The sequence below is a fragment of the Phoenix dactylifera genome, chromosome 3 (assembly GCF_051530095.1).
Source record: "Phoenix dactylifera cultivar Ajwa chromosome 3, Ajwa_hap1_PhDact_Kaust_v1.1, whole genome shotgun sequence".
In the NCBI taxonomy this organism is placed as follows: Eukaryota; Viridiplantae; Streptophyta; class Magnoliopsida; order Arecales; family Arecaceae; genus Phoenix; species Phoenix dactylifera.
In genome coordinates, this window is record NC_143192.1 from 54,201,220 (window position 1) to 54,318,905 (window position 117,686).

General features: G+C 36.9%; 6 protein-coding genes, 1 long non-coding RNA gene and 1 other non-coding gene across 28 annotated transcripts; 3 read left to right on the forward strand and 5 right to left on the reverse strand.

The window, feature by feature from the left end:
* The first annotated feature begins 10,739 nt into the window (after nt 1-10,739).
* Nucleotides 10,740-21,990, forward strand: LOC108511613 (uncharacterized). Of its 6 annotated transcripts, none has more exons than XR_001879951.5 (6): nt 10,744-11,031; nt 12,907-13,011; nt 18,864-19,038; nt 19,113-19,243; nt 21,029-21,219; nt 21,759-21,990. It is a non-coding gene; the product is annotated as an uncharacterized LOC108511613 (long non-coding RNA). The 6 variants fall into 6 exon arrangements; XR_016400010.1 differs by having other exon boundaries at nt 18,932-19,038; XR_015976750.2 differs by having other exon boundaries at nt 10,740-11,031; nt 12,901-13,011; nt 18,864-19,243.
* On the reverse strand, nt 11,116-21,175 carry ARPC2B (actin-related protein C2B). The gene is made up of 10 exons (XM_017844998.5): nt 21,045-21,175; nt 19,560-19,626; nt 19,001-19,208; nt 16,454-16,623; nt 14,666-14,743; nt 14,452-14,584; nt 13,997-14,088; nt 13,867-13,923; nt 13,064-13,115; nt 11,116-11,447 (listed from the first exon to the last, which is right to left on the reverse strand). The coding sequence occupies exons 1-10, from the start codon at nt 21,101-21,103 to the stop codon at nt 11,251-11,253; spliced, it is 1,113 nt and encodes a 370-aa protein (XP_017700487.4). The 5' UTR covers nt 21,104-21,175; the 3' UTR covers nt 11,116-11,250.
* A 2,798-nt stretch (nt 21,991-24,788) lies between the features above and the next one.
* On the reverse strand, nt 24,789-32,245 carry BARD1 (breast cancer associated RING 1). 2 transcript variants are annotated; one of them, XM_039117019.3, is made up of 13 exons: nt 31,934-32,245; nt 30,498-30,551; nt 30,352-30,422; nt 30,169-30,276; nt 29,742-30,043; nt 28,379-28,657; nt 28,099-28,199; nt 27,481-27,667; nt 27,255-27,349; nt 27,019-27,148; nt 26,639-26,804; nt 25,340-25,458; nt 24,789-25,181 (listed from the first exon to the last, which is right to left on the reverse strand). In XM_039117019.3, the coding sequence occupies exons 1-13, from the start codon at nt 32,134-32,136 to the stop codon at nt 24,870-24,872; spliced, it is 2,127 nt and encodes a 708-aa protein (XP_038972947.3). In that variant the 5' UTR covers nt 32,137-32,245; the 3' UTR covers nt 24,789-24,869. The 2 variants fall into 2 exon arrangements, with proteins under 2 accessions (XP_038972947.3, XP_038972945.3); XM_039117017.3 differs by having other exon boundaries at nt 29,742-30,061; nt 31,934-32,239.
* LOC113463329 (U6 spliceosomal RNA) lies at nt 26,915-27,017 on the forward strand. The gene has a single exon (XR_003387416.2). It is a non-coding gene; the product is annotated as a U6 spliceosomal RNA (small nuclear RNA).
* Nucleotides 32,246-34,611: 2,366 nt separating the features above from the next.
* Nucleotides 34,612-49,920, reverse strand: LOC103716252 (RNA helicase family protein). Of its 2 annotated transcripts, XM_008804175.6 has the most exons (16): nt 49,588-49,920; nt 47,362-47,507; nt 46,862-46,961; nt 46,558-46,773; nt 46,333-46,428; nt 44,530-44,805; nt 42,725-42,928; nt 42,475-42,633; nt 41,952-42,044; nt 39,816-40,030; nt 38,911-39,070; nt 38,552-38,825; nt 38,222-38,414; nt 37,443-37,629; nt 35,848-36,216; nt 34,612-35,074 (listed from the first exon to the last, which is right to left on the reverse strand). In XM_008804175.6, the coding sequence occupies exons 1-16, from the start codon at nt 49,903-49,905 to the stop codon at nt 34,943-34,945; spliced, it is 3,138 nt and encodes a 1,045-aa protein (XP_008802397.4). In that variant the 5' UTR covers nt 49,906-49,920; the 3' UTR covers nt 34,612-34,942. The 2 variants fall into 2 exon arrangements, with proteins under 2 accessions (XP_008802397.4, XP_008802398.2); XM_008804176.6 differs by lacking the exon at nt 49,588-49,920 and having other exon boundaries at nt 46,862-46,965; nt 47,362-47,500.
* A 3,413-nt stretch (nt 49,921-53,333) lies between these two features.
* LOC103716253 (RNA-binding (RRM/RBD/RNP motifs) family protein) lies at nt 53,334-70,737 on the forward strand. The gene is made up of 10 exons (XM_088719148.2): nt 53,334-53,570; nt 54,406-55,922; nt 56,039-56,176; nt 65,398-65,469; nt 68,489-68,530; nt 68,727-68,816; nt 68,908-69,015; nt 69,113-69,205; nt 69,382-69,461; nt 69,554-70,737. The coding sequence occupies exons 2-10, from the start codon at nt 54,543-54,545 to the stop codon at nt 70,386-70,388; spliced, it is 2,838 nt and encodes a 945-aa protein (XP_088575274.2). The 5' UTR covers nt 53,334-53,570; nt 54,406-54,542; the 3' UTR covers nt 70,389-70,737.
* A 3,691-nt stretch (nt 70,738-74,428) lies between these two features.
* LOC103716254 (protein NPGR2) lies at nt 74,429-94,688 on the reverse strand. 14 transcript variants are annotated; one of them, XR_015976759.2, is made up of 9 exons: nt 94,207-94,688; nt 92,958-93,278; nt 91,549-91,798; nt 87,465-88,681; nt 87,049-87,199; nt 78,385-78,431; nt 76,950-77,125; nt 75,174-76,843; nt 74,429-74,941 (listed from the first exon to the last, which is right to left on the reverse strand). XR_015976759.2 is itself a non-coding variant. In XM_039117012.3 (6 exons), the coding sequence occupies exons 2-6, from the start codon at nt 93,210-93,212 to the stop codon at nt 83,543-83,545; spliced, it is 2,190 nt and encodes a 729-aa protein (XP_038972940.3). In that variant the 5' UTR covers nt 93,213-93,278; nt 94,356-94,688; the 3' UTR covers nt 83,318-83,542. The 14 variants fall into 14 exon arrangements, 2 of the variants coding, with proteins under 2 accessions (XP_038972940.3, XP_008802400.4); XR_015976756.2 differs by lacking the exon at nt 76,950-77,125 and adding an exon at nt 83,513-83,859 and having other exon boundaries at nt 75,174-75,225; XR_015976754.2 differs by lacking the exon at nt 76,950-77,125 and adding an exon at nt 83,513-83,859.
* Nucleotides 94,689-102,475: 7,787 nt separating this feature from the next.
* On the reverse strand, nt 102,476-106,099 carry LOC103716255 (cyclin-dependent kinase inhibitor 4-like). The gene is made up of 3 exons (XM_008804182.5): nt 105,580-106,099; nt 103,287-103,490; nt 102,476-103,001 (listed from the first exon to the last, which is right to left on the reverse strand). Exons 1-3 carry the CDS (start codon nt 105,915-105,917, stop codon nt 102,932-102,934), a joined length of 612 nt encoding a protein of 203 aa, XP_008802404.1. The 5' UTR covers nt 105,918-106,099; the 3' UTR covers nt 102,476-102,931.
* Nucleotides 106,100-117,686: the final 11,587 nt, after the last annotated feature.

Here is a 117,686-nt window from a genome sequence, read left to right on the forward strand (position 1 = left end):
ATGGTGGTGGGAGCGGCAGCGAGAATGGGGGAAGTGGTGGTGGAGTGCCCTGTAGAACCACGGGGCCCACTTGGAGCAAATATAAAATCCACCCGTTGAGGAGGATTTGATCATCCCGGTCGGGAGCACATGTTAGAACCTGAATAAATTGCACCAACTAACTGTATATGGTCAATACCCAACACGTCATTTTCAGGTTGGATAAGGGACCACATGATCTAAGCTACTTCTCAAAATCTGTTTGAGATATAGGAGTCAGTATTTATTTTGAGGCAAGGCAATCTAGATGTATAATAAATTTTATATATGTCATTGTTGTATAGCATTTTTAAGTCATCTTCTATTTTCATGTGTAGTCATATGCCTCGCCGCACCTGTCTTTGATTTTGCAGATAGCCATATGGGATGATTTTGGGTGGTGAGTAGCAACAAGGTTGGTAGGGGTGGCAATCAGGTCGGATCGGATAAAGATCAGATCAAAATTTTGCAAACCTGAAGCCGGCATGTTTATTATGCAGGTCAAAGATTCAGGTAAGTCAAAGATTCAGATCCGAGCTCATATATTTATTAAACAAATAACAAGACTCAATCTATATAACTCGTTTATTAAACATGTCGAGTCAGGTTATATGGGTTAAACAAGTTAAGTGGATTTTTACGGATTACATAGATATAAAGAAATTAAACATGTTAAACGAGTTGGATTAAATAAAACAAAAATAGATTAAACAGGTTTTAAATTATTAAATAATTTGATCTAATTATTAAAGGGGCCAAAATTCTAAATCTGAACTCAATTCGTTTGAGAGATAAATCTAGACATAATGACTTATTTATGATTTAAATCTATTTACATCAAACCTGAATCTACGTAAAGCAGATCATTTGAATTGCCGCCTGTTGGAATATTTCAAAATTCCGAGTCTGCCCTTCTTTGTCTTTTGTCTTTTTGTCTAGTGTACTTTCTTTAGTCCCACATTGGAAAGGAACAAAACTCAAAAGATCTTTATATAGTATTCAACCTTTTAACTTGGTGAAGCAAAGAAAGAAAGTAGCCCACGCGCGCATGAGCCCAATGGAGGTCCAAGCCAAAATTGGCGAATCCGATCCGGAAACGTTTAACCGGGCGCGTTGCGATTATCACGCGCAGGGGGGACCGGGTGTGGGCATGAGCCAGGTTTTTTTTTGCCATTTTATTTTTTGAATTATTTTGTTTGATAACGTCGCGTCTTTTGTTTTGTTTTATCTCTTGATAAAACGTCGCGTCTTTTAAAAACGCCCGTATCTTTTCAAAACGCCTCTTCCTTTCTTTTTAAACCCTATCAGATCCGAGGGTGTACGCTTGGAGTGATCCAGTTGTTGTATCCTGGAGGATCCATTCTCCGAGGGGCGCGATCTATTCTTAAGGACAGTGAAATCACGCCTCAACTAATAAGTTCTTCCTTCTCTCCATCTATAATTTTACAACAATCTTAAGAATAGATAGATCGACATGGATTCTGCTATGATTACTGCTAGATCAATTCCTGATACTTCTAAAATTGAAAGTTTCAATGGTATGTATTTTAAGAGATGGCAAGAACGTGTTTATTCTGCATTGGATATGCTTAATTTTGCTCGGTATTTAAATCAGTCAAAACCGATAGAAGGGTCTGATGATTTTGACACTAAATTCAAAGAGTGGGAACATGAAAATAAAATCTGTAGACATACAATTCTGAGTACACTGTCAAATGAACTTTTTGATGTCTACTGTTTATACAAAGAAGCTGCAGAAATTTGGAAAAATCTGAATAAAAAATATGTGTTAGAAGATGCTGGAGTACAGAAATATGCTATAGGAAATTTTCTGCACTTTCAAATGTCTGAGGATAGGGATGTGTCATCACAAATCCATGATTTTCATAGGCTGGTTACTGATCTTAAAAATGAAGACATAATACTTCAAGAAGTTTTCCTAGCCGGCTGTCTGATTGAAAAATTACCTGAGTCTTGGAAAAATTATAAAAATAGCATGAAGCACAAAAGGAAACATATGAGTCTTGAAGATGTTATTGTTCATATTAGAATTGAAGAACAAAATCGAGTTAGAGACCGAGAACAATTGGCCAAGGAAATGACTTCCAAAGCCAATGTAATAGTCAGCAAACCAGGTGGGTCTCATTCAAAGTCCAAGAAGCCTTATCTCAAAAATGATAAGAAACCTAAGTTCCAAGGTCCTGGTTTTAAAAGAAAAGGAACTTGTTTTGTTTGTGGAAAACCTGGACATTATGCTAATCAATGCAGGTTTAGAAAAAGGAATGATATATCTGCTAAACCAAATGCTAATTTGGTGGAGACAGATATTATTGCAGCAGTTGTGTCTGAAACCAACATGGTTATGGCAGCAAAGGACTGGGTGGTAGACTCTGGGGCTACTAGACATATTTGTGGCAATAGGAGTGCGTTTACTTCCTACACTCCATTGAATGAAGGCGAAGAACAAGTGTTCATGGGTGATTCGAGACCCTCGCCAGTGGTTGGCAAAGGAAAAGTACTCCTCAAGCTAACATCAGAAAAAGTCCTTTCCCTGAATGATGTGTTGCATGTTCCTAATATCCGTTGGAACTTAGTATCTGTATCTTTATTAGGAAAAGCTGGAATTAAACTGTATTTTGAGTCTGATAAAATTGTAATGACTAAGAACAATGTTTTCATTGGGAAGGGTTATTGTAACCAGGGTTTATTTGTCTTGAATGTAACCGAAACTATGAATGAAAATGCATCATCTTTTGCTTATTTGATTGATTCTGTTGATGTATGGCATGGTAGATTAGGACATGTTAATTTTTCTTATATCAAGAAAATGAAAGACCTAGGCTTGTTAAATAATATTACCTTTGGAAATGTGAATGATAAATGTGAAGTGTGTGTAGAATCTAAATCTACTAAAAAGAGTCATAAGTCAATAGAAAGAGAAACTGAATTACTTGGATTAATACATTCTGATTTAGGAGATTTGAAAAACACTCCAACTAGAGGAGGAAAAAGATTTTACATAACTTTTATTGATGATTATTCTAAATACACTAAGGTATATCTACTTAGGACTAAAGATGAAACTTTTGAAAAATTTCAGCAATATGTTACTGAAGTAGAAAATAAATTTAATAAGAAAATTAAAAGAATAAGGACTGATAGAGGAGGAGAATATGAGTATAATCTCTTCAATAAATTTTGTGAAGATAAAGGTATAATCCATGAGATTACCCCACCATATTCTCCTGAATCTAATGGAGTTGCTGAACGTAAAAATAGAACTCTAAAAGAAATGATGAATGCTATGTTAATAAGCTCAGGAGTACCTCTTTATTTGTGGGGGGAAGCTATTCTCTCTGCTTGTCACATTCAAAATAGAATACCTTATAAGAAAATTGGTAAGACACCCTATGAGTTATGGGAAGGTCATGTACCTAACCTTACATATCTTAAAGTGTGGGGGTGTTTGGCCAAAGTTTTATTACCTGAACCAAAGAAAAGAAAGTTGGGACCTAAAACCTTTGATTGCTTATTTATTGGTTATGCATTAAATAGTGCTGCTTATAGATTCTTGGTATTAAAATGTGAATCTAATATTATGGAACCCAACACTATAGTAGAATCTAAAAATGCTGATTTCTTTGAACATATCTTTCCTATGAAACTAGGTAAAGAAAAAATTGACTCTCAGTCTCATAATAAACAAGAAAAGGAGGCACATGAAAATTATGAAATTGATTTAAGAAGAAGTAAAAGAACTAGAAAAGAGAAAAATTTTGGAAATGATTTTTACACCTTTCTTGTTGATAATGAACCTCAAACTTATAAAGAAGCAATAACTTCAGCTGATGCACCTTTTTGGAAGGAGGCTATTAATAATGAAATAGAGTCTATTATGTCTAATCATACATGGACCTTAGTTGATTTGCCTCCAGGTGCTAAATCAATTGGTTGTAAGTGGATTTTTAAAAGAAAGTTAAAACCAGATAATTCAATTGATAAGTTTAAAGCAAGATTAGTAGCAAAAGGATACTCACAAAGAAAAGATATTGATTATTTTGACACCTTTGCACCAGTTTCTAGAATTTCATCTATTAGAGTACTCATTGCATTAGCATCCATTCATAATTTAGTAATTCACCAAATGGATGTAAAAACTGCATTCTTGAATGGAGAATTAGATGAAGAAATTTACATGGAACAACCTGAAGGTTGTGTTGTTCCTGGTAATGAGCACAAAGTTTGTAAATTAGTAAAATCCTTATATGGATTAAAACAAGCACCTAAACAATGGCATGAAAAATTTGATAAAGTATTGGTATCTAATGGCTTTCTAATTAATGAGGCTGATAAGTGTGTTTATAGTAAGGTTGTTAATAATGTTGTTGTGATCATATGTTTGTATGTTGATGATATGCTTATAATGGGAACTGATTTGAATATAGTTATAGATACTAAAAAAATTTTAGCTTCAAATTTTGATATGAAAGATATGGGTGAAGCTGATGTAATTCTTGGGATTAAAATAACAAGAAGTTCTAATGGACTTATGCTATCACAAGAACACTATATTGAGAAAATTTTAAGAAAATTTGAGCATTATGATAGTAAACCCGTATCTACTCCATATGATGCTAGTATACATTTAAGGAAAAATAAAGATAATGGTATTTTACAAATAGAATATGCTCGCATCATTGGTAGTTTAATGTTTTTAGTTAACTGCACTCGTCCTGATATTGCTTATGCAGTAGGAAGATTAAGTAGGTATACTCATAATCCTAGTAAGGACCATTGGAGTGCTGTTCATAGAGTACTAAGGTACTTGAAAGGAACCATTAATTATGGTTTGTTATATCGTGGATTTCCAGCTGTACTAGAAGGGTATAGTGATGCAAATTGGATCTCTGATTCAGATGAGATGAAATCCACGAGTGGATATATCTTTACTCTTGGTGGGGGTGCAGTATCTTGGAAATCATCCAAGCAAACATGCATCGCTCGGTCTACAATGGAGTCCGAGTTTATTGCCTTAGAAAAGGCAGGTTCTGAAGCTGAATGGCTTAGAAATCTTATGGGAGATATTCCATTATGGAATAAACCAACACCTTCTGTGTCTATTCTTTGTGATAACCAAGCTGCTATATATCGAGCTAAGAATAAAGTTTATAATGGGAAGAATAGACACATAAGGTTGAGACATAATATTGTAAGGCAGCTGCTTGATGATGGGATTATATCTCTTGAGTTTGTAAAGTCAGAGTTGAATTTGGCCGATCCTTTGACAAAACCACTAGGTAGAAAACTAGTGAGTGAAACATCGAGGGGGATGGGACTAATGCCTATATCAAAGTCAATAACGACAGAAACCCAACATGTGTGATTGGAGATCCCATGAAGCATGTTCATATGGGTAATAACAAGTCGCTAGTTGACTGTGAGTACACTATCGTATTTAATTTTGGAAAATCCATCCCTATGGTGTAGATAGTGCAAACTGCAGTAGATAAGGATGAGGTAAAGCTCTTAATGGATACCATAGTCCTTTAGGATGGTGTGTATACCTGCAGTACACACTTGATGGATCCACCTATATGGGTGTGGGAGTGGGGCCGCTTCCTATGAGAATTAGGCAGTTCTCTAAAGCACTCATGAATATCCAGGTAAGGTGCATGGCCTATTTGCACCAACCCGTTTGGAACAAGCCCAGAACTTGAGAGGTCAATGTGGGCTATGAGTCACTGTTTTACATAAAGGACTTTTGGTTCATAGAAATTTCATGTTTCACCAAAAGTTCTGTAAGTCATACTTACTAGTCCTAAAAAATGGTTCATAGTCTCAAAGACACCAATTTGATGCATTGAACTCTCGCGCTCGTTAACTTATTATTGAATTTTAAAATATGTGGGGGATTGTTGGAATATTTCAAAATTCCGAGTCTGCCCTTCTTTGTCTTTTGTCTTTTTGTCTAGTGTACTTTCTTTAGTCCCACATTGGAATGGAACAAAACTCAAAAGATCTTTATATAGTATTCAACCTTTTAACTTGGTGAAGCAAAGAAAGAAAGTAGCCCACGCGCGCATGAGCCCAATGGAGGTCCAAGCCAAAATTGGCGAATCCGATCCGGAAACGTTTAACCGGGCGCGTTGCGATTATCACGCGCAGGGGGGACCCCCCCCCCGCGGGTGTGGGCTTGAGCCAAGTTTCTTTTTGCCGTTTTATTTTTTGAATTATTTTGTTTGATAACGTCGCGTCTTTTGTTTTGTTTTATCTCTTGATAAAACGTCGCGTCTTTTAAAAACATCTTTTCAAAACGCCTCTTCCTTTCTTTTTAAACCCTATCAGATCCGAGGATTAAGATAAGAAATCTTATCTTCCTCTCTCTCTTTTTTTCCTGCGTTCCCGAGAGTCTTCTGTTTTCTGTGTTCCCGAAGAGGACTTCTCTGTTCTATCTTCCTGAGCGGTTCTGGGCTGTTCGATAGTATCACTGCATCTGCGGGTGTACGCTTGGAGTGATCCAGTTGTTGTATCCTGGAGGATAGGCCGCCATTACCTGCTACACCGAGATCCATTCTCCGAGGGGCGCGATCTATTCTTAAGGACAGTGAAATCACGCCTCAACTGATAAGTTCTTCCTTCTCTCCATCTATAATTTTACAACACCGCCTCTGAGGGTTGGTGGTTCTAAGTCTCCCGTGGCGATATATGTTTGCATGTATGCCTTTATCCTATCCAAACTCATATCTTGATTTCAAGTTTAGGTCATGTCAAATTAAGTTGGATTCGGGTCATGTATGATGATGTCAAAATTGAAATAACTCTTAACTTTTTATATATAACTTATGTGGAATGTAATTTAACCCAATTGTAATAAATTATAACTTCAAAACTCTCTTTGTAATGGAAGGAGCAATGGATCTGCACATGCGTGCAGCTGAAAATATGCTGAAACATGGCTCATGGCGAGTTTTGAATCTTAACTGTGCTAAGAATTTAAATATGCTGAAAATTTAACCAGATTCCAGCGAGCTAGGAAACATGGCTCATGGCGAGTTTTGAATCTTAACTGTGCTAAGACTTTAAAAATGCTGAAAATTTAACCAGATTCCAGCCAGCTAGGAAACATGGCTCATGGCGAGTTGACAACATTTGAAGTTCGTGCATTGATTAGAAAATTAATGGCTGGTTTTAATGGCTGACAGCCTGACACAATCACACAAACTTAAAAGAGGGAACTAACTTTCAGTAATTTAACATGCTACGAATTTTATTAGGTGTTCTCTCCTTGTGGTGGATTCAGGCAGCAAACACTCGTGATATCATGCGTACATAGCTGGAACCCACAAAATGTGGCCAGCTTAGGTGTGCGACCATGAATCATTACAGCGCCTAGTTGTGGAGATGAGACCGAGAGTTTTGTGCTGCAACCTAGATCCATATATGTCTCTATTTTTATTAAAAAATAAACAAAATGTTCCTTGATAACTCCTTTTTCTTTCAGTACTCTCATGCATAAAAAAAAAAAAAACACGACATCCACTCCGAAAATACTTTTTTGGTCGGAAAGAAAGAGTTGCCCAGTGCATTCTGAAATTTGTTATTTTTTTATTTTTTTGATTATATCCATATCCATACCATATGATACATTCATTTCAGTAAACATAAAATAAAAAAAAAGACGACAGTCCTTTATCTGGATGTTTGAATTTCCCAGTCCTATGTATCAGGAACATCGACAAGTAGCAACAATTAAAGCATGCACTTAATCCTCTTCCAAGAATAGTTCAAATATAATTAGAGCGATATCCAAACCTTCGCAATTCCTTAGCAATGAAGAAGTTCAAAACATGACTAAAATTTCCCCTGAATCATCATAAAAGTTAACAAGGCAAACCCTTCATCTGACATTTTCTCTTTGCCCTGCCCTACAAGAAGCACATCCTGATATTTGTCGAATAATAGCAATCACATGTTATAGGTTCAGAATGAAACTTTGGCTAGGATTGAACAGGTTCGGTAATCCAACCAATTTCGTTCACTGTTAGATTAGACAAAATCATTGAAACATCATTTAGTTTACAAAGGACATAGGCATAAAGAACAAATAGAATAAATCAGAATTATATCAAGCACAGAAAGAACATGTGCTGCCATGAAAGATGCAACATGTTATTGTCATATAGTTGGAATAAGATTTGAAAAAAAAGGGCTGCAGCAAATTTTGAGTAATTTATAATCTTACAGAGAGTAAATAAAAAATTTTCTCCCTATGTGATCAGTCTGAAAACCAGCACGAATGTATGGTTGTTCCCAAATGCTGCCTGTAACACCTATTAGTCAGATCAAACCACCTTAAAAAGCTTTTAATCCTGTTAACGTGAATGAAAAAAATGTCATCTCAACAAAAGTGATAGTAGTGGTGGTTCATGTCAGAAAATCAGCCCCCAAGAGGCAACAGCAACTTCGAACACGGCAGCCTGTTATTATTTTCTGCCATTTCTGAAGCCATGGCCGAAACTGAAACTTTGTGCAAGAGATTTACATTACCGCACATATACAAAAATCCAAATACTCATCCTCCGAGTCACTCGAATCACTGTAAATACCAACAAAGATATATGATGGATGAGAAGAATATCAAGAACGGATGACCATTAATTCTATGAAATAAGGTAAGAACATTAAAAAGGTAAACTTCCTTTTTGGTAGTTCCTTTCAATCCTTGGCAGGTCAAGATCCAATGCATATTTTTTGAGAAATTGCGAGGGAAGATCTACCAAGATAGATTATCGAGGTCCAAATACTTGGAGCTGCACCACCCAAGACTTGAATCCGGGACATCCTCCAAGGAGAGGGATGTGATAGCCAGGGCATTACCTAATACACTATTACATAAATGGGCATTTGCAAACCTGACAAATCATTGCATCCTTATCTAGATACCTGAATTTTTTGATCATATCTAAGACCAAAACAGTGTATTCAACAAATTTAAGCTTCAATCCTATTTATTCTCTCAATTATAAAAAGGTTTTCAGGAATAGATTTCAATTCATTCTCTGCATTGTTTTTCATTTTCCGAGAAAAGCTTATTGAATCTTCCATTATCTCATTTCCCTTCTTGATTTTAAGATCTTTCCCAAGAGCAACCCTGAATATAGTGGCCTCATTTAATCCCCGTTAAACCTGAAATTAGCGGTCTTGAAACGATTTCAATGTCACCAGCATCTAGTTTGCTGTTGCAAAACCAACCTATATCATGACTTCCCACATTACAGGCCAAAATTTAGAAAATATGTATTTTTTCACCTTGTTAAATAAATTCTTGCAGGCTAGAGTTACTCAATCCCATTGTTGAATTATTAAAAATAATAAAAAGCACAATTTTAGGTTTCTAATTTTCTATTTAATTCAATTCAACTCGGTGTCTAGATCCAAATCGGTATACTTGCCGAATGAAGATCTATAAAGCCGGCCCCAAACAGTCGAGAAAAGGGCGGATGGTTATTGTTACAGTTATGGATGCTTCCAAATTTTTGTCAAAGATACGAAATCATGGTCCATTGTTTCAACATTTTTAGGCATCATGACCAAGATTCTCAAAAGCTCAAACTCAAACTCTAAATTTTCAGGCAACTTTCATTAATACACTATGCTTTATGTATTTCACTTACCATGATCTGACATTGGTTGGAACTTAACCATGCTTCTTATAGTTGCACTTTGATAATTACAAGTGAGATAAACTAGCAGATTGCTGTAAACAATAATGGATCATCTACCAATTTCTCATGAAACTTCTATGATTTTTTGTCCTTAGTCTGAGCTACTCGTACAATTAAAAAAAAAAACAATTTTTCAATGGATCCCTTACCTAGCAGCTGATAATTATTCGCGCAATTAGAAAAGCAATCTCCGAAGATATAATTAGGTAATTTTTCATATATATCACGAAACAAAATATTACATTGATGGTCGGGAATGAGGACTAACCTGGGATGGAATTCCAAGATTTCGACAAGCTTATTCCCGTTGCAATCATTCCACTGGACTTTCCTCCTCGCAGACCTTTTCCTCTTTCCGGCAATTCCTCCCTTGGCAGCCGGCGGCAAAAGGGATCTCCTCTCGTCTTCCTCCTCTTCCCTCCTATTTACTCCATCCACAGGCCCCTCAGCAGCAGAGGACTTCCCCATTTAGCCGGCTTTATAGCTCCCACGGCGCTGCAGATCCTTTCTTCTCCACCACAAGCCGTGAAAGCCGACTGCTAAATTTCCTCGATAACTTCGACACTCAGACCCATAAAACGATTAAATGGGGATAAAAAATCGGGTTTCCCCCTTTTCCCAGGTAGGAATCCTGGAAATGGATCGCTTAATTGCAGAAAAATCCGCAGAAAAATAAGAAAAATTTCGGCGGCGAATGGATCGACTGTGGGAAGAAATATCCCAATCGAGGAAACAATTGACAAGAAACAGATTGGGGATTTTTTTTAAAAAAAAACAAAATAAAATGGGAGGAAATTACGAGGAGGAGAAGGTGTGGGGGGCCAAGAAGGAGGAGGCGGGCGGGAGGCCACTTCTTCCCCGGCGTTCTCGCAAATATAGCCAGGAGTCCGGCTAACGTGCATCGTTCGCCGTTACTTTTGTTATTAAGTATATATATATATATATATATATAAGCTTTGGTTAATAATGACGGTTATTGTTGTCATTATTCGACTCAGGTTAAAACCTGGACCAATACTTTGCAACTTAATAAAAACAATCAAGAACGGTTTTAGGGGAAGGGCCGTTTTGACGGTGATAACGGTGTAACAGATAAGCCTGTTTAGCCAGGCCCCCTTTCCTCAGATCGAGTCCGGCACCACCGTCCTCTCCCTCTCCGCGCCGCTCAACGGCGGAACTGCCGCCTCCACCACCCGGAGGCAGTCGTGGGGGCCTCCATGGTAGCCGATCGCGACGACGTCGGGAGAGCACCGGCGGCTCCGCTCTTCTCCTGAAAAGACGAAAAGAGGTCTCCCTTTCGTTCGTTCTTTCTTCCTTCCTTTCCTTTTTCTTTCCCATGTTCTTCTTGTATGAATGCATAGCGATTGGATTGTTTGATCGACGGCAAAGCTGAGAAATCTTTATATTTTGGTTTCTTGATCCAGCTACAAGGGTTCAGTGTGGGATAAAAATTATGACATTTGACATATGAATTTGTCTCTTTCTCTCCAATAAACGACTAGTATGGTCATTCCAATTTGGTGTATTTTTTCAAGGAAGGGAATTTAGGAACCCTGAACCATTTCCTTCGGAACCGGTCCAATCCCTTTATTCTGATCCGAGCGCGCATCCTCTTGATTTGATTAGCAATTGCGCTGCATCTCCTTTTTAGGATCTTCGACTTCGAGAAGCTCATCCATTTCTTCACACGTTTGCAGCCTGGGTCTGATACACGTAGACAGTATGAAGAATGAGAGAAAAAGGGAAGTTTCCGTGAGGATGAAGGAGCCAATTTCATTTACCCATCTTTTTGGCCAATAAGTAGCAGATTGTTAATTAAGGCTTTCCAACTTTCTTTTCTTTAATCTGTATTAGGCCTATCAGTGCCGCAAAACTTCTACATGTTTGATTCTAGTTAACTTTAATCTTTTCTTTATGCCCTTCTTTCTTAATTTTGACTTTTTTGACAACAGATAAGGGTTCAGAATTGAGGCTATAGCATTTTTATTTTAATGTAGTGCAGCCTATGTCATTGATGTAGAGGTGTCTTCACAAACTTGTGAAGGCCCCAATAATCAGTCATATCAAGAATCTGTCAAGCAAGATATAGAATTTAGAATTCTGATTTTTTTTAGGATTCATTTATTTTAATGGGACTTTGAGTCATAGATTTGGTGACAACCTACAAAACATTTTAGTTCCTCTGAGTTGAATTTAGATCATCAAAAGGACAAACCTGAAGTATCCTGAATCTAGTTTTAATAGAATTATCAACTAATTATATGAAAAGTTACTGCTTATGACAAAATCTGTAACTTAATACAAAGTATACATCTAATTTAGATTGTTCTAGCCTCATTTAGACAGGCAAGTTTACCTCAATTTCTATATGGAAATGGGTTGTTGGCTAAGCTGTTATTGTACACTCTTCAATTTTACTCCCCAAGTTTATATGGTCATTCATGTTAATGAATTTATAATGAAAACAGGATGTGTCGATATTTCTTTTAGGTAATTGAGTTAGTACACTCTAGACTAGACAATGTTGAAAGGCTAGACAATGGATAAATAACTGACTCTGATATTTATGACTTCTTGGTTTACTTAGTCTCAACATGTCTTTCATGAATTTTTGTTATAGACTAAGGAGAGTTCAATACATTTTATTTGAAAAGCAGTAGTATAGAAGAACACGGTAATGACAGGCATATAGGGTTAGAAACAAGACGAGGAAGAAGAAATGGAGACAAAAGGCCAAGACTTTTCATTTGGTTTCACAGTAGGCAGACAATATTGGCCAATATCTCGCATAAAAAGGGATGCATGTTCCGAACACCAAAGTATTTCTTTTATCAATTTATTTGGCTCTTTTATTTGACTTCTTGAAACTCTTTTCTCCTATAGCAATGGTGTTGGGGTGGGGGATATGGTGGATTTGATTGCATAAGTCAGTTTTGCTCAATTAAACAGGATAGAAAGATATGATCTAAGAGAAGTGGTCCTTTGGTCTTGCTTGCATCTGTGGCTTTTGAATGCATAAATGTATAAGTATAAATGTTTCTACTTGCTTTTAGCTATATATTCTTTTAATAACGTGGCAATAAAGGAATTTTAACTATATTATTGGTTGTAAAGTCATTTATATTATGTAACTGTAGATTCTAAATTTTCTGCTTAGGGACAGGTCTATATGTCCGTGTTGGAATAAATTGGAATACCTTGGTGAGCTTAATATCTCTAATGTTCTACTTTAGATCGAGACCCAATGGAAGCAAGGCATCATTATTAGGTATGTTAGATAAACTATAATAAAACAAATGTTCTTGTCTCAGATTACTCACTTTGGAGTTTCTTATCATCTCCGCCTCCTCTTATCCTTGCATTTTGCATCACCTGTAATGATCAACAATACATAAGGACCATGATTCAGCGGTGAATTTTCTCTAACAGTTATACCATGTGGTATAGGCAGGGAATCATGCAGTTATGCTGGATTATCAAAGATGAACATGAAATTATGGTTAAATATTTCTGCAACTTTTTTATTCACTGCATGCAGATACCTTCTCTGTTTTCGATGCTCATCTTTTGTGCTAGAAATGATTCCATTTCACTATCTATGTCTCAAAAAGTATGCGAATGAATGCTCAGAAGCACAGAGTCAGAAGAATAAAAATGTATTGTCGACATATACATCGAAAAGTACAAAGCTCCATCAACATATCCATGTTTTTTTGAGCATAGATGTATGTTAGTAAGACTCATGATCAAGGTCCGTTAAACCGATGCAGAACCCATGCCGGTCGGCTACCGGTTTGGTATGAATGAACTGGGCGGTTCACCTCGGTTCAATAGACCCTGATTCCAGCCTTTTAAAGAGATGGGGAGACCCAAACCGGTTCAAACCGGTGGGAACCGAGTGGTTTGCACCGGTTCAAACCGGTGGGAACCGAGCGGTTCGCACCGGTTCCGCTCCGAACTTTCCGGTTCGGGGCGGTTCGGAGCGATTCATGAAGGGTTTCAAAATTGAGGGCCGAACCGATCTAGTTCGCCACCGGTTTTGGCCTGGTTCAGCATACCTTGCTTATGATATGAAGCTGTTGTTAAAAAGAAGCATTCCTCATACTAAGAGAAAAATCCTAACCTCTACTAGGCTCTCCAGGCGCTGCCTCATTTTTATCTGGATAAAACCTCTGGTACACTGCAGACAAGTGAGTTAAGTTACTGGTCTGGAATATAATATACATTAGCAAGTATCCTCTTTGAACACATACCTTTACATAATATTTCACATGGGCATAGAAGTTCAATAGAATCCAGACAGTTCTGTCTACTTTTGCACCTTTAACGTGATGTGATAAAATGTCTGGATAGAAGCCAAAAGGAAAATATTTTTAGACCATCAGAAAAACTCTACACGTTAATCTTTCTGGGATAATGCTTAGGGATAAGTTGGTGGATCAGCAGTCATTGCATCAACACGTGTGCCTGTTTCTTTCAAACCTAATGCATCCATTAATTGTTTGTTGAAACTTTTGTGTGGTTTAGTTTGCTGAGAGAACTGCATACTGCATGTGCTTTCCATCACTAAAACAACTTGGCGCGGGCTTTACAAATCCTTCTTTGCTTAGTATTTATGGTAACTTTTTTCATGTAAAATGGTTGCCTTGAGGCTTTTATCTTGAGGACTGCCACACAGAAAGCTGCAGTTTGCAAGTTGTATACTTACCAAAAGACACAAATCCTCCATTAGTAGTCAAATATTCGAAAGGTTCTCCTCTTAACTCTGGAGGAGGGATTGGTGACCAGGTGCAACATGGTGCTTTGGTAAAAGCTGCTGAATGGCCCATATCCATGAGTTCCTGTGATCCAGTTCCTCTACTTTGAGAAAAAATAGCATATGTTAGCATTAATTAGTTTAGGTGTATCATGCAGCAACTTACCTGAAACAATGATGTTGCAAGAATCACATCTGAATTATCCTTGAATCGCATGGGAAATATTGCTTTTAGCTTTTCTGGCTGTATCACATAGTGCCAGTTCTTGTCAGTATCTCCAGCATTAGTAAAATACTACAGGATAGATACAAAGACTTCTACTAATGAAAATTGTCATGTGTATAACATAGATACTAAGTGACTTCTGGAATTACATAAGAATCATCTTAAGCTTGTTTGTGATGTATTTTACTGCCTTCATGCTCGACTAGCATGACAAGATTCATAAAGGGTCAAATCTGATATTGGATACTAAAGATAGTATGGATTTTTAATATGATAGGATAGTGTGTACTAGAAATACAGTATTAGGGGACACTTTAGCTCTTATAATTTCTAAAGTATTGACACTTTTAGAAACTTGGGCATACATGACTGCCTTGAGATTATCATGACACTTCTGGGCACCTCAAAAATGGGGTGTCTATCTTGTTTTGGAGATTGATTTCTTAGACAATTTGTAACACCTGAACAGTTGACTCTCATGCCACGTTTTTAGCTGACACTATGCAAAAGGCCATTAGCAAGGTCCGCCGTACCGGTACCGGTCGGCGTACCGGTGGCGGGCCAGACCGGTACGGTACCGGTCCGGTCCGGTACGGTACCGGTCCGGTCCGGTACGGTACCGGCCCGGTCCGGTACGGTACCGGCCCGGTCCGGTACGGTACCGGCCCGGTCCGGTACGTACCGGCCGGTCCGGTACGTACCGGCCGGTCCGGTACGTACCGGCCGGTCCGGTACGTACCGGCCGGTCCGGTACGTACCGGCCGGTCCGGTACAGTACCGGCCGGTCCGGTACAGTACCGGCCGGTACCGCGAGCCAAAAACCACAGCACCTCGCACTGTGGTTCATTAAAAAAAAAAATTTGTACCGGTGCGAACCGGCCGGTACGAGGCCGGTACCAAGCGGTACCGACCAGTACGGGCTCCGTACCGGCCGGTTCGCACAAGAAAACCGGAGATACCGGTTTTCTTGTGGTTCCGGTACCGGTCTAGGACCGGACCGGTACGGGCCGGTACGGCATTCCATGGCTATTAGTTTTGCAATGATGTTTAACTATCTTTTCATTATTTGGTAGTTTTAACTCGAGAAAGGATGGTGTACCGATGACTTGTCGTTCCTTAAGCATAATTTCAGGTTAGAACTTGGGAGACGAAATGAGATCCACTAAGTTTCAAATAAAAAAAATTAGTCCATTGTTTCTTATATTAGTATCTTTATCATCATACCAGATAGATCGATGATCTGAAAGTATGTGGACGAAAAGTGGTGGATCAATACTAAGGAAAGAGCAATTGGTCTAGTTGATTACTTGATACCAAATCCAGATAGGGGGAATAACAAGCTTTTCTTTTGTACGATAGCTATATGGAAACAAATTAAAACACGGACCAGGTTCTAAATAGAGGACAACTGTGAAGGGAAGAAAAATTTATTTCTGGAGTAGTATAATGGCATGAAAACATTTTAACCTAATATTCCCTTATATTTCAACTCTGAAAAAGCTATAAAATTTGATTTAATAGTATGAGGTGCCTGAGATAAAGATATAAATTATGACTTAACATGGATGATATTAATGAAGAATATTTAACCTCTATGTAATAAGTAGAAACAAAAATAAAGAGATTTACATTGTTGTTGATTTAGTAATTATTTGCTGCCCTTTTTTCCTGGTTCTTATCAATGAAATTATATATTTTAAGAGATATAAAGCACCGCACATGAAATACCATTCTAATAACAAAGAAAGGCTCTCTTGGGTGATAGACAAGTTTGATAGGCTTGCACATTCCATAAGCCATATCTTGTGAACCAAGATTCCATAACATATCTTTCAGTTGGGAGCTCAGTATTACTGCTTGTAGTGAGGAAATCTTGCTGATGGCTTTGATACGATCTTCTGAAACATTTCAAAAGATTAGTGTTTCATTAGAAATGGAATAACCAATAGTATCAAATATATTTGCTTGTCACTTTAAAACAAATATACAAAAAAACCATCCTAGGTTAAGCTACTTTTCAAAGTCCATACAAATTATTTCTTGGATAGACTTTAGTGGTGTCTAAGATTGTGGGTAGATTGTAAGGGGTAATGATGAGTAGATTGTAAGGGGTAATAATGGTCTCTTTTAAGACCATGAATCCCACAGAAAAGTAACCGAGTTTCTGCTAAGTTTCTTTCACATTGATTGTTGGGGTCACGTGTTTGCAGGAAAAACTTTTGATCATTTTGTTCTTTGTACTAGACAGTAATAAACATTTCTTACATTATTCTTGTTCTAAAGTAGTCATATTCATTTTGTTTTTCTCAGAATTGCAATATCTCCTGCACTCTTTCTGATAGATTCATCAATAGTGCTTACTCATGCTTTCTTTTTCCAATTCGCAGCCTGTTCTTTTTGTTTCCTGCCATCATCCATCATCATACAATTGAACCATCATATGCTACAAATAATTAATATTATCCTATGTGCTGAACTCAGACTCTTCCATTGTACCTAGTCAGTTTGACTCCATAATAGCCATTGCCTTTGAAATTCTAGCGTTCACCACATCACTTTTTCTTGGAAACATTCTGAACAAGGCTTCGCCATCTTGCTTTATAGGCTTTGCCTTTCTTCATTTTAAATAACGTAGACATAACGTTTTTGCTTCAAAAGTTATCACAAGAAATATTAGTGTCATATTTTATGGTTACAAATCCCTTGATCAATTGGTTGAGAGACCTAGGAGTCAACCCTTGGTCAAGGGTTATGAATCCCTTCTTAACCACAATTTCAACAAGTTTTAGAATATTTGTGAATAGACCATTCTGCCCACTTTCACTCGGCTGTATAGGTGGTTCTCAAGTGGTTGAGCCGCATTTCCAGTCTTTTATAAAAACAGGACCAGCCAGAGGTCCGGTTCGCAGGTTTAACTAGCTGTTCAGTATATGTGCATCCTCATCACGTATTCAGAAGAAAACAGAAGACTTTACATTCTTTGTTCATACACATACATAAAATTAAATCCTTTTGATGACATTACCCTAGGGTGATAGCAATCAGCAATTAAATTGTCGGGGTAGTATAAGCCTCTTCCACAAGTAAACATAGGATGCATCTAGGAAATTCCTGAGAGCATTCACCAGTTAAACCTTTCAGTGACCATGACCTGCTTTCTGTCCAGTTTTCAAACTAATTCTTATCATGCAGTTGATTCCAAATCGTGGAATTAAGCAGAAATAAGATGGTTTACACTATGGGGCCTAGCCTTGGAAATTTTACACAAACAGGTTATGCTCATCTAATCCGAGGTTCAGAGTAAGCTAGGTCAAGCTGATTGTAAGTGTGGAAACAAATCTAATCCTCAAGGTTAAACTAGGGTTAAGGTCATTTCACTTATACTCCCTTCCTCTTGTCAAGTTTAGAAAAAAAGAACTAGCACAAGTCTCTAAATTAAAGAGATTCCGTTATATTTTTATTGGTTACAATTGCCTTTTCCTTAAATCATTCTTAACATGGTTAAGTTCTTTCTGGACCAATTGTGAGAAATCTGAAATTTTAATTTTCTTCTGTCTTTACTGAACACAAATGAAACATTGAGTTTACTAATGACAGGTGCTAGCCAGGCACGGTCCATTTCTACTCATACCAGGCCTCCTATTCAAAGCAAGACTTAACACTACTCTTTTATGCTAAAAGAAACTAATTATGAGATGTAGAAATATCACTTCATCGAGTAGGGAGAGGCATAAAATTTTGTGGTTAACTGCTATAAAGCGGCCCAATTTAAGTGCCACAACAAATTTGATTGTGGAGGTCACTGCTTCCAGCTCCAAAACTTCAGAAAAAGTTGATTGTGAAGGGTATATACCTAATTCTACCCCCCTTTTTCCTCTTTCAAAATTCATGTTTGCCAATTTTGGGGCCCTTTTGCTATTTTGTGGATCTAATAACTTCGTGCTATAGAAATAAACCCCTGTGGTTCTCATTGATCTTGTAAGTTGATTCAGTAATTAGATACTAATATCGGATCAATAAAAGTTGCTTCCAAGTGTTAAGAATAGGTTAATACAATTCTCTTCCAACATGGTACCTAGTAGGGCTCAGCGTGCAACCTTTGAAAAGATAACCACATTGAGTATGTTTTTTTTTTCAGAGAAGGCATTTGCAATGCTGATATGGTTTGCTCTGACTATGAAGATCATTATTAAAAATCATTCACAGGCAAAGATCATGTCCCACTATGAAGATATCTTCTGGCTAAGATGAACGTAGAAAATTAAGATTTCATACCTCTGCTCTGTGGAAGTTTGGCAAAGTCAAGTCTGAGAGTAAGTACAAATCCTTCTTTTGGAGGTTCAAAAATATCTGCAATATCACAGTACCCTCTTCTAATATCCTGTAGGGTGCAGTCAGGAAGACCATTTCGAAGCAAAACTTCTGGAGACAATGGTGGTGTAGATATGGACAAGTATATAATTTCGGGATCAGATGCTGAAGCCTGCGCAGAGCTACTGTTATTTTCATGGCCAGAATGTGAGTAATAATCATGAATGTTTTCTCTCCTTGAGAAGAGCTATTGTTTTCTTCTAACAACAATTCATTTTATGATGGTTTCTCATTTCAAATTAGTCAGTTACTCCTGTTTGATTATAGAAATTGTTTGACTCTATGCAAAAGTAGTAGGAATATTCGTAAAAGTTTATGATTTGATTTAACATCAAAATTCTGTGAGTCAACATATCCTGAATACTATTGGTAACAGTTATGATATTGGATATTGTACAAAACTACGCAAAAGAATTTTGCTTCTATAAAAAATTAAAAAGATACAGAGAATGCCTGAAAATACCTGAACATGATACCGCACTGACCCAAATTCATATAAGTTGTGATCTGTATCTGTTGGTTTTTCCGCACTATCAGCAATACACAGTTAGAGGACTTCAATATGAGATGCAAGCTGAAGTTCAGTATGTATATGCTTGCATTTTTCTTTTAAAAAAAAGAGCGTTTGAATGAAATGAATTTTCTTAAGTACAGAATGAGGAAGCGTAACAGCTCTTAAAATAAATAATCTTGTAGAGTTGGAACTGATTGCATGGCATAGCTCGTAGATTTACATAGCGATTTAAAGTAGGGCCTTTTTTGGATTGGAAAGCAAAAGCACAAGTTTTGGTTCTCTTTCAGAAAGAAATTGCTCCTTACAAAAGTGAGAGTGCACCTATCAGCACCCTACTTTCGTGGAGTGGAGATAGTTGCCCAGACACTAGTTGACACAAAGCTAAAATTGGTGCTAGTTTATTATGCGATCCTGTTGTACTGGTCTCTTGAGAATTTTAAGAAGCTAGGTACACAACATATTAGCCCAATGAAATATTTGAGAATTGGCAAATCAATAATGATGGGACGTCTCTTAAATTAAGCCTACAAGATGATGAGCCAAATGAAAGAAAGAAGAATAGAAAGAGGATCTTGGATCCCATCATGGGAAGAAAGAAACAAAGAGCCTATTGAGCGGGGTACAAGAGATGCTAGATGCTCCTAGTAGGCACTCAAGGGGTTCCCAGCCACAAGTCAAGTGAAGTATGTCTCGAAACATTATCTCAAGGCTTAGAAAATTACAGGGACCTATGATTTGAGGATCCAAAGTTATCGAACTGGGAAAGATATTGGATATATCTCAAATCCATGCAGCCAATGTATTTTTTTTAGAGAAGACGGGAAGGGTTAATCCTGACTAAATTTGGATTAGTGTCTTATGGAGATCCTTACCTAGCTTGAAGATCTCGAGGATTAATCTGGATTTTTCATCCAATTAATATAATCTGATACTCTTCTGCTAGCTATTTTTCTCTGTTTGGTCCTGGTATCTTGTATCCTCATTCATTGTCTTCATGCAACTAGGTTGGGCAAAGCCCAGCTCTCTCTCAAAAAAAAAAAAAAAACAATCTTAAACTTGTCATGTTCATCAACACAGACCATGAAATACAGACACCCAAAAGCTTCATTTTAGAGAAACTTTGTATTCCTCAGCTTTATAGTAACCCTTAGTGCTTTGCCGAATTATGCTGGTGTTTGAGAATATTAGTCTCGCCTCTGACATAAATATCGGTAGTTTGCGTGTTTTTATTGTTTGCAATCTTTTTCAATATTTCATGAACCCCAAGGAATTCTGATATACCTCCTTGATATGCGACTTAAACTGATTGCATGGAGTACACTTTTTTTGCTATATCACAGAAACAAGACCATCTAACCTGCTTTTGCAAGTGTGAATATTTGTAATATGAAGGCTTACCTGTGCAATTCGATTTTCAGGGGTATGAAGGCTTACCTGTCCAATTTGTTCAGGATCTCCACCAGTGCTGGTGATGCCCTTTTGAAGCATGCCATCCTCCTTACGGCCTCCGAGAGTCCATGGAGAATTCTATATAAAGATATGCTGAGCGGGACGTCATTGTTGCTTGTGTCAAGGGCTGTTTGAATTTTAAATTGGCAAAAAGACTGAGGTGAGTGGGATATCCCTTCCTAGTTCCTAATGATATACTCTCTCTGAAGCAAACCTCTCCTTTTTATCATATTCATTGCTTTGTTTCAAAAACACTCCACAATGATATCTTCATCTTCGATCATGTCATGAGGACTCATGGTGGTGTAATACCTGCTGTGCTGCTCTGAATCTTCTCTTGTAAAAAGGCCTCCTAAATAAACCCAATCGAGGACAAACACTTATCACAGGTGGTCCCAAAGCTGAGCTCACCTGTAGTCATTCCAGCCATCAACATCCTTTGATCATGATAGGAAATCTTTGGTGTCTGTACCTGAGAACGAGGATTCAAATACTGTGGGATGGGGCCCTCTGTTTTTTCCATGGAACAACACTCCTGTGTTCATGGATGCCCTGTCCTTGTCCCGTTCCTGTCCTTACACTCGGAATGGTTGGACATCCCACCATCCCACAGGGACCTGAATCTTTCATTGAGAAGAATTCTTTCAGTGATTTTACCTATCAGTACTTTGACATATATCTTCTTTTTCTGCAACACAGGCAGCTCGAGTCGAGTTCCCAAGCTAAAGATACTCTGAACATGACAAGAGGCTTGGTGGTGCCTCACCATGCCCAGGATTGATTCTTGCAATCTTCTAAGCTTAGGATGCTTTAGTTAAAGAGCTCCAGATGGAAACCTCTACGAACTTTGAATTCAAGCTCATTATTGCCTCTGTTGCTGCGACCATGATGCATTGTGCAATTATCTTTTAATTCTGGTGCCAAAGTTATTGATTTATCAATCACTACAAAGCCAAATACTACCGAAACTTGTTCTCCTCGTTATAACCTTTCAGATTATCTTTACCGTACACCTGCTATTGGGCTTCCTTTCTCACATCAAGCAGAAGAATCACGCTCAGCATTTTTTTTTTTTTTGCTTTAAGTTACGTAGGCCTTCAAACTTCTGCTCAACCAACTCCGGGATCCCCAGAGTTGATATCTTTATTACGACTTTATTGGAGAAAAATAAAATGAAATATCAATCATGTTTACCATGTTGCTGTCGGTTAGCTTGAGCTCATCAAGCCTTTGGCTCCCAAGGCATGTACAATGGATTCATTTTGAGACAAGGGGTGGGGTGAACATAAATAAATGTACCATGTTATTATTATCAGCTTAAGCTTATCACACCTCAAATCCAGAACATAATATAGCCATGCTAGCGGGGGTATAGCCCATAATAATATAAAGCCAGCAATCATAATCTCAAATAAAATAAAAAGTTCAAATCCATCATCTATCAAATAATTAAATAAAAACTAATTCATAACATCTAAAATTAAATTTAAATATCAAAATTTATAATCTTAAAATTTAAAAAGTCATCGGCTATAATTTTATAATCAATTAAAAAGTTAAAATTTTGCTACAAAATTACTAAACTTACTGGCGCGAATTTTAAGCTAGGATTATTTTTCATTCTTAATGATTCTATTCGTCTAGAAAAAAAATAGAAAGCGATAAGCTACACCGCTCAATAAGTAAAACTTGCACGATTTAACTCAATTAAGCATAATTTTTTATATGAATCTACGCATTATTTAGAAAAAATAATAATTATTGCAAAATAAAATATTTCATATTGTCATATGTTAAAGTAAGTCATAATGCCAATCATGCATGCCTAAGTCATCAATATTTCATAAACATAGTTTTTAGTATACTACACAAAACAATCATAAATCATGTTATCATTTAGCTATATCATAGTTCAAAATATTGCATTCATGCTAAGATCACTTTATACTTTGACAAGATCTGTATTCGTAATCAACAAAGTATTATATTTCATATGCCAACTTGATACCTGCTAGCAGGACCTGTGTATGTGTGGAACTACTTCCAGATATTGATCTTTCCCAATTCTAGGGTTCATTTATATAGCTATCTACGAGCTTTTGAAATATTTATATCTTTTTTCTTAAAACATACACATAAGTAGATAAAAAAAATACTAAATAATATGATAAAATATTAAAATTCGTGCTTCATAAACATCCTATTTTCAATAAAAGCATTCATAAAACTGCTTTTCATAATAAAGCATAATTTTCATGATACATCTGCCGATCATTTATTTTAAGAAAAAATATATCATCACTGATAAACCATATGCATGTCAAATATGTGATAATTTGACAATTAATAAGGAGTGTAACTTACTTTCTCTGATTTGAACCTTAAAAATTTATCAGGCAAATTTGCTAAATCAATTTAAAATACTAAAAGCAAAATTAATTCCTATATGATAATTTTAATAGTATTAAAATAACAAAAAAATGAGCTTATTTGTTGGTCGGGCAAGGTGACGTCTCTGGATGGGTCAGAGCTAAATAATTCGATCCATGAATCATGAAGCAGAGACTCGATTAAGGCCAAGATTATTCGATGGGGATCATCAACACGGGACCGGGGCGAGCGGTCCAACAGATTACCGAGGCATCAGGATGGTTTAGGGCGTCTACGGTCATCTTGGGTTCCCAGGAAAAAGAGACAAGACTCTAAATTGGGATTCATGGTTGAACCAAGCCTCAGGTAGCTCTTTCGATCTCTCTTCTCCGGCTTGGAAGCAATCGCTCAACCAATACCGCCCCATCCGCCTGTCGGACCTGATTAATCGCTCTTTGTTGTTCAAAATGAAGGGTTTCATTTTTGTAATTTTCTAATCGTGGGTCTGCCTAGAGAAAGTGTGGGAGAAGAGAGAGAGAGAGAGAGGGAAGCTTCGCCTTTCTTGTAAGAGGAATGAGAGGCTGGGATTGCCGGGGATCATGCCAGGGGGCATGGTCGGCTGCCGGACGCAGTGGACGGCCGGCAATGGTGACCGACCGGCAGGAATAAGGGAAGGACTAGAAAGATAGGGGAACGAGTTTTTTTATTTGTTTTTGGCCATTCACCAGCGGCCACGACTTTGTTGCGGGGGCACGTAAGAAGTCTAGAGAACTCGACCAAGAGTCTAGTGTCAAAAGGTGGCCGTGTCGACAACTGGAAAAAGGGAAAGAAGAGCCAGAAAAACAGAAAAAGCAGAACAGGGGGTTTTCTTAATGGATTTTCGACCGATTTATCGGTAGAATTCGACCGAAACCTACTCAGTGGAGAAGGGAAAAGACCAGAGAAAAAAATAAATAGGAGTGGGATGCTTCATACCTCATGAAAGGAAGGAGGCAGTGGCGATCACCGGTAAAGGCGAGCTATAATAAGATCTCATGGCTTAAGCCTTATATGGATGATGGGAAATTTACAGCCACCAGTTTTTGATGACAGCATAATGATAGCAGGGAGCTTATCAAAACAATAAGAAGCCAACTCAAAACAGGTGTCTGGAATTAGAAGCAGAAAGTGGGAAAGGATGAGGTAATTTCAATATGGCATCGAACGTGAAATTAAGTGGGCAGTTTAGAGGCACCTCTGTAAGTGATGAATTTTGGCGTATTTCTATTTGAAATCAGCTTTTGTTGATTCTGTGAAACAAATTAATAAACGGAACAAACCCACTTCAGATACTTGTTTCATATGTATAAGGCCGGCATGAATCGATAAGAATTGTGACATAATTCATCCAGCAAGAAAGCAGTACAGATAACATCAGCATTTTTTGTTGAGAAAAATAGTCTACAAGTTTAGTTGTACATTGCAGGAAGCAATAGAATCCAGAAGCCATGTGTGAGGGATGACCAGAGAGCCAATTCTGGATGCTAAATCTACGGCCTCTTCTTTTCTCTTCTTTATAACCTCATGCTGATCATCTGAATTGCTTCCTTGCGGAGGTTCTGTACTATAAACAATAGAAGTTGTAGGAGTGATTTCACTCTTCTCCAATACAGTTCCACCAGCAGCAAGAATCAAATCTTCAAGATGGTCCTTGTAGTAAGGCATAAAGTGACCACTAAAATAAAAGGTTAATCCTGTAAACAGTTTTGGTGCCTTCAAGAGAATAGCCCCAAAAATTAACACCAGTCAGTAATCCATATACAGATGCAAAGACGAGCTCAAGTGACAAGCAGTTAAAAAGTCTATACAGATGAATCTTCTATAGAAGCTCTTCTTGCTAGTTGCCAGTATTATAAGGGAAAGAGAGGAACCTTTTGCATGGCTCTTATTCTTCCGTTTCTGGGTCCATCAAAGGCTCCATGAATGTCATGGCTGATTTCATGAGGCTCCTCTGGAACCGGGTGCCCAGCCTTCATGCATGCTCTAAGCCCTGTCAGCAACAGCGGGAGCATCATATATAGCAATGAACTAGAAAAGAGGGTAAAAAACAAATCGTAGCTAATTCACAAAACTTTGGACACTCATTTTTTTATGATAGAAATGGCCCATAGGTAAATGAGTTACACAGTAGATGGGTAGCCCTTACCCAAATACCACTAAACCCCAAATCATGGTAAAGGCAAGATTCAAATACTTGGTTCCTTGGTACAACTACTGAGGACTTTACCAACTTGGTAGGCCAGCACTTTTGAATACTCATTAATGTTAGAGCACATAGTTATAAGATCAATAATACCAACATGGCTTTCAAGCGTAAACATGCTTGTGCATTCTCCGACCACATATAAAGTCAGATATCAACATGTAGGATATACTGGAGGGGACCAAGAATTTCACAGAAGTTCATGCTTGGAAGCATGTGGTTTGCTGGTTTGCATACAAGGATCTCTTGGTGAATGTTTGAACTTGTCTTGAACCATAAGTATAGCAAATGTTTTCTCAGTAGTTTCTAAATAAATCCTGTCCTCCAAAGAGCAAAGAAACATGCTAGAACCGAGATAGTATTTGCCACTTGGGGAAAAGTATGGAGACCATCAAGTGAATTCCGCAGCTGGATATGAGTGATTAAAATTATCACCATATGTTGAAATGAATTTGAAATAATAAATTGAAAGATCTAGGAACCACAAGAAAGTTAAGAAACCTCTGAGAAATAAATGAAAAAAACTGGTTCTCAGTGTTCCCCTCGCTCTTATATTTAATCATGTTCCTGAGTAGCATCCCTCTTCATTTTCTCCAACTGTTTCTCCAGGATTTTCCCAATTTTCAAGAAAAGCAAGTTTAATTCAGTTTAGTTATTTTCACTGGAGACGGTTGTGTGATTCCTTAACATCTATAATCCAAATAATATGCAATATTAGCACTATGCCTAGGCAAATGGGCAAGATATGTTGAACTGTAAAACAGAGCATAACACTCACTTTACAGGTCACTTTGGTTAGGCTTTAGGGTTTAGTTTTGTGTTTGGCACCCCTTTCACTTTCCTTTTTTTAATTAAATAGAAAACACAAAAATGTTTCTGCTAGGTCTAGCTCTCTTTCTCTCAAAAAAAAACAGTTGCTACTTTTTTCAAAAAAAAAAAAGATTAGCTTTATCAAAGTGATACTTACATTCTACACTTAGAACCCATTTTCCGCCCAATATAGCCATGAGCAACTTAAGTGTTCTGCTGCAAGCACCATGCTCATCAGTGGCAGCAATCACATGTGTTACATTTGGCTTCCACGTATTGGTTACAGAGGCACCAGTTAGGCTCACAAAGTCATTTAGAATATCCTGCACAAATTCAAGTTAATGACATGAGAATTGAGAACAATTAAGTCAAAAGCAAACCAGTATAAAAAATCAGCAAAGTGACAAGAACCAAAGGTAAGAATTGCCAGAATGATGTCACTTCCAAAACATTTGACAAAATTTGAACGACTCAGAGAAGATTAGCATGGTTCCTGTGCAAGGATGACACGGACAAAAGAATTTCTAGAATGACTACCTTCTCCAAGTTAGAGAGTGAAGATCCGCATAGCAACCATTCTTGAGTCACACCGGGTGAAGCTGTCCAAAGCTTATCACTCTGTTGCTTTGTAGGTGAAGTTAAATCACCTGGTGAACTGGAATAGCATCTAGCATAAAGAAGCAATGATCAAGGTCAAACAAAGAAAATATGACCAATGTCAATTGAGGTCAAAACAGAGATAATCCATTAAAACATATGCAGAGAGGTCATACAAGGAACGATTAGCCTTGGTCCTCTTTCTAGCCTTTGATCTATCACATGGCAGCTTGTGTGAAAAATGAACAGGACACAGCAAAAGAAAATTTTCCTGATAGAAGAAAAATCATCACTTTTTAAATATTTCAAACGCTGACAGTATAAATACCAAAGATACAGTAGGAAAGAAGTTGGCAACTTCTACAACAAGAAGGCTTGAAGAAGATAAAAGCAGAAGCTTACAGCATCCCATCGACAATCTTGGATATCAGCAGCACATGGGACATGAAAGCTTCTTCGGCAGCTCTTGACATAGCAACCAAGAGCTGCTCCCTTGAGTCCACAGCTGCTACATTTGATTTTTGATGCACGTAAAAGTTCAGCCTCTAAATTCACAGCAGTCTCACCAACAAAGAATACTTGTGGTGCCCTGTGCACAGACAATGGACATCAAACAGAAAATCTTGAAGATACAGCAAAATACAGCTACGACTAGGACTAGTTGTTCCAACATTACAAAAATATATCATTACCAAAACAACCACTTGTCAACAAATTACTAGCATTAATTTCTTTTAGAGATAAAAGAAACCCAAAATACATATAGACAAAACAGCATGAAAGATAATAATCTTGTACTTGCTTAAACAATCATAAGAGTGTTATAAAAACAAAAATTGCATGAGCAATTGTTCAGCTAGATCTCAATTCATATTAAATTGCTAAGTAGCATAAAGTATATCTTTCACAAGAAAATAACTCACGAATGATTAACCAAATGTCCACTGGATAATAGCTGCTAAAATGCAATAAATAAAATTCACGAAATTAGATAATAATTTGCTAAAATGTAATAAATACCATTCAATGCATTTCTGATGCACGTGTAAGACATTGAGCTGCAATGCTTGATCATCTGACACTGGTTTTCCATCAATATAATGTAACATTGGTCCAGAAGCCTGAAACATCACTATGATCTAAGAATTTTGTTTAAACCCAACAAAGCACGAATCTCAGCAACTTAACGTGTAATAGATGTAACTTTAGCACAATTATTAAGCCAGCAAATTATTGTCGAGAACAAAACTGGCTTTTCTAATGAATGAAGAAGGAGAAAGGAAAAGCTAGCATATCTTACCTCAGTTGTTCTAGAAGAATAGCAAAATGCACAACTAAAAACCCCATTTGTGTCTTCATGAACAGTTGTATGCAATGACTTGATGTTTGGGCATCTTTGATGTTCATGTTCAGATTCAGAATTAAATACTGAAAAATCCTTAGCCTGGACATCACCACTAATATCTCCAACATCAACTGCATTATGCAATTTTTGCCTTTTTAATTCTCTAATATAGTCTTCTCCTGTTTGAATAGTTCCAACTTTTGAACCTCTCTTGCATGAATCATTACCATTTCTCTGAATCAAAAAAAAAGAAGAAAGGTTCAAATTCATGTGTATGTGTGCATGTGCGTGTGTGCATGAGAGAGAGAGGGTAAAAATGTCAAATAACATAAGCTATAATCAATACAAGTAGGGGAGCTATTTTTGGACATTTATTACTAATTGACAACCATTGCTCTTACTGCATATGTCTTTACAAACAGGACAATAATACCCAAGAATAACCAATGTAATGGCGCAGACTCAGCCTACACATGCTCAAGAAAAATTTAGATATTGTTATGAAAACCAATTACCACTATATCATCAAAAAGAAAAAAGGAAACAAATTACCACTAAATAGATATTATAAGTTGAGGAAACAAATCAAAACTGCAAGTTGCATGGTTATATGGCAACAGCAACAATATCAGCATACTAACTTAAAGCAGTCACAAGAATATGTTATTGACTTAAACAGTTAGAAAGCGTATGCCTGCATTACAAGTAATGCGTTATAAGTTACATTTTTTTTTAAATCATGGTTACAATTTTTAGGTGTTTTGATTAGTATCATTTCCTTGTGGCAGCTTATAACTGCTAAGCACATAAGATTGTGGTCATGTATCTTTCAGGTCCCGTTTTCCCAACTTTAAAGCAAGTCTTTTTCTTTTCTTGTTTGAGAAAGGAGTTAGGGAGACCCAACCTGATTCTTTGATTGGAATATGAAGCAAGTCTTATCTACAGAATTTTTCAACGGATATATCTTTCACAACATATATAATTTTATATACATTATCCTGAGTATAGGCAATCTTTTATGTTAATATTCTACAAATAAGCAATAAGCACCAAGCTTAACTTTAAAAAAATAAATAAAAAGAAATTAGGAAAAAGACAGACAAAAACACCTTTTCCTTGAGGGAAAAAGGTAAAGAAAGAAACAGAAGAATGACCTAGAAAGTTTGTATGAATATGTATTGTGCCATGCAATAATCCCTTTTTTGTTGACAAAATGAATCAAAGTTAATACTTGTGTATTCAGGATGAGGATGAGCTTAAGTGAGTGGAAATAGTTTTTGAACCTTTCTTGAAAATAGGTAATTGTGTGCTAACTTACAGGTTCATTTCCCAGGTCATTGCTGTCATAATCTGAATCTTTCTGGTCACCAGATGATTGTGGACTGTATGGATCCTCTTCTTTAAGAAATGCTTCCACTCCATTGTTTTTCACATCTTTCTTGCTTACATTCATTGCCGGCTCATTTTTCTCCCCTTCACATCTTGGATTCCCAGTTCTAAAATTCCCAAAAAATGGTGCATGTGATGGCATATATTTTGAACCCTCTCCAGCCCTGTTATGCATCAGTTCCTCTTCAGATTTCTCCTCATCATTTCTGTCACCAATATCTGGACTACCACCTGAAGGCATCTTTGTGTCTGTTTATTATATTACAAATTATACAGCTATTAAAATGAATTTAGAAAAAAAAAGTTTTAGATCATATGGTTACAATGTTGCGTATGTAAGAAAATATTTGAAATACCAGAGATAGCAACTTGTTCCCCTCTTTGTACAAGGATAGGACCAATAGCTGAATTCATGCTTTTATATATGTTCACCATTATTTCAACATGAACAGCAGGCCTCAAATCTGCAAGAAATTTTAAGAGCTTACAAAAGCAATGAGATCTAACTGGACAAAAACTTTACCCAAACCAGAAAATACCTTGATGATGAAAAGGTACTTTACAAATAGGACAGTCATGCCCATGCATGGTTGAAGTAGTGACACAAGGACTGCATATAAACAAGAAAATAAATAACTATCTGGAATACCATAGAAAAAAAAAAGGTTGAGGGGAAAAAAAAAACCTGCACGAAATGTGATTACATGGCAACAACCTTGGCATGTTAAGCAACTTTAAACTGCCACAAGAAAATATATAGATCAACACTTATAAAAATGATAGTTACTCTATAATTAATGCATCACTACCTGAGACTAGACCTCCATAAAAAAATAATTACAGGAGAAAAAAAATGATGCAAGATTAGCATGCTGTGTGCAAAAATCTATAAAACTAAGAAAATAACATTACTTCCTGCCTTCATTGTTCCATGAATATTGTTAGTAAGTGCAACCATTTTTTAACTTGAAAAAATGAAAATGACAAATATGTTAGTATATACTCTATCAAATTATCTAATTCAAATGCCAGGGGTCCTCAAGTTTATGCTAAGTTATCTAAAAAAACTTGATTTTTCCACTGAAAATCTATGCTAATAGAGGAAAACAATATCCTCTAAATCTTATTATTTGTTGGCTTGTTGATAATCAAACTTAGAAAAAATCATCACGAGTAGATGTTTTCTCTCCAGCAGTAAGGTTTCTTCTCTTTCATTCAGTTTTTACCTTTAATTAATATTCAGCTTTTTTAACTCAACCAAGCAGAACTCTGAACCCTTAAACACACATTAAGCAGCAATCCTCTCCTAGTTATCCAAAGGTCAGTTCTCTTTCTTTCACTGCACAATTTCTGCGCATTCTTGTTATGGCATGAGAGATGCCACCATATTTTGAAGAGAAATATAGTACCATGATTTAATTTAACCTTCCATGCAAGTTGCAATCCTGTCTTTTTTTATTTGGTGCTTAAAGACCCATATAATCCTTCGTAAGTCCTATTGTACAGTTAAAACTTCTGATAAACATACCGCTCATAATGCACATGAATTCAAGTATGCATAAATTTCCTAAAGAAATCGTAAATTTCTCATCTCTTTTATTATTTTCAAATGATAATATCATGTTGAATAAGAAAGTGTATGCATATATCGAAGGGATAAAAAAAGAGTACACCAATAAAAAACAAAAAAAATGATTCTTTACATACATGTACACGAAAAACAAACTGGCACTCTCATCTCCTCTCTCTTATGGGGTTAGCAACCAACTTAAAACAACAGAATAATTATTTAAAAGAATCACAGGCCATAGGCGCAGAGAGAGAGAGAGAGAGAGAGAGAGAGAGAGAGAGAGAGAGAGAAGGAGAGAGAGACTGTCTAACATGGCTTCAAACAAGAACTGTCTTAAATTAGCAGAACATATCAAAGAAAAAAATTTATGAATTCAGTATCACTGGCATAAGAAACGAGTCAAAGGTCTAATTTTTATCAGAATTTCGGTCAAAAATCATCATTTCATCACAGAAAATAGAAAGAAACCAACGGATAGTAGCATGAAAATCCAAAAATCAACACCGGATTTTGATCAACGAAATGAAATCGAGGGAGAAAATCAGAGATACCAGATGGGACACGTGAGCTCCAACTCCATCTTCTGCAGATTAAGTACCAAAGGGTTTAGCAATCTCCTGAAACCCTCTAGATCCGCCATACTCTCTCTCGCTCTCGCTCGCACGCACGCGGAGTGAGGATTTGGGTTTTTAAAGGAAAGGACGTCGTACTCGCGAAAATGGCATAGAAAACACGAAAGCGCGGGAGATGGCATTTTTTCGGAGACGCAGGCGGCGGGGATCTTCCCACGTCTCCTCCGGGACGAAAAATAGCGCGGGAGCCCGGTTCGAGTGAACCGTTGGAATCACTTTGAGCGCGGCAAGTCCACGTTCATTTGGAGGTAACATTTGGATTTAGGAGTTGCTGAAAAATCCCGGTTTTTTTTTTTTTTTTTTTTTTTTTTTGCTTAAGAAAAGGGGTAGGGGGGAGGAAGGAACAAGCCCAACCCCGCGTAGCAGCCCCCACTGGGCCCCCGCCCCGCCAGGAGAATGTTCGATGCGGGCAGAAATGGCCGTGTGTTGGGCACCCCGACCGGTTTTACTCATACCCTCCTCACCCATGGGCCCGGCTCAGCTACCCCTCTAGGCTCTGGCTCGAGTCCCAAGTGTGAGTACGTCACACCCGGCACCACCCCGGCTACTAGCGGTTCAAGAGCGGTCCTATACCTCAAGTCCAAGCAGTGGCCCAAGTAATGAGCTCCGGTCCACAATTTAATCGTCGCCGCAGCGATTCGAACTTGGGACCTTAAGGTTAGAATTTCTGCCCAGTACCACTAGGCTACCACCTTGGTGGCAAAAATTTCGGCTTTCGCCTTCAACTTTGGACCACCCCAAATGTACACGGAGCGCATGGCTCACGATGAGGCATAGTTAATGTCCATGTCATGTGCTAATAATATCCATAGAAAAACAAGCTTGGCATAGGCATACACTGCTGAGAAAAGATCGCTGCTTTATAGCATCCATCGACTATTGTGGAGTGTGGCTTCTAATTGGCTACGCATGTTTATAGGGAGGCAAACTATATTAATGACTGGATTGTTTCTTTTGTTGTTCATCACTCTTGAAAATTTTATCTGAATGAACCACGTGTCTACACCAAAGTTTTATATAGTCTTTTATTTTCCAATTTTATTGGTCGTTAGTCACATATATATATATATATATATATATATATATATATATATATATATATATATATATATATATATATATATATATAGAGGATGCGAGTGGCTGTTGTACCCCCCCAAAAAAAAAAAAAAATTCTACTCTTTTCAAGTATCAAATGGCTCTCAAAAAGTTATTTCATTGTACGAAGATGATGGATCATCCATCCAAAGCATATTTGGTGAAAGAGAGTTGAATTTTGGAATAAAAATAAATGACTTTTGGACGTCCTTTGTAGCCACTCTGTGAGCTGCGCTTATACTAAAGTAAAAGTAGTGGAGCAGCTGTTGTACCAAAAAAAAAAAAAAAAAAAAAGCTAGCTTGTGGAACAAACTTTGCTTTTTGAGGATTTTGGTGGAGGAGCGTAAATGGCGACAAGTCATGGAAAATGGACGCCTCTTGATTAGTTTTGCAATACACTCATTTGAGTCCAGATTAACTGCTCTCAAATGCCTCCCTCGTCTGGGAAGAAATAAGACAGCAACCATTAAGGGATTTTTTTTTTTTTGGTTTGGGTAAGAGAACAATAATGAAGAGAAAGAACAGAAAACTAAATACAACAAAGATAACAAAAACCAGCAACATCCAAGGTAATCAACCGAGCAAGATCTGAAGGGAATGATTGAGTTGGCGACGAAGTCAGTTACAGAACCCATACCAGCCAAAATAATCCACGATCAAATTAGCTTCCCTATATACATGCACTGCTTTGACGGACACATCAAAAATCATATATTTTATATCCTGCAAGCAGTGGAACATCAGGAACATGTGGGTGAGCTTTCGAAATCCAAGAAACTACTGTGGCAGAATTACCTGTTAAGATCAGATCTCTACACTGCAGTTGATAAATAGCTAAGGTGAGCCTCTCCCAAGCTGCTCTTAATTTGGTCAGGATGCCAAAGCAGCCAGAAAGCACCCGGCTGCCTCGAACCCACCATAATCAACCAGCTGGTATGATCTCGGATGATTGTTTCGGAGAGAGCCATCAAAATTCACCTTCAAGAACCCATGGGGATTTTGGTGACTGGGAATCAGACATCCGAGATGGGACAAGGCAAGAACCAAAGCTCAGAGCCTTCGTTACGACCATGCGGTAGCTTTCACAATTCGCGTGATTTGCAGAAGCCTCAAGGCCAGAATGGTAGGCTTAAAGAGTAGGTCGAGAGCACTAGAAATACGTGTCATTTATGAAGTACCAGCTTGGTCCAATGGACCGCTGGCGGGTGCTCTTTCCAAAAGTCCAAAACTCTATACCTCGATGGTCATCCATGACAGCACCAGTCTTATTGTGCAACTAGTTTCATTGAACTAGTGACAAATCTATGGTAAAATCTGGTGACAACGGATCATTTGCATAAAAATATTGAACACTCCGCTAGCTTTAACTTCAACCCTCCCATGGCCTGCAACAATGGAATAAGTAGAATGGCCACTGTAGATTTTTGGGCGAGTCCAGCAAGGGTCACCTATGGTTAAAAAGATTCCATCATCAGCATAAAAACTAAGAAAAATACAACTGAGAGAAATCGTTGCCTATATTCTGCCTTGCATGAACATCTCACATTCTATAATTCCATGGGAGTTTCATACTCCTTGTATAACAAAGCATAGTTGTTTCAACTGATAATGTCCTTCCTCAAAACCAACATGCACGTTAAAGAGCACTATATTAACTGTAAAATACGGTGGCCCGATGTAAAATGCTGCTGGTGCACATTTTTTGACAGAAAATACAAAGAATAATTCATCAAGAAATGGAATAGCTGGTGCAGCTCTTCTTGTCATGGAGAAAAAATTAAGGATAGCCCAGAGATTTTCCAAAGAGGTCGATAATCTGTGAAAATCCTTCTAGTGGTAAACATTTTGGTTGTGCAATAACTCAACAGCTGCAGCAACAACAGCCTTTCCCTCTGCAGGGATATCGAGCCCTGGCTCCTCAATTTTCCTCTGCAGAAGTTTGTCGAGTTCTCCTCTTAACCTCTGTCAGAATCAAATAGAACACAGCTTTAATAATGCGAAAGAAGAAAACACACAAGCTTTTAAGGCTATGTATATAAGCATCATATTCTGATATATAGAACAAGTTAAAAAGAGTATTGCTCCTTCCCCTTGACCCCTTCTGTTTTCTTCCATCAATTGTTCTTACCTTTCCATCTTCTGAGCAGCCAACAAGCAACAACATTTTTTTCTTTTAGTGGTTACACTATGGCATTGACATGGTATGCTATTAATTTCATCAGCTCTTTATAATCAGAACTTGATCTTATACATCTACATCCTAGTTAATATGTTATCATGTATGAAATTTGTTTTGACCTCTTTTTCCCAGTAACAAAAGATTAAACTCATAATTGCTACCAAAATAAAAAAAGGTATAAGACAATAATCTGCCATACCGTTCGATACAGAGCACACCGTACCATACCGAAAGAAAATCGGTACAAAACTTAATTTCAAGTCGGTACAAACTATGTACCGAGGTGTACTGACCTATACCGAGGTATATCGAGGTGCGTACCGGCCCGTACTAAGGCAAACCGATCTATATTGAGGTGTACCGAGATAAAAATTGAAAAAAATGATTAGAAAGCTATTTCGGTACAGCGGTGTACCGTACTATACAGTACCGAACCGATAAAGTTCCGATACAGTACCCGATACCGAAATTGCGGACCTTGTATAGGACCATAATAATTATCATCTAATTTGAACAGCACATGCTGACATTTCCTGCAATGGTAGCACTTTGTTACCTGAATTAGTTGGACTATGCTTTTTGGTGCAGAGAAATGAAGATAGCCTCCTAGCATCTCGATGCCCTCTCCAGTCTTGCTCGGCATGAGGCTTCCTCCAAAGAGAAGTAAAGCATAATCCGATATATTTGTCGAGTCCCTAATATAAATGCCTGTAGTCTTCACCTTTTCACTATAAACCATGTAAGGCAAAGGGAATAAATGGACCCCTGCATTCACAGAAGATGGATGTATATCGACTTTTCCAACTTCTTTACTGTAGAATGCTGTCCTCTTCCCTCTCCTTTTGCACTGGATGACATTGGGATAAAGCCCAGCACAAAGGACAGCACATACCATTTCCAGATCATCGCCATATTGGTTATATGTCTAGCATGAAAAAGATAACAGATGAAAATTAGACATTGCTGGATAAAATTTTTAAAATTATAAATAGCATGGAAAGTAGTGGACCCTGGCATACAGTCAACCTACTACAAGCATGCGTGAGCCTAGTAGCAGAGCCAGGATATTGCTTAAGAGGAAGCAACCATAAATATGATTTCTAAGATAAAATGGGGAAAAGCATTCACATTTCCTAACTAATTTTCATTGTGGAAAGTTAAAAATCAAGTTCATAAACAAACAATGCAACTGATATGGTTTTATCAGATCATTATCAAAACCTAAACTAAAAACGAAATTACAGAAACATGGAAGACTTTATAACATATAGAACTTATTCAGAAGGAAGGCATGCTTGAATGAATGTAAGCAGATGACTGATATTTTTCTCTCTTCACAAACCCAAATTAACATAACAATCTGAAACTAAATTTAACGCTCATAGGAAAAAATGAAATAATTAAAGGAAAAAAATGAAGATAAAACTAAAGAAAATATTACTTTCCTTAGAGTTTTGGTTTGAGACTGGGTGAGGTCACGAGACTCAAACCTAGGTCACCGGTATGCAACACCCAGTGACCTTACCAATGGATTCAGAGCTACTACATTGATTCCTTTGATTTTCAGAATGAAGCCCTACTGCATATGTGGTTGACATTTTTGAGTATATGCTAAAGAAAAAGGTCTACAAGCATATGAAATCAATGTTTCAGACAAGGACTAAGATACTGCCCATACCAGCCCCATACCACTCATACGTGTTGTACCAGGAATTGATACACAATCCCTCTTGAGATGGTTCAGCAGGAAAACTGGCCCCGTACCCACTACACCTTTTTGATGTTAATTTGAACTGGCCGGTGCTGGCCCCATACCATAGTAGGCACCGTTCTGGCTAGTGACTGGCATGGTCCATACCTCAAGTTTTAAATCCTTTCAGATCAGTTAAAATAGTAAATCAGACAAACCTGGCAGGTGATTACCATCATTAATCACAATGATACCCCAACTTTGCATAAAGTCTTGCAAAAAAGAAGCTAAGATTCTGAAGCAGCCAATGTCAGGTGCCTCTAAATTTTAGGCATAGCCAAGGGACAGTCCTCGAATAACCAAATATGGTACCATGATGCAGGCCAAGTTATCATTTAACTTTAAAGGCGGATATCAGAAACCTTGTGGATGCTCAAGAATTAAGAGTTAGAAATGCATGCCTTGACTCCTCTAGCCTTGTTTACAAAACCTATGTCAGATAATAAATCAAGAAACTGATTTCGCATGTCTTCCATCATCTGCAATGTCATGGGGGATAAGAAATTCTCCCAACAGAAAGCACGTTCCCTTCCACTACATTTCGCATCCTTCCATGCTCCAAAAGCTTTTAAAAGAGCTATATGATCACTGCAAAAGGTTTGGAGCCCATCAGACATTTGGACATGCTTTAACCATCAGCAAATACATTTGGTCAATGCGAAGGATTATTATTGAAAGAACATATTAATGAGCTGAAAATATATTCTCTAAAGATCCTACAGAAAATTTATAAAAAAAATACTCCATCATCCTTCATCCATGAGGCAGGTTTTGTTAAACTGTATCTAACAGTTAATTCAGGTATACTTGAGCTAGGAGTAATAAAACTTCAGCAGCTTTCTGCAAACAAGTGACAACCAAATCATATTCCTGTGCTTAGCACCCATCTGTCATATGAGAATAGCTTTCAAAACTTTTAGATGATCATTTTTCAAAAGGTTAGGGTCTCTAACATGAAAATTGTGATTTTAAATTTTCTATAAACCATGGCAACAGAGCACATACTTTGGAACATTCCATGATTGCCAAAATCATACTGCCAAGTTTTGGCATTCCATTATAGTTGAATTCTAAAGGTAAATGGGCAGACATTAACAATATCATAAGATTAAGCAAACGTATCTCAGTAAATCCTACAAAAAGTTTACGAAGCACAGCTGAGTGGAGTGGATAAAATGACCTGCAAGAATCACCAGCAAAGGATCTCTTTGCAGCATCTGCTTCCTCTTTCCTGTTCATTGGTAGGACAAATGGGTCTCGATGCGCAAGAGCAGCAGCAATTGTCAATGCTGGATCTAGACATTGGAATACAGATCCAATGAGCAGCATTTTTCCAATATTTGGATCCAATGGTAGTGTACAAAGATGACGTCCTGCATTAGTTGGAAAAAATCAATAACACCACTAACAAAGTAATCATAAAAGCAATGATTCATAAGAAAACCAGAATTAATAATGACAAAATACTGTAATCTAGTGGCACTATGTTTTATTTTGCATATATACAGACCGAGAGGAGTGAGTTCCTCCATTTCATCTAGTGCCCCTATTGTTTTGAGAAGTTCGAGTGCATTTTTAACGGAGAGTGGATCAGGTGGCTGAAGTGCCTTGGCTAAGAATGTGGCAACTGCTCCAAGCTGTAGGCTTTTAATATTAAGGCATAGTTCTTGCAATGGAGTTCGAAGAATTTCAGGCAATTGATATTGTGGCATTGCGTCATGTATAACTTTTGGGTACAGCCTATAGCAAACACCAGGTTGAACACGCCCTGCACGCCCCCGCCTCTGTATGAACAGCCCCCGCATGAACTATCAGATATGAGTCTTCATTGACGATCAATGTAACTACAAGGTTCAAAAATTGATTTACCTGATGTGCTGAAGCCTTTGATATCCATGATGGTAACAAGCATGCCAACTTATTCAGAGCATCATAACTTGTTTCCTTTGCCTTTCCACAGTCAATAACATACACAACATCATCTATAGTAATACTGCTTTCTGCTATATTTGTTGCTAGAACAATTTTCCTGCAATTATTAACAGAATATAGCAAATGAATCATTGATTTCTTTAAATAATTCAGTGAGGATCTTAACATAAGTTTATATGGCTTTGAACATGTCTGATCGCTAGGAGGAACTTTTTGTGCCACTATTTTTGAAATGAATATAAAAGCAATATGCAAATCAAAAGCACAAGATGAACAACAAATGTCCATGGTGCAGAAAAGCTTCCATGTCTTTCCAGATTCTAATAAGCCAAACCAATGCTCAGGTTATTTTTAAGAAATTATTGTGTTCTTAGAAATACACTTTCTGCGATAGCATTAATTAAATGTTAGTTGTTTTCATGAGCTTGAGTTTTTTAGGTAATTTATCCAGCAATGATATAAGCAAAAACAAGTCCAATGTCTACAACTGTATATACAAATGCTACCATCCACTCAAAGTGCATGAGCTGCTGAGATGCAATAAGATGTCTTTAAGCTTGTCTTATTCATACAAGATGTTCTCATTTCTCATTATCATATCTACATAGCAAGCAGTTTCCCACCATTCTTAGCATTGCATGATGCACATAAAACCAATGATATCATATTTCATGGAACATCAAAACAATAAATATAATAGAATGAATCAAATCAGGTGCATTATGTACATAAAACCAAAAGCTCAGAAAGTGACATCCATAATAGTACTTGATTACAAAATCTCTCACATAATGAGTCATTCATAACAAATGTTTAAGAAATAGAAAATGAAGAGCACTTGCCTCACATTACTTGGTGGTCTGTCAAAAATTTCGCGCTGATTTACAGTTGGCATGGAACCATGCAATGGAAGAACTAGAAACTTGCTAGAATTCCCGAGGAAACTGTTCCCCTTAATTTTGTCGAGCAGCTTAGATATCTCATCCCAACCCGTAAGGAACACTAGGATTGCTCCATCTTTTTCATGGCGGCAAATATATTCTATTGTTGCTTCCACCTAAAACATATGGTATAATCAGCTAGTATACAAGATTGGGCAATTAATATAAATTTAAGAAGCAGAAAGTGGCAGTATAAAAGGGTTTCTAGGAAAAAAGATATGGCATCCCTATAGCCAATGACATTAGAAGAAAACTATTTTTGGGCAAACAAAAATCAGGTACAATGAAGCATATAAATATCTAGCGAACAATGTGCATGAGATCCAACGAGACTAGGGACATTACCATAAATGCCAACAGATTTGTGCATGCAGGGAAGCATGAAAAAGCATAAAGCTAAAATTATGATTTACAAAACACTCTAATATGGAAGAAGATAGAACCAGAAAGAAGACTGGAACCATTTTGGTAAGAAGAAAAAAAATCATGAAATCGTGGTTACTGTAAAGCATGCTAAGACTGCTGCAACAACAATTATATTAAAACTTCATGGTAACTTCATCTAAAATCAATAAGCCTTATCTTATCAACTTCAGATAATTATTAGGAACCTTCCTCACTGTTAATAACGCCGAAGGGCTGTTTTTACTCCCATCAATCTGAGTATGTCCTCGGTCCTCCAGCTGTTTACAGCCTTTCCAATCATGTGAAAATTGAAAGCTGCGTCTTCAGACTAAATAACTTTGTGTTTGCTATTTTGATGACATTAGTCAAGGCATACATCTATCACTCTTCAGGCAGGTGCCAGTGATGCCAAACATTCATCCCAAATCAAAATGTTCATTGTAATGTGTACTAATGATATCTTCATTCATTAACACTGGTTGCGATGAACATTTTACCACAGTTGTAGAAATTAATAGAAAACCAGGGAAACAAGATATATATCTACTATGGGTCTCTTTGTAATTTTACTAATCTGATGTTTAGTAATTAGGTTCATGTGTATCCTACTTCATATCCCCCTGAAAAAGACACTAGCTTCCATGGGTCGTCATGATGGAGGCTATTGTTTTCCTTCACAATTGCTTCCTCCAGCTACTATGAGGAAATCAATGACACATGAATTTACAATGATCCACAAGGAGTGTGTTTGGCAAAATGGATGATAATTCAAAAACAAGACAAGGAAAGAGACAACTTTTCCCTAAAGATGAAATTACATGGCTATAATGTTTCATCTCCAAGAAACTTTCACAATATGATAGCTTATTCTTGAGCTGTCCATGGTAATGAAATTCCAGGAAAAAGCATTTTCATTATTGGACACTTAGGGCATGTTTGGTGCCGCTTGGAAGAAGCCTTTTTTATAAGTTTTAGACAAAGCATTTCATAAAGAAAAAAAAAGTGTTCGGTAATATCATTTGAGAAATTCTTCTAGAACAGGTATTAGCAAAACAAGCGCTTTTAGGAGAAGCTAGAAATTTAACCTCGAGTTTCTTCTTTTCTGAGATTATACCAAAAGGCAAGGTTTTTTGTACCGACCCATACCGCCTGGTATTGGGCAAATTTTACCCATCTGATAAGTTGGTATATTAGGGGGCTCAATACAGTACTGTACTGACACATGGTACAGTTGCTGTCTTGCCTCCAGCAGTGTACCATGCGTATGTATGGGTGTGTACAGTATCGATGCAACCCATACCTGTAACCTACAAATATGGGGTCCAATAATAAGACTAAAAACCATGCCAAAATGCATTTTTCATTTAAGAACTTGAATGGATGAGAATTTTGAAAATTACTTTTAAAAAAAGCAGAAGCAACACCAAACACATCTTTAAAGCTTCAAGATTGTCTAAGGGTCATAAGAATCAAGCAATTCTGCATTTCTCCATCAACCGAATATTTGTACCTTTATTACAAAAAATAAAATATGACCAGGATGAAGTTATCTCAGAGAAAATAAATCTGCATGCAAGCATATTTAATAGAAGAACTTTACAGAGAATTACTAATAAATTCGAAGTTACTTACAAGACCCAAATCTAGTTGCACGCCATCCCAGTTTTCGAGAGATTGCCTTGTAGATATGCTGTAGTTTTTGTATTGGGCATCAATATCAACATCCTACATGTAAAAAAAGAAAAAAAAATGATACTGTAACCTTAGACAACCAAGAAAGAATAAAATACCAGAGTATGATCAAAAAGCAGTCGAATCCATTGCTACATAAGGAAACTACCCATTAAGAAGAGGTACTAAAATATGTGTCAGCAAAAGGGTAAGACTAGGGTAGCATGAATGGGAGTTGTGAAAATAAATTTGAAAAAGCTTGCAATAATACCAGGCGGTGGCTCTCAATAGGAATATCTTGGAAATAAGGATTATAATAATTATGGTTATGGTTAAGCAAAAAGGCGTAGTGCATATGCGTATATAAGCAGAAAAGGAAAAGATGTTGCGTTTTTGACTTCACGGAAATAATTAGTTGTTTTGCATTGACTAAAATTTCAGCACAGAATATAAGAATGGTATTCAGATATGAATTTGGATTCACCTCAAACATCTCAGTCAATGGATCATTTTTGGTTGATGGTTGTCTTCTTCTTCTTCTTCTTGAGTTCGCCTGAAAATTGTCAAACTCTGACTTAATCTTGTACCGTGTTTTCTCCAGAACATCTTCCAGAAACGCTTCTGCTACAGGATAAGTCAGCCCCTGTAAAAGCATAAAGTCATTGAATAGTATTGTGGAAGACATGATCCAAGTCAATTCCTTTGTTCTATGTGTGGGTTATATGATACTATACTGGTATATGGATGATTGGTGCATTCCCAAAGTATGTAGAGAAGAGCTCAGCATTTATTGTGGCGCTCATTAATATTAGACGAAGATCCGGACGCCTGGGCAGAAGGTCACGCAAAATTATAATAAGGAAATCCTCATTCATACCCCTTTCATGAATTTCATCCACCAGTAAATGACTGACACCTCCTAAATATGGCTCCTGAACCTGCCATCCATAAAGTAGCAAAAGGTAAGATTTGAAATAGATTATGCCTAGATGTAGAATAATAATATGCAAAGCATAATTCAAACAAAAGCAAACCAATAAGTTTCATGGTGGTAAGGTTCTGATCAGCTCTAGGAAAAATATTAAAATAATTGTTTCATTCAAAACAGTCCAAAGCTTTGGCACAAAGGGAAGATATCTGTTATAACCCTGGTTTCAACTCATCTCTTTCAGAACTCTTACGCTTATTTTGCATTATTTTGCTTCAAATGAATCTTCAGGCACGCCAATAACTCTTGCTCAATTTCCCCCCCAAAAAAAAAAAAAAAATTTCCACCAAAAAAAAATATGGAAGGATGCTAACATTATTTCCTTACTAGATGATCCATCTGCTAATACAAGTTTCTTGACATAAACATGATAATTGGAAGAGAGTATTTTATTTGCAACCTTCAATGTTCCTATATACAGCTATCATGTCCTTGATCCCTGGTTTCTAGAAACTCAAAAAAACTCAATGGATTAAATTTACATAGTTTATAAAAAGGAAACTGCTATGTTTCCTAAGAACCCTCCAGAAAGGGTGTAAAAATGGTTCTCTTAACACCATATACAGAGGGTTGGTTGTTAATTTAGGATCACAGAGCCAGCTAATATGTTTGACGGTTCAGAAAAAAACCATGAGCTAAACAATTTGGGGAGGTTTTGGGGGAGAACAAATATTTTGCTCATAAAAGTGAGCATCACAATATTTGATGCATATGAGAAAATAAAGTAGTGAAAATGTTGGTAGAAGGAGGTAGAATATATTATTCGACAGAACTGGGACATCTAAACTTGAACATAGGCATGGAAGACCTAATATGTAGTTTTATAAAAAAAACATAGCGGAGATAAAAATTGCAATGTACCTCAGCCTTCGTCCCTTCATTGTTAGCCTGACGTGGATAACCACATCCAAGCAATTTATCCAAGCTATCTTATATGCTAGGGCTAGTGCAATATTAAAGATAGCATACAAGGTTTTATTTCAATCTTGAGGTTGTAGAACAAACCCAATTTAACCAAACCACTAAAGAAGAGAAAAAGATGATGCGAGCAACCAACTTATGAACCATAGCAACAGCTATGCCCATCAAAAATACTGTACAATTTTATTCACTTAATGAATAGCTGACACAATGCTGAGAGTTATTTAATCAGAAAATCTAGCAAACTCTTACTTGTGTTACACACAGAAGACAGGACATTATAAACATGCTGTTTCTTCAACCTCTCTGGCAAATATCAAGTTCAGCAGCATAAGATGATATAGTTTTAATTTCTTAAAATTTAAATATTCATAGATGGGGAAAAAATGATTAGAGTGTCATATAAGAATAGGAAAATAATAAGAATGATCGAAATAGAACCACAAGGAATAGGGTGTAGCTGTTTTAAGTTGCCCAAAAAAGCAGTATCAACAACTCAAAAATCAAATGCCCAACAAACTAAAGTTTATTAGGTATTGATCTCATTAAAAAAATGAAATTAATTAAAACAAAAACAGATAACGGCATCATGGCAGGAATAGACATTCAAATGGGAAATATCCTCAATACCAGTCTCCGAAGCAGTACTCCAGTTGTGCAAAATAGAAGACGTGTTTGAGCTGAACGTTTTGCTTCCAATCGGATCTGGTAACCAACAGTTTCTCCAAGATTCTCACCCCTTTCAGATGCAATTCGTGCTGCAACAGATATAGCAGATATTCGACGTGGTTGAGTACATATTATGTTGCACTCTGCCCCACGAAGACGTTCTATTTCCTCCTCCAGTATGAACTGAGGTAGCTGTGTAGTTTTGCCACAACCAGTCTCTCCAGATACAACAAGTACCTAGACTCCCAGAACAAATAGGAATGTCCAGTAATCACAAATTATAAAGCAACTTTAAGAAAAGGACACTTGCTCTAAGAAAAAGACAACTTGAATACATTCAATATGCTTGAACAAGTTAAACAGTTAATATGAGAGGTTTCTGAGAAAGGGAGTCAGTTCATGAAAAAGTACAAAAAGGGAACAAGAACTTTGTAAGCATACCAAATTAGTTGAAAGAGATTACTAAGCTACTATCAGTTGGACAACAGTTTTATATGGGTAAGCAGCATTGCTCCCTTACTGATAGCATTTAAATTTTGTGTATCTAAAATAAAGGTGAAGATTGATGCTGGTTATGAAATCAATAGTTTGTGCCAATAGCTATGTGATAGCCAAAGAAGGATATATTCCCATTGCAGAATAAAATCAATTCTCATCTATGATTATGCGATAGCTATCTAATGGTTGATATTAGCATCCATTTCTTTGTTATAAAAAAAAGAGGTGATGAAGTATAAAAGATACTTTCCTATTAAGTATGGGAGGTACTCAGATAGGCCTTCTGATGAACAAAATATTTAAATATTATAAATTTAATCTAGAACTTATAGTTACCATTATATGTACGAGCAAAGAGGCACATATAATGCATGATTAAAACAAATAAAATAAGGCTATAAACTATTCAGATTACTGTATTAGATACAAACAGTTAAAATGGAATAAATTGGAAATTTAAATTCAAAAATTATGAGACAATATAGAAAATAAAGAATAAAAGAACATGATACAAATATATTAATCTAAAAGTGCAAACTGGGAACTAGGAATGCAAAGTAGTACAAAAAAATCCATAAAGTAGAAAATGAATATCAAAATAAAATAAAATAAAAAACAGAATTGACAAAATAGATTATACCTACAAGTAAAACTAGAATGAACATACAGAAAAACAACAAAAAAATAAAAGCAAACAAAAAGAAGTGCAAAACAAGAACTAAAATAAGAAGAAAATAATATAGGGAAAGTATTAAAACATCAATTGAGATATGCAGCTTCAGGTAAGGGTAGCAATGGGTCAAGTTGGGTGAAGATGAGGGTCGGGTTGGATAACTATCAACTCGAACTTGATCCATTTATTAAACAAATCAAATATCCAAAATTGAACTTGACCTCTTTATTAAATAGGTAACCTGGCCAAACCCATATATCCTATTTAATAAATAGGTTGGATCATGCTAAAGAGCTTAACGGTTTAAATGGGTTAAATAGCTCTCGAACTGCTCAAGTCATGACTTTTCAACCCGATCCAATTATTAAACATGTTAAAATAGGCTAGATAGCTCAGGACTCTAAACATGAATCCAACCCATTTAATGAACAAGTTAAGTTGGGTCAACCTATTTACAACTTGGACTTGTTTGTGCCAAAACTTAACCCGCATATCTCACGTTAGTTGAAGGTCAGGTTGGCGGGCTGGATCATAAATTGCCATCCTAGCTTTAGGCTAATTTGTTCTTTCCAGATCACAAAAGCATCTTATACCTGATTATCTGCTATAGCTTTTAAAAATTCATCTTTCACTTTGAATGCTGGTAGTTTCTCCCTGAAAGACTGCATTGCTCTTGCACTTGGGGTTGCCTGTTAAAAAAAAAAGACAGTTTAAATGATAAGTGGCTGAGACTTGACTCACAGTCCAAAGCAACCTTGTTCATCTCATTTCATGCAGCATTTGGATGGGAAGCAAATTAGTGGCTTCTACAGATGTACCTTCCGAGAGTGTTGCAAGTCCCTAAGTTCAATATTGAATTTCTCCTTGAAGGCATTATCATCTTCTGTTAATTCAGGTTTAGATACAGCCATGTTAGGCACAGATTGTCCGGCCATCTGAATGGATGTGCTGGCGGTATCATTAATAGTCAATGTTTCTTTTGATCTAGCTAAGAGGTTTTCCACTCTTCTCTCAGTCTCTGTAGACATCTTAATCTGCACAGATGTGATAGATAACAAAACAATGTTATCTCTGCATCCGGATATAATATGTAACTGACTAATAAATTAAAATATGATATACCTCTTTCTGTGTTGATCCATGTCGTTCATCAAGATCGGCCCTGTAATCTGGCAAAGGAACTTTGCTAAACACAAGTGTCTTTCCTTTATTGTATGCATGGCTTTCTTCCCCCAAATAAGTAAACCATAAAAAGGAAAGGATCATCAGATGTAGATCTTGGCTGCTTGCAGTCTATTAACAAGTAGATAACAGCCAAAGCAAGAAGAGTTCCAGACACAAGCAAGAAGGCTCAAAATTCTAGGCACTGACAGTAATCTGACACAGATGCATAGAATGTTTTTTCCTTGAATAACATAGAGCATCGAACAACATCATATTTGATAATAGAGCAACAATATAGTTTATATAATCATATTCTGAGCAGTAAAAAATAAGAAAAGAAACTATAGTAGAAACCATAGGATAATGTACAGTATATAAGCCTGATTTGAGAGGAATACAAATATACAATATGCTATTTAAGTGAAACAACCAAAGCAAACAAAATTAAAAATCCTTACAAGTGCAGGCCTTGTCTTTGAGCCATATCTGCAAGAACATTCTGCCCATCACGCCCGAAATTCCGCTTAACTATCAGCTCCTGCTGCCCGCCTTCCTTCAATTGCTTTATCTTGTTCCACCATTCATTCTCATCCAGCTTTTCCACCTGAAAGAGGTACAAGCAAGCAACATGTATCAACTCGTTATATTAGAATAGTAGCACAGACCAAAACTTTAACATTAAAGAATTAAAGTTTAATCCCTATAGAATGAACTGATGAGGAGGAAGGAGGAGGTTTCCAGGTTATGGGACTGCCGTAACAAAAGTTAGCAAGTTAACAATAAAATAATAAACTTGATATCTATCAAACCAGAGTCTGGTTGAATTTGGGCCAGTGAGTGTGGGCGAGCTGGTTTAGAAGTAGGAAAATCCAATAACAGATAACAGAGGAACGGCAAGGACAGAGGAAAAAAACCATGCGTCCAGTACAGAAGTTAAGACAGGGACCTAATATTGTTGTTTGGAGGAATTTTTGACTATTCCCAACAAGGAAGAATGGCTACATAAACATCATCCATTCAGTACAAAAAGGAAGGACTGACATCGCATAACTGATAACAATGAGTTCGTAAAAGACAGTTGGTTGTTACAGCTTCCGATATCAACAAGCATAGAAGCTTGTGTGTTAATGAATAGTATCTCGGTCTCAATGATGAGGCTGTATTGAGCCCTTTTAATATCAAAATAAAGTTGTAGATATCCTTGTCCATGTTTATATTATCATGAGGCTCACTATGATGAGAAGGTGAATAGCCATACCTTAATATTCAACATCTGGGGGTAACTCCATGGCATATGGAGATTAAGGAAGTTCTGGTGAAGAAAACTGAGACAGGATCATCTAATATCCTAGCTTTGCACCATTTTAGGTCATCGAAAAGGAGGGGAACATTACTGACCTAAAGGTTGTCCAGGTATTTGAATTTGCCTCCAGGCAAGACATAAGCAAGAAAATTCAAATCATCTAATGATATTGTGATGGATCACATTTATCACCTCATGTTACATTTTAGAAAGATGCTTTGATGTATCGTAAACATATGAAAGCTAAAACTATAGGACTTAGAAAGGATGAGTGGAAGATACTCCTCAAGTGGCAAAGATGATGAAGGAACATAGCCTAAAACCTGAGTTTAAAGAGAAGCCTGATAAGAATACTATTATAGTCCTCAATTGCATTAGTCAAGGATGTTGTCTTTTACAAAGTCATAACATGAAGTGTGAAAGGTGAGAAAGGTGAGAATGAAGGCACATAGTAGCAAGGAAGTTCATATTCCCTTTTTGTTTTCTCTATGAGGATTTAAAGACCCAAACTTCATAATGGACATGATAATATACTCCAGACAAAAGGTTAGAAGTCAAGGTAACACATAGCATACGAAGCTTCTCTAAATTTTGATCAGAAGAATGAGCTTCCCATAGCACTGGCAGTATGTGTATAGCACCTAAGATGCATTATCAATCTCCAGAAATAATTATATCTTACAACAAAAGACCCTGTTATAATCTATTCACCATTATAAACTTTTTACAATCTATTCACCAATTGGACCATTGACACTAAGTCCAGAATAACACAAACGCCCCCCCTTTACTAAAAAGTTTGATCTGTATGGTTGTCACTACGCTAGACAACCTCCACAAATTTGGCTTCTTCTTTTTTCAGAAAAAAAAGAGAAGAAGAAGAAAAAAAAGGAGATACAGCCAAGATCTTGTCAATCTTTCCTTCCATTACGAAGGAAGAAAGAAATAACCTAGCGGCTAAGCTGAAAACATACCTTGAAGGACAACCTGAAGACCCAACAACGTTTTGCAACTTCGTCATAATTGAAAGAGGGGAGTCCTCCATGATCAGGGATAGCTTAACAGAGAGCACCTAAAGACTCTAATCACGAGAAATTTCAAAAACTAGATTGATGATTCCGAACATCAAATCTCTAAAGAAGATTCTTGACCTAGAAATTAGTCCAACCCATGGAATACCAAGAACTCCAACTGAGAGTGGTGGGTGAATCAAGTTTGAAAAACCGAATACAAGGGGCCTAATGAGGGTGAGTTATACTCTAGGAATTAAAAACTCTTTCTTTTAAGAATTGCGTGCTAAAAGAACATATATGTACACGGTTATGAAATAGAAAAGAAGAACGGGGAAAGGGACATTGGAAGAGGGGGGGAAGCGTATCACCTCGCCGGCCATCTGCCGGAGGCGCTCGGCTCTCCACTGGGGATCCCACCACCGCTGCTCCCCGCGGCCTCCGCCGCCACCCCTTCCCCCGCCGCCCCTGCCGCCGCCGCCACCTCTTCCGCCGCCTCCTCTTCCGCCGCCGCCGCCTCGTCTTCCGCCGCCGCCGCCACCTCTTCCGCCGCCGCCTCTGCGGCCGCCCTGGTAGTTGGGGCGGTACGACATGGCACAAGGATGCCGAAGAGCGATCCCCAGGGGAAGACGGAGACGCAGAGGGTTTGTCCAATAAGCCAAGGTGCGGTGACCACAGCCAACGGACATTAGGAAAAAACCAGGACGAACTTATAGGGCAACTTTATACGGTGGTTTCTGGAACGGCTGAGCCCATGGGATTAGGCTTATGTGCGACTGTAGCTATAAATTCCCGGTCCGGCCCAACTTTAGCCCTATCACGTGCTAAAAGCAGGTCTTCTGTCAGGGGAACGGCACGTGTGAGACGCACGTGGTGTGCCGGATGCAAGAGGGTACACGAACGGTTGGTGATCGCATAAAAAGTGAGCATGGATGGATATGATTCCTGTTTGTAAATGCACCTTCGACTTTTGGATTATACAGTAAAGCGTCAGTTGAGTATCACTTCGATGAGCAAATTAAATTATGCGCACGTTTCTTGCTAGAGAAAATGATAAATATAGTACACCTTGGGAATTTGAGTTCATGGAGACAAAGTGTCATTGATAATAGTAATTCAAGTGTAGTTCAATCTCTAGGAATTAGATGGTCAATTTTTACAAGCAAGAATTATTTTTCTTTCCGGATGCAGAAGCATAAATATACATGTATTCTCAACATGCAAGAATGTTTACATGGTTTAATGTAATTAGACAAAACTTGTCACAAAAATACATAATATTTTTATAAGGTTGCAAGTAGATTGGATTAACTTGATTTTCATCTAGAATCAATCTAACCTTGATCTAGTACAATCGAATAGGAGTTAATTAGATTAGGCTCGAATTCAGAAACATGACCCATTTCATATATAGATTAGGTTTGGAGTCTTAAATTCTCAATCGGAATGCAAATTGACTCGAATTGATCCCAAGTAGGTATATTATTATGTATATGAAATTAGTCTTTATTTCACGATATAATTTGTCGAGAATATATATTGTATATTATAATTTTGTATGGTTATCGATCAAATTTTAGTCTTTATAATATTTACATGTTGTTTACTACTGTTTTATTGCATGATATGTTTATAATATATTTAAGTAACAAACTTACATATATTTATAATAGTTTGTGCTTGGATTACTTTTGATTTAATTTGGCCCAAAATCTAATGGATTAATAAAATTAATATCGCTTCTCATCTAATCAAGCCCGGAGGTTACTATTTTAGGTTTGGTTTTTTTTTTTTTTTACCTGATTCAAATATGAGTTAGATCTGGGTTATCTCCATTCCTGATCCCTCCAAGCCACTTCCATCCCTATTCTTTAGCGATGCTTGTTTATCAAGCCTATAAAAAGAATAATCAAAACAAGCCCTATGCATCTTGTCCTTTATAATACCACCACATCTATTAGCCATCACTTGCCCTTATTGCTGCGACCATTAAACACTTGGTATATTTTTCATATCTCTTTTAGAAATTCTAGTCAGGCTACATTCCAGGTTTTGATATTTTTCATTTTGTTTTCTTTTTACATTTTGCAAGAGAAAGCTATAATACATTGAAGTGCTCTGTATCAGGAGAATTGAAGAAGAAAATTGCTAAATATTTATGTGCATGCATGAATCTCATCCACATTTAGCATCAACCATACTTTCCCTCTCATTTATAGTTGAAGTTTGGATGGAACTCAAATTGCATATGGTTGATTTACTTGAATCCATTGCTGTATTTGGAGCAAGGCAACTTCTTAAACCTTTCCCTTGTATCCCATTGGGATGGTGAAAACTGCTAGGAGGAGTGGCAGCCAAGGAGGGGACTAAGATAGGAGGCAAGAGAGAAGGTAGGATGGTGAAAGATAGGAACTACAAGGGCATTGCAGATTTGCAGCTTGATTTGTAGCTCGAGGTCCAGCTGCGGGTTTATAATAGCTCGCCCTGCAACTAGACATCCTGTGCAATCTTGCAATGTGCCAAACAACCTCTATTTCGTTTTTTTTTTCTTTTTCTAACATTCATCGTCCAAATGCAGCATACGACCTAAACCAAATTAAACGGTGAGGGCATGTCTGGCATCACCTCTATTTTTTTTATTTTTAAAACAAAATCACATAAACTAAAACAAAAACATGCGTGATATTGTTGTGTTTTATTTTTTATTTTTTGGTCAAAACGGCATTTCAATTCCAATAAATCTTTATTTTATTTTTTATTCTTTGAGAAAGTATTTTTGTTATTTTTAAAAATAAAAAAATTCATACTTTCAATAATTTAAAAAATAAAAAAATCATATTTTTTACTGCGACCGACAACACTATTTCCAACCCTGTTGTCTTTGCCATCTCACTGCTGTCGCAACCATATCTTCATAATCGTCGCCAAACTAGAGTTGTTATTTTCATTGCCTTCACTACAATGCAGGCCTCCCTTCATCATTATTGCCACCAATCAACCCCATCGCATCCACCATACAAATAACATCATTGTTATTGTCTTTAGTCGCATCGTAAGTATCTCATCACCACTGCCATTGCCTCCGCACAGTCGCAACTATTATCACCACCTTCACCATACTGCTGCCACTCTATTAGTTCTATTACCTCAATCATTACTAATGATATTTTCGCCACCACCGCTTTGTTTATATTTTAAAAAATAATTGATTAAACCAAGCATATTTATATTTAAAACTTAAAAAATAGAAATAAAAAAATTATTTTTGATTTCAAAAATATAAAAAATAAAAATGATGCCGGACATTAGCATGTCAAAGATTTTATCAATCTAAACTTTTCAATACAACTACCTATTCAAGTTAGAATAAAAAAATGATGCATTTTTTCATGCCTTAAATTCAACATACATTATTTGATTTTGCGTATATCATTTTCAGTGTCATCCAAGTTGGCTCCACTTTAGCGAACACCAAACAAATAGATCACGGGATTTATGAAAAATTAATATTTGTTAGTTTCCATAATCACATTTCATTCTCTATCTTTAAACTCACAATCCAATTTAATTACATTCATTAATCAATCTTTATAACTAAAAGTATTTTCATAACATTAGAAAAGAAAATACAGTGAGATGTCACACAAGGTCTAACGAGGACGGTAACCAAAGACTGCATAAATATATGATGGGCTCGGCTTATTGCTGACGTTGCTAACGAGGACAATGGATGCCCTTTTTTTTTCTTGCAAAAGAAAAAAAAAAAAGGGGAGTAAAAAAACCTCACCTGCAAAGTAACTTTCACCAGCCTCTTTCCCGCTGAAGAATATTCAATACAGGCACCAGCACCACCTAAGTAACCAAGCAGATGACGGAGACATCCGATCTTCATATTTAATCGACGCCCGTATAATTTCGAACTTGAGCCATTCTGGTAGCATCAAAGCTCCGTTTCTACTATACTACTATTTTGGTGGTACAATGAATGATTTATATTTATTTTTTTCTTGCACTTAGCAGTTAGCATCAGAAGTTGTTTTTTTGTTTTGTTTTTTTTTTTGACAGTGACCGACTTCCTTATTATTATTTTTTTTAAGCACCGAGAGAGAGAGAGGCTGGGTTTTGACGGGCGGCCCCGATAATTATCCACCCAAGGAGAAGCAATTAGGGATCGATCACCAAGGCCGTCCCACGATCGATCCTGGACGTCCATCCTCGCCCGAGCCACAGGTATTCCTACACGCTTCTACCCCAATCGCCTCGCACCCTGGGGACGATCTCTCTCTCGCACCGCTCCGCCTCTTGGGCCTCTCGGGAGAGAAGAGGCGATTCCGCTCCCACGCCACGTCCTAAGGTAACTACCCTTCTCTTCCAGGTTCTTCCTTCTTCTCGTAGACGCAAAACCCTAAACAGAGGACTCGCACCTCTTTCGAGATGGGATCTCAAGTAGGTTTTGTTTCCATGCCTATAATCATATATAGTTTTTTTCCGGATTTTGGTGTTGCTTAGTTCCGGATAGGTGAATCTAAATTAAATCAGTACATCCGTGTCGGTTTCTATTGATATATATATATGCTCCCTTTTAGCTCTTCTATTCTACATTCAGTCCGAATCCGCGACAGTTGACCCTCCGGTGCCGAAATCGGTATGAGTATCTATTTTTCCAGAAATCAAGGAAGGGGCAATCCTAAATATTAGTCATCAATATCTCCACTCTCTTTCCTCGATATTCTTTAGACTTGAGAGCTTATGGCCTAAGTTCAGCCCCGTCCTATAGAAAACCTTTCCTTGCTGTTGTCTGGTTCCGATTTCAATCATCTAGGGCTAGTTAATGATGCAGCGCCTCCCTACTATATGCCCAAATGATCAAATTAGGATCTTGATCTACTTTTATATGTAGAGTAATAACACTTTATGCAAATCACCATTTGATTTAGCGCAGATGTATTCTAAGCCCGGTGCATTATCAAGTTAAATGCCTTATATATTTCTTCTTATCCCTATGGCTAACCATGTTGCATAGTTTTCCTCTTATGTCTAATGTTCTAATTGTTATTTCAAAGTTGGACTCACTAAGAATTAGCATGGTCCCACGTGCCCCTAGATAACTCACCATTCAGCTGTACAGGTTTCTTTGAAGAACTTGCTGTCTCTAATCAGATTTAAGTACTTGATGTCTCTTTTTGCAGTAATTTTTCTTGGTGCGCGGTGCGTCAAGAAACATAAGAGCATGTGCAGATGACTCGCGCGGGCTGTAAATTGGGATTCTTTTGGTAAAAGCTACTGTGAATTGACTACTGGTGTATGACGTCTATTCTGGAACAAAATGAAGAGAACAGAAAGGAGCAAAGAGGCTCATAGGAGGAACTCTAATGAAGGCAGTGCAGCACGTACAAGACCTCTCAGCTTTGAGGAGATTATGTTGAGACGAAAAAAGAAACTTGCAGCAGGCGCAGAAGGAGCCAGTGGATTGAGGGAGCCGTATGTGAAACATGATGCCAAAGGTGCCTCAGATCGTGCAGAACCTGATGAGGCCTACAAGAGCCCAAGGGTTCTGAAAGACACAGTGAGAGGGGGCTCTAGAAGGACGGAAGACGTAGTCATAAAAAGGGAGGGAGATCAGTTCAAAGGGAGCTCCAGGAAGATGGAAGAAGTGGTTTCTAAAAGGGACGGGTACCGAGCAGAAGGTAAAGAGAAGGGAAAGCTTGATCATGAAGCTAACATTAAGGCGAAGTCCAGCTATAGTAAGAGGAGTGGCGATAGAGAAAGCAAAACTGAAAGGCAGAGCCACCATAGGAGCAGAACTGGTGACTGGTTGGAAGCTGATTCTGAGAAAGAATTCGAAAAGAAACGACCCAAAGATATAGTGGAAAAAGATAAAGGCAAGGAGAGAGACAGAAGGCCTAAAGGGGAGGCAAAAAGAAAGTACCATGGTCATAATGATGAAAAAAGTAGATCAGAGATTGATGGCTCAAATTCGAAGAAACATGATTCTGGAAAATCACGAGATGAGTATTCAGAAAGAAATGACCGGAAGAAAGAGCATTCAAAAGCTTATTTTGAAGAGCTGAGGTCAAAAAGGAGAAGGTCTAGGAGCCGGGAGTTTGATCGAGAGCGAGATAGGAGGTCTGTGTCACATTCACCTAGGGCAAATAAACGTTCATTCCATGGACGGGATTATGAAGAGTCGCCATTCCCTTCACTTAAAGATAAGTCAAGAGGGAAGTACTCTGATGGTGATAAGCATAGAGCTTCTGGAAATGGTGGATATGCTAGTGGCCATCACCGCAAATATGGGAGTGGGCTTGGTGGCTACTCACCAAGGAAGAGAAGAACTGAGGCAGCAATTAGGACTCCCTCTCCACCTATTCGCTCCCCAGAAAAGAAAACTGCCACATGGGATCAGCCTCCTCCAGGAGCAAACCATGCTGGTTTGGGATCCACACTTGCCAATTTCCAGTCATCTATCACACCTGCCACAGCAAAATCCCGGCCTACTCCTTCAAAAGAGACCACATCAGTAGTGATGAGTGCTTCTGTCGACTCTGTTCAGCTAACACAGGCAACCCGTCCCATAAGAAGACTTTATATAGAAAATTTGCCACCATTAGCCTCTGAGAAAACTGTGATTGATTGCCTTAATGATTTCTTACTCTCATATGGTGTTAATCGTATCCAAGGAGCTAATCCATGCATTAGCTGTCTAGTAAGTGCATACTTTAGCTCATGTAAACAAGTGATCTTATGTTTACCTTTAGAATTCATTATGCGAGGAAGTTGTGTTATTGGTCTAGTCATCATCCTCATGTTATTCTACTGCAGATAAACAAAGAGAAGTGCCAGGCTCTTGTTGAATTTCTCACACCAGAGGATGCTACTGCAGCTCTTTCTTTTGATGGCAGATCTCTGTTTGGATCTGTTCTCAAAATCAGGCGCCCTAGAGATTTTGTTGAGGCAGCAGTAAGAATTCTAATTGTGCTCATCCTTTTTATTTCCTGTTTTAAACCTATCATTCTCTATACTAATATCAGTAAGGAGTTTTAATTATGATACATGTTTATTATGTTAATTGCTGAGAGTATCAATATATTTTTCTGGTGTATGTGCTGATTGTGCATGAGTTTGTTTTGGCTGACTTTTGTTTTCTTTTCCCCCAAGGAACCGTGTTCCTTTTTCTTGGCTTGAAGATTTAAACACTGATTTGGAGGCTTTTTTTTTTTTTGGTGTGCTCCAGTTTCCATGCCCATTTTCTTTTCTTTTTGTCCTTTCATTTTTCATAACCTCGTTTTTAGCATGAGGAGTTGAAACTTCATGTCTACCCATATTGATTTTATTGGATCTACTGCTTCTTCGGATAAAAAGACATTCCAGAATTTCATTTTGCGGATATAAGTAGTTACTTGTGCTTTGACAACTATGGATGATGTCAGGTTACAACTAGTGAATCGAAAAAAAAAAGTGTCAGGAATGGGCAAAACTTCTTGTCATAGATACTATGTGATGTTGAGTAATTTGTCAACTTTGCATGGTTTACAAGCTTGAAGTTGAGGTATGTTGTTGTTGTTGTTATTGCTATGCATCCCTTTTACATATCTTGTGAGGTGCTAATTAATAAGATTTTTTTTGGAAAATTTCTGATGGCTGAAAATTCATGTACTTCGAGAAATAGTTTGTCACTGACAGACTATTTAAGACTGTTCTTCACAGAGAAGCAATCTTGTGTTCTAAAAGCCTATAAGGCATAACCATAACCATCCAGCCTTTCCAAACTATGTTGGATGGCTCTAAAAGCCTATAAGGAATATAAAAGTGAATTGCGGTTATATCATGAGAAAGGGAGGATCAATGGATCGTCTTATGTGAAGATGTAAGATTAGCATCCCTAGATAGGCATGGGAGTTATTATATGCTCTAGCATAAGGGCAGCGTTATGTCTCATATATATAACAGTCCTTTAGTATGGCTGACCCTGATTCTATGTCCAACATAAAATTAGCAACTTGACAGTGCACCACATATGCCTGACCTCTTTTATTCATTAGGTCATCTGCCATATATGATGTTAAGTAATTATATTATCAATTTTCAAGAAAAACATGTACTTTACATGAACAATTATCCTGGCTGTTCATGCAAGAGATTCTTCTTACTTGTACATTTTTTTCTTTAACACTTTGCAAGAATTATACGTAATTTTTTTTCAGTTTTTATAATTTCTGTCATCTTCTCACATTGTTAACGCCAACAGTTCTAGTTTTTAAGAAACCTCCATACTGGCACTCTGTAAATCTCATCCTCCAAAATTCCAGACTCTTGATGATTTCTACCTAGTCCTTTATACAAGATTGTATTTGACCATCATTTCTCAAAAAAGTACTTCACGTCTTTCAAAAAAAATTGTTGGCTTCCTTAATTGTTGCCTGTTGCAGAGTTTAAATAAATTCAATTATGTCTAGTTGGGATGTTTTATGTATATGAACGATCATATGCAATGTAACTAGTTCTCATTTAAATTTTGGGAGTGAATTCTTTGAGTTTAGAGGGTGAACTCAAGGGTGAGCCTTGGTGCAATGGTAAAGTTTCTCCATTTGTAACCTGGGTGTTATGGGTTCAGAACACAGAAATAGCCTTTCCGCGTGGTGGGGTAAGGTGTATATATTTGATCCTCCCTAGACCCCTCACTGGTGGGAGCCTTGTGCATTGAGCCACCCTCTTTATTAATTCTTTGAGTTTGTTTTATCTTCTTCTATCTCATTTCATTTGCTCTATGTGAGCTGGTTCTCGTTTCTCAGTACCTCATGAACTGTCTCTTCATTTTCATGATATATGGGACCCATTTAGTCCAGTAGGAAATAATCGCTGTTTATATAAAAAAAAATCCTTATCTAAGGTCATGATCTTCTCAGTTGGTAGTTATGCATTCTTTGCTGATTCATTTGATTCATATTCATCTGTACTGTGAGGACTAGAACTAGAAAAATGTTCCTACAACTGTCATTTTATTTTGCAGCTTAATTGAGTTCGCAATGCTTTGTAGCTTCTTTCTGACCTAATCACTTGACAATGTGATGCATGTATATCATGTTTTTTCTTTATGCTACTTATGCATGTGTTCAGTTCTGCTGCTGTCACCTTCTTTTAGCTATTCTTTTCTTGAGGCACTTCTGTATCTGCCTCTGTTGCCACTACAATAGTTGTAATGTTTAAAAAGTTAATTTTCTGTATTCCTTTTCCGCTGCTCATCTACACTTGAACAGAATTGCAGAATGTCTATCCTGTCACATTGATTTATTATTAAACCATTAACTTATTCAGTATCTACTCTACATAACTTGAAAAAGTGTGCAAATGACTTATGCACCCAAAGTGGAGAAACTGCTTTATTTTTATTTACTATTGTTTCTTAACATTTAGAATTTTTTATCTTAATTTTGTTGTGATGTTTTCTATTGACTATTTGACATTTTCATAATCAAGAGTGAAATTTGAAAGCATGTCTCATGCTATAGCTTGGTGTTCTCAAGATAATGTGCTTCATCTATTATCTTACAACTCCTTGCATCTTGAAAAATCATTAAAGATTGCCTTACAAACTTCTCAAAAAATACATGTCTCATGCCATAGTTTATTGTTTTTGAAAATGATTGCTTATTCTACTGCAACTTACAACTCCTTGCACTCGAAAGGTTACTAAAGATTGTTTTCTAAGCTTTCACAGCTATTTTTTTCAATTTCAGTAGTTTTTGGTTTGTGCAAGACATGATATCTTTGTATTTATAGGTGAAATCTTATCTGACAATCATGTTGGAATCTCTTTTAAATAGGGTATTTTTATTGGGTGTGTCATAATTCACATTCAGGATCGCGACAAAGCGAGGACTATATAAAGCAGACTTCCAGGTGTAGTGCAATGTTGATGATTGCTGCTTATTTTCAAAACTAGTTTCTGGTGGCTCATTTTGACTTGGTAGAGTCCTTTCTGGTGACTCATTCCATGGCGTTTGCTTTAATTTGATAGCAAACTTTACAAAGTTATATTAGATGAGCTCTTAGAATGCTGGCTGGCACTTTTGCACCACTTGAGGGTTTAATATCACAGGGTCCAATCAACAAAGTTAACTACTAAGGCTTTTATTTGTCTTTGACTTCTGAAAGAAAAAGCATTCAGCTTATCTATTCTTCATCCGTAATTGTGGATAGAGACATTTAGGTTGCAGATGGTGATGACATTGCTGTCATTAATGCAAAAAAATCTGGTCTAAGGGTGTAACTGTAATAAAAGCCAGCAACAATGTGTTTTTTATCCTTACTGCATGTCTTGTATGCAAAGGTGTTTTAAAGTATCAAATTGAAATGGAGCTATGGAAAATTCCTTTTTGTGCTCTATTATCTACCCATGCTACCACCTTTTTTCTAGCTTTTGTGGTTGAGATTCTTCTGTTCAGTCTATTCTCTCCTGGTTAATATTTTATCTGCTTCAAAACAATAATATTTTTCAGTATTAGGTGTTAGATAGAGGAGTATTCAATTCAGAAAAGTGAACAAATTTTCATTTGCCTATTATCATTTCCTAGTTTTCTGTGAAAGTACAAAATTGACCTGACACATTACTTTGGCTAAGATTTGAGGCCACTTGCCTTTATCTGGAATATAATTAATTGCATGTGATATAGGAGCCAGTTTTAAGTAACCCAACCATCATTTCATGTTTCTTTCAGCTCTATCTGAGATTAACCTTCTATAGATTCATTTAATGATTCTTCTTTTCTTTAAGAAATAGTTTTGAATGATTTTTGCCAGCCGAACATATCTGAACATTTGTTGTTTGGGCTTGATACAGGTAATTTATATCTTGTGATTTAGTTCACTTTTTGTCACCTAGATATCTAAATTCCTTGACTACTAATTCTTGTTGATGATGTTAAAAAAAGGTGGTGGATGGCCTATTATCTATTTGGCTATGGAATTGCTTGCCATAATCCATTGTTAAAGTAGTCTCTAGATGTGCTTTAAATCTTTGTATTCCCATACTTTCTCTCTGGATAACTTTCTCAATGAGTTTATTTTCTCTCATTTGTTTTGGTCTAAAACTTTGTCTTCTGTGAACTTTGGAGATTCCTTAACAAAATACTATGCTCATTGTTGAGTCCTACTAAACAAACACACTGCCATCTCTATGCTTGCTGTTTTTGTCCTATACCTCGTATGCTACTCTAGTGCCTCCGAAACTCCTAGATGGCCAAGTGCCAGGTACACTTAATAACATGAGGTGATGCTTGTTGCTTGCATATGTCTGGTTGTTTTATAGCCAAGCATATGCACTGTGTGCCTGAGCATGTCTGCAAGTTTTCTGCTTATGTCAAGTTTTTCACAAAATGTTGCACTCTGATCGAGTGCTAAGATTTTTTTATGATACCAGAGCACTTTTGAACTCCTGACATGGCAAATGGCTAGATGCCTGGTACAGTGACAGGAGGCAATGATGGTTACCTGCATGCAATGACTTTAGAAGATGTCAAACTTGAGCATAATGGAGATTGGATTGGAAAAATTGGATCATTTTTGATGCGATCATTGCCAAACTTATCATAATTAGAAATGCCATGTGGCGGAAATTGGTGAATCTTTTAGTTTGTGGATTTCTATTGATATTCATTTCAGATGGCTAAATTTGGTAGGAGCTTTTATTTATGATGATTATAGTTTTCATTTATGTTTCATGCTGGTATAATATGCTATAATTTGGTCCCATTCACCAAATCAATCCACAATCTTCCATAATAATGTTTGTTTTCTATATCTGATAATCTTCATGTACACATTGGTAGTAAATGAAAACTGCAACATCAAACAGTCACTTGAAGTCTTGAGACATGTTAAATAGTAGTATTCTGATTGAGGAATTCAACAGACATAGTGCAAGTATGATGGGAAAAATTCAAAGATTATAGATTCTGTCTGCTGTACACTGGGGTTATTTCATGAAGGTGTGATACTAGTGTATCAAATTTAAAATCAGCAAATCAGAAGATTGCTGTTTGGGGTGAAAATGATTTTCTGAAGGTTAAATTTATTTTCCATCAATAATATTATTGCAAATTTAATTAGAGAACTGCTAATAGATAGAAATTCTCCAACCTGCTCATTGTAGTCATTAACATAGGGTGTCTTAGGGATCGTGACCAACACAAGGGTATATGCTTATCATGTTTCTCGATTTATATATTATTATAATAGGATATTGTGCAATGAGAGGAAAGGTGATGTGCTCGAATGCCTCAACAATGTTAAAAGCATGATACTTAAATAGATTTGATTCACTTGAAAGCAATTTCTCTTGATGTTATTCAAATTAATATGAAATAAATGTGTATATATTTATGCATCTTTGTGTATGTGTGCATGTATATACATACCCACCCACACACACACACATATATATTAAGACACATATAATATATATTTGTTATCGTGGATAATATTCCTCTTTGTTGGTGCTTCAAAGATTGCAAGCATCTTACTTCTTTCTCGGTTCCATGGCTTATCAAAGTCTCTAGCATATGTGGCACTCCATCTTTAGGTTCTCTGCTACTTGAACGTTTAAGTGTCATTCTATTCCTGATTGCTGCTCATGCAGCTTTGTTTAGTGACCTTATCTATCAGTTGAGATCTTGCTACATGGTACATGGATAGGCATACTAATAAACTCTGGTTTATCTTATAGAGTCCTCTTTTTTCTGTGCCCATACACAAATGACAACACTTAGGCATTTTGGGGAGTAATGCGTAAAATGTTTGAGATTCTTTTTGTTCTGTGAACAATAGGAACCAAAATAAAATTTATTAATAGAAACTAATATTTATAATCATTGACAACAAATAATGCTTAATATGTAATATGAAATAGACAAGTATATAGAGATATATTTTATATGTGTGTGAACAATATAAATCATAAATAAAATTGTATATGATGCACTTAACCACTTCACTGAAGTACTAACATTATGCTCCTAAAACTATTTTTCTCATATTGCTAGAGCACCATAAGTACTTAGAAAGGAACTTGTCTTGTATATAAGGGATAAGCAGATCAATACCACCTTCCAAATATTTTAAAATTATTCTTAATTTTTCACAAATTGTTCCGTGCTTAAAAGTATGCTATTCAAAATTCAAACCCTTCTTTCTGGGTTTATATTGGATGAACTTTAAGACAACCAAACACGAGTAAAAAATAGGATAAACAAATTCAACTCTAAGTTTCTTGAGTCCTGCTTAATATAAGTGCAGATTGATGATTTGTTAGAAAAGCTTTGCTTATGCCTGTTTTCTGTTTTTATGTGATATTGATTATTAAACAACTGCTTTTAACATTTTTTTAGAATAAAGATCAGAAAAAATGAGGGGACACAGAGGGTCATCCCAGATGAATCAAACTCAAATAATTGAGTTTGGATTGTTTGATTTTGTTTGGTCTTCTTATAGTTGGGTCAATAGTGACAATCTAATACGGTATCAACTCATGTGAGCTTGCATAGTTCACTGGTGCTTAGCAAGGCTTTGTATGACTGGTACTATGCATATGGGGTTTGTATTCCATCAGTATGACGAAAATGGTTTGTGTATAATGGTGCATTATGAATTGATATTCTAGTTGTATTCTGTCAAGATTGTCCTATAAAGCCTTTCTACCATGTAAGAACTTATCAGATACAATCCTGTGACTTTAAGTATGCACCATGATGATCTTGACTGAAATCTGATTTAAATTAAGGATTTTCAAGAACTGTTTCAATCCAACATTGCCTATGTCTGCTTTAGATTTTATAATAACTTTTTATCAAAGCGAATGAGAGTTGTTTAAATTAAATATTTTTAACTAATTTAACTAAAATACCAATACAAATTGGCTTAAAACAAGAAGTTACTGAGTTTTTTATTTGTCTCTTTCCTGAACTGAAGTATATGTTAAGATTAAATCAAAATACATCAGCTAATTTTGAAAGTTTTTCAAACATTTCTCTTCTCCTATGCAAGATTGTTTTCTTACTTGGTGACCATGTGTGGGTATCATACTATATCTTTGCTTAAACTAGCTTTACATTAATTGTTGTTCTGCATCCTTCTATTTGATCCCATCTTGATCTGCACATGCCACTGTAATACTGTGCAGTATCAGTAGTGCTTACTAATGAGTAGATGTAAATGAAATTTAACTTTGTTGTTTGTAAGCTCACAAATAGAAGGTTGAGGTTATGTAGAATGATTTTTTTAATGCCCTTTCTTAGAATAGTTCCCTCATTGCCATGCAAAAGGTTTTATTTGAGCACTAATGAAACTTGACGGTGCAGTAATGAATGTGGCATTTTAATTTCTTTGCTTAACCAAAATTAAAAAGTGCGACCATTTTAGAAAGCTTGACATGGTTAAAAAATACTTCAACTTGAAGTCCTGTTTGCCATTTCTTCTCTGGCGGCTTGTATTAGGTGTGTGTTGTTTAATGGAAGTGCATGCAGTATATATCCTCCCTGTTGATCTGATTCTTTGTTTCTGATAAAGAATTTGATGTTCAAACTATCAGGATCATCTTAAAGGTTCATGTCTTTATTGATGATTATGCCTTAGTGAACCCCTTCTAATGATATCTGTTGTTTTCTAGTCACTGCATCAATGAAACCATATCAAGTATGCTAGAGGAGGTACGGTGTCCTAAAATCAAATAATTTTACTTCTAAGATTCAATGTTCTAATTGCATTACCAGTCGACAAGCTGTTGAATAGAGAGTTCTGGGGTTCTAGGCTAACTAGTCAGAGGACTATTAATAATATTTACTGTTTGCAAAAAAGTTCAGACAAACTAACCATGTTATGAAACAAGCGTGGGGAAGTGATTTCAAACCCAATGCTGAAGATGTGATGTGGAAATGCAGTTGATGAGGTTAACAAAAATTGGTAACAAATGGGGAACATATCAAATGCTGTGAAAACAATTATGGAACATGTAAGAATTGTGCCAAAGTAGTTTTCCTATTATTCTTGACATATATTAGTCCACTTTACCACTAGTAATCCCACAAGTTTCTTAGATATTTCCCAGTTATAGGGATAAGACCAGTATCCGAACATGTTTCTTTGGTTGAAATGGCTAACATCTTTCCTAGAAACTTGGTACTAGTTGTACCGTGGCTACATTAGATGCTTTCCTGAGTGATAAAGTGCTATATCACTGGATTCATTAGCTGAGGCAAATTATGGTGATTATGATGTGAATTCAGCAACCACTACAGTTACTTGGCTTGGCAACTAATAAAGCACCTGCAATGGTAATTATCAGCTTCATAATCTATGAAAATTTGTTAATTGAGAGTGTTCTGAAGAACTTTCTGAGGATGGTCCCTTTATTATTTTGGTTTAGCTTTAAAATAATTGTCAATCGTCCTGGTAGTAAGTTTGTGTAGGATAAGTTGCAAGGGAAAGTTAAAATTACAGGAAGCTTCATTGAGCAGATATCTTGATTGTAATTTCACTTCACTCTGTAAGGTGACAATTTAGCAGGAACATCACATCATTAATGTTATCAAATTATAGAAAAATCTACTTTTCTCATTTAGATGTCTACTTGCTTTAATTGGTGGTAAACTATGGCACTTTGAACTTGAATCGATCATTTTCACTTGGACAAAACCCATATTTCGAAAATTTCTTGTCCTCTGATGTGTTAATGCTTTGTGAAATTTGTAATAAACAGTTGTCACATTGTTTGTCTTGCATGTTAAGGCATTTCAATTAGTGGGCAGTTTACTTATTTCAGCAAGCAAATGTTCAGTTCTTTTTGTTGGTCCTACATTTTTATAAGTCCATATATTGTATTGTGTTTCATGAAAAACTACTGGATTTTGCTCGTTTGGATTTTCTTAGATTTGACACAAACATATTTATAAACTCTTGTTTCTGTACTTTCCTTTATCATCAGGATAGGCTACAAACGGTTCTCATGCCATCCATTTCAGTTTGTGATTTCATACCTCTCTATGTTTTGGCATGCCTTTGTTTTGTGCTTGATCATCATGATAGCTTCTTGTTTGCTATGCATTTTATTTAACTAATGAAGCTTTCTGAGGTATATTATGGTCAATACTCCTGTACCAGGTTTTCAGACAATTCCTATTTTCATGCAGACTGGAGCCCCAGAGAAACCAGTGGAAGAGGCTAAAGCAATATCTGATGTTGTGAAGGATTCACCCCAAAAGGTATCCGAGGCATATTCTAATGCAGCCTGTAGTTGGCTCGTTTAGTTTTAATTTTTTTTTTCTCAGTGCTTAATATTTCCTAGAATTTTGTCTTTTAATGGCTGATTCAACGTGTCATTTTTGCCTTTGCCCATTTGTGATTGCTGATTTTTTATTTACATTGAATAGAAATGTACAGGAATGTGATAAATTAATGAGGTTGGTGTATGTCATCCTTCTCTAATTATTTGATTTCACTTTGTATGGCAATTACTTCCTCTCAAATTGCTGTCAGTTCTCTTGTAATTAAAGGGGAGAAAAATGGGGATTCATTAACATGTTAATGTTCAGCAGAAAACCATATATTGAGTCTGAATAACGATAAGCATTGAACCATGGTCCAGTGTTTAACAATGTGATGGTGTAATATATAAGATGTCACACTTTATGCAGTCCCCTGGAATAGATGCATGCAAACTTTAAGCATTTATCATCTACTTGACATCTTAGTGTTTACTTTGCATATGCCAAAACTAAGATAGATGAAATGCAATCTCTCTAGGTTGGTATGCTCTGCCAAAGTCTTACACTGGTCAATTGACAAAAGTTCCTGTTCAAGCTTAAGCTGATGTTCCAGTTTGATCAGGTCAGATAGAAATCCAGATTGAATTTGATGTAGAGTAAAAATATAAAATGGGACAGATATATTATATGAGCTAGCTGCAAAGTTCAGCTTTTTCCCTTTTTGTTTTCAGTTTAAATTATAGGTAGTGATGACACCAGAGCAGGTTTTGCTACATCCAGAGCAAGTAGTTGTCTATTTATAGAAAAAGACTTCATGCCCTTTAGCGTTTGAAGGCAGTCATAAGTTACCAATTTCTCTCCTTATCCTACTTTATTCCATTAGCTTTTACATGGAGAAAATGGAAAGGACGAGAGATGCTCGAGATGAAAAAAAAGGAGGAAATGAAGCTGTGCTAGACTCACACTAAAATCCTTCTAGCCATACACCAATATAATATCTGTCCTTGTCTCCCTCCACCTTCTAGTGGTCGCTGCCTCCAAGTGCTTCTTCTGGTTCAAGGTGGTGTAAGGGGTTCTTGATGTTGGCTCCATTACTGCCAGGAATGAACAGCAGGTGTTCAGGTTATGGCTCAGTGACCACCATTCAGCCTTTTGCCTCACTGTTGCCTTCAACTGCGTTGAGGTTGCTGCCCCCCACCCTGATGTCAGTGCCTGGATGACCATGCTCTCAACCAGCTGTTCCATGGTGCTGCTGCTGCCAACTTTGTCAACTGGATGTCCTTCCGATGCCACGCCATTCTGGACTCTGGTGCTGGTTCATTCTGTGGAGGCAGTTAGCTGTCTTAATGCTATCCACCTCTGCTTCTCCTCAGGTGGCAGTGATCTTGATCAGGCCATTGCTCAACAATAGCCATCAGTCCATCATGCGCTAAAGAGTTCTTGGAGGTCGTTGAGTACTTTGATGACTTAGTCTATGACCTGAAGAGCACGCGAACTAAGGACAGGTGGCAGATATTGTTTGTCTTGGCTGTGGACAGCTCCGATCCAGCTCTACAATGCTCTATAGTTGGGAGGTGATGTCATTGGTGTCCTTGGCTGTCTGGGAGGATGTAGACCGAGGGACCAAAATGGCTAGACATACCTTCCATCCTGCCCTCTCCTTGTCCCTTTATCATGATCCCTTTCAATTTCATGGCTGATGAGTCTAGGTAGAGGGGAGGTGATGAACAATGCCTGAGCAGTCTGAGTGGGAGGAGGAGCGGGATGGGTTGTAAGGGAGGAACATTGTTGTGGTAGTAGGCCAAGATAATGCTTGTTGGAAAATGGATGAAGGAATTACCAAACTTGTGACCCTTTTCTTTCTCTCCTTTGATGCCTCTGTTGTTTTTCTTCTAACTTATTGCCACCTCCTTTGCCTTTCATTTCACCCGTCTCTCATTCTTTCCAAAAGCAGATGGAGGAAAATAACAGGGTGAGATAGGAATTGATAAACCGTTTGGACTACCTTGTAACATTGTAAGGCATGGGAGTCTTTATATAAATAGAGAATTTCTGGACACAACACTTTCCTGAATTATTTGAATCATTGGTAATTTCTAAAACCCACGAGAAGAGTATAGATACTTGACTAAGTTGTGTTGTCAAAATGCAATGTATTTAATTACGTGAGTATTATTATTATTTTAGTATGAACTCATGTATCGTGTTTTGTGGCAAACCATATTAACAGGCTATTCCTATCATAGCTGATTTTTTATAGAGGTTTTGTTATAGAGGGTGCTCTAGCAAGGAATGCTGCCTATAGAAGGGGAAAGGAAAATATTGCCTGTATTTGCTTTTACCAGTATAATAGAAATATTGGAAATATAGAAGCAAAAATTAATCTATCAAAAAATATCTACTTTTTTTCTTTGCTTGTATTTTTTTTTCTTGGTTCAGAATAAGTGGGTTACCATGTTGCATCGCATGTTAATTTGTATTCTCCTTAGATTCTAGACTATTTGATTTCCATGTGCTAACTACAGATTGTTTCCAAAATATTGATCTGTATGTTGACTTTGTTAGGAATAATCTGTTATTTCTTGAAGTTCTAGTTACTTATCAAGTGCTAAGGAGTCGTCACATAATGGTCAGAAATGAAATCGAGTTAAAGGTCGCCTTTTTCTCATCATTTGAGCATACTCTTCAAGGACTTATTTCTTGACCTTAATGTTTCATCACCCGTTTTTCTGATTTTAGAGTTCTTTTAGTTTAATGAAATCGAGTAAACTACTCTGTTATGCATATTAAGTGTGTCTTGCCTGATTGGAACTCAACTGATATGAGTGTCTCCCCTAAATTCTGCATTGGGCTACTTTTTATTACTATCTGACCACCTGAGTTCTTAGAAACCCTTCTAAGCAACAAAAACTTGGAATTTTCTATTTCATCCTGGTGGGCTACATGACTTTTTTGCTGCTTCTCATTCACTTATATTGTCGTGATATTAGGTGACATGGCTTTTTTGCTGTTGCAGATTTTCATTGGTGGAATTTCCAAGGCTCTGTCGTCTGACATGGTAAGTTAATGTAATACGAAGATCTTATTCTTATAAAAAATCTAAATCCTAATGACCATCAGACCCTTCGTGCTGCTTATCCAGTCTCTCTCTCTCTCTCTCTCTCTCCTGCTCCGCACTCCCAATGCACGCTTGTGTGTGGAACTCTTTGCCCATCTACCTAAAAAGTAAAAACTGGTTTTTTCCATTCTTTTAGCTTTTGGAGATTGTTAGTGCCTTTGGGTCTTTGAGAGCATACCACTACAAGTTTAATGAGGAGCTGAATGGACCATGTGCCTTTCTAGAGGTATGTCAGTTCCAATCCTTGATGTCGTTGATCTGCCTTTTTCTCGAGGCATGCTAGTAATTCTGACTAATAGCTACATTTGATATTGCAGTATGCAGATCCTTCAGTTACTCGGAAGGCATGTGCTGGACTTAATGGAATGAAGCTTGGTGGGTGCATTTTAACTGCAGTTCAAGCTCTTCCCAGTGCCCATGTGGAGGTTTTCTAATTTTCCAAATCTTCTTTCACTCTGATATTGTAATCTCTTATTTTATTGATTGATTATCATCTTAACCATAACCATATTGGTTTCACAGGAAAACACTGAAAGCGCTCCATCATATGGTATTCCCATGCATGCAAAGCCATTACTTGCTGACTCCACAAAGGTCCTGCAGCTTAAAAATGTGGTATGTTATATTTTCCCCATAATCCAAGCTAATATAAATATTTCATTTTGGTTTCTACCAACCTACCAAAATGGATCATTGTTTGTTTATTATATAGCTATCATTAGGTATTTCATATTTTTGCTTTATTTTCTCGGACTGTGACAACTGCTGATATCTCCATCAATTTAAATTAGTTCAACCGAGAGGAATTTTTGCTGCTATCAGAATCTGAATTGGAGGAAACATTGGAAGATATTCGGTTAGAGTGTGGAAGGTGCATTATGTTTTAGATACTTGATTTCAATCTCTCTTGCATGCTCTGTAAAAGCACAGTGGCAACAATTACTTTCTGCTCTAAACTTGCAGGTTTGGAGCTGTCAAATCTGTGAATATAATAAGGTTTACAAGCACTGTTGAAACTGCTCCTAAAGCTTCTGAACCAGAAACCCTTGCTGGCTCAACCGAGATAGAATCTACAGCAGCAAGTCCTAGAAGTGATTCCGAGGAAGATGGAAATATACCTGCCACAAATGATGCCAATGAGCCTCAAGATGCCAGGGATGTTTCAGAAGACAGACAAAGTAATCATGAGACTTCCACAAAGGATCTTGAGAAGGAATCTGCTGACTTTTCTCCATCTGATAGTGTCGTTGTTTTTCAAGATGCTCAACAGCTTAATGAACCTTCAGGAGACCCTCGAACTGAGCTCGATGATAATGTAGATGCTGAAAGAGAAGAAAGTGTTGGAGTGGAGAACGACATAGTTCCGAAATCATCACCAAAACTGGAGGTGGATACCACGATTGCCGAAGATGCTGATTTGAATAGTTCTGCTGCCAAACAAGAGGCAAGCAGAGGAGATGGCGAGCACATGTTGATGGAGAATGTCGATTCAAAAACTACTGTTAGAGATGGAGCAAATTTAAGCAAAGGAGATTATGACTGCATGTCCATTGAAAATGCAACTCTGAGTACTGCTGTCGACAAAGCTGTTGACAAAACAGGTGCAAGCAATGGCGATGATGATAATCAGGTTCAGGATCTCGATGTGTTTGAACCAGGGTCTGTTCTTGTAGAATTCATGAGGAAAGAGGCAGCTTGCATGGCAGCACACAGCCTACATGGCCGGACCTACAGTGAGCGGATCGTGACAGCTGGCTATGTCCCACCTGATCTCTACCTGTCACGGTTCCCAAGATGAACGCTAGGATGCTGGCCGTTTGATGAATCATGAGGCGGTTTTTTTGTTTTCTTGGTCAGATATTCTGGTGATTTGATACCCATAATGAGACATTCCTGTAGACGAGGGCTCTTGTGATTTGAGCTGACAAGATAGGTTCGTCATTTGATAGAGTGGATATACAGATATAATCTGTTCAAACATGATGTCTATTGATTTTAGAGTAACCTATTTTAATTGTCATAAGATCAAACTGATTAGGTTTCCGTAGAATGAAGTTGTGGGGAGTAGCCTTTTGTAATCTGACTAAATTTTTTGCCCTGTACCATACTGCTTATTTATATCCTTAACCTTCATAGAACTTAATTGAGATCCTTATGCTGTCTTGCTTGTTTATGGTTTCGCTCTCTAAACAAAGAGGTAGGGACATAATCCGAAGTACCAAGGAGATCCAGATCCTCGTTGCTTGGGGCAGAAGATAATGGATGGATTACTTTTCCTTTTTGGTGAATTACTATAATAAATTGAAGCTCTTGTTATTTTGTAACTAAGGCTAATGGAATTGCTTAGATTCTGTTTGGGGGAGCTGTTGGCAGTAGAGTTTTTGAAAGTAAAGCTGTTGGAGGTAGGACTTTTATAAAAAGTTGTTTGCTGTTTGGTAACTATATTTCTAAAGTGCTGTGGTACTTTAACATATGTTTGGTAAACAAACTGAGAAAGTATTTTTGTATAACAAAATGATCATAAAGGATATTATTAGTATTATACAACAGAGCATAATGAAATGTAATATGTATTAATATATAAATATATGATATAGTATAATACTAATATAATGTAATATAATATTATTATAATATAGTACATAACATTATATACTATAGGATAATACTTTAATATAATATTAAATTATTTAGCATAATATATCAATATATTATGATATAATGTAATATAATATTATATTTATAGTATAATACAATAATAAATATATAAAATATTATAATTATTAGTGTAAATTTATTTTTACCCTTCTGATGATCATTTATTTCTTTAACAAATTTTTTAGCTAGGTGGTAAAATTAGTTAAAAAATTACTAATATTTTTATTTATTTATTTATTTATTATTTTATTTCATTGAAATATATTTATTTATTATCTTATTTATTTATTTATTTGTTCATTTATATACATATTTATTTATGCATTTATTTATTTATTCGTTCATTTATATACATATTTATTTATGCATTTATTTATTTATTTATTTATTCTTTTCTTTTCTTTTTTTTCTTCTCTTTTTTTTTTCTTTTCTTCCTTTTCTTTCCTTTTCTTCTTTTTTTTTTCTTTTTTTTCTCTTTTTTTTCCTTTTCTTCCTTTTCTTTCCTTTTCTTTTCTTTTTTCTTCTCTTCTTCTCGTTATTTATGCATTTATTTATTTATTTATTTCCTTTTTTTCTTTCCTTTTCTTCTTTTTCTTTGCTTTTCTTTTTTTTTTTCTTTTCTTTTTTCTTCTCTTCTTCTCCTTCCTTCCTCTCTTCCCTTTTTTCTCCTTTTTTCTCTTCCCGCAAGGCCGACAGCATCGGAAGGGGCCGGGCCGTGGCAGTCGCGGGAAGGGGTCGGGTCATGGCTGGCAGCGGTCGCGGTTGGCTAGCGGCAGTCTCGGCGGAAGGGAGCCGAGGCGGCTGCCACCACCGCCGGCGGACATCACCGCCCCACAGCTCCACCGCAAGCGCACGTCGCCGCCCAAAAGAGCACCCCACGGTCGACCGCCATGGGGCTTCGCTGCAACTTGCCTCGATCCTGCGGTTGGGACGCTGTGGTCCTGCGGCTGGCGGAGGCCCGGCCACCCCACGACCGAGCCCAACTGCTCCACAGGCCGGTCGCGCGCCACGGGTGGCGTCATGACGATCTGCGGAGGGATCGCCGGCCACGGGTGGTGGCTGCCACCATGGGCAGCTATGGGTTCACTAAAAAAAAGAAAAAAAGAAATGACAAGCAGCGTTGAGAAGGAGATAAAGAGGGAGAGAGAGAGGGAAAGGCGGTGGAATGGAGGGTTTTGAGATTTTTAAATAGGGGTATTTTGATAAAAAAATAGCTTCCCGACAAGTTGAAAATAGCGTTTTCGAAAAGCTTCAAAATGGAGCTTCTCCCAAAAAGCTGTTTTTAGTTTTCTTAAAAAGCTAAAAACAGTTTTTTGAAATTTTTACCAAATATCCTTTTTTATCTAAAAATACTTTTGGAGGGTCAGAAAGTGCTTATTGGCCCTCCAAAAACTCCCCCAAATGGGGCTTAGTTTCGAAGGGCATGCCAAAAAACAAAAGGAAAAAGGAAGAGGGGAAAAAAAAGAAAAGGAAAAAGGAAGAGGGAAAAAAAAAGGAAAGAGACTGTCCCTTAATATTTCTCCTGCCATACTCATTAGTTTCGAACTAGGTTTATTCGATGTCTAACTAGGGGTGGCAAAATATAACCCGACCCGCCAACCCGACCCGTGTTCGATCCACCATAAATAGGTTTGGGTTTAGTCCAAACAGATTCGGATCATAAACAGGTTGACCCGTTTAACCTGTTTATTAATTAAGTCGGATACAGGTTTTAGATGTCTAACCCATTTAACCCGTATAACATGTTTAATATATGGGCCTCATTGGGCCTGATTTTATCCCAAATAAAACAGATGGAGGCTAACAATTCCAAGATCTAACGGCTGGGAGCAGGAGATGAGATTACCACATCAAAACCTAACTAAAACAAACCTAGAGCCCCTAGGCTCTTTCCCTCTTTCCCTCCTCCATCTCTCCCTCTCTTCTCCTGGCTGCCGAGCCACTGAAAGTCTCCCTCAAGCCGTCGCCCCTCCATCGAAGATCGAAGCCGGCCATTGCCTCCCTCTGCCGATTGCTGGCACTCTCGTCCCCTCAAATCTAAGCTTTTCGTGGGATTTGACCTTGGTCCCCTCAGATTTGACGAACAAACGAGCTGAAGAGATCGGTGAGGGGGGACTTGATGATGCCGAGGAGAAGCAGAAGATCCAAGGACGCCAGGCCTTCGATGATACCGAGGAGGTCGATGAGGAGGGACTCGACGACGACGATGGCGCCGCCGCCGGCGTCGGAGGCCAAGGGTCGGAGGATTTCATCGAGATCCGAGGGGTCGTCGGAGGAGCGAGCGGTGGCCGCGGAGGGAGACGCACGAATTGATGGCCCAGGGCTTGCCGCGGTTGGGGTCGTGGGAACTTCCGACTTCTGAGGCCGCGGTTGGGGTCGTGGAACCTTCCGGCTTCCGAGACGGGACTTCCGGGATGTAGGCGGCGGCTGTTGGCGGCGAACGGAGGGAGAGGTGGATGAAGTGAGAAAGGCGATGTCTTTAGGGCTGGAAGGATGAGAAAGGAGGTCTTGGAGGAGACAGGTGAGATTTTACCCCCCCCAAAAAAAGGAGACGGGTGAGGAGTGAATGGGGAGGGGAGGAGGTCGGGTGGGCTGTTTAAAAAGGTCAAGAAGAAACGGTTTAAATAGATTATCTGTTTATTAAACAGGTTAAACTCGAATTGGATTACATGCTTAATAAACAGGTCGGATTTACATTGTAATTTCTGACCTGTTTAATAAATAGGTCAGATTCAAATATATGATTTTTGATCCGACCCATTTATGCCCGACCCGACCCGATTGCCATCCCTATGTCTAACGTCATCTAGAAGCCTACTTATCTGAATCATTAAATTGGGAGCGAATAGCTGATGGTATGAAACAAATCGGTACCCAACATTTAATGTATATAGAAGCTTTGGCTAGCAAATCAGAAATTTTATGAGAAGATTCATTCAATCAGCCACTGGATGCGTTTGCCAAAAAAAAAAAAAAAATCATGCGGCCCGCCTCTTGCAAATGCTTCTTTATTTATTAATCTTGTATATCTTGAAAAATCTAGACCAATCTATCAGGAAATATTAATAAATTAAATGAAAACTGATATTCATACATAAACATTAACAAAAATAAATTTTAAGATGCTGTGTAGGACAAACTTAGTTAGCTAAAGCAAAGAAAATTACCACCCCGAGCACAAACAAGAATCAATAGACTTTTTAACATTTCATTTCAATTGTTTCAAACAATAAGCTAAAAAGTGCAGTGAGATCTGCAAACCTGCAAGTCAGGCAGGCTCATGGTTACCCTTTTTTTGTGTTGAAGGAAAAATAAAGAAGAGCAAGAGAGAAAAATATTGGTACCATCTGCACAGGCCATGTCCCTAACCTTTCTTTCAGAAGCCAGGATTTCTCCTGGACCAGTAAGTAGTCAGGCTGTTTGAAACAATGGATTCCAATTTCCAAACTCCACTTGGGAGCGCACACGATAGGCTCTTCCATGCCTCATATATACCGGACTTTGTTATTATAAAATTTATATCTTGGAGAAGTTTCTCCAACAGTCGTATTGACTTCTTCGTCGTACTCTGTGCAACACATTGTACTCGATATTTGAGGTCGTCCCCTCATTTTAGTTATCATGCAAAGAATAACAGAAACCCGTCAACCTGTTATGAATCTGGGTTTGCTCCCTTCCACTTGATCAGCAAGCCTGGGGCCAGCAAAACAGATATTAAGGGAATATAACAACTGCTAGGAGGATGCAGGATATAGAAAATAATGTATTCAGCAGATCATATTGTGGAAAAAATTATCAAGATAAATCAGGTAAACAATGACCGGTTGAATGCTAATAGCCAACCCGGATCCTTCAAAACTTGCATGGGCTGATTTATCTCATTGATCATCACTCTGATCACACCAAAAAGTTAAGAAAGAAATACCTCTCTTCCGCCCTTATTTTCCAGGTCCAGGTACTATTGATCTGCTTTCAGCCTGTGATCATGAAATACGTAGATCACTTTACCAGCAATGAAAGAGTTGGATTTAAGGGCATAAGTAGAGAGACATTGAGAAGCAATCAGAATCTCTTAGTAAAGCCATCTTTTCTTTGGGTGCAAGAAGTGAAATGAAGAATCACACGAAAGCTAATTAACAATTATTGGACCGTAATATGCAGGATTGGATTTTCTCATTCAATGCTGAGAAGCCGAAATTCATCTGACCTTCAATATCAACTACAACTATGATGCCAGAATCAACTTTAATAAACTGGGACCGTACCAAACTACGCTGATACCGTGTCAGAAAATGTTGAATTATTCTCAGTATCACAGATGAAGCCATAAGCTATTCTCAGCAAGTACAATTACCCAAGTGCAATCATCCTTTCTTCTTGACAGTGAGTGCCTCGAGTATCAATTTGAGAGAATGATCAGGCAAGTATTCCACAAGATGATGCACTGGTAGGTACTCAAAAGCACCAATCAAGGCCAAACCAGGCACCCTGTTGGCGGTGCTTTTGAACTCAGCTCCTGAATGACAGATGATGAAATGAATTACATATAAATTACAACAACATTATTGTTAATACTACCACCATATGTAGCAGTCAGAACTTGCAAAAGTTTCAGCACCAAGGTGGTAGCACAGTTAGAATAGGGCTTTTCTTCCATCGGCGCGGTCCAGGTTCGAAACTCGCAGGCGTCGATTAAATGTGGGGACCAGATGCCCTCCGCCTGGACACGCTCGGTGGAAATGCTATCTGGTCTAGCTGGCGCTAGGGTGACGTACTCACACATGGGGTGACCCACGGATCGGGGAGGGTATAAACAAAATTTTTACCCGCATCGAACATTCTCTGATGGAAGGGAGGTGGGGGCTGCTACGCGGGTGAGGTTTCCCTCCCCCCCCTCTCTCCCCTTTCGTCTAGCACAGAAAAAAAAAAAGAAGGGAATCTATAAATAAGATGAACATAGCATGCATTTTTGCCTTTTTGTACTATAATGTAGTTGCCTCTTAGTCACAAAGGAGACCTGGAATTTTACTTCATATCTACAAAGATTTGCAGTTAGGAAAAAGTTTGAAGGAAGTGGATGTAAGGAATAAGAAAAATACAGAAATAGGGGATAGGGATACTAAAAAGGAAATGAGAATCATTTTATACAAGGATACAAGCAAAGTAAATCCAAAATAAATCAACAACATGCAAATTTCTTCAATGAGCAGGTCTTCAAAAACAAAACTGCAATAGGCTGCAATGAAAATTAAAAAAGTTAATGAAAATACTAGCTTTCCTTGGTATGGTCTTTACGTTATTGTTCTCCCAGAGTATCACAATAGTGTATTATATTCTCCTAGAAATTTCCATGCTAATCCATCAAAATAGTTTAAACCACCAAGAAACCACTTTGTATGAAAAAAAAGACTTTTCTTACTGTCAAGTTTTTCTTAAAATAGATGGGAGCTTACCTTTTGGGCTTCTCTTGCCATCTTGGAGTGCATATATACAGAAACCCACTTTTATAAACTCTCTACAAGCATGATCAATTTCTTGCCGGGCTACCAGCAGATATATGTTTTACACTCTTAGGCTCTGTTTGGTTGCAGCGAGCTGGAACAAAATCAGTGCAAGAAAAGAACATATCAAAATTTCTCATGTTTGATTTCAAACGACATTGCAGAGTTGTAGAGAAAGTTCTCATCATTGAACCACTTGCCTTTGTTGATCTCTCAAAGTTATTAGCTTTCGATGGAAAAATACTAGGCTAGTTGGAAAAATTTTGGCTCATTATTATCTCTTTGTTCTTCTCCTTATTTTTCTTTCCAGTATTAAAGAATAGAAAAGATCCGTCTTTCTGTTCTTTCACTTCCTCAGCAACCAAACAGAGACTCGCTGATTGACATGACAAATATTATTTCGTGAAGCCAAAATTAATACTATTGTGAATGAGCATTCTGGAACTCAATTATAACAATTAGCAAATGTCTACCAGGAACATCTATAGACTACAGCATAGAGTAAAATCATAAACAAGGATGAGGAAGTTAAACCAGCATAATAGTTCCCCAAATTAGTGAGAAAGCATAAATTTATTTCAAGGGTGGGTGCCCTGAATATAAAACTCAACAAAGTATTACCCCCATGGGACCTAGGTAAATATACATAAAGTGAATGAAACCACGGCTCTGTGAATATCTTGTTTACCGAATTCCAGTAACAGAAACATGAAGGGTATATATAACATCATCCAACATGCTGGCCTGGCACCTTGGCTCAAAGCAATGGACTCTGTGGTCCAAACCTGCTACAGCTAGGTCACAAATGGCCTAGAAGGTGATTTGAGTTGGATTGGTTAGGGTCAAGATGGTCCAATTTAGTAGTTCCTCTTTCCTTTTCTAGTCAAAGGTAAAGACCTTTTTTTTTCTTTTTAATTATTCAGTCTCCCACTACTCTCAAATTTTTTTTTCAGTCTCCTCTTTTCTTTTACCCAATTCAGCGATTCCAAAATGACTTTCACTGTTATTGATTCCACTGCTCGTACAGGAACAGTAGCTTTAATAGAACATAATGCTAGCTTCCAGATACAGAATTTGCCATTAATACTGACCCTTAATCCCATGGTTCCCATCTGACCCACATATGAATGACGGTAACTTATGATGCTTGCTTATGGAAATGCCCACTTTCCCATGGTTCCTCTGGTTCTCTTCTCACTCACAGTTTGCACTTTTAAATTTCTTATTTCTACATGAGTAATACATTAATTTCTACATAACTTAGAAAACTCCTATCCTCTTTCTTTCTTTCATTTTTTATAGAAAGATCTTTTCAAAAACACAAAGGTATCCTATGCCAAATTAAAAAAACTACGAACATCAAAGAATATATCGAAACAAGATGTTAGCTCTATTTTCTTTCTTAGATTAAAGCCCCTGTTATCAACCGAATGATGTCAACTACCGTGGTGTCTCTGAAAACAAGAAACAATCAAGTTGGAGGCCTATCTAAAACCTAATTATGAGTATACATCAAGAAGAGACATTGCATGCTTTACCATGATAATTTTATTAGGAAATTTAGCATATACACATTATTCATGGAAATTTTCAGGTATAGCGATACTAAAAATAATTCAGATAACAAATTCTCACCTAAAACTCTTGTAAATTGATCTATCCTTTGCATCTGAATCTGCATGCTGAAGAATCCATGGAAATTACCAATCCATAAAGTGATTGAAGCAGCATAAAATAATAGAAAAATAAGCTGCACTTTGTGTCTCATCCAGCTCTAAATCTGTAACTTTGTATTTGAAGATCTTTCATACCACTCCCTCTATTACTCACACCATGCAATTAATGCAGATGGTCGCTAATATACATTTTGAGTTCAAGTTCAATTTGGTTCATGCTTCTAAGTCACACTGTGAACAATATTGGAGTGAACTACATCACTTCCGATGAAGTACAAGAAAGATTTTATATCTCTTTCCTTTGTAGACAAAGGAGCTTTATACGTTTTTTTTATGAATATAGAGCCTGCAAGCAAGTCTCCCAGAAGAGGTTTTTGCAAAGAGATATCTATCAACAAGTACAATCGATGAGATCACCACTTAATGATGTAGGACAGCCTTGATTAGGAAAAATTAGGGATGTTTAACGGGTTGTTTTGGGCTAAAAGCGTAGGGAAATTATGTAAAAAGCTAGGGTTTATGTTGGTATGCGGATGGAAAAAAATTGGGTGCAAACTAGAGACACAAAGATGAAGTATTGAGGATTTTATGTGAGCTGGAAGTAAATAAAAGGGAATAAAATTTTTGTTTGATTCCTGAATTTGAAGGCTAATTGATGGATGGGTAACAATGGGTTTTCTTGCTTTTGGTAGATAGGGTTCAGTGGGGATGAAATCAGATCTAAATTTGAGGTTTTATGGTGCTGTCATTAAAAAAAAAAGAATAAAAGAGAGAATTTCTAGGCATCACATCTAGAATCCTGTAGGCATCACATCTAAGGTTAGAATTGCATCACAGAACTCTAAGAGAAAGCATAATTGCATCTGAAATTTTAACCACCTCTTTTTAATAATGAGAAATTACAACCTCATTTATAGAGTTCTAATACCCTTACTTCTACTAGGACTTAAACTCCAAAAAATAAATCTATAAATGTGACTAATAAAACCCAACTAAAGACCATAAATAAAGCCCCAAAACATGAATAAAATTAACATGTGGCCCATGAGCCATATGACAGCTCATGTCCAGAAAATCTAGAAAATACCCCTAACTCTAAACACCTAAGAAAATGTTAATAAAACTGAACGATCAATATAATACTACTGAAAAACAAAAAATTAAGATTCTATAATGGCTAATTGACCCTAAGCAAGGTTCCAAGAGAGCCCCACCTCATCCAATACAGTCCAAATCAAGGCTGAGCACTAGAACCAGTCTTAGGATGCCTTTTATAGGTCTTCAATGGATGCTACCAACGTCCTCCATCACTTAATATAAACAAACATTGAGCTGAAAAGCTCAACACTTTGTTTAGTGACTTGTTTCCTGATTAATCAAAGCAGTCTTCCTTACGTACCCATGTGAGACCTACAAGTTTCGACAGGGCTCACAGAACTATTCGTTTGTTGGGAAGTATTAAAAGAAAGCCATGAAGAACAAAATAATTTGGCAATCATACACTAATAAAGCTGTAAAAATCTCTAGATATCCTTATGTATACTCAAAAGGAAATGCCAGGTGATTCAATTTTTTATATTTTACTATTCGAAACAAAGAAAAATGAGGCAATAAGTCATTTCTATTTCCTAGAGTTTACAATAAACTAAGATTTTCTGATATTAAATAATACATAAGAAAACCAACTTGATTCAGATATTGTGGTCCAATTATCTCCAACAGCAATCAACCAACAATAAACTATGTATTTTCACTTAATAGATTGTCTATAGGCTAGGATCCCACAAACCATCACAGTATTGATTGAAACTGCTGCCATTTGTTTACCTTGCAGAACATGGATGCACCTTAACAAACAAGAAACTATTGTTGAACCATACAACTTAAGGAGTAAAATTACTGATTATGTTTGCTCCACAAAAAATATTGATATTAGTTATGTCAAAACGATGCCAAAAATTAAAAATCCGAAATCTTGCATCTATAAGATTAGTAACTTTCATCCTCACATGATCTTATTATATCCTTTTATTTATTTGACAGATCAATCTTAAGTCTAAGCCTTCTGTAACAACCAAGAATCTTGCCCAAAAAGACTACCTAAAAGGTGTTATTTAAGATTCTCGGCCATGTATAGATACCCAAGATCTATCCAGTGCATAGTCATTGTGGGACTAAACACATTCTTGTATGGGTCCTCACATACTATCTCTATTTAAGCCCTGACATCCTTGCTAAATTAAAGGTCTAAACCCAATCACAAATACCATGATTAGCTCGTGGTTGCTCAAATATCACGTGTTGTAGTATTTCTAATCCACATGGGTCATGGCCTAGGTTCGTCCATAGGGATATAACACACCCCAAATTCAAAACATAATACAAATATGCTACCGTGGGATACCACCCACGATAATACAAAGTCAACAATAATAATTTTGTATACAAATCCATCTCAAATGAAATATAGCCCAACCCAAGTCATATACCACGAAGAAAAATGAGTACTTACATCACTAGCGCAACCCACTATGGACTATTTAAATAGGGGCATAAGGTAGGATTAGCCTACATCCTGGAGGACTGAGAATGTATGGAAAAAAAAAACTGATGGTAGACAGTGTTGAGCCTTACACCCCTTTTCTTTTCTTTCTTCTACTCACCAAGCAGCTAAGTTTTGTTCCCTTCTCTTTCTAGGGCACATCTAGCATCCAAGGCAGCCAAACCTTCACCATTATCACTGCTACCAAAGACCTCTCTCTCCCTCTCTCGTGCACGTGCTGCTGCCACCTGAGGTCAACCTCCATCAGTGGCCCCTCCGCCTCCCTCATCCTTACCCAGCTGCCATCACCTGACCACCACTACCACCGCCCACCTCTACTCCTTCATGTCTACCTTTCCCTCTCCCCATCCCACCATGGTCACATCACATCCGCAGGCCACCACCTCCTCCTCCAACACCCATCTTAGCAACACTACCTAACTGTATCACCACCACCACCAATCTCCTCCTTGGCCACATCACTCACCACCACCTAAGCCATCACCCAACCACCACTACCTCTTCCTCCCACTTATGACCTACATCCCTAGAAGCATAATATCGATTCTACACACACCTCTGCAATGCAAGGCGGTATAAGAAGAAAAAGAACCAATCTTTTCCTTCATCCAATGTTTGTTCATGATAATAGCACCAAGGATTTTCTACATATGCGAATCATGAAGAAATCACCAAGAAGCAACCCCCAAGATGCAACTCAGCTACCAGCTAGAATTATAAGATGAATAGTTTTAAGTACCCAAACAAATCTTGAAAGCATCATCACCAACATCCCATCCAAGGTCAACAATCTCGATATGGTACACCTTTGTACCGAAATAGCTCTCTAACCATTTTTCTCATTTTTTTATCTCGGTATAACTCGGTACGGATTGATACGCCTCAATACAGACCGGTACACAACTCGGTATGCCTCAGTACAGGTCGATACACCTTAGTACGGGGCTTGTACCGACTTAAAGTTAAGTTTCGTACCAATTTTCTTCCGGTATAGTATGATACGCCCTATATCGGGCGGTACGCCAGTCCATGATTCCGTTAATATCAATCATCACATTTTTACAAGTTGACAGTTCAAATCTCAATCAGTCGTCCCATAATCTTAATATTTTTGATAGTATTTAAGAGAATTAAAAGTCAAAAAGAAAATAAATATTTAGAAAAGGCCCATTTAGAGGTTGATGCATTCATGTCTTGCACTCAGAGCAAGTGATGATCACCTAAAAGATAAATGGAAGTATTTGCATTGGGGTATAAACAGCTGCAGGAGGGTACAATTAGACATCAAATCGAGATTTCCAGAGAAGCAGATTCCTAATTCTCTCTATATACAAAAGCAAGCCTTACCTTTCTCTTTTTGAGAAAATCAAGCTGCTTTGGGATTATGCCCACACTTTTTTAGTGAACTAACATACCCAAGAAAATTCTAGTTGCCTTTCCAACTCTCTTTTGTGGAAGCCAATAAGGTAGTAACATATCTGCGGATCACCAAGCATAAAGAAAAATCCCCTATAGTCTCAAATGTACTTTCTTTTTGTCCAAATCGAATTGAGAACAACCATGTGTAGCCTTTAAGGCTATAACTCAATTTAATATGAGAAAGTATTTTTCCAAGTTCTAATATCTATAGACAATCCACATTCAGTGATGAAATGAATGATGAGTTCAATGAAATTATGATGGGTCCAGGGCATGATGGTGTTTGTTCGAGTAAAATGATATTACTTGAATGAGTAACAAAATATTAATTGTTAGGACACTAAAGATGGACAACCTTACCCATGTTAAACTTTCTATCCAGGTTTATTGCATGAAACAAAAGCATGATGAGCTCAGCAATTGGCTTTTCCAAGATTCATGCAACTAGATGCTTAATAATGGGTCCATGTGACATGGTGCGTGTGGAGGCTAATGAAAACATAAAAAAAGTAAAAGAGAAGACTATTTCTGGACATAAGCATGAGTATCTGCTAGTTAACATAAGCAAGCAATGACATTTTTAAATTTACATTAAAAGAAAATAATTAGTTTGATGCTTTAGAAGTTGGAAGTTCAAATTCAAATGGTTTACATATATATAAGTCCAATTGGTGCATCCTGAAAGAGGCAAGCAACTCTTCATTTTCAAGAGTATCCAGTTATTAATATTCAGAGTTTCCAGTATTATATTTCTTTGTATCTCACTTTGTTTCACCACCCATTATCAACAAAACTACCACTCAGCCTGAATTGAGAACCTATTTTTCTTGAGTTCATCATCTTTAGTTCAGTTCTCCTTTCTGAATCAAACTTCAATTATCACCTACTGACATAAGAATAAGACATCTCGTTTGTTAAACCGCAAAAAATGCCTTTTTTATTTCAGAAAATGCAAACACCTGTGAACAATGAAATCCCACAATGTTTAAGTACTCTCACAGTGTTGATATGCTGTAATCTTTCCAGAAAGCCACAATCTCTGAACTGCAATATGATAGTATTTTCTAGAAAATGAATGTACCCTTGTAGCTGTACAATAGCTTACAGGATAAAATTCCTCCATTAGATAAAGATGTCATCTGAATGGCTCGACTGGTGCAGTCTCTTCAAGAAGAGCAGCAGCCTGAAAACACTCAGCGGCCTCAAGTACTGATCTGCCACCCTCAGCTTTATAAAGAAGACCTAGATTAAACCAGGTAATGTGGTTAGTTCTGTCCAGCTGCAATGCATCAGTCAAGAAACTTCTCACAACAGCCATTGGCCGATTGCCGAGCTGTCTCAGAACTGTTGCTGTAGAGACCAAACTTGCAACATGGGTGGGCTCTAAATCTAGTGCTTTGGTATAAGCTCCTAGAGCTTTTTTGAGCAGGCCTTTTGCTTCATATAGCTTCCCTGAGATATGATCAGTGGGATTAAAATAAGACTAGGGCTTCACATAACATTGAAAGCAGTAATTTCTAACCATGAAATGAAGAGATTTTACACAAAAGCAAAGAACAAAGTGAAAAAGGAAAATTTGATAATGTTCTTGACGAGCAGGATCAATGATGTGAGCAAAATTAAAGGATAAAGGCAGATTTACTGGCATCAAAATGTCTGCTCATAGGATAGCATGTTGAGGTAAGTGCAACTTTCTTCTTGTATTGTACAGCAAACCATTCATATACTTTAAGCAAAGAACCAGAAATTCAGCTGGTGTTATGGAGTCCTTCGGGTTTTTTTCTTTGAAAATACACTAATTGGGATTGCATCACAAATCAATTTCACTCATGGCTCATATAATACAAGTAAAATAGCAGCACCATGAATTTTTTGCTGACTACAAAAAGGTTAAATACAAGAATAGGAAACAACATAGAATTAATACTTTATAACTTTTTGAGGGTCCATCTTTTTTGTCTAACACAAATCTAAAGGAACAAGCAGATACAGAAAAAGATTATGTAAATGAACTTCTAAATTTTTAATGTGATATGACATTAATCAATCAAATATAAACCAAATATACACGTGCAAGAAAGCTGGCACAAGTATCCATTTAGAAAAAAATTATATTATTTTCTTGAGAGATGATTTCATATCATTGATTAGAGGTCGTGAACAAAAGCACCATCAAAAATTTAGTGGAATGAGCACAAGTTCGGCCTATGTAACACAAATTTAGAGAAACAAACGTACAGAAAAAGTTCTTATTGAACATGAATATGCACTTCCAAGTGTTTAATGCGATGTAACATTTATTGTCAAGTATGACCCTATTTTAAGCCTCCCCAACTTTGGGCCTCCAACCCCACCAGCAATCAAGTTAGCATGCGACGGCAGGTGGGCAGAGAGAAATGATTTCATATCATTGATTAGAGGCCGTGAACAAAAGCATTATCAAAAATTTAGTGGAATGAGCACAAATTCGGTCTATGTAACACAAATTTAGAGGAACAAACGTACAAAAATAAGTTCTTATTGAACATGAATATGCACTTCCAAGTGTTTAATGGGATGTAACATTTATTGTCAAGCATGACCCTATTTTAAGCCTCCTCAACTTTGCACCCCCAACCCACCAGCAATCAAGTTAGCATGCAACTGCAGGTGGGCAGAGAAGTGTAAAATTTTTAGAAACCATGAACACAAGCAATATCATTTCAATAAATAAGTTATGGAACTGTCTAACCATGATAATGATGTACTGGCCCGAACCGGATGGCACGGAGCGTACCATACCGGTTCAATACCAGTACCCGGTATAAGCGGCGTATCGACACTCGGAGCGCTAAAAAAATCTCGTACTGATACTGTACTAGTGCGGTACTGGTACGATGTCCAGTACCGAGACGCCGAACCTTGTGTCTAACTATTAATTCCAGCAAGTAAACCTATATCAGGGTGCGAAGCACAATCAGAGACTAAAGGCTTGTTTGGATAATTAGGCTGAAATTCTATGGAATTTGTGGGTTGCGCTAATATAACCAACAAAGTCATAAGATTACAGGCTGGGCTAGGCCTATATTCATAAATACCTAGGAGTGGTTTTGGGGTGGACCGGCCCAAATCCCATAGAGAGGAAAAAAGACCCGTTGTCTCCTTAGAAAAGTAACATATGTTAGCACTTTATGTGCGAGTTTCAGTAATTGCATGTTAAATCACCCAAAATGCACACAGAATTTACTCTATAATAGTATAAATCTCAACACATGGGATATTATAAGACAAATGCAACTGAATACACTTCCTCTATGCAACTAAATACATAATCCAAGAGGTGGATGTCAACCTTGTTTAATAAATTTACATAGTTTTTGCAGCATCAATAATTGCGATAACATTGACTTGCATTATATCTTTATTTTAACATATCAGACAAAATCTCATCATTTTAGATATTCTATTAAACTTGTTTGCACCCATGGATCCATTTGTGACACAATCATTCTTCAAAAATCCTATCACATAATTTGCAATTATACATATACCAAATTTCAATCTCCATTTAGTCTTTGAAGCACTATTGAAGCTTATAGTTCCGTGCAGATTAAAAAGAATTAGACTTCTGTAACCAAGTAAACTTAACAGGCCAAAAATCTCATCACTTGTGTTTCTGCGAGAATCCTGATATCCTATAAAAGATGGCAATTCCAGCAGGACCATATCACTCAAGGAGTCTTATTAAATTTTGCAGTCATTTAATAGTAAAGAAACATTATTAATTTTTTGGGTTATTTGCATATAAATGCCCCTTTTTTTACATATTTGCAGATCGACACCCCCCTTACATTAGAAACTCTGCAGAAGGACCCCAAGCTAACTTTGCATTAGCCATAACAAAACATTTACTGTGTTTTTTCCCATGTCTCTCCTTACTCAGCCCTTAGGAGTTTCTAGCTAGTGAACTAGTCAGCTCCTCAATTCCACCACTGCTAATAGAGTTGAGATTTCAATTATAGCTCAAACCTAAAGATGACCACACTTTGGATCATGAGAAGCTCAGTGCATGTAAGCTCCAAAGGGTTGAGTGAGAAGATATATGGGAGAAAATGCAGTACATACTCAATATTGGGTGGCAGAAATTTAACTTGGGGTCCTATTGGAGAATTTCTGGGCTAAGGGAGGTCTTAATTAGTAAATATGTAAAAGAAGGGTTTTATATGCAATAATTCTATGGCCCACATCTTCTACATAGGTGAATGCACCTATTTCTGAATCTTCCGAGAATTCCAACCCACCCCTGCTTTTAAAGCGCTTCTTCACTAATTGGATTTCCAAATTATCTGCTTCCCCGAATCCACACCCGCACCCACACCTGCCCTCAATTCTAGCTACGAAGGACTTACAAAAATAATAAAACCTCAAAATTCAATACTTAATCACACCACAGCCTATATAAAAGTGTGCACCTTGAGCTAGGATGCAACTTCATATAAATGATGCAAGAAAGGCCTTAAGAAGTGAAACAGCAATAGTCACACCAAAAATACTTAATCACACCACAGCCTATACAAAAGCATGCACCTTGAGCTAGCATGCAACTTCATATAAATGATGCAAGAAAGGCATTAAGAAGTGAAAAAGCAATAGTCAAATTACCTGTGGCATGCCACCCAAAAGCAGAGTATGGACTAGTACTTTTTAATTTAGAAAGGCAAACTTCTGCATCCCTCCATTGAGACATGCTTATGTAGATGTTAGCTAGATCATGCCATGTCTCTATTTCCAAACTTCTGTCACATTTCCCACCCTGTCACCAATGACATGGAAAGTAAGCATAAAAGAAAGTATCCATAAATTCAAATAAAGAAGGCATTACATTAAGCCACATTCATCAGTTACATACTGAGAATAGTGATGAAGTATCAAAAACAATATCATGTAAAATAATTTTTAGCTAAATGAAAATTGAGTATATTTTATTAGATCAAAAGGCCACTTAATGAAATATGAGTAAGTATTTTGCAGAACAACTTCATAACAGGCTCCAGAGAAAGAACTTGGTACTGTACAACCTTTGAAGACTTTATCCCAACACTAGAGATTTTGGTCCGAAGTTGAATAGTGGCAAGAAGATGAGTGTACGTGTCAACTGCATTCTTCAGTTTCCCCTGTGCAATCTGGACTTTAGCTTTACTTCTCAATAGTTCTCCCTGGCTCCACTTTCCAGTCTGATCCAGGGCAGCATTCACTATAGTCTCAGCATCAACAAACCTCTTTTGAGCAGAAAATATTCGAGCTAATAGAATCCATCCCTTGACATTTGAGCCAGCCTCTAATTTCAAAAGCTGCTTTGCATAACGAAGTGCTGCATCCAACTTCCTCTGCTCAGCATTTTCTAGGCTGAGATTAAATAAGATCCTATGATCTTTTCCAAGCATCATTCGTTCAGCCTTTTCCAAAACCTCAAGCGCTTCATTCTGCCTTGAAGCTCTCTCTGAATCAGAGGCAGAAGATCTAGCCTGAGATGAAAGAGAAATACCTAGTAGACAATTGGCAACACTTTCCATTTGGTCACAACCTCTATCCAAATTAGAAAGTGCCCTGCGTGCAAAAGAAACACCTTCTTCTGCATAAGCACTGTTCCCCCCACAAACCTTTGAAGCTAGCAATAATGCTTTAACACAGTTTGGGTCCTCCATGGCGCTCAATAACTTTTTCAGTAGATTCAAAGCAGTTAAATTATCATCTTCCCCTAAGTAACATAATGCAAGGGTATAATACCGTTCTTTCCTATCCAAGACACCAGGTAATAACTCTTCAATCTGACTGGCTAGAGAATTTAGCTGCCCAGATACAGATAGAGCAAAAATGAGATGATCAATGATAGATGGGTCCCACTCAATCCTCTTGAGACTAAACTTCCTCAGGAGAATCATCAATAGAAGAATAGCCTCTTCTATATTGTTTCTAGGTATAAACGAACCATCCATTTGGGACCGGAGGTTAGGAGGACTTGCATCACAACCTCCATAAAGAAGAAAAATAGCAAATTCTTTTTGTATCTTTGCAACAGACTCAGCATCAAGGCTCCAGTGACTAAGAAGGGCCCTCCGGTATGACAAGATGCCTTCATGGGAGAAGCCAGCCAGCTTCCATAGCTCTGGGAGCAACTCAACTGCCTTGCACACTGTCTCCTGTAATTTACAGTCAGTAGTAAAGTTCTCAGGTAGGCCTTCAGGTGATGCAGATTCCACAGTATCCAGAATAATGTTGCATGTTTGAGCAGCTTCTGCAAAACGATAATCAAATAAGATTAGCCACATATTACACATTTTAATATTTACTTCTTAAGCTTGACCATGCAAACCCACATAAAGCACTCTAAAGCACACCACTCCATCTATCCATCAGATTATCTAGGTCATCCCGTTGCTCTTAGCTACAAATTGGCACATAAAACGGCTCAAATTGTGGCAGCATGAGAAGCTAAGATTGATGGCATGATTTAACATGAAAAGCTATGATCGACTTTTAATAGTCACACACATGAAGGGATTCTAAGTAGGTTCAATGATTTTTACTATTTTAATAGCAACACCTTTGCGCATCTCCGAGAAATGGGTTGCACTTATCAGCTAATGAGTCCCGTGCTTCTATAGCAGTGCCCACTATTAGAAGAGCGAGCAAGTTCAAAGACAAGGTAGAGATGGTATGACCAAAACCAATCAAGCAGTGGTAAAGACTAGAAGATTTTCTATCTAACCAAGATAAAGATGATTTCACTCTAGTGTATTCTATGGCTATAATTCTGACCTCATGACCATTTTCATTTGTATTTGAGAAGACACATACCCCAAATACTTCATTATTGGTTTGATTATTTTTTTAGAACCATGTTCCTTCAACTTTCCTGTTCAGCATTCCAATGTTTTCAATGCAAAGATCAACACCATTCAGACAGTGAGACGCAAAATGCAGCATATTCTGAAATATCAGAAATCAAGGACAAGATTTTAGAGGATATACCGTCAACCCTTAGTGTAGACTGCTGCAATTAGAAACTTGGTACTTCTAATAATTTCATAGCTCCCTAGTACATGTCAGGATGTCTATAAAAGAATCTTGTATATTATATCCATCAAATTAACTTTTCCAGAAGTCATGATATATACTTTACCTAAGATGAAAAAACTATGTATATGTGCTTTCCTTTTTTTGAAGTTTCCCTGTTAACTGCCTTAGAGATAACACATCTCAAATGATTGACCTTTCTAGAATAGAACTGAGTACGCCTTCAATAATCAAGGGCAGAACCAAGGGGACCAGGCACCCGCACCCCCCCCCCCCCCCCCCAAAAAAAAAAAAAACCCCAAAACACACCCATGGGGATTTCTTTTATAGTTTAATAGGTGGCACCCTTCAAATAAGATCAACCACAGTTATATCGTAATTAAACCAGGCCCCCTGCCCTAAAATTTTGCTTCAAATAAAAGCTGGCATCTAAATAATTACCTAATTAGTCTCTTAACTAGTTGAGTTATTTATAATTTTATCTTCTCTAAAATCTTGGAAACTTATCTAATCCATAGAGAGAGAGAGAGGGAGAATTTTCTTACTAGTTAATCCAATACCAAATCAAAAACCCACTTCAGCCTATCGTCCCATGTCTCCCTCTAAATGTCTCTAGTCTCCATGCCTTGTTCTCTCATAGAGTACGACCATTCTTTTAATAAGTACACCGCTCTTACTTAATCTCAAGCAAGTTAAAAATATGAGTTCTAAGTAAATTAGTAGTCCCTTTATTAAAACTAGTGAAGTAACGCTAGTCAGTTGGTTCAAAGCTATACATCAAATGCTCCTTTCTCAGAACCATATGCATCAAATAATAAAATCACAAACCTGGATGCTCCTCTCTCATGGTTTCATTGTCCTCTCATTCAAAATTATTTTTTTTAAAAAAAGGGCAAATCCTCCTCCACCTCTTTTATAGACAAAGAAAAGGAAGCAGCACCATCTATAGTTTACATAATAGGCTAAGATACAAACCAAACTTCAAATATTGTCTCTTCTTAATTTTTTGCTTCCTTTGTTAGAATTCAAAATCAAAGGGAGCTCCTCAAATCATCCTCTTCCTCTCGCCCACATAATGCTATGATACACTCCATTTTCAATCACATGTAAAATGTAATAAAGATAGAAATTTTATTTTATAAATCAAATACATCTTTAAATAAATTATGAGACTTAATGGTTTCATTGATTGTCAATGTTTTAATAATCCTGCTTCATTGAGATTATTCATGATGTCGTTAAACTTTTTGACAAACAGGTTGATTACTGGGTTTTTGATTTGATATATCAATATTTTTGCACCCCCCCCCCCCTAAAAATTCTGGTTCCACCCCTGTTTATAATATCTGTCAATTGTCCTTGATTTTTTGCATCACCTTAACATAAATGGCAAGAAACCTGTATTGCCTTCATTCTAATGATAAGGTACAAAGAATATAAATATTTAAATCCATAATGTATACACAGGATATTTGCAAATAACAGAAAATAGACAGGTCATACTCCAACAGTTCAATTACATGTGCTGCTGACATTGTAATTCTAATGAGTGCCGTGAATACTTGGCATTATACAACTTTCTTATTATAACAAAAAAAGGAATATGATCTAGGAATATATACCTAACCTGGGGGTGGCTTGGCCAACCAATACATAAGAGTGGAAATGGAAACACATATTGAGAGTAAAAAGAGTAAAAGGGGCCAGAGAACATCTAGATTAAAGCTAGAGAATCTAAAAGGGAAACAGAACCATCACAAGGGCCAGTCCTTACTTGATATAAAACTAAAACTAATGACAGATTTGATGTGGATTTAGATCATTGAAATATTAAAAATATAATTCAAAAAGTGTATGGAATGGTCAAAGTGACTCTGGTCCGCCAATTTGGCCCTGCACTACTCAGTGGCATTTATTGGAAGAGGTTCCGGTTCCAAGATTCATTAATGGAAGCAATATAAATCGTATTACTGATCCAGCTGGCCCTCCTTGATTAAAAACAAAAAGGCTAAGGAACTTCAGGCTAAAGATTAAATTGAGCATAGTAATGCATATTAACCTGCTCAAAAATTAATGTGCTTATACCTTTAAACCTGCCAAGATCTTGCAGTGCTCTTGCTTTAAGGTATATTGCTTCAACAAGCAGACTAACAGCATGTTTCGACATCAGTGGCACATCCCAGTGTGAACGAAACTTGCGACGTTCTGTTCTTTTAGAAATGGATATTTTCATCTTAGGGGCTATTGCAGCTATGTCTATTCCATCAAATACACGAAGTGCAGCTTCTGTATTTCCTCTCTGATATTCTAATCTTCCAAGCAATGCTCTAGCTTCCTGCAAAATATCAAGTTAGATGAGTTTCACTAACAGGGACAGTGCAGAAGCCATGCACCTAAATGATGTGCATGGTGAAATCCTATTGATCACAGTCATCTGCATGGCCGTGGTGTCTGTATTTCACAACTCCATATGGTTCTGAAAAGGATATCTATCTAGAATCTGTTGTTTCATTGCTCAACATTTAAATGCTTATACAAACAAGTGATCTATGTATGCAAGCTTCAGTAAAAGCACGAGGTCCTATCTCTAAAAGATGGGCAGTTAAAACCATAGTGTTTAGATAACAACATCAATCCCAAAAAAAAGGACCAATCAAAAGAAGAAGGGTAAATCTCAGTGAACTTATTTGCTCATGTTTAATTTCGAGAGAGCTAATTTAGCAGAAATCCATCCTAGCCAATATATCAGAACAGATGAAACATGCAGCAGCACCCCTGCTCACTCCTTTTCCAACAGGAAACAAATTCTAAGATTTCATACAGATATGCACAATAATGAATATCGATGTCAATACAAATTTATGGAAGCATCACTGGAGGACATGACCTTAGAATTAAAAGACACAAAATTCTATCATACAAAAAAAAAATAATGTATTAATTATAGTATTCTCAAATAATGATTCTACAAATTCAACTACAAGTAGAACATTTTTGTAAAAGCACCACAGAAAGGATATGTTTCTTTTCAGTAACTGAAATATAGATCCTAAAAAGTATTTTATGCGCTTAAGGCCAAAGAGGATAGCAAAATAGGAAATAAGGACAGGAATAGAGGCTCTGCTAGGATTTGTGTAAACAGAGCTGACTAATAATCAAATTGTGCATCTTTTACTACAGTTCTGTAACTAAAGATGAATGATGAAAAAAACTAATCCATGCCAGATATAACTGTCTAGAAATGAAAAGCCATAGTTTGCTGAGTACTCAACAAAACACTATATATAGAGACTCCTGAATGTTATGAGAGTCTTGCTTCTTAAGACAGTTAACTATGTGGATTCAACAGAAACCATATAATGTATAATAAAACTACTAAAGGTAACAGCAAAGCCATTGTTTCTGCACCATAAGTTGTCAGCATAAATTGCCCGTTCCCCATGAAGTTCCATAACAGCAAAGGTTAAAAAAGAAAACCACAAGGAAAGACCAACCTCATAATTCAGACGTACACCCTCACGGAGAGAAGATTCAGCTTCTTCAATGTTGCTAGTGTCAAGCCTCTGCTCACCCTCACCATTTTGAGAAGAATACCCACTGGCTGAGCGATCCTTGGTAGCGACAGACTCAGACGACTGAATCATTTCATCCACTTTCAGTTGTTCCCCAGAACACAAGCACTTCATTTTGTTGTGTGGAATTAATCTACTGGAGATTGCCTGTCCCTTCTTCCATTTCCTACCATGCATGCTGCTTAGTCATAAACAACACTCATTTCACCATTATACCCCAGCTGTCTGATATCAGAAATACCTCTGTAACATGAGAAAAGAACAGCTAACATAACAATCAGAGAATTCAATAGGGAACCAAAGGTTGAATATACTGAAGTTAACGAGAAAACAATTGTTGAAAAATTAAAAGCTTTAGATATCGCATCCTAAGGAGCAAGGACTAACAAGGAAGTTGCCAAGTTTCAGTGTTGGACACCAAAACAACTAAAAGAGAACACCGAATTCTTGTTCCTGCAGAAATTACCCTTCCACAAAATATATCACCCCGCTCTTCGAGGAAAGAAAAGGAAAAGAAAGAAAATAATTTTTTCCAAGCCCAATAAAGTTATCCCAAGATGAGAAGAATAAAATCATTGAATTCTGAACTCATACAAATCATAAGCAGTACAGAGATGCATGGACCAACAACAAATTACCAAATCTGTTCCCTTCAAAACCTGCCCCATCACCTCAACAGATCCCACACAAAACCCTACGAATTCTACTCCTCCATGCACCAAAAAGCACAAAAATAATAATCAGATTTGCAAACATGTCCTGACCCACATAATTTAGAAGGTGAGGGGGCGTGTGGAAAGAAAGAAAGAAGAACGAGGAGAAAATCAACGCAGCAGTGAACAATTAACCCTTGCTCCTCCAAAAATCAACTACCAGAAGAAACCTCCAAATGAAAGAAACTGGAACGAGGACCAATAATGCTAAACTTGCACTAGAAAATTCTCCATGGAATAAATTTCAAAACAGATGATAGCGTTGCTTCCCCAAACTCCACAAAAAACAAAGAGAAAGAAAAAGAATCCAAACGCCTGACCCTTAAAACCCACCAATTTCAACCCTAAAACCCAGAATCCTGGAACCCCAGAAACACTTCATAACCACAAACACGTTCCAGAACCCAGAAACTCCATCCCCTGCAAACTCTAACCCTAGAAAGGCAAAGAAACTTCACCTCAATCTGCCGCACCGCAGACGAAATTCGGCCCAGATGGGAGATCTCCTCCACCTTCCCAACCTGCCGGAGTTAACGCCGATTCCAAAAACCTACGAATTAAAGAGAGAGCCGACACAACGAGACATTAAAAAAGAAGGTTTCTTTACCACACGACGCTGTTGCAGGCCACCAACCCAGTTCTTCAATTCCTCCATCCGGCCCAACTTTACCACCAAGAAAATTCGACCTCCAAAAATCTTGCCAAGAAATCGCGATTTCTTACAAAAGATATACCAAACAGAACTCAGAAGAAAACGCTACTCTTTTTTGTTAAATAATCCGCCGAGCATCAGATTTGGAGAAAAAGGGGTGGTAGGAACGAGAAGGAGAAAGAAACAATCAAATACGAAGGAAAGAGTCAAGAAAAGAATAAGGGGGAAGAAAGGAGTTAGATAAATTTGGTCAGAGAAGGAGGATATGGGACGGAGAGAACTTTAGAATCGGAGAAAAAGAAAGAAATAAAAACTTCTAGTGGGCCCCGTTTCCAAAGTCTGAGTGCGGCTAGGCTGCCGCCACGTGGCATTCCTGTCCCACATGCCCCCCGCGTGCGACGGCTTTGGGGAAACGCGTTTCTCACGAGAATAACTTCTGTTCCCTCTCCCTTGTGGAACTGCTCCGTTTTTTTCCTTTCCCGGGCTGTGACGTACTGCTCCGGTGAGTGGCTTCTCTCTGCCTTTGCTTTGCAAAAGAAAGTTCGAAAAGCGCTTCCTTCAACTTTTGCTTGCAAGTTTTACAGCTCACTGCCGGCCGCGCTTTTCCGTTGAGCTGCTCTACCTCTCCGTTCAGAAACGGTTCAACTAATAATTTCTTCTCCTTCCGACGGGGACTAGATATTTTATTTTTCTTTTTTTTGTCTGCAACCTGCTGACAGAATCATACATACACATACATACATACATACATACATACATACATACATACATACATATATACACATATATATATATACACACACATATATACATATATATATATATATACAAGTATATATATATGTATATATGTGTGTGTGTATATATATATATATATATGTATGTATGTATGTATGTATGTATGTATGAGAAAAATAAAGATAGGTATTAAACATTTCAACAAAATTTTACGTTTCGACAAGACAAAATGTATTCCGGCCATTCCATCCTATTTCTTTAAAAAATAAAACTAAGATGGAGTCAGAACTCCGAAACCTATCCAGAAAGAGAAGTAGAAAGAAAAATAAAAAAATAAAAAAAAGAATTCAAAAATAAAAAAATAAAAAGAAAAAGAAATACAAAATAAAAAAAGCAAGAAAATTAAAAAAAGAAGAAGAAAGGAATAAAGCACAAAAAGAAGAAAAAGAAAAAACAAAAGAAGGAAAGAGAGATAGAAATATTTATCGGGATATATGATCGAGACTGCCGCTAAGATGGAAAAAACAGGGGAGCATACTATTCCATGGAGAAACCAGAATATCTCTATCCCACAGGATTTAAAACCTTACATTTTAATGCATTATTTACCATTATAATATCTATTATAATGCATTTAATAGATATTGTTTTCACTTGTACCTCTTCTAAAAAATAAAAAAAAAGAAAAGGAAAGAAAGGAATAAAATACAGAAAGAAGAAAAAGAAAGGACAAAAGAAGGAAAGAGAGATAGAAATATTTATCGGGACACATGATTGAGACTGCCGTTAAGATGGGGTAAGACAGAGGAGCACACTGTTCCATGGAGAAAGCAGAATACATCCATCCTACAGAATTTAAAATATTACATTTTAATGCATCATTTACCATTATAATATCTATTATAATGCATTTAATAGATATTATTTTTACTTGTACCTCTTCTCAAAAATAAAAAGAAAGAAAAAGAAAGAAAAGAATAAAGTACAGGTAGAAGAAAAAGAAAGAACAAAAGAAGGAAAGAAAGATAGGAAAAATTATCGGGATACATGATCGAGACTGCCGTTAGGATGGGGTAAGACAGGAGAGCACACTGTTCTATGGAGAAAGCAGAATACCTCCATCCCACAGAATTTCCTTACATTTTAATGCATCATTTACCATTATAATATATATTATAATACATTTAATAGATATTGTTTTCACTTGTACCTCTTCTCAAAATCAAATACTATTTTTTGATCAAATTCCTCTTCAAAATTGATTGTATGATAGCAAATATATATTTTATCCAAAAATGAATGAAAAGATGACACCATAACTTTTCCATTATTGTCCTTTATTTTTGACCAAATCATTTCTAGAATATTTATTGCAATAATGATTATTCTAGACTTCTAGTATAAATTTTGAAATACCAGTTTAAAGCAAATAATGATCATTTCAATTGTTACAGAATACGATCAATAAAGGTTTCAATATTGGTATGTTATAATGCTACAATACATCATTTAGAACTTTGATATAAGTAGGATGGGTGCTTTTAAATTATTGCAAAGAGTTAGATTCGATGCTAACTCAATCATTTGACGGTCTAATACAACTAGGGTCTTTCCAAAAGGCATGTGTCATGCAACCTTTATTGCTTGGCTCAACCATATCATACATAATCTTTGCTATACTCATCTCAATATGAATTTAAATGCCATCCAACCTTCATTACCATAGTGGTAGTATTGTTATTGTAGCCTCTGTAATAGCTTTAGTATGTTTTATTTCTGCTTACCAATGTATCAACTCTAATTAACCACCTAATGTATGAATATTCTATTTTTGTTATTTTAATTAAGTAATATATGGGATTTTTATACAAAGTTTAGATACCTCTTTTTCAGTTTAGATACCTCTAATTCCATTCCAAACTAAACGAGAGCCAAATCCACCTCCATGACTTAATACAACTGTCAAGAAACTTTAACAACAAGGTAGTTGGCACCTTTATATGGTCCTTATATTATTACAAGTAAAATAGATAGATGGTAAAAGAATATAATTATAAACTAGTCTTAAATAAAACCAACATCTGATGGTGTATTTTGACTTAGGTTGGCATACATATTTTAAAAAATTAATGGAAGAGGAATAATCAAGAATACAAAGATAATATTGTTTTTAAGAGGGTTGTGATATGGCGAATTATTGATACTTTTCAACAAAAAAGTTTAGAGTTATAACATCACTTAGGCAACATTAACTCGGCGGCCTATCTCTAGCTAATTTTGTTTGTTATGTTTTATCCATCTTTAGTTTACTTTGTTGTTGTTATATGAAACATCTATGTAGCAAAATAAAATCTCGGATAAAATACTAATCTTCCTTCATTAATCTTCGTGGATGGATTGGAATGATTTGCTTCACCAGCACATTGAGATTGACTGTCTTCATGAATCAATTTGATGGATTGACCTAAAGTTGTTCGTCGGATGAGACCGAGAACCGAAAGATGTCTATCAAAGAGCGAGAGTTAATGGTTCCAATTTGCCCCGAATTCCGTTTGGAGAAATCCATCTCATCGTCATTACATTTCTCCCTCTCCTACTTCATTAAGAAAATTAGATATGTTTCTCTCTCATAAATAGGGTTAGCCCTTTCATTGTTCCAATTTAACTTTTATAGAAGGAAATGATGAAAACATAATGCAATATGAAATATCTACAAAATATCTTAAATGACAAGGACCAATTAGGGTTTGCTTGGGCATACTATAAAATGATAATATTACCTCAATTTTGCTACTTTCTTTTGTAATTATGAATTTTTATTTTTAGACTACTGGGACTTTTAATGCAGTCAAATCCGGAAAAATCACTCAGTTTCAGAATCAGAAATTTCTACTTTGGATAGAATTTTCTAATTTCTTTATTTGTTCTTCCTATCACTTTGTATCCTTTCTTTTCTCCTTCTAACACTTACTTGAAAATGATTGAGCTCTCAAAAATTTTTGAACTTTTGTGTTTCAAAAAGAAAGGCAGAAAGGGCAAGATAAAGATTTTGAGTTTTTTTTTTTTTTTTTCCTTAAGGATAAATATTTGTTGTAGGCCAGTTGACACACAAGGATAGCAGATCAAAACGTCTCTAACATGATTTACACCATTGTTGGACCTTAGGCAATTACAAGCAATAGAATCGCCTCTATATGGAATTATGGATGCAGAGTTTACTCATCTAACTTTTGGATCAAGGCCTTTGGTTGTGGGTCTTTGGATTGTCCATGAAGACAGATGCACATCCAGCATAACTAGCACTTATGTTGGCACTTAAGTTTAGCTTAGCAAGCAGAACTTTGTGTTAAAGAAAGCAATCTAAGACCGACTCACATTGTTATCTTTTTTGTTAGTCTCATGGTTATCTTCCATGTTTGTCCTCTTATCTTATTTAACTTGATATGATGCCTTTTCCAGATGATCTATCTGACCTTAAATAGATTAATATACCATCTTTTGTAACTGACTATAATTCATATATTGTAAAAAGCTTGTATCATTATCTATTATGCATTTGTTCACCTTTGTAAATAGAGGACTACTCAAGGGTACATATAAAGATCATATTGTTCATTTTTCCATCAATATTTTTTTAGTTTAAGATTGTCACTAATTTAATGCCTACACAACTCCAAAAGCAAGTCTTGAAACCCTCAACATCACGTAATAGGCATGGCATAGATTAATGAAATTATCATACTATGCGATAAGAAGTTACTACTACTTTTCTAGTTGGAAACATGAGAATCTCATGCTTGTACCAATCATGATGAACTGATGATCTCCCCATCCATTACCTTGAAAGTAATTCTAGTTTATTACTCAAATTTTCATCCCAGTTCAATACATCATCACCTTTTTGAATCCAATCTGTAGTCAGTGCTAGAAAGATCTCTTTCTAAAATATTCTCATTTCCTTCTGATGCCTCGCACTCGTATCACTTTAAATTTATATGCTCTTCCAAGAGCCTCTTCATTTTAAGCCTCCTTGCTCTCCTTGTCACTCAAAACACCTTCCATACATGAGAGACCATGCAAGGCACCCAATCACTTATCATCTTTAAATGTCTAATTATTGGCAGTCCTCTATAACTACATCTGGTTACCACGGACCAAGGGGACTTGAATTTGCTAAGAAACACTTACAAACAAATCCTCTTTTTTCACTCATTTCCACTCCCATCACCATCTATGAGTTGTCACTTCGTGGTATCTATTGTTAGAAGTCCATTATTTGTCCTACTTATACTAGGATTCTATTCCAATCTAGTTGGAATTGTGTATCTTTTAGTGCTAGTCCACTTTTGTTAGGTTGAGTCTTAGAATTAATATATTTGAGTTTGTTTTTTAGCTGGAGAGAAATAGTGATGTTTTTGTCATGTAATAGGAGAGATATTATGGTTTTATAATTGGGGAGGAGAAAGCCATCTGAAGAGTTGAGGGGAGAATAATTTTTGTATGTGGAGCCTCTCTAGTGAGGCATCTTTGTGAGAGAGAGCCAAACACATTGTTTTGGCTTTTATTTTCTTTTGAATAGAATTATGTTTCCTTCCAAATTTTTTTTCTTCCACTACAAATATTGTTTTTAATGTTTGGTGTTTGTTCTGAATTTTGAGTTGGCGCGGTCAATCTACTTCAGCTAGCATGCAATTCTACACCTATTTCAACTACTTAACTTTCTTTTCATCAAGGTAGAACAAGAGTGAGCTAACAAGACAACTTTAGGTAAGCTCCATAAGTTTACCCGCATCAAGTCCATGTACTTCCGGCTTTTAGGACCTTTAGATCTCCTTACTTTTATCCAATCCATATGTCTCACCATAAGCTTCTTATCTAACCTTCTATCATATAAGATACGGTGTAGGTGAACTCTGTACTATTTGTGAGTCATAAAAGAACAGAATGAAGAGGTGAAGAAAATAAGGAGAAGATGAAGATCATAAATCCATAATAAAGCCAAAGATCAAACGAAAGGCTTGAGAAATTATTGAACTTAGTATAAATATTCATAATGCTGGACACTGTTCTACTCCTCACATTATTATAAAGAAGACACTCAATATCTTAAATTAAACCTATAACTACAACTAACCATATCAAATAATTTAAATCTTAGCCGTCGATCCTAAACTTCATCCATGAGCTTTAGAAACCAACTTTGACCCAAAAAATACCAAAATTATGCTTGGGATTCACATTTCTGCTCAGAGCAACAGGTCAAAGTACCTTGGTAATGGTCTATCTAATATTAATCATGTGTAGCTAAGATTTGAACATCTGATTGAGAAAACTGACCTTTTGGTGGCATAGGTGGAAAATTTTGAATGCGAACAATTTTGATAACTCTTCAGAAGAAATTTTCTTATTTTCTCTTGACTTTTGAACATCTGATTGAGAAAACTGACCTTTTGCTGTCCTTTCTCGGGTCTGTTGAGTCTCTAGTAACAGCCTTTTTTTTCTTAACAACAAATGCTACTCCAAAGTCTCAAAGGCTATTCATTGCTTATCACCTCGTAGTACTATTATATTAGATACATGAATTGATCAACCTAATACTCTGTACAATCCTTTTTCAAGCTTAATACTTCACTCCTATTGCTGTTTGAATCAATCAGTGATGACAATCTCAGGATTTGTGGTGTTGCCTTTTCCAATTGGAGGCATGTAATTCAGCACAATAGAAGGATAGAGTAGCATGCTCCCCTCATTCCACGAGTCAATTCGCTCAATATTAACTTTGTGACAAGATAATAGCGCTTGCAGCTACAGGATATTACAGGGAAAAAATAGGTTATTGTCTTCCCAACAATGGGCTACATTAATCCATTGGTTATTGTCTTCCCAACAATGGGCTACATTAATCCATTGGTTATTGTCTTCCCAACAATGGGCTTTAGGGTTAGGCACAACCTAGGCACACGGACTCTAGGGGCTTGTTTGAGATCATATAAAACTTTCTTCGGTCGAAAATAGGGTTCGGATTGGAAATCTGATGGGGCTTTAAAAGATAGAGACTCCAGCAGCAAGAAAGACTCACTCAAATGAATTGGCGGCGACATTCTATAACGCGCATACTCGTCAATGGAGTTGCCCTAATCAGACAATAGCAAGCCTCAATGAAACTCTCTCCGGCTAACACGGCCGACTGCATGAAGTGAAATGCACAAACTGATCAACAAACAGTATGTGTGGTCAGCAGGTACCCAAATTCATGAACTTCATAAACGCAAGTAAGACTGAATCCATCTAGGGTACCCCAAGGAAGATGGTTTGGAGAACAGAAATTAGATGCAAGAAAAAAGATATTAAGAGATTTCTTACAAAAAAGAATCATATATTCAAGAAAAACTGAATCCATCTAGGCTACCAAAGGGAGATAGTTTGGAGAACAGAAGCTGCATACAACACAGATATAAAAGGTTACTAAATGAAGAAACCAAGAGCGCCAGATGTTCAAAGAAAGAAATAGACTTATGGATTGGCTGGCTGCAAGAATGGAAGGAGTCAGAAGGCAGAAAGTTTCTGATTGGTGATGCAAGATCTACCTTGTATCCTCTACTTCCAGCGATGAAATAGAACGGACGATCTTTGGAGGTTTTGAAATATCTTCGAATTACTTAGAACATGTAGAGAAGATGATAATTGTATTGATTGTCCCAAAAATTCATGCCAACTCGCCACAGCTTCATAGGTAGATGGCATACGAAACAATGGGTGAGAACAATGGACAAATGGGCTTAGAGGTTGGACAAGCAAAGAACTTTTGAAACCATCAAACAAAAGAAGTCTTTGGAATTCATGTGAAAAACCTCATGCGACCCCATGAAGTGAAACAGGAGCCCCTAACAAACTAAAAACTTGTATCCGAACAAAATTAAATCACTCTTCCATTTCTTGCTCGGCGTCAGGCAGTGTTTTAATAAAAAGTCGCGCTCATACTTTTCTTTCCATGCACTTGAGGTCTTGGATTGCAAACGGACAGTATCCAGCGAGCATAGTATTGAATGGACAGTCTTTCAGAAGGTAATAAAAAACCAAATGAACTACAGAAGACATCCCTTGATGACCCAAGATTTGCCAGTGGTGAACAAGCATGTTTCTACCACAGAATCATCAAACAGTAAAAAGTACAAGCGAGTAATCTCATCGAGTGAAACAAAGAGCACCTCAAACACCGGCAGAAACAAGTACCTACAGTAGAAACAAAGACAACAACTCAAAACTCCGGCAGAAACAAGGCATTCACCAAGGTACGGAGCATTGTTATATGGAAAGATGGAATCCAAGAAGAGATATTTCAGGGGCAGAATACAAGGGCAAATGGGTCACTTTATTTCCCAATGAGCTTTTCAGGTCCATCAGCAGCAGTATAGACAAAATACAAGATCAGATGCAGCAAATGTATACCTCCTACCCAACAAAAGAGCCTAATACATAACTGGTTCTATCAAGGAAAACTATAAAAAGATTGACCCTACTTTTTTCCCCCTCTGCATGATCTGTTAGAGTTGCAGTGAGTTTGAACCTGTGGGTTTTTCTTCTCTAGATGTAGCTCATCAGCTCTATATGGGTTACAGACCATTAGATTGCAAAGTTTCTTTGGGACTACTGGTTTTTTTACAACATAAAAGAAAGGGTAGTGATAGCCACCACCACCACTGCTGCAGCCCAGCCCTCCCTTGAAAGCCCTGGGCAGAGATCAATGAAGAAGCTGCAGGAAAAGAAGCAGCACCAAGGTGGAGATCCGCAGCCTAAGAGTCCAGTTCCACCCATTCATACCGGCCAGGAAGTGGGTGGTCATTCACTGGATCAAAGTTGTACCTGCAAGAAGGATTAAAACAACCAAAACAAATATTGTGAATCGCCGATATAACTGAGATTGTGCATATCATCATCTATCTTCCAACATTGCTATCTCTGATCAAGTTATGCCCAACACCTACTTAAGGCCTATAGGACATGCTGATGCTTATACAAGTGAGCTTTAGCCTAAAAGCTCATTCATCAACCTGTCCTTTTGATTCAGATTATGCACTTGTTGCACAGGATAGCCATGAGCTTAGCAAACAATAATATCGCAAAAGTAGAGAACCAAGGAATGTATACTTCTCCATAAATATTTGTTGTTGGAGTAGCTCAGCCCCAGCAAAAAATTCTTCCATCTCATGGGCCGTTGGGATGTTCCTGCGCATTGAATTCTGCATTCTCCGGTTGGTGGCAGTTGAGCTGGTGGGCCTCGTTGTAGAACCAGGAGTTCCTATGGTTTCTGAATTCCTTATCAAACTGCAAGGCGTAGTCTCCCTGACACTCCTGCAATCAAGTAATAGCACAAAAAACCCTTATCACATCACTACTCTGCGGTTGTCCACATGTAAAATCTCCATTTCTTCACCACTTCCCAAAATATAGGATTCAAAAGAGAAGAAACAAACAAAGGGAAGGGGGGGAGCATTATTTATCATAAGCAATCGCCATAAGCCTCAAAAAACTAGAACACAAGCAGAATTAACAGTACTTAATGCACAGTTTATTGGTAGTTTAAAGACAGCTAAATCAGCCTCAATAATTAGGCTTAATCACAAAAAGGGACCAGAAAACAGTTCTAAAGACGATGGTTCTGTCTACCATGAGCAACAGCCCTCCAATCATGGCTACAAAAATTTAAACTAAAAATCACAAGTGCTTGGACCTGCTCATTTACATGATATCACTCAAAATGAAAACATCCCACCAGCATCACAAGAAAAAAAATGCAAAATCTTTAAGCTACAAGCATGATCACTAATACCATAGGTGATGAAGTGTATCAGCAAGCTACAAGCAGTTTGAAAAACCTGAAAATTGTTGAGTTTGCTCCTATTAATTTTCTCAACCTGTTCTTTAAATGTCGCATATAGCGAAGCATGGCCCATGCGGCAAATCCGGCGACATGCAGCCAGAGGATGGTCCCAGCGTGACTTCATTTTTAAACAAAACAAGATTTGAACAGAGGAAGACCATTTCTGTGCAGATACTTGGTACAAATGCATTAAAGCTTTCAGATTTACGGTTCCCCGGACTGTGAAGATTAATCAGCCAACTTTTGTCAAAGATCGCACGTAGTAACAAAATAGCAAGGCCCACTAAATCCATCTCGTTTTATTCGGGTTATTTGCCAAGGCGAACCAGCAAGTCTTCCATGAAGAAAGCGGGAAAAGTCATAGAACTAGAATAACATTTAAAACATCAGAAAGCCACTCAAGTTTCCCAGTGAAAAATAAGCAAAAAGTGCGATTTTAGTTTGGTAAACCAAGTTATATGGGCATAAAAGTTCCACAAGACTACTAAGACGACTCTGAGAACACCTCATAAGCAGGAAGCATGAAGTCATCAAGTTCAGGCCATGTCAAACAATGGAAAAACCACTGATCACCAAAGGAGGAGGGCCCATCCAGCACTCAAAGAACAAGAGGAAAACCCCCTTACATAATCAACCTAGTGATAATAGAAGAGCATAACGGAAGATGGACCTAGCCACAAGTTGCATGCGGTACTCTGTTCCAGAAACCAAACCGAAGAACCACCAAAACGCCGGTGAAAGAGGTAAACAAGCCAAAAGTCAGAGATTCTACAGTAATACAAACATGGGACCAAGGCTTCACCAACAGAAATACGATCACATTAAAGATGAGATTCGTGGTCTCCGATTTTAAGGAACAGGCCTGAAAACCAAAAGAAGAGAAGGGGAGAGAGAAAAACTAAACCTTTTTGTGCAGGAGAAATTTTTTCCAACAATAGAAAGAACTTTTCGTGAGAGAGACTGAAGACTTATATTACATCCAAAGGTCTCAGCAGCCACCAAATCATACAGTAAGAAATTAATAGAAAGCAAATCTTTTTAAATTAGACATGGTAAAGCCTGGCACCAGCACCAGAAAAAGAGAATCCAATGCATGAAAAAAAGAAAAATTTCAAAGATGAAAACCCTAACCTAAAACCCTAGAACAGGGTTTCTTTTTTGTTTTTTTTAAGACCTCCAAAGCATGAAAGAGCTTAGATATAGACTAAAAAAAAAAAAAATAGAGCTCTTCAGCAGAAAGAAGCATGAAGGCAAAGCATGACTAAGATCAAAAGACATGTTTCAAACCCCAATATTTTTAAAGCATGCCATGAATAAGTGATTCTCTCTCCCTCTCTCTGACACCCTGAAAAGTAGAAATTTTAGAAAGAGGGGAAAATAAAATTAGGGGCATCTAACCTTGCCCATGGTGATTAAAACAAAAAAGAAATGATTTATTGCGACTCCAAAATCCCCCAATAGATTTTTGAACGAGAAACCATACTTAGCAATAAGCCAAGAGACCGAAACCCTCGAGTAAAGAAGCCTGATTTCGCGAGCAAGTTGTCGAACAAAACCCACCTGTCCCTTGCTTCGGCCTCGAGAACATTCTCCCCGGACGACACCTCGGCATCCGGCGAGGCCTCCGGCGAGCCCTTGTCGGAGTCGGCGGTATTCGCCACTTTGGTTCGATGGGGGGGCCTGGCCGGGGGGGCTTTGGGGGCGAGGGGCGGTGGCTTCTCGAGGCGGCGGCTGCGGAGCTCGAGGTAGGAGGAGGAGTCCGGCACCGGGGAGGGCTTCTGTAGGCGCTGGAGTGCGAGGGTGCGGGCGCGGGTGCGGACGCCCAGGGAGGACTGGGCGGAGACCTCCATCACCGCCACCTCCCCCGACACCTTCGCCTTCCTCATGTACTTTCCCATGCCTATCTCTATCTCCTCCTCCCAAGCTCTCCCACGAAGGCTTTTAGAGAGAGAGAGAGAGAGAGAGAGAGAGAGCGGTGGAGGGGAAGGAAACGAGGGAAAAGGTGGAGGGAAGAAGGCAAAGCAGGAGAGAGAGAGAGAGAGAGAGAGAGAGAGAGGAGTGCTTAGGTAAGAGAGAGAGAAAGAGGGGGAAAGGGGGAAGGTTTCTTATTGTATTTGTAGGGGGTGGGGGGGCGAAGAGTGTGTGCTTTCAATGTATCGAGGAGGAGATATTTTGGGGAGAAATTGAATGGTGGGAAGAGTAGGAGAATCAAGGAGATAAGACAAAGGTTTTTTAATCAAAAATAAGGAAGTAATTATTTTTTTTTCTTTTTAAAAGAATCTAAGGAACTTTATTTGTAGGTGGCCTCCTATACGGCCTATCATTTAGACGACTTCATCTGGATGGACCTATCTCATCTTTTCTGCAGTCTATTTTACTTCCTAATTTTTGGGGCACTGCTCATACCCGTTATGTGTGAGCTACCGATGTACCGAAGTGTAGCCAATAAAATGCTTTTAGTAAGTCTAAAATTACTTCATTCACATAAACATCATTATTTAGGGTGACGATAGAATTGAAAATTCTATAAGACTCGTAAATTAGATTAGTACAACTAATAAGATTATAAAATTATAGACTATGCTAGGCCTATATTTATAAATATCTAATATTTTTTTTCTTCATACGGAATTTATACCAACCCACTCCAAAATCAGTCCTAAATATATATAAATATAGACCTAGTCGGGTCTATAATGTTGTGATTTTATTAGTTGTACTGGTCCAGTCCATGAATCTCGTAGGATTTTTAGTTCAATCATCCAAATAGACCCTAAGTAATATTATATGCTTTGTGTAATTAAAGTAATTACGGTGAATCAACAAAGCGCGCGCGCGCATATATATATATATATATATATATATATATATATATATATATATATATATATATATATATATATATATATATATATATTTATATGTGTGTGTAATATTATATTTTTTTCTTGTAATTATGTTGTGATTTTCTTGTAATTATGGCATGAGATACATGTATTGGGACTAATTGTTAGTTCTAGCATTTAGATGTCACCCATGCTTGGGGTTTCTATTTGTGAATACAAATAATTCTCTATTGCGATGGATGAAGTTGATTTGTTATAAAATTGGCAAGTTGGTGTTAGTGGATTTGAGAAATCTTACATATCCATGTAACAAGTGCCTCTCAACATCTTTTTAGAAATTCATTTAGTCCATGAGTAAAGATTGAGGTTGGGAACCAGAAGGTCGAGGTACATTCTAAATCCTATGAGTGCTGATATTTACATATTCTTGCAGTCAACAAATAAAACATATATTTTACAATTAAAATGTTCGAATTTTGCGAAAATCTTAAAAGCATTAACATTTAGATATTTATGCAGTTAATCTATGATACTTGTGCTTTTTAATAAAATGGCTAAAATCTATTGAAAATTTTAAAAGTGCTAATCTCTGATAATCTTAAGAGCTTCGATATTTACATATTAACGCATTCATTCAGTATTTGGTTGCATGATAGCTTTGCTTCGTAACTGAAGGGTTCGGATCTAATCGTAATCTTAAGGGTGCTGATATTTGATCATGCGGCCAATACTTGGGTACATGACAGTTTGCTTTGTGGTCAAAGGGTTCGAATCTATTAAAAATCAGTGCTGAATTTAAGATCTTCATGTAATCAATGCGTCAGTTATGTTTTGTGACCGAAGGTTTTGAGTCCATTAAAATTCTTAGTTGTTGATATTTAGATATCCATGCAGTCAAAGATTGATTGCGTATAACTTTGCTTTTTAATCAAGGGGTCTTGTAAATCTCAGAAGTGAATAAAATTTAGATATTTGTGCAATTAAAATATGAGGCCATGGTATGCAAATAAAGAATTCGAATCCATCAAAAATCATAAGATGTTTAGATATAGCCAATGCATGAGGATTATAATTAGTAACTGGAATGTTTGAATCCATCAAAAAATCCCAACAATATTAACTTGTGTGTGTGTGTGTGTGTGATGATAGGACGGAGCTCCAACGAGGGAACCCCACTTAAAAGAGTTTTTTTGGTAATTGATTATTTGGAGCATCATAAAATATGCCACTCAATATCCAAAGCCCTCACCTCACATTTATAAGAGTATGGTTGACAAATACAATAAGATTGGACTAGATCTCTCATTAAATTCATGAAGTGATCAATCTATTTGAGTAGCCCTATACTAATCCACTACTTTCTCAATTCAATTTTTGTTGGAGAAAAAAAAACCAATAATAATTTTTTTTTCTCCTTACAGGCCAACAGGCTGGTAGAGAAGATTTAAGTTAAGATCAGAATAGGCCTTTAGAAGAATATAGGCTGGATAGGCCGACAAGCCTGATTTTTATATAAAATCTAATCTAATTTTGTTAGATTTTCCGAATAGTTCCTAAAGTAACATTCAGGCCATACGTCTCGACATTTATATATTCATGCTATTAATACCCATGCTTAAATCTTACTATAAAATTCTAGCTTCTTTCTAAAGTGACGGCATCTTATTTGGATACATCACAACCTTCAAGATCCATGCGAGGGCATGAAATAATCTATGGTAAATATGATATTGGAGTTTGGTATTTATTCTTGTTCATTTGGACATGTTGTTTAGCTCCTTATATCAGCATGTTATTTGCTTAGAGAGGGCATTCAAAGGCGTGTGTTATGTTTTGCTATCATCAATGACCCAAGTCATTGTATTCAAACTACTAAACAACTAAGTTTAGCCTATCCTAGGAACATGATTCCTCCCCTATATACAACAACCTAATTTAGTTCGATTCTTCTCTAATAAGCACGATCTCTAGGAGAATTGATCTGAATGACTTAGTGCGCGTGATCACTAGCTCACTTCTCTCAAAGCCCAACTTAAGCTTTTTGGAAAAAAATTTCTATTTAAGCAAAAAGACTTGCTTTCACACACCTAATATGGGATTTAAAATTTTTTTTTAAAGTTTTTGAATAAATAACAAATAGATGATAGGATTGGTTTTTATTTTTAAATTGTAATTTTTTTCAAAAATTAAAATTCCAAAACTAATATTCACTTGTAGATTTATTGACCATCTTTATGCTATATCTATAATGTTGTTTCTATATATATATATAAAAAGGTGGCAGCAAGCGTTGCTGCCATACATCCAATCACTCATCTGACGTGGGCTAAAATTTGACCCAACCCTCATGAATCATGCCAAGTCCATGCATGACCTCATTCACTTTTGTTAGCAGCCCTCAATGCACCATGCACGTCCCATCTAACTCAACCAATAAAGTAAAAAGAAACATCAGGAAATAGTTATAGAACCTGCCTTCACGGGAGGCACCATATTCTAACAATAATAAAAAGATAGAAATCTCATATTATTTATCAATGAACGGTAAAAGTCGAATATCTAATAAGGTATATCATTAGTTTTCTTGAAATATAGTTTTATATGGGTTATTTAAATAAGAGAATTAAGCTCCATTGGCAAAAATGAAGAGAAAAATAGGACCAAAAGTATTTGATTGAAATTAATTTGACAAAATAGGTTTCTTCAAACTAAGATAAATAAATATAACTATAAAAAAGCATCTTCGAACTTTTCTAAAATTTCACAAAGACATGCAAAGAATTGTGAATTTACATAAATATTCTTATAAATTTCTATTTTCATGTCTATTTTTATAAAAAACTAGTTTTGCATATATCTTTTTTTTGAGAGAAAGTTTTTAAAATTTAAATGACTGAAATATTTTTAGTAGACAAATATAAATTCAAATATTTATAGAGGTATACACATCCAACTCATTGCTAGGAGCATGACATGTGTTCAATCACTGTCCAATTGTCCAATGAACGTGTCTCCTAATTTTCACTTGCTATTTTTGTTTGTCAATAAATTCTAATTACTAGTTTTAGTTTTTTTTGGATAAGTAATTGCTATTTTTAGTCAATATAGCATAAGCGGTATCAATGAAAGGATGACATGTCAAATTATCGTCTCCTCCCAATTTATCCGAGCGAAATAAATGAGACGAAGAGAAATTAGGAAGAGGAGGAGGAGATGTGACTTGACCTTCAAGTCATTGGATGCTCATCCCTAATGGAGAGAAGTGGAAAGCTAGGTTGGTTTTTAGTGCCAGTGGAAGTGGAACCCCTCTTTCTCTCTCTAAAAGGTTTTAAATTTCTTGGCGGAATGAGTGTGGTGGGTTTGGTAACCTCCTGGTTACTCTCACCGCAGCACGATGGTGCCTCCTCCTTGTCTCTCGCCCTCTCGGTCTCCTTCCCCTGTCATGATTAAAATGAACGGATGGTACTGAATATTTTCTCTCAATATAATTGAATGATCTTAAAGTCTACCTTCAATGATCTCTGGAACCGTATCTGAGCGGTTCCTAACTCGGCACTTGAATGTGTCCATAAATCTAATTTGGATGAGTGCAGAATCCAACGGAAATCTTGACCCAGCCAAAGTCTCCCCATAATCCCTTTTAATTCCAGCAATTATAAAAAACTCTATCAAAGATCAATTGCACCTACATCCATTCGAAAAACATAAACTTGTTCTTTTTAAAATTTAATTTTATCATTAATCTATAAATTAATAAAATATTGGTCAAATTATTAACCTTATATAGAATCTAAATATTATATTAGATTTTTTTTTAAAATAACAAAAATATTCTTAAATAACATAACAACCGCTTAATATAAAAAAAATGTATGCATCGTTTTTCTCATTTAAAATTAATTTCGACTTTTTATATAAAACAAACAGTTTTACTAATACTGTTAATTTAACTAGATATAAGTATAAATTTTACGAACTATTAGATATAAATATAATAAATATAAATTTTAGAAAATTTTTTATAATTTATTTTTTAAAATTTTTATAAATTTACTGTCAATGGGGAAGGCCATGTTACCTTGCAATTTGTTTTTTTTTTTTTTTTAACTAGGGTGTTAGAGATACAGGTATACTTGAGAATAATTTTTGTTTCTTTGAATACATAATATTTTTTTCAAAAACTATATAATTCATACACATTAAATAAGAATTACTATACAAAATTAATTATGTTGAATGCTTGAAAACATCTGCCGGTGCTGAAATACATTATTTGTTTAAAAAAAAAAAAACCTCCTCCCTCATGTACAGCTGCTACGCTATGGCTTACTTTTGTGTAGGGTAGCTTGAAAAGAGATTATTTGGCCAGATGGCTTGTTTTAACATCATGAGACAATTGAGTGCAATTATAAGATTACTTATCATTCATTTTGTGAGTGGTAGCTTTTTATTCCATGCATGGATGTGAAACTGCAACTTTGTAGTTTGAGTAGAATTCTCTTATCCTATCCTCTAAGCACTCTTCTAGATTGATACTTGTCCTTAAAATTGGCAGATAGCCATCATTAGCATGAAGAGACTATCATTTAAGCTCAAACTAAGATCTTGTCTTAATCATGTCCAAGTTGTAGTATTGAATCCTATCTAGCATACAAGAAAGGATATAACCTAAAGTCAGGATAGAAGGACAGCATGAAAACAATCAATTTTGATGCATTGATCTACTTGTCCGGCCTAGGGATTTGCACAAGTTTGACACATCATCATATGAAGTTAAATCCTATTTATACTATACATAAATGACTCCTGGGCGAATTTAATTACCATGCTCCTACTCTCAAATAGCCTACCTCATTCAAATGCAATACTGACATCATTGGTTGCTAAAAGGATTCCAGCTCCATTTGGCTGGTCAAAAAACAATATTTCTAATCATCCAATGAGGATGAGTCATGAGTTGGCTTTTGCTTACAAATAAAAGCAATCCTATATATGTATTAACTTGTTCATTATGAGGGCATCCTCTTTATTATTATTATTATTCATATTAATGTACAAATTTCATGCATGTTAGATGCATGAACTGTCTTCCTGTTTGCTGAAAGAAAACTATTGGGCCCATGCTGCTGACTTTTAGAAGTTCCATTCTCTTTAAAAGAACATTGGGGTGATTCACACATAGCATCTAGTGGGGATCTTCCCCTTCCTTTTTTTGTTAAAAGAAGCATTAACGTAGCATCGAAGCTTCGATCTAGTCAAGACATCGATAACTTGTCGTCAGACTAAATAAATTTTTGTTACTCGGTCAAAACAATAATTATGACATACTTGAAATGTGAAACTTATATTGAGTTTTATCACATTACAGCAGATCTTAATTAAAGGTTTACAGCTGGTTTTCGTGCAACTGCATGTAATTTAGCTGAACTTTTTTTTTTTTTTTGTATCCAATTTTGAGATTTGGAAGTTTGTGAACCCAAATCTAGAGGTGACACCATTTATTTCGTTTGATCCCACGAACAAGGAGGCTCATATGCACTATGTGGAATTTTTTTTAAGCTTCCATGCTCACATATTTAGGAGAAATTAACTTACCTGACTACCCATGCACAGAGCAACATCTTTGGGCCTTCACTTCTCCCCATAAATTATATTTTTCCACACACACTTCCCTGTGTCGTCACATTTAGCCAGGAGGTTTCAAGCCTCTGCATCCAAGGACTTTTGTCATGGAATCCTATGCTTACCCGTGCATGAAAAGAACCATGTGGACTTCCTACGTATACGTTTGTGGTATGGAATAAAGAAAATCTAGCAGTAGATCTTTGATGATCTACCATTCCCTCTAAATTTAGAGGGAAAATCCCAGAAGGTAGATATAATCTATTTCTTCGTCTGAGGGAAAAATAAGCAATTAGTTCTTCATTTGCTATTATAAAATTCATGGTAATGTTTTCGTATGCATGTATATTTTTAGCTAAATATATTTTCTCTATTTTGGTCCTCCTATTAGACCTTGAATCATTGTCAATTGAATCATTCAATCAAAACTTTGGTTTATTTTCCTTTTTTTATTTTTCTTTTGCATCGTATGATCGTCCAGTAATTCACAGTTTTTCTTCCTTGGATTAAAACAGTTTTTTTGAGAGAAAAAAAGCCAAGAGCAAAACGTATTTCCTAAGCTGCGGCAAAAGTAATTTAAGTGGAAAGTGCATATATCAAGTTATTTTACTTTATTTTAAGAACTAGAATGGAAGAAAATATGATTGAAAATTGGATGAAGGTGGAATTTGCATGCAAGTCATTTGTACCGACTCCTACTTAACTCTACCAACTATATTAGCCGGCACTCTCAAATAAGGTTCAATTAAAGGCAAAGAATACATAGTTAGACGGGCCCCTCTTTATATATCAAAATGAACTTAGATGATTTGATATATTCATCACCATTTACAATATGACTCTTTTAAAACATATATTAAAATAATTCGGAAGCCCACTTTGATGAGCATTTATGAAATGGACACTATTTGATCTTCTTCATCATTTTCAAAATAGGTTTACAATGTATTGTCAGGATACTTTAGCAAAATTTTGTCAATTAACATTGTTATTTTGGTGATATTGTATATTGTTTTTCTTTGCAAGAGAGATCAAAACGATCATTGTAATGATTACCGTTCTATCTTTAAAAAAAAAAAAAAAATCCAATTGTAAGCTAGAGCGAGCAAATAGCAAATTATAAGCATGGTCTCACAAGGTTGCTTACATGATTCACTTTTTGGTTTAAATCTCTTTATGGAGAAAACTAGATTTTTTTATTTTATTTTTTGGTTCCTCTATTTTCCTTATTTCCTATTATGGCAAAAATGAAGCCCATCGTTTGTCCATTTAACCTACGATTTACTTTATTTCGAAACATTAACAATCTTCCATCATTTGTGGGATTAAACGATTATTATTGGTCGCTACTGACGGTAGAAATATAAAAATAATACCATTGCTTCAAACTAATATACACATAATAAAAAAAGAAAATCAAACAATAGCCATAATCTTTGTTGCATAATGATGACTATCACAAGCCAACACCCAAATAACGGCATTATATACAGAAATAATTAAAGGGAGAGCTTTGTTTTTTTTTTTTTGGTAGAAGTTAAGTGAAGGCCTCTGAAGTCCACAAAGTCGTAATTAGAAAGTGGAACCAGAATCCTCAAAAACCCTACTTAATAATTTAAAGTAAAACAAATCCATCTCTCTCTCTCTCTCTCTTGAAGGGAATCCAAGGGGAATCCAACCTTGATATGCTTGCCCAGACGCCACGCAGAGGAATCGAACTTCCCGCCAAAAATCCGCCCCCCACCCCCCGCTTTTCTTCTTCCAGTCGCCGCACGTGGCGACTTCCCGCCAACAACCCGCCGCGTTCCGCACCCGTGCCAAACCCCGCCATTTTCGAGTTTCCCCCTCAAAACGAAAGCGGAACCGAATCCAAAGCCCACACACCTGCCCCTTGCGGAAAGGGCAAATATCCTGAAACCCTAACCCTAGTTCACGTGTCACAAAAAATAACTAAATTAAAAAAAACCCGGTGGCACGAGTTTTATCGCCATTCCCCGTACAAGCTGCCGCTGAGCCATTTGGCCAATCATGCCTCTGCCAAACCCAAACTCCCCATGGATTCCTCCCCCCTTCCTTCTTCTTCTTCTTTTCTTTTTTTTTTTTTTTCTTTTCTTCTTTAACATTTATATCAGCTGCTCCCAGTCATGAATAAAACTAACAGAATCAAAAAAAATAAAAATAAAAAAAATAAACGACACAAGGTGTGAGGTATCTTGCTTTCAGTATGATGGACTGCGAATGAGGCCACCCAATTAGCCATATTACTCATCTTTTCGTAAATGTATTTAGCCTCCGCGAATTCACAAGCAGCTAAGAGCTTGTAAATATCAGATTGCAACGGTCTAAAGCTAGTACGGTAGCTCCCTTCAAAATAATATTAACAAGCAACAATCATGAGGAGTTGGCAAACGGGCATAGCAGCAGTATCCTAATTAAACTCACCCACATTGCCTTCCTAAATTTTGCAAGAGTAAAAAAAAAATATATGAGTTATCAAAGGCCGTGCTCCAACCAAATCTCGACTCCTTTCCAAACTCAAGTCATGATGGCATCAGTCCTCAAACTATAGAAACAGCAGGAAGGCAATGGCCGATCATGAATCATATCAGTGCGTCGTAATTTGTGCCTCCATGAGTTGAGGTAGCTGTTATCGACAGGGCTGTTTGATGCTTTCTAGTGCGACAATGATGAGTTCCCAAGTTCGCAGCACCCTGCTGATTAATGAAATTGCACCATGCTAGTTTGTGTATTTCTAGCTTTTGAAAATGAGGCTTTCGTATTTGTAGTCATGAAAGTTTTCCACTTTAACATTCTTCCTTGCATCAGAATCCTATTACTTTCTACAAAAAAGTATTGGAGCCAACGTACTTTACCATTTTCTTTTTGGTCGAGTATTTATGGATTTCACTGCTAGTTTACATCCAGTCCTCGTCGACTGATTATTTACTTTTTGTCAGTAAACTAATTTGATCATTCACTGGATGTCTTTTAAAGTAGACTTATGAGACGCCCTTGAATCCTTCTCAACTTAGGAATTTGTATTTAACACTAAAAAAATTACATTGGTGAAAAATTGGCATTTGATATATTTAAATTATTTTAAGGATAAATTTTATTTTACTGCTTTCAAATTTGTTAGTAGAATTTTATAATTTTATAGTAGGTAAACTGAATAGTTTCGGCTTTGCAATCACAGTAATACCCCATATTTTATGAAGAGGCGATTGCATGGGGCCCCAGCATGGTGCAGAGACTCCTGTTGGTCCCTGTCTTCTTCCTCGGCGGAAGAGGAGGAGGTAGTAACTATGCCAGTGAACAGCTCGTTTGAATGTAGTCAGGTTCGCTGGACCGTACTATCTTTGAGTCTTTTCACAATTAAATAGGCACTCGAACCTAAGGATACAAGTGTGTGTGTGTATATATATATATATATATATATATATATATATATATATATATATATATTCCCACGTTTCTGTAGTCGATGGGTGTGAATGAACAGTCTCTACGTTGTCTTTTGGCAGGTTTCTTGCATGAAAATTTATCCATTGCTGCTCAAATAGTCCTAGTTTCACTACCCTCCAAAGCTTTTATTTTAATATATATAGAGAATGACCATCCAAAGTCACATGATCTCTTCTTCTTGGGAGGTTTCAGATGCATAGACTCAGTTCCATGAAAGGTAGGGCATGGATGTGGAATACATGCACTTGGTTACTTCATTGCTCATTGTGCCGAAGGACAGTAGAGAATTTTATCTAGTGTCTGCTTCTTTGGGGATGTGGAGGAGCAAACGTGAGGTTACTACTAGACTTGCGTAATAAAAATATAGTGGAAAGTACTTGAAGGTATCCGTTAAGTGTATTTATTTAGTCCACCAAGGAAGCTGAATGGAGAAAGAGATTATAAACTAACATGAAGCCAAAAGAAGAACCTTGAAAAAAAAAGAAGAATTTAGTGCACGCTGAGGAGGGGTTTGACAAAGAAATATGCTTCATCTCTCTAGATTGATATGGCTACGTGTCTCTCATTATAAAACTACATCCTGAAATCTTGATCAAGGATCAATAATGCATGTACTCTCTTAAGCCAGGTGAGATCAGATTTCTTCAAAGCACACCTTCCACACCCCCCTCCCCCCCCCCCCCCTAAAAACACCCTTTTTTTTTCTCTCGTTCTAATGAGGATCAAGCCAAGCATCTTACTTTGTGCAGCATAGTCAAAACTCTAAAGCAAGGACTCCTTTGATAAACATTGCAGGCTAATGAAAAAAAAAATCACAAGAAAAACAACAATATATTTGTCAAAAAAAATAGAGAGAGAGAGAGAGAGAGAGAGAGAGAGAGAGAGAGAGAGAGCAATTAAGAATGATATGGTATTATATTGATGAAGCAATAGCAAATTATATATGAAGTAAAAAAATTTATGAAAATTTGCTGCAAAATATATTTATTTCTTATTATAATTCAAGTAAGATATTCTACCAAACTATCCCTCGGAGAACAAAATTAAATAATTTTTACTCTAGAATAGGAATGCAAATAGGTTAGATTGATTCCGGTGCTTTGTCGCACTATTCAAAAAGGTACTTGATGATGTTCATGCAATTCTTAATTTTTTTTTGGTACAATGGCTGCTCATACAACTCTAGTGTTAGTACAACTAGCAAAATAAAAAAAAAAGAAATGGCGTAAAGAGCACAATTCTTCATTTCAATAACTGTTTTTTACAAATTAAATAAAAAAACTCTCTTCCCCTTTCTCCAGATCTAAGCAAAAGCAAAAAAAAAAAAAAAAAAAAAACTTCAGTTTTCTTTTTTTTTTAAAGAAACAGCAAGGAAATTAAGCTTTTATTATCTTCTACGTATGCAACGAGAACAGCATTTTAGATGAAGCACATTAGCTTTATCAAGTCAGAGTTGCACATTGATAGCCGGAAGAAAGGTGGAGCTATCATACATAGGTTTAAGATTTAGTCTCCTTGTTGTGATGTGATGTGGATTTTGTGCTGCTAGTTCTTAGGTTTTGTTTTCTCTACTTTTTGTTGAACCAAAGTGGATTTACCATGATCTCTGGTTTGATGCATTTGGTGGGTCACCTCGAATTGTTTGATCCATTTCGTACACTCCCATTTTCCTTCAGCTAGCGGTGGGTTTTACTGTGGTTGATGGACATGGCCCACTTGGCCATATTTCTTCAA

What these genes read in the sequence shown, in the direction of transcription:
- ARPC2B (XM_017844998.5), bottom strand. Translation starts at nt 21,103, where the DNA reads ATGGCATGCTTCAAAAGGGCATCACCAGCACTGGTGGAGATCCTGAAC. An exon ending in CAAACTTCCACAGAGCAGAG is followed by an intron (nt 16,624 to 19,000) that starts GTATGAAATCTT and finishes GAAATGTTTCAG; the next exon opens with AAGATCGTATCAAAGCCATC. An exon ending in TTGCAACATCATTGTTTCAG is followed by an intron (nt 14,585 to 14,665) that starts GTAAGTTGCTGC and finishes ACTGGATCACAG; the next exon opens with GAACTCATGGATATGGGCCA.
- BARD1 (XM_039117017.3), bottom strand. Translation starts at nt 32,136, where the DNA reads ATGCCATCTCCCGCGCTTTCGTGTTTTCTATGCCATTTTCGCGAGTAC. An exon ending in GGAACAAGTTGCTATCTCTG is followed by an intron (nt 30,062 to 30,168) that starts GTATTTCAAATA and finishes TATAATAAACAG; the next exon opens with ACACAAAGATGCCTTCAGGT. An exon ending in AAGATTGTCGATGGGATGCT is followed by an intron (nt 27,350 to 27,480) that starts GTAAGCTTCTGC and finishes TTCTTCTATCAG; the next exon opens with GAAAATTTTCTTTTGCTGTG.
- LOC103716252 (XM_008804175.6), bottom strand. Translation starts at nt 49,905, where the DNA reads ATGTCCGTTGGCTGTGGTCACCGCACCTTGGCTTATTGGACAAACCCT. An exon ending in ACTTGCAACACTCTCGGAAG is followed by an intron (nt 46,429 to 46,557) that starts GTACATCTGTAG and finishes TTTTTTTAACAG; the next exon opens with GCAACCCCAAGTGCAAGAGC. An exon ending in GGAGGAACTCACTCCTCTCG is followed by an intron (nt 38,415 to 38,551) that starts GTCTGTATATAT and finishes CAACTAATGCAG; the next exon opens with GACGTCATCTTTGTACACTA.
- LOC103716253 (XM_088719148.2), top strand. Translation starts at nt 54,543, where the DNA reads ATGAAGAGAACAGAAAGGAGCAAAGAGGCTCATAGGAGGAACTCTAAT. An exon ending in TGAAGGATTCACCCCAAAAG is followed by an intron (nt 65,470 to 68,488) that starts GTATCCGAGGCA and finishes TTGCTGTTGCAG; the next exon opens with ATTTTCATTGGTGGAATTTC. An exon ending in ATTCGGTTAGAGTGTGGAAG is followed by an intron (nt 69,462 to 69,553) that starts GTGCATTATGTT and finishes CTAAACTTGCAG; the next exon opens with GTTTGGAGCTGTCAAATCTG.
- LOC103716254 (XM_039117012.3), bottom strand. Translation starts at nt 93,212, where the DNA reads ATGCATGGTAGGAAATGGAAGAAGGGACAGGCAATCTCCAGTAGATTA. An exon ending in GTGTACGTCTGAATTATGAG is followed by an intron (nt 91,799 to 92,957) that starts GTTGGTCTTTCC and finishes GATATTTTGCAG; the next exon opens with GAAGCTAGAGCATTGCTTGG. An exon ending in AGATCTTGGCAGGTTTAAAG is followed by an intron (nt 88,682 to 91,548) that starts GTATAAGCACAT and finishes ATCGTTTTGCAG; the next exon opens with AAGCTGCTCAAACATGCAAC.
- LOC103716255 (XM_008804182.5), bottom strand. Translation starts at nt 105,917, where the DNA reads ATGGGAAAGTACATGAGGAAGGCGAAGGTGTCGGGGGAGGTGGCGGTG. An exon ending in GAGGCCGAAGCAAGGGACAG is followed by an intron (nt 103,491 to 105,579) that starts GTGGGTTTTGTT and finishes ACTTGATTGCAG; the next exon opens with GAGTGTCAGGGAGACTACGC. An exon ending in CAACAAATATTTATGGAGAA is followed by an intron (nt 103,002 to 103,286) that starts GTATACATTCCT and finishes TCCTTCTTGCAG; the next exon opens with GTACAACTTTGATCCAGTGA.